Raw genomic sequence first — 103,017 nt, forward strand, 5'->3', positions numbered from 1 at the left:
TCTTGTCTGCATCCCACAAACCTCTCTGGAGGCTCACTGTAGGCCTGACTGTCCTTGGGGCTGGGGAGGCCTCTCCTGAACTCTGAACTGATGTGGGAGGAAAAGGCAAATGAGCAAAATAAATAATGACATGGTTTCCAGAGACAGAAAGAAATGTGTAGGTTTTGGGGGGAGCCGAAAGCCTTCTTTCCACTGAGTGGTCTGGATGGTATTTTTGCAGTGAGCTCTGCTGGAGAAGGCAATGGCAACCCACTCCAGTACACTCGCCTGGAAAATCCCATGGATGGAGGAACCTGGTAGGCTGCAGTCCATGGGGTCATTGAGAGTCGGACAAGACTGAGCGACTTCACTTTCACTTTTCACTTTCATCCATTGGAGAAGGAAATGGCAATCCACTCCAGTGTTCTTGCCTGGAGAATCCTAGAGACGTGGGAACCTAGTAGGCGGCCATTTATGGAGTCGCACAGAGTCGGACATGACTGAAGCGACTTAGCAGCAGCTAGCTGCAAGTCCAGAGGAGGAAGTGGCATTCCCAGAATGGAAAGGAACCACAGGGCCAAGGGAGGAGGGGCCGGGACAGGTGGGAGCCAGGCTCTAGTGGCTTCAGGTCCCCAGAGGGGTCTAAGAGAGTCATGCTTGGCTTTTCTGAGCAGCAGAGTGGCCCAACTGGCAGCTCGGAAGGGCCACCTCCCACACTACATTCTACCTGGTGGGTGGCGATGCTGGCTGGCCCCCACCTCAATACCCTTTCCCAGGGGTCCAGTCTGGGGCCCAGTGCCGACGCCTGTGATGCAGGTTTGATCACTGGGTGGGGGAAGACACCCTGCCCCCTCCCCGGAGGAGGAAATGGCAACCCACTCCAGTATTCTTGCCTGGGAAATCTTATGGACAGCCTGGCGGGCTACAGCCAAAAGGGTCACAAAGAGTCAGACACAACTGAGCAACTGAAGGAAGGACCCTCCTGTACCTGTTTCCTCACCTGTAAAATGGGCTACCTTTTCATTTAGCCCTGGGCTATAGTCCATGGCATCGCAAAGAGTCGAACATGACTGAGCAACTAACACTTTCACACTTTGACTGAGAAGATAAATGAGATCTGATTTTGAAAGCACCCAGCACATGCAAGCGGGACAGAGTCACCTGGATTCACCTCTGCCACAAGCCCCACTGTATCCTCTACCCTCTGAGACACCCTCTCCCTACCTGGGGTCTTCAGAAGCCTGTTTCTTGGCCCTTCCAGCCCCAACAAGGAGCCTTCTGTCACCCAGAGCAGAGTGAGTCCCAGGGGTGTCATCTACATCCCTGTGTCCTTCCCACTGGGCTGCACCCCCACTCTCTCTCTGGGCCCTCCTACCTCTGGCTGTCCCCTCCCTGCCTTTTACATCTGGATTTGATCTCTGGTAGGACCTGGGACTCCTGGGGACCGTAGGGGCTCCCTTGCTCTGAGTAGGGAGGGAGAGTCCTAGGCTGCAGTGGGGAAACTGTGCTGAGAAATACTGACGTGGAACACTGCATTTTCCAAAGATGGCTACAATACATCCACCCCAAATACTCTACCTGTGTGTCCTTGGTGAGATTTTGTGATGACATTAACCAGCAAAGACAGGGGCAGTGGTGATCTATGAATTCTGAGGCTTGACTTGAAAAACGTGCACCTTGCTGTCCTGGGAAACTCACTCCTGGAAACCACTGGCCCCTCTGTGAGGAAACCCGAACTGGCCTCATGGAAAGGCCTCATGGAGAGGCCTTGTATAAGTGTTGAGCTGGGAACCTAGAAATCTCAGCTTCCAGACAGGTGATCCCAACCTGCCGCTTCAGAGCCCCCACTCACACTTTCCCAGCCAGCTCTGTGTGCTCTGTTCCACTCTTGATTCACATGACTGGTGTTACTGTGACACTTTCGGGTCATTCGTTACGAAACAATAGTAACTGGAACAGCTAAGATGGCCCAAGCCCTGGACCCACACCCCTCCCCAGCCCCACCCCCCAAACCTTGTTCCTTCCTTTCTCTGGCATTCACAGAGTCACAGGAGCTTCCCGCACTGGCTGTCCATCTGACGAGGTGACTTTTGCAGCTATCCAAGGCCAACTATCTGTCCTCCTAGATCTAGGCTTGAGTTGGCCAAGTCCCAGTAGGCTGATGGTCCCAGGGGCATCTCTAGGGACCACTGTTGGCCACTGGGCAGGAAAAGTAGTGGGGGAGTCTGTGTGGGAAGATAAGTGTATTTTCCAGTCCAGACACTGGGCTGCAGCCTTGGTGGTGGGTGGGGGGATGGTCTTTCTCACGTCTGGCTCCCATGACAGCATTCCACAACATTCAGACAGTGTCCCTCCGGGGCCTGCCAGGTGCTGTCTGTGCACAGGCCCATCCCAACCTCTGACAGGGGGGTGGCACCTGCACTTGCACCCTGCCCCTCAGCATTCCACAGGCACATGGGTCCCAGGATATCAGAGACACCATAGACCATGACCAGCAACCCCATCCTCCTGTTCCCTCCTCTCCTGCCAAGGGACAACAGGCTGTGGACTCAGGCAGCCAGGACCAGAGTTGCCATGTGACCAGGCTAGAGTCATTGCAGGGTCTCTCCTGGAGCATGGGAGTTGGGTCCTGAGATGATAAAGTGGCAGAGGCTAGGGCTGGAGGAACCCAGGATTCAGTATAGAGAAGAAGGAAGCAGATGACCAGGACCCTAATCTTAACCCTGAGGGGGCATCTTTCATTTTTACAGGCCAGCGGACCAAGACACCTTCCCTCGGCTCTTGGTGCTGAGCAGTTGGAGCATCCCCCCAACACCTGATGCATGACAGCACCTCCCCCGAGGTCTGGGCATTGTCAACATCTTTCTCCATTATTGAATGTTGACACCTCTCCACACTGGGGAAGCCATGTCTCCCCAATTCTGTGTGGTGACAGAGCTTCCCACCCTGTCTGTCTGTGATGCCACCTCCCTGTGGGCTTCCATGGGTGCTTTTCTCTCCAGTCTCCTTGGACCACTACTCTCTGGAGAGGTATGCTTTGCTCTCCTGCTGGTCACATCCAGACTAGTTTCTTCTTCACCAAAAAAAGTCCCAGCTTTGAACCTCATCTTATTAACAGATCTCATCTTGTGAAGTCCACTGCAACCCTGCGGGGGGGGGCCTCCCCATACCTTCTGAAGGTTCACTCCTGATTCCCTGTCACTTTCTCCAGCGGCTCCTGTCACAGTCCTTGTTGACTTCCAAATTCACACGGTTGATCTTCTGGACTTCCTGGCTTCCATGGGGCATCCTGGCGTAGAGTTGGCAACTAAGCTTCCAATCCTAAGTACTGGGTGTAGACTGTAGCCCTCATATTCCCATCCACCCTGCAGGACACGCCCACCAGGAAGCCCCGCCCACAGGGCACAGGTCAGCATCTGCAGTACAATATCCTGCTGCTTTCCCAGTGTAACCTGGGGTTCTGCCTCCCCCCTCCACACTCTCAGCCTCTTGTCTCAGGTTCTGCCTCCCGCTTCTCCTTGTGCCTTTCAGTCCTCTGGAACTTGGGGAACAAGTCTTCACTCTAATCTTTCTATCCACACAACTGGAGCACTCTCTGCCCAGTGGTGGAGCCTGACTGAGGCACCAGCCTCCTCTGAATCTGACTATTCTCAGTTCTCAGAACAGCATTCTGCCATCGTCCTTGACCCTCAGAGTTCACTCCCAGTGCTGCTCTGGCAGGTCCTACAGTGGCTCTATCTCCCTGATGTATACAAACACCCACTTCTGACCTATTGCTTTTCCACCACTGGCTGCAAGCCGCCACCAGCTTCGGCCTGGAATTTTGTAGTTCTTTGCCATGGCAAGGCAGCCAGTCTTGGAGCCGAGTGCTCAATGGGGGCAGGTGGACAGGAAAGGAGATTAGAGGGTCAGCAGAGTGGTCAGAAGAACAAGCCTAAGCTCCTCTCTTCTCTCGGAAGCTTATGGGAAGCCATGGGAGAGAAGGTTGTGTGTAGATCACTCTGGCCCTTGGCTCCACCACAGATTATGGGGTCAGGATAGAAGCACAGCCACTCGGCTGTATCCATAGCAGCCTCAGTGGACGAGGGCGCATAGATATAAGTGAGGTCATGGATATTCTTGGGAGTTTTTTGTTGTTGCTACTGCTGTTAGATGGCTGAAGGGCTTAAAAATAAAAGCAAGTGTATTAAACGATATAGATACTGTTTTAAAGGTTTTGGGAAGTTTAAGTTAGTTTGTAAATGAAACCAAATATTAACCAAAGACCCCTTTATAAGTAGCCATTGTAACTTCATAAATAGGATATTCAGGTTTTTGTCTAGAACATATGTATTTTGTGATCATGTTGTTAGGTGCATACAAATTAAAAATAATTTCATTTTACCAGTGAGCTCAACCTTTTATTGTTATGCAACCTTCTGTATCTAGTAATGCTTTGACTATAAGGTTTCTTTGTTAATCTGTTAGTGAAACTGTTAATACGGTCACATCTGCTTCCCTTTAGTTAACATTACACAGTAGGTTTCTTTTCTCCTTTTACTTTCAGTTTCCTGTACCTTTATATTTCATATTATTTATGTCTTCTGTAAGCTGTGTAAAATCAGATTATTTTTAATCAGGCTGACAATCCTGGTCATTTAGTCCCCCTGGATTTCAGACCTCTGCTCTTTAGAACTGTGAGGGAATACATTTCTGTTGTTTTAAGCCACCCAGTTTGTGGTGGCTTAAAAGCCTCCAAGACACAGAGACATGCTTCCAGGGCTATCGTTTTGCCTGCCGAAAGCCTTTGCATCTAGTTCCTCTTGTCCAAAGCAGGTGATATTCAATAAAGTAACTAAAAGAAAATAAAGGTTCTATTACTATATATACCATATTCTTGTTATCTTTTTAAAATTTTTTATTACTTAAAATTTTTTTGAATTGTTGTTTCATTCCTTTATCTTTGTGCCATATTTAATAATGGTCATCTAGGGACTTTCCTGGTGGTCCAGTGGTTAAGACTTAGTGCTTCCAATGCAAGGGGCATGGGTTTGACCCCTAATCAGGGAACTAAGATCCTGCTGGCTGCATGCCATGCCCGAAAAAAACAAAACAAAACAAAACAAAAAACAGAATCAAAATAATGGTTTTTTGAAGAAGACAGGGATTTTCACATTCTGTAATATTTGTTTTGTTTGTGGCTTTCTTTTTATAATACTAATATTATTTATGCAAGGAATGAGTCAAGTTAGAAATTTAGAATAATATAAACAATATTTAAACTGTTTTATGCATGTTAACAACTTTGGTGCCTTATGATTATTTGGGGGGAATTGATGGAATGATTAATTCATATGAAAACAATTTGGTTTTCCCCATTCCTTTTATTTAAAATTTGTTTATTTAGTTTAAAATTTATTTTTAAAATATTTAATTATTTTTAGGTATTTATTTTTATTTTATTTATTTATTTTGGCTCCATCTTGTGGGATCTTAGTTTCCCAACCAGGGATGGAACCTGTGCTCCTGAAGTGAAAGTATGAAGTCCTAACCACTGGACTGCCAGGGAATTCCCTAAGTATTTATTTTTATTTTTAGCTAACATATGCCTGAGATGTGCTGTTTGAAATAGTAAAAATGTGGGAACAACCAATATTTATTTAAAAATATGAGACTGGTTAACTAAATTACACTTTATTCTATAATGGACTTTGTTGCTATGGGCAACAAATGCACATATGCAGCCATTAAAACAACTTGCATAAAAATATGAGGGCTTACAAATAGCTGAGAAAAGAAGAGAAGCTAAAGGCAAAGGAGAAAAGGAAAGATATACCCATCTGAATGCAGAGTTCCAGCGACTATCAAGGAGAGATAAGAAAGCCTTCCTCAGTGATCAATGCAAAGAAAACAATAGAATAAGAAAGACTAGAGATCTCTTCAAGAAAATTAGAGATATCAAGGGAATATGTCATGCAAAGATGGGCACAATAAAGGGCAGAAATGGTATGGATCTAACAGAAGCAGCAAAAGAGGTGGCAAGAATACAGAGAAGAACTATATAAAAAAGATCTTCATGACCCAGATAACCACGATGATGGTGTGATCACTCACTTAGAGCCAGAGATCCTGGAATGCAAAGTCAAGTGGGCCTTAGGAAGCATCACTATGAACAAAGCTAGTGTAGGCGATGGAATTCCAGTTCAGCTATTTCAAATCCTAAGACATGATGCTGTGAAAGTGCTGCACTCAATATGCCAGCAAATTTGGAAAACTCAGTAGTGGCCACAAAACTGGAAAAGGTCAGTTTTCATTCCAATCCCAAAGAAAGGCAATGCCAAAGAATGCTCAAACTACCACACATTTGCACTCATTTTCTCACACACTAGCAAAGGAATGGTCAAAATTCTCCAAGCCAGGCATCAACAGTACAGGAATCAAGAACTTCCAGATGTTCTAGGAGTTGGTGATGGACAGGGAGGCCTGGCGTGGTGCAGTCTTTGAGTCATGGGGTCTCAAAGAGTCCAACACGACTGAGCGACTGAACTGAACTGTGAATGAAGCAGGGTACAAAATGTTGAGAGTAGCAGGAGGATTTTTTTTTCAATTTTCTTTTTTATTGAGGTGAAGCTCATGTAACATAAACTTAACCATTTTATAGTATATAATCCAGTGGCATTTAGTATATTTAGTACAACCATCACCTCTATCTAGTTACGAAACATTTTTATCATTCCCAAAGGAGGCCTTAGCTCCATGAAGTGTCTCTCCTCATGCCTCCTCCCCGCAGCTCTTGGCAATTACTAATGTATTTTCAGTCTCTATGGACTTGCCTCTTGTGGACATTTCATATCAGTCGAATCACATGCTTTGTGTCCTGTGTCTGTTATTTGTCACTGAGCTCCATTCACACTGCAGCCTGTGTCAGTGCTCCATCCTTGGTTATGGCTGAGGAGCATTCTACTATAAGGAGGCACCACACTTTGTGCCTCCAGCTGCTGATGGGTTTGGTTCCACCCCCCATTTCAACCATTCTATGACTAGAGCTGCTGTTAACATTTGGGTGCGAGCATTTGTTTGAACACCTGTTGTCAGTTCTGTGGGCATACCCTAGTTGTGGAATTGCTGGGTCATATGAAAATTCTATTTAACCTTTTGAGGAATGACTAGACTGTTTTCCGCAGTGGCTACATCATTTCACAATCCCATCAGCAATGTATGAAGATTCCATTTTTTTGACATCTTCACCAACACTTATTATTCACTTTTTAATTATTATTATATTCATGCTAGGGGGTGTGACACAGTACATCTGGTTTTGATTTGCATTTCCCTGGTTCCCATCATTTCCAATGATGTTGAACATCTTTTCATGTGGCTCTTGGCCATTTATGTATTTTCTATTTTAAAATGTCTATTTAAGTCATTTGCCCAACTTTTAATTGAGTTGCTTATCTTTTAGTTGTTAAGTTGTAAAAGTTCCTTATATGTTGCAGATACTAGACTCTTATCTGACACATGGATTGCAAATATTTTCCCCCATTTTGTGTAGTATTTTCACTTTCTCAAGAGTGTCCATGAGTTCATTTTTATAGAAAAGATACATTCTTTTTCATTAAAACAATCTGAACATATATTGTCATAAACACAAAGTGATTATCTCTGAATAGATTGTCAATGTTTTGTTATTTTGGAATTAACTCTGGCAATATTTTTCAAGGTTAGTAATTTCACAAATTGGTAAATGGAAAGTGAAAGTTTCTAATTCTTAGCTCATGTTATTATGATGTGTGTGCATCTTGGAAAGGACCCAAGGTGTGGAACATGCAGGGATTTCTGAACACTCAATCCTAGAGGTGGGAGTGCTATCACAGTCCCAGATCCAGCTGGTCAGGTGGAAAGCCCCCCTGCCCAGCCCACCTCAGTTCCTCGGGTCATCGTCATCGGCATTGTTTTGTTTCTGTTTCTCACTCTGGGGCTGTCCTGGGAAAAGGAAACCGAAACTGAAGCTGAATTAGCCTATGTAACTCTGACGTGGTTTGCTCAGGCTATTAAAGGGCTGAGCTGCCAGGGCTGGAGAGAGCCGAGAGCAGAGAGGCAGCCGCAGCCAACCAGTGTCTGCAGACAGCCTGGCACCAGAACCCACGGCCATGGTGAGTGGTGAGGCGGGTTTGACAGGTGGGGCTCTGTATTCCCCTGCCTGGTGGCATCTCCCAGGGGAAGAATGCCTACTATGCACAGGCAGGTAGAGCTACTCAAAGCATCCGGTTCCCTAAGTGTGAGGGGAGGGACAGGGCTCTTTCTAAAATCAGGGTCTGGGTCCTGAAAGGTGGCTTCTGCCCAGCCGCCAACTCTGAGATCCCTTGGGATCAGCACAGGGCAGGGGGGTATTTTATTGGAGAGTTGACATGAAGATTGTGGGTAGTAGCTCTTCTGCTCCCTTGCACTCTCCAGTGCCTGGGGTCCCCATCTCCGTGGGTGGGAAGGGTGGAGAGGAGGGAGCTGCATCCCCGGGGTCTGACACTCGTCCCACTGCCAGTGCTACACGTGCAGTAGTCCCAGGACTTCTGAATCTGTGTGATGCCCACAGGGCGGGGACCTGACGGTGAAGATGCTAGGGGGCCAGGAGATCCTGGTGCCTCTGAGGGACTCCATGACGGTATCCGAGCTGAAGCAGTTCATCGCCCAGAAGATCAATGTGCCTGCTTTCCAGCAGCGCCTGGCCCACCTTGACAGCAGGGAGGTGCTGCAGGAAGGGGTGCCCCTTGTCCTCCAGGGCCTGAGAGCTGGCAGCACCGTCCTGCTGGTGGTGCAGAACTGCATCTCCATCCTGGTGAGGAACGACAAGGGTCGCAGCAGCCCCTATGAGGTCCAGCTGAAGCAGACTGTGGCTGAGCTCAAGCAGCAGGTGTGCCAAAAGGAGCGTGTACAAGCGGACCAGTTCTGGCTGTCTTTTGAAGGGAGGCCCATGGATGATGAGCACCCGCTGGAGGAATACGGCCTCATGAAGGGGTGCACCGTGTTCATGAATCTACGTCTGCGGGGTGGGTAGGGAAGGGCCAGGAGGGCCTTAGGGAGGGCTCCCCATGCAGCGCAGTGAATAAAGTTGTAGCAAAGCCAAATGTGAAGTGTTCATTCCACCCTGGCCAGCACCCCATGTCATCAGCCCTCCATTCGGCACCCTTCTGGTGAGATTGGGGGAAGGGTGGAGGAGGGAGTGGGTGAGGGGACTCAGGGTCACTGGGTGGTCACCAGGCTAGGGTGGCCAAGTTAAGGGACAAACCCTGTGGGATCAAAATGGTGACCCTCTGGAGAAACTGACGATGTGTCCCCACCTCTTTGGGAAATTAACTTCTAGAGAAATAAAAAGAGGCAGGTCTGTTGAAGCCCATTCCTGTCTTCCGGTTGAGCCTCAGTCAGCCCTGCACAACTGGTCTCCACCTTCACAGCTGGGTCAGCAGATAGCAGAGGGAGGGAAAAGGCCTGGCTGGGTCCCAAAGGCCACACAGTGAGTGTCCCTGGAAGTGGTGAGGGGCTGAGTCCCTAGGGCCTGCCTTGGCCAGTTGTAAGGGAGGTTCCCCCACACCAGCTGGAGGCTGAGGGCCTCCAGGACCCATCAGAATACACTGTCCAGCCTTCATTGGTCTGGAGGGAATTGGGGACTGGGCCTTGGGCACACACATCACCATTAGGGTGAGCTGCTCCTTCAGAGTTCACATCATGGAAGGGCCATAGCCAGCAGGTGAGGGGGCACCCAGGATGGGGGTTCCTGTTGTTCACATGGATGGGAGGGGAACAAACTACACCTGCTTCCACACTAGATGCTTCTTTCTGTGCCAGTTTCCCAAGTGAGTCAGCCTTGGACAGAATGCGGTGGGCAGGGAGGGGGACACAGAACCTATACCTCTTGGGCCAAAGTCCATGACTCTGGGGACACTCAGATCTCAGCTTTCAGACTCTTCAGGGGCATTTGGCTGGAGACCCAGACCCCTTCTTTCTGATCTGTGGGAGTTTGCATCTGAGCTGCGGGACCCCCAGGTCTGGCTTGCCTGTGACACTTATGTAGACACGCAGGTGTGTGTGTGTGTGTGTGTGTGTAGGGGGACTCCTGGCTCTAGCCTCATTTCCTGGGCCCCCACCCTCACCTCTTTGTCATACTGTAACTTAACAAGTGTGAGCACGCCCTCTCGGTGACACCCTCCTTTCTTGAATCCCCTCAGCAGGGTCTGGGCGAGGTAGGGTCCTTCTCCAAGATGCCTCTGGGCTGCTCACCCTTCATGGCCTCTGGCTCAGAGATCTGTGGTTGGCTTGGATGAGGGGGTGTGCAGCAGACTCAGCCCTGGAGGAACAGAAGGGATCTCCTCTCCTCCCATTCCCACCATCTACAGCTAAGTCGGGCTCTAATTTGCACACTCTGGATCTCAGTTTACCCCGTGGACCCAGCGGGAATGGTTGGAGAAGTAGCGGGAATGGTTGGAGAAGAGCCTTGGGGGAGCTGGGAAGGGGGCGTGGCTGGCCGTCCATCGCTGCTGCTATTCCCACCTCAGTCAACAGGGGGAGCCCGCCGCCCTGCAGAGGGCCGGGAGCCGACCCGGGATCGCGAGGTGGGCGGGGCTGCGCTTCGCTGCGACCAATCGCCGCAGCTCCCAGCCCGCATTGGTCCCCGGTGGCCGGTGGTCCCGGGCGGCCGAGCTTCCGTCCCCAGTTCCTGTGAGGGGCTAGGGTCCCCCGTCAGGTTCCTCTCGCCGGGGGAGGGGCGCAGCCCTTTAGGGCGCGAGGGGCGGCAGGGCCTCGGATCTGGCAGCCCCTTCCTGCGGCCAGGGAGCCCCCGCCGCCCCAGCCCTGGCGCAGCCTGGAGCCCCTTGGAAGTCCCGTCACGTCGTCTCCAGATTATGCATTAACCCGATTTCAGCCGCATTTCCTGGCGGGGGGGCGGGGGGGTGGAACGTCCGCGCGAACGGGGGAGGGGCGTCCGTGGGAGTGCGCCACAGCAGGGAGAGCACCCTCGAGCCCGCCCCAACCCCGCCCCTCGGCCTGGCCAGGCCCACCACCCACCTTGGCCAAACCTAGACCGGCCCCCTCCCTCCCCCAGCCAGGCCTCCGCCCGGCGCCGCTTTCCCGGCGCTTTGTTCGCGGCTGCCGCGGGTCGCAGGGCGCCGGGAGGGCCGGGGGCGGGCGGGCCGGGGGGGTGGGGGGTGGGGGCTGGAAGGGGGTGGTGCTGCCCCAAGGCCCGCCCCCGCACCGCCCGCGCTCCCGCCGCCTCCCCCGAGCTGCGTCCCGTCCTGTCCAGTCCAGTCCCCGGCGCGGCCCGGTCCGTGCGCTTGCTCCGGCCGCCTTCCGCCGTCCTCTGCCCGCGCCATGGCCAGCTCTCGGCCGTTCAGCCGGGCCCTGCTGCAGCCTTTGCTGCTGCTCCTGGTGGTGGCCGTGCGCGCCCTGCCCAGCGCCGACGGGACGTGCCCGGAACGCGCGCTGGAGCGGCGCGAGGAGGAGGCGAACGTGGTGCTCACCGGCACCGTGGAGGAGATCCTCAACGTGGACCCGGTGCAGCACACATACTCGTGCAAGGTGGGCCCCCTGGGGACCCCCGGGACCCTGAGCCCCTTCAGACCCTTCTAGAAGCCCTGGTTGGGGGCCCTTCCCCCGCGATCCCGGACCCCTAGCCCGGAGGTCTTCCCGTCGCGATGCCGGCCGCGCGCTGAGACCCCCGCCCCGGGCCGTGGGAACGAGCCCCAGACGTTCCGCAGCACCAGCTCCGGCTCCTGCTCCCTTGGCGACCGCCGACCCCCGGTGGGAGGGGGGGGGGCGGGTGCGGGTCTGAGAAAACTCGCGAGCGCCGGAGGGAAAGTTCCTGCGGTGCCGCTGCAGTCCCGCTCGCGGTGCCCGGGCCCTGGAGACCCGATGGTGTCTGCTCCTTCACCCCAAACCCACTCCCTTACTGGAAACAAGTGCGCCCCGCCCCCCGGAGAATGTTCGGCTACCGCGCCCCCTCCCCACCGGCCAAAGGAAAGGGGACGAGGGGAGGTGACGCTTTCTGCTTGGGATGGAGGTGGTGATTTGGCCTGTGGTCAGTGCTGTCGCCCTCTCCGCAGAGGTGAGAATGGGTGGTCCGGAGAGAGAGGAGGGGTGCACACCTAATCTCCCAACCGCGGGGGTCCTGGTGGGGCTTGCTGCAGTAATGGGTGTGGGGCCAGAGCAGAGAAGTGGGCGGGGCCGTTGCTGAGCCTCAAGTGCGGGGGGTGCAGGGCAGGTGCCCCATCCGCTCCTGGGAGAGCTGTATCTCCCCTGGCCTTAGGGAGAGGGGCCTTGCCTGGCTTCTCCTTCAGTTGAATCTGGGAGCTCCCGGGGTAGGTCTGGTGGTTTTTTTCCCACAATCTGTTCCTAGGGAGGACTGAAGGGACCCAGGCCCCTGCCCCTCTCTGGCCCCTAAAACCACCTCCCTGACCAGAAATCGGATCATTCCTCTTCCTTGGAGATGGGGAGGGGTGGCAGCTCCTTTCAGACTGGCCTGTGCTGACTACAGCTGGGATCCCCCGCCAGGCCCCCTCCCCTCCACCACAGCCAGGGCACTTTGCCAAGTCCCTGCAGGATTTTCCCGACTTCCTCCCCGCTGCTCCTGGGTGTGGCTGGGGTGGGGGGAGGCGATGAAAGCCGCCCAGCCCTCCCCTGCTGGTTATTGGCCTTCCAGAGCCTACTCTGTATCTAGGCATGGGGGGCGGGGGAAGAGCTGGCAGCCCCACCATCCCTGGGCCACTGGAGGGTGGAGGGAGTCCCTGTAGATTTTGCAGACCCAAGGCTCCCAGCAGGGGCGGCCAGGTGGACGGGCCACTGTTGTCTTTCACTCCTCTTTCCAGAAGTCCTGGCCCCCATAGATCCTGAAGAAAGGGGTGTCTTTTCTCAGGGACAGCATTCCCGGGCAGTCCCCATGGGCCTATTCCTTTAGGGCAGCTCATTCTGCCTGCAGTGCCTGTGGCCCTCCTGCCCCCACTGCCAGTAGTCTGTGGGCACCCCAGGGCTTGGTTTGTCTGAGCAGGTGCCCTCAGGGCCCCAAGAGCAGAGTGTGGAGGGTGGGGCTGCCCTGTGCTGCCCAAACTTGATTTTGTGGTTCACAGGCTGCCTTGGCAGCACTCACTGTAGGAGCCTTGCAGGAGGAGGGGTCTTTCACCTCCTGGCTGGACCGTGTCTTAGCCCACCCACAGGGCTGCATGGAGCCAAGCTGGACAGGAGCCTTGAGCTCAGAGCCCGTCACCTTGAAACTTCATCATCCATGTTAGTTGCTCCTGACTCTTTCCAGAGGTGGGCCCAAGTACTGGGTGGGTTGACAGGGAGAGTAAGGTGTGGAAGGCTGTGAGGTGTGACATTTAGAATTGGGGTGGCTGGGGTCATCTAAACCTGAGGGTTAGGGAGCTGCTTCTTGAGGGAAGGGGTGTGTTCTCAGGCCAGGTATCCTGGAGTATAACAAGGGCAGTGGTGTCTGTCATGTGTGTGTGCTTCCCTGCAGCTTCCTCCTGGGGGGTTGGGGCACTGACTCCACATATCTGCCCAGGGTTTGGGTATACTCCGGACATCTGGCCTGAGCAAATGAGGTGGGAAAAGAAGGAAAAGTCCAGGCACCAGTCTGGTGTCTGCCTCTGGCCTCTGTGGCCATCTCCCCCGCTCCACCCAGTTAGAAGAGAACCGCCGACAATTGAACACCCCCTCATGTCCACCCTAGGTTCGGGTCTGGCGGTACCTGAAGGGCAAAGATGTGGTGGCCCAGGAAAGCCTGCTGGACGGAGGCAACAAAGTGGTGATTGGCGGCTTCGGAGACCCCCTCATCTGTGACAACCAGGTGTCCACTGGAGACACCAGGATCTTCTTTGTGAACCCTGCCCCGCCATACCTGTGGCCCGCCCACAAGAATGAGCTGATGCTAAACTCCAGCCTCATGCGCATCACCCTGCGGAACCTGGAGGAGGTCGAGCACTGTGTGGAAGGTGTGTGTGGGGCCGAGCAGAGCAGGTGCCTTGGGGGCAGAAGGGAGCTTGTCCTAGGCTAGGGCACATGGCATCTTGTGGTCCGACCTCCTTTTCTGGGTCCTGGCTCCCTGGTTTCCTGGCCACCTCAGCTCCAGACTCTTAACATAAGCAGCACTCCCCACCCTGGCCCTAGTGTTGCCACTATCTGTCATCTTGGAGTCTCAGACCTGCAAAGGGATAGGCCTCCCATTCTTCCCTCCGCCTCCCCAGCTCTGCACGCCCCTTCCTGGAGTTCCCTGTTCTAGGAAAGAGGCTGGAACCAGGTGAACGAACACCAGTTGTTTGTGTTCTGCAGAAGCCCGAACACATGTCTAGACGGGGCCCAGATGTTGAGCCTTTGGGGTGGGGCTTAAAGATTGTGCTGGAGGTGAGGCTACCCTGTTATGTGTTCCCAGAGGCCTGCCATTTCTGGGAAGGGACAGTTATGTGGAGTGAGCTGCTTCTAGGAGTTTGAGGGGTTGTGGGATCTCCTGACAGAGGTGGAGCATCTTTCCTTGTCTGCTGTCCCCATGTGTCTATTCTGAATGGCTCAAGAGCAACCCTCCCTCACATGATGGCTCACCCATCCCCTTCACCCCAGGAGAATCCCAGTTGGGGGCTGAGATCCTTGGCTGAGGAATGTAGCAGGGAGAAGTAGGAACTGCCTGTCGCCCTCACATCCTGTCTGTCCCCTCATGGCTGCCTGGGGAGGGATGTATGGGAGGAGGTGGAGAGATCGCTTCCTCCCAGGGCAGCAGGAAGGGTCCCTGACTTCCTGTCCTGGGAAGGCGACCCTGTCCCTGTGACTTGCTCTGTTGGCCGGTAGGGAAGTTCCATCTTCTACCCAACTTAACTCCTGTGGTGCTGGCTTGCTTTTGTGGGATCCTGGATGGTGGACTCATCTGGCCTGGGGCAGACTGTGTGTGTGTGTGGCGGGGTGTGGAACCTGAAGTGGAGAGCCCTGTAGCATCCTGCTCGGCCTGCAGTCATTTGCTCCTGGGATTGCATCTATGGTCCTGATGCAACATCGCACAGAGATGCCAGCAGGGCTGTGTCCCTGGTCCCTTCCCAGCACTAGCATAGCTGAGGGGTCCCAGCATAGCCCTCCCACCAGGTGAGGACTGGAGACCCTGACTGTGCTTTGGAAGCTTTACTCTAGGGGAAATATGGGAGAGTGGCATGGAGAGGAGGCAGGTTGTAGGGTGTGATCCCCAGTTTTGGAGGATGAGTTGGAGACTAAGGAGAGGTGGGAAGAGGGGTCAGGCTGCAGAAAATCTGTTTCTGCAAGATCAAGAAGACAAGTCATTAACTCCATAGCTGGAAGGGTCTAGTTCGAGGGTCTGTGGGGTCAGAGGGCATGTGGCAGGGGGGCCACCCTAGGCAGAAGAGGGTCTGCCATCTTGCCAGGTCCTATTCTACCCAGGCCAGGCCCTGGCTCTGGATATGTCAGCCTGGGCACAGGACCCCTGGAAAGGAGGGTCTGCAGAGAGAGCCCCCAGTGAGACTTCATCTGCTGTCTGCTGGCTACCCCGGATAGGGACCAGTCTAGGCCCCCAGCTCCAGCTGGGCCAGTGTGGGCATGGTGGTGGAGGGGAGGCCCCCAGGGAGGGAGGGACCCAAAATGAGAAGCTTGGGGTCCACTGTAAGGCTCTGGGGAGCCCTGGAAGTTTTGAGCCAGTGACACGGATCCCTTCTTTGGAAGGAAAGCAGTGCCATAAGGGGCAGGGGGCCAGGGAGAGGGTAGATTAGATGGGGTGCCTCCCTCTAAGGATCCCCAAAGCCTGAAGGACAAGGCTCCCAGGAGTTGGTGCCAGGCTTGAGGAAGACACAGCCCTCTTCCCACCTCCCACAGCAGGGAGCAGGCAGGAGAAGGGCCTGCCTCCCATTCTGTAAGAGATAAAGACCTCTGACCCCACCCCAGGCTCTCCAGGGAGCCAAGCCTCACCTTAGCATGGGGGTTAGGGTTAGGGATGGGCCGAGCTTGAGCTACAATGACCTCTCATCTGACCCTGACCCTTTTCTCTTCCTTGGGGCCCCATAGCTGCCCCCGTCCCTCAGGGCCCAGAGTGAAGGCTGTGAAGCTACTGATTGTGGAGGTCACCCCAAGACCTGTGTCTCTATCACAAATGTCCCCTGCCCCTAAAAGGCCCACAGGAGCCAAGGTCAGGGGACACATCCTGGAGGCCCACCCCCCTAGATGCCCCCACCTCATCCCCACCTGGACCCTGCTTCCTGCAGGGGTACCTGTTGCTGGGAGGCATACCTGGTCCCCAGCTCCACTGGGCTCGCCTTCCTCAGTTTCTCCCTTAGGGCCTGCAGGGTCTTCCTGGCTCTGGGCCCCTTCCCCAACCTCCAGTCCCCAGGAAGCTCCTCCCCAATCCTCTGCCTGGGGAGCCACATTCCGAGCATAACTGAGACAGGTATGTGTCCCTCCCTCTGCACCACTTGTGGGTGAAGGAGACTGCGGGTTTGCTCCAGGAAGGAAGGAGACCCTCGCGCCCTGCTTTGTCAGGGAAGTGGCCTGGCCTCTTCCAGTGCCAGCTGCCCACGCATCATGAGCTGCCCAGGCTGGCAGCTGAGCGGGCATCTCCTCCAGCCTTTGGCCACTATACCCTGGTCTGGACTTGTACACTTGTACACTCCCACCACCCTCCTCTCCCCCACCTAATAAAGACTGGTCCTTGGGCCCCCCTGAATTCCCTAGGAGGGATGCAGGCTTGGGGTCCTTCCCCAGGCCTTTCCCTCCCGAACTCCGAGCCAAGAGCAGAGAAAGGAAGTGTTGTCTGCCCTCTCCGGGCCTGGCACAGGAACAGGGTCGGAGAGTCTGGCATTAGTCCAGCCCAGTCCTGCCCAGTCCTGAAGCCGGGGGTCCTGGCGGCCACAGCCTAGACTGGCCTGCCTGATTCCAGTGAGCACCCTCCCTTCCTCCCTGCCACGCTAGCCTTTGGGCCTTCACGCCAGTCTTGGGCCTTTGGGGAAGGTAGTCCTAGGCTATATCTCAGGCTAGAGAGATGCTGGGTCCCGGGCCGCCGGCCTTGGCCTTGGTGCAGGCCCTGTGGCCTGGGAGCCGGATGTGGACACAGACACCCCCAGACAGGGACTGGCTCCGCAGAGCAAAGCGGGGCAGGTAGGAGCCCAGGGCAGGTTCCAGGGCTGGTTTCCTCAGGGCCAGAGCTGGCTCCCTCTGCTGTCTGGCATTTAGCTTCTGTACCCCCAAGTCCTGAGCCCGCCCTACTCCCCCACATTCCTCCCTGCCGAGGGGGGAGGTGGCTTCTTCCTGTCCCTGTTTCCCTCTTCCAGACGTAAGTTCTCACCCCACCCCCTCCAGACCCGCCCCAGTGCCGTCCTCAGCCCCTCCCCCAGGCAGGTCCTTGGAGCTGGGGCAGGCCCAGGCTGGAGGCTGCGCGCCTGGGCTTTCTCCTTCCTTCCAGCCACTGGGGGCGGGGCATCTGCTCAGGTGGAGCGTGGCCTGCTCCTGCACTGTCCTCTCTCACCTAGGGTCCCCGGTAGGAAGTCTCCGAGAGCATGGGCTTGTGGGACCACAGCGGGCTGGCTGATACCCTCACTGGGGCGGCCCCAGGAGCTTGGGGCGTGGTGGGGGGTGGGGAGGGGGTTGCTGCTGAAATCAAAGGGCATTGGATCCATTACTTCAAGGCAGTGCGCTCCTTTCCCGCAGGCCTGAGCTGGTGGAAACAGCTCCTGACTTTTTCCAGACCCCACCCCATCACCCTGCTCCCCACCCAGAGAAGAGCCCCCGCCTCCATACTCCTCAGCAGATTGGAAATGGAAAAAAAAAAAAGTTGTTTTGAAACTGTCCTCTCCCCTGCTGTCTGTACCTGCCTTCCCCAGGGCTCTGGACAGAGTAGATTCCAGTGGGGCCTGCCTGTGGAAGGAAGGCAGAGCCATGGAGGTGCTCGCAGCCTCTCTGGGGTGCTGGGAAGAACTGGATCGCCTGGTCAGGGCTAGCTGGTCTGGATCTGGGGCTCTAGCCCCCTGCCCCACCAATCCTTTCAGACTGAGGTAGGGAGAGTGCAGAGGGTGGGATGGGGCTGCCCCAGGTAAGGTTAGCAGGGGCATGAGCCCAGACTTTAGGGTTGTAGATCTAGCCAACTGTTGCTTGCCCTGCACAGCCTCCTCCAGCCTGTTTTGCTTCCTTCTTAAAGGGTTAATCCCCCAATCCCCTGAGAATCAAAACCTGCCCCCACCCCATCACCACAGTGGGGTGGAAGACAGCTGCTGAAATTGACCTCTCTCCTGCCCCTGCCCCCCAAGTCCTTTGCCTTCACCAGAAGGCCCAGGCCAGCTGCCCTCCCTCCCAGCCCAGAGGCCTGAACTGCTCTGCTGGCCCCAGCAACCCCCTCAGCATTGGGATAGGGGAACTGTGGCTCCCCACACAGGCCCCTGAGGCCCAGCCCAGCAAGCTGGGGGCTGCAGGCACAATCCCTGAAGTAGCCCCAATAGCACTTAACACTCCAGAGTCCCAGGAAGCGCCCACCTCTCACAAAGAGAAAAAGGGATCTCAGAAATGAGAGTTAGTGACAGCTACCCTGATGAGATTGACCCAGCTCATCAGAGAGTACTGTGTCCCCATAGGCTACAGGGGGCTCAGGAGGGATCTGGGCCCTATTCTAGGCTGTGGCTGGGAACCGGGGAGGGGTGACCTGGCCTCTGGTGGAGCTTCCAATGGGGACGGAAGCTCCCCTCAAAGGGGCCTCTCCCTCCAGAGCAGATCCTGAGAACTTCCTCTGAGGAAGGCCCCCTGCTAGGGGCTGCTTACAGCTGGACCTGGGAAGGGGAAGATGGTCCCTCCCACCTCCCCTCCCACTGAGGCATGGGAGGGGCAAGCTCTCTTTCCTCACAGGCAGCCGGCTGTTTCCAGCTGTGTGGCCTGCACATGTGTGTGTGTGTACATTTGTATGCACGTGTGCCTGCAACCTCAGGTGTACCAACCACCACACAACAGTTCTGGTTGAAACTCCAGCTGGTGGCCTGTGGTTCCTGCCACCCTTGTATCGCAGGCCTCAGCCTGGGGAGGGGACCCTGCAGATGCTCTGCCAATGGGATGGTAGCCGGCAACCTTGGCTTGTGTCCCAGAGTTCTGGGAACAGGGCTGTGGGCCCTCAGTGGGTGCCGTCTCCTGCCTGCTGCCCCAGTGTCCAGCTGTGCTCCCCTCCCACCACCCCATCCCCGGCAGAGAGCTGGGCCCCTCCTCCTGTGGGCTCTGCCGCTGGGTTTCTCAATGCCAGAGATGGAAGGGCTGCATTGAACAGGAAGAGTCCCTGGGGTCACTTGGGTTCCCTGTCCCCTCACGCCTGCTGGACCCTGTGTCTGGCTAAGTTAGGGAGCAGGGCAGGTCAGGAGAGGTGGGTCTGCCTTTGATGTGAGGTGGGCCTGAAGCTCCCTACCTCTCCTCTTAGCAACTTCCTCTGCACTGCCCCCTCTGCATACCAGGCCCAGAAGCAGGCAACCTGTTGTGGCTCCCTGAGGCACCTGTCCCTCTGGCAACAGGTACATGATTTCTATGTACATTGGGGAGAAATAAAGGCACAACATCTGGGCCAGATTATGGCCTGTCCTGACCCACAAGTGGGGAAAGGATGTATGTCCACCCCTGTTCCTAGAGGGGGGGAAGTGAAGCTTGCTAGAGTCCACTCGTGAATCCAGCCATCAGTTCCTTCCTCACCCACCCGTCCATGCAGGACCTAGCAGCAGGCCCTCACAGGACCACTAGAAGGGCTGCTGCAGCTACCCACGCGGCTCTCTCCTGTCTGGTCGGTCTTTCTGTCCCTTTGTTCCCAGCTTCTCTTGGTTCCAATGTTGTAGCCACGCGTTCTGGGAAACACACTCACTCAGAAGCACAATGCAGATAACGGAGTGCAGTTTATTACACCGGCGGGCCCAAGGCAGAGTCTCCTCTTAGCCAAGGACCCCGACCAGTTTTTCTGAAAACCTTATATACCCTAAGTGTACGTGCCCAAACCCACCTCCCCAAATTCCCTGAAACTAGTCTGAACAGAGGAAAAGAAAGATACAGTCAAAGTTAACCTGTGATTCATATGCCTTAAGCCTAGGTAGTTAACAGTGGACCATTATTAATAGGCCTGTGATCATACCCCAATAAGCATAATAGAATTTATGATTCTATGCGGTTACACAGATAATTAGGGTATTCTTTAGGTAACAGAGAGTCTAGGAACGAGCCCTGGGGCTCTTCCATCCGGAGGGGTCTGGTTTTCCAGTTGGTGTGTCGTTTCCATAGATACTGGGCATATAGCTCAAAGTCCACAGTCTGGCCCAAGATGGAGTCCTGCTTTCAAGATGGAGCCTGTTCTGTCTGTTCCCTCCTTCATCCCTCCTCTTCATGCTCTTAACTCATAGTATGAGCATCATTCATAGGGATTTATTGCACCCTGACTCTCCGACCTCCAGTTTGGGAGAACGACATCAACCTTTGGGTTACAGAGTTCATAATACATTGTAAAATAAAGGGTCCACAAAGCAGAACTATGAAGGCAACTATAACAATGGTAAATATAGTTTTCCACCAATCACCCTTCACCCAACATAGGACCGAAGTCCAAAAAGGAAGATGTATCAGACATAACTTTTACCTGACCTTTCATGTCATCTAGGGTAGCTGATCTATAGCCAGATAAATCAGGAATATACACACAACATTCAACTTTAATTATAGCACAGGTCCCTCTTTGTACTGAAACTGTGGTCAATCTCAAGATGATAGCAGCAAGTCCTTGTAGCAGCAGTTGATTGTAGAACTTCATCTCTGTTTCTTCTTTAAGATGATCTTGGTTTCATGGGGATCAGAGGGGTCCCTCTGCGCAGTCCACTCGGCGTCCTCCGGGTCTGCATGGTATGCTCTCTTCAGCCTCATGTGGAGGATCCAGGGAGTGACACCTGCAACTTTAACTGCAGTAGGGCTGGTTAGAACAACAGCATATGGACCCTTCCAGTGTGGGGCCAAGGAGTTGTGTTTCCAGTCCTTGACCACACCCGATCCCTGGGCACAAATTCGTGAATCTGTTCCCCAAGGGGGAACGGCACCTTTTCTTGTACAAACTTAGTTACCTGATTTATTACCTTACCCAGTTGTTCCATCTGCTGTGAAATCTCATCTCCCCTTACCTGAGGCAAATTTGTTGACACCTGTTTTATTATGGGAGGGGGCCTCCCATACACAATTTTGTACAGAGACGAGCCATGGGACTGTGGGGTCATCCTGAGTCTGAGCAGACCCGTCAGAAACAAGTCCACCCAGGAACCGTCAGTCTCCAAGATCCACTTGGAGAGTGTCTCTTTAAGTGTCCGGCTGGTTCCTTCCACCATCCCAGAACTCTGGGGCCTATATGCTGTATGTAATTTCCACTTGATGTTTAAAGTTTTGCTTACTTGGTTATACTAAAACAGCTACAAAAGCCGGGCCATTGTCCGATCCAATGCTGGTAGGAAATCCAAATCTGGGAACTATCTCCCTAAGCAGGCACCGGGCTACTTTTGATGCTCTTTCAGTGAGGGTAGGAAAAGCTTCTACCCATCCTGAGAACGTACATACTGTGACCAGCAGGTAATGGTAGTGTCCGTGAGGTTTCATTTCAGGGAAGTCCACTTCCAGGTGTTCAAAGGGCAGCGTGCCTTTTACCTGAATTCCTGCAGGTTTCTGTCTGTGCCAACAGGCAGCATTGGCCTGTAAGCAGGCAGTGCAGTTCTGAGATTTTGTCCTGCATGGGGAAGAGAGGAGGGGAACAAAGAAATAGTTTCAAATTATCTCTTCCAGTTTATCATGGCATAGATGGGTCGCTTGGTGTGTTTGGCTTACCAGAGTGGGTGCCAGCTCCTCTGGTACCCATAATTTGCCACTTGGCAATTCCCACTATCCCTTTTCAGTCTTGATGGCCCCTTCTGCTTTGGCTAGTTGGTTTTGAGCTTCAGTGTATTTTGGAGAGTCTAGTGTTAGCTCAGGTAGCTCCGCCAATATGAAAGCTTTAACAGGGGCTTCACTTGTCACCCCCAAGCCCTTGGCTGCTTGTTTAGCGGTCTTATCTGCCAGTCTGTTCCCTGAGCCCGGGGAGTATCCTCTTTTTGACGTTCTCAGCAGTGTATGACTGCAATCCTTTCTGGTTCCCAGGCAGCATCTAATAGGGTCTTAATTTCTTCCTTATTTTTTATCTTTTTCACTAGCTGTCAAAGGCCTCTCTCCTTATACAGAGCCCTGTAGTGTGGCAAAAGCATACCTGGAGTCTGTGTCAAGGTTTGTCTTCTTACCTTTTGACAGCTGGAGGGCCTGGATTAGAGCATATAGTTCAGCCTGTTGAATGGAGCAGTGTGATGGCAGAGAGGGAGCCTCAACAATGGTTTCTTCTGTGACCACTGCATATCCTGACAGTCATTGTCCTTGTTTCACCAGGCTGGTGCTATTGGTGTACACGACCGAATCTGGGTCCGGGATTGGCTGGTCTCTCAAGTCAGGTCTGCTGGCATATTTCCTTGCGATCATGTGAGGGCCCACCTTCTCCCACAGGAAGGAGAGTAGCCAGATTCAGGGCCTGACAAGGCTCAGTAGTAACATGGGGGTTCTCACATAACAGTCCCTGGTACTGAGTAATCTGGGATGTTGACAGCCATTTATGGAGGTCCCCTTGCAGGAGAGTGTTGACCTCATGTGGGACTTTTACAAACAAATCTTGGCCCAAAGTCAGCTTGGTTGCATCCTGGACCAGTAAGGCAACTGCAGCAACTGCCCATAATCATCCCAGCCACCCAGTAGCAACACTGTCCAGCTGATTAGAGGTAAGTCACAGGTCTGTCCCATGTCCCCATAGTCTGGGACAACACTCCTATAGCCACCTTGTCCTTTTCAGTCATGTAAAGAGTAAATGGCTTAGCAAGGTCTGGCAGGCCCAAGGCGGGTGCTGATGTAACTGTACTGGGTTTGAGTTTTATTACCACTGGGACTTGTTTTGCAAGCCTGGGGGGGTTGTCTTCTGCCCAGACCTCAGGGAATTGTTGAGTTAACTCTCTCTCTTGACCATTGAGCCTGTCCGGTTTCCCTTCTGGGAGATCGTGCAATCTCCCTTCATCTTGAGGGGTTACTGAGAGGAAGAGTAAATAGGTGGTTAAGCCCACTCGAACAGTGGGTCTTTCTTGGGGAGACAGTGACTTGTTCCCCCAATTTAGACAGCAAGTCTCTTCCTAACAAAGGTACTGGGCATTCAGGGATGTATAAAAACTCATGAGTCACTTGGTGTCCCCCCATCTGACATTTTCAGGGTAGGCTAGAGACACAAGGCTGCATTTATCACCATCTGAGACCCAGCAGCCTCTGGCTGGGTCTATTGGCGTATAAAGTCTATAGGCCTCGCATAGTCTTTCGCAGAACTCAGGGTGATTCGCTTTCCCTTTGAATCACTTCAGAGGGTTTTGTAATACTTATAGCTTTTCGGGCCCCCCTCTTGAGACCTTGTAAAATAGCCACCCGATAACTCTCCAGGTGGCCCCTCCCTTCCTCTGTGTTACAGTCCCAATTGGGCCTCTCATCCGGGGTGGCTAGTTCTGCCCACCGCTGCGGGTTTGCGGTACCCTCAGGTGCCATTTTGGAGAAGGCAATGGCACCCCACTCCAGTACTCTTGCCTGGAAAATCCCATGGACGGAGGAGCCTGGTGGGCTACAGTCCATGGGGTCGCTAAGAGTCGGACACGACTGAGCGACTTCACTTTCACTTTTCACTTTCATGCATTGGAGAAGGAAATGGCAACCCACTCCAGTGTTCTTGCCTGGAGAATCCCAGGGACGGGGGAGCCTGGTGGGCTGCCGTCTCTGGGGTCGCACAGAGTTGGACACGACTGAAGCGACTTAGCAGCAGTAGCAGCAGCAGCAGGTGCTATTTTTCTTAACCATTTTCTGGCCTCAGTTAGGATCCTGTGTCTTTCCTCAGTGCTGAAAAGGGAGACTAGTAGTTGGATTATGTCATCCTATGTAGGGCGGTGGGTTCGAAAAATAGTCTCCAATAGCCTAATCACGGCTTGTGCTCCCCGGAGTACGGTGGAGCGTGTCTCTGCCAGTTTAATATATTCGTAGAGGAAAATGGCTAGTAATAATAGGCTACAGGGGCTGATGGTAGTGCCCCATGTGTCCTGAACTGGAGGCTGTTGTAGCTTTCTAAGGGGCATCTGTAGTGGGGTTCTTTCCCCCTGTTCCTTGGTGGAGTGCAGCCTCTAATTGCTGTGTTTTGTCCCCCTTCCCATCAGTACTCACCGGGAGAGGTGGATACAATCTAGGAGGTCCAGCTGAGGTGGAATTCTGGGGACATTGACCAGAGGTCTCCATTGCTGGGATTGGAGCCTGCCGAAACGGCAGCTCTACGAACTCCGGGAGAGCTGGTGGAAGAGCAGTGGCTGCTGCAGGAACTTCACCTGGCCCTGGATGGGGCAGTAAGGTGGCCTCCGGTCCTGGTGGAGCACTGGGAGGCAGGCGTGTCATTATCCAGTATGGGGGAGGGGTCAGGTCATTTCCGTCCAAATCCTGTAAAATTTCCTTTTTTATCATCAGTCAATTTTTGTGCCATTAATATTTTCCCCTTTCCCTTCTGGATATAGAACCTTGTCCAAGTAGGAGGGTCTTGAGCTAACCCTAGCCATGAGTCAATATATGGATATTGATCCAGGTGTCCAGGCTCTCCTGTGATTACTGTATAGACGGCTTCCACTATTTTTAAGTTCATGGTGTTCTCTGGTGGCCATCCTACTCCCATAGGGGGCCATTCGACCTCACAGAGTATGTGGAGGCGGTTAGGCTTCATCTTCACCCCGTTCAGTTCAGTTCAGTTGCTCAGTCGTGTCCAACTCTTTGCGACCCCATGAATTGCAGCATGCCAGGCCTCCCTGTCCATCACCAACTCCTGGAGTTCACTCAGACTCACCTCCATCAAGTTGGTGATGCCATCCAGCCATCTCATCCTCTGTCATCCCCTTCTCCTCCTGCCCCCAGTCCCTCCCAGCATCAGAGTCTTTTCCAGTGAGTCAACTCTTTGCATGAGGTGGCCAGTCTCCTCCAAATCCCTTCTTTAAATTTTTAATCATGCACTCCAATACAGTTGCCTTAGATTCACTTCCCCTCATCTTGCTTACCTTCTCGGACCTTCTACTTTTCCTTTCGTTCTGTCTACGAAGTTCTCAGTACCCTATGTACTTCTGATATTTCCACTCAATGACACTTAAATTGCCATTCTGCCACCTTCCTAATTGGGGTGAGAAGAGCCTTACCTGCCAGATCCCAGAGGGAGAAGGGGGATTGGCGTGTCTTCACCTGCCGGTCAGCACAACCAAACCAGAACACCACGTGATCCAAGATTGTTTCTCCCTTAACTTTTAAAGTCCATTCTGCCTTGGTGGGCTTGATCAGGTGCGGATGAAAATACAGATGGGTTAAATATCCCATGTCCCAGGCCATCTCTGGAAAAGCCAATTCGTACTCACTTATGTATCCCCCTCCTATCCTGAGAATTCCGAGGGGGTCAAGAATTTCATAGCAGATGGGACATCTCCTTGGGGAGGGCAGAATACGAGCACACAGAAACCAAGTTTCTTCTCCTAAAAATCCCCTGGCAATTGCTTGGTAATAATTTTCCCCAAGATGGCATGGACACCACCTCCTAAATGACCTTCACAAGTTTCCTTCCTAAGCCCTAACACACTCGTCAACCTGTGTACCAAGCAATCGTTGCCACCTGCCTATTCCAGGCTCCTGTGGGTCTGTGCCCCTTCTAGTCCCTCCCAGGGCGGTGATCAGGCCCCCTCTTCCACCTTGCTGGGTGGGTTCCTCCTCACCTGAGCACTCAGTTCCCCTGCTGCCATCCACTACCTGCTAACATGAAAGGTCCGGGCATTGAGAAGCAGAATCCTTCCAGAAGGGCGAGGTGCCTTCCCCCCTCTAGAAGATTTGAGCCACAAGGCCTCAGAGTAGTCCCAAATGGGACTTGTCTCCTCAAAGTGAGGAGTTTCCCGGCCAACGCACCAAATGTTGTAGCCACACGTTCTGGGAAACAAACTCACTCAGAACGACAATGCAGATAGTGGAGTGCAGTTTATTACACCAGCAGGCCCAAGGCAGAGTCTCCTCTTAGCCAAGGACCCCGACCAGTTTTTCTGAAAACCTTATATATCCTGGGTCGGGAAGATCCCCTGGAGAAGGAAATGGCAACCCACTCCAGTACTCTTGCCTGGAGAATCCCATGGAGGGAGGATCCTGGTAGGCTACAGTCCATAGGGTCGCAAAGAGTCAGACACGACTGAGCGACTTCACTATATACCCTAAGTGTATGTGCCCAAACCCACCTCCTCAAATTCCCTGAAACTAGTCTGAACAAAGGAAAAGAAAGAAACAATCAAAGTTAACCCTTGATTCATATGCCTTAAGCCTAGGTAGTTAACAGTGGACAATTATCAATAGCCCTGTGGCATACCCCAATAAGCATAATAGAATTTATGATTTTATTTGGTTACACAGATAATTAGGGTATTTTAGGTAACAGAGAGTCTAGGAACGAGCCCTGGGACTCTTCCATCCGGGGGGTCTGGTTTTCCAGTTGGTGTGTCGTTTCCATAGATACTGGGCATATAGCTCAGAGTCCACAGTTCGGCCCAAGATGGAGTCCTGCTTTCAAGATGGAGCCTGGTCTGTCTGTTTCCTCCTTCACCAATAGGTGTCTGTCTGCCACTCCTCTTCATCTTGACATCCAGCTGGTCAATACCTCCAAGAAGCACCGCCCCCCAACTCAGACCTTTGTGCTGGACTGTGCATCTCTCTTGGCCTGGCCATGGCCCTCAGCAGGAATACAGGGTCTCCTGACTCACCGGCACTGACCACACCTGGGTACCACCCTGGCTCCTCCAGCTTTCTGTTTCCTCCTAGACATGGGCAGGACCTGGCCGAAAGAGATGGATTTGGGGCTGTCCTAGAGGGGAGGGACAGAAGGTATGGATCAGCTAGCTCCACCCCATCCCCTACCTCAGGGGTCCCCAACCCCGAGGCCATGGACCGCTACTGGTCAGTGGCCTGTTAGGATTCAGACCACACAGCAAGAGGTGAGGGGTCGGAGTGCTGGTGAACAAGCGAAATTTCATCTGTGTTTACAGCTGCTCCCCATTTTGGCATTACCAGCTGAGCTTTGCCTCCTGTGAGATCAGTGGCGGCATAATGAACGTAATGCGTCTGAATCATCCCCAAGCCTCTCCCCACCCAACTCCAAATTCGTGGAAAAACTGTCTTCCACAAAACTGGTCTCTGGTACCAAAAAGGTTGGGGACAGCTGCCCTACCTTTGATTTCCCTGGTGGCTCAGACGTATCTGCCTACAATGTGGCAGTCCTGGGTTAGATCCCTGGGTCGGGAAGATCCCCTGGAGAAGGAAATGGCAACCCATTCCAGTACCCTTGCCTGGAGAATCCCATGGATGGAGGAGCCTGGTGGGCTCTACCTTTTCTCCAGGTGTCTACTACCCCCTCCTCTGTTCGGCTGGCGCCCCCTGGTGGCTGAAGCCTGTCTTGGCAGGCGTCCCGGCCCTGGGTTCCCCAGGCCTGCGGGTCTGGCCTTGGCCCTTGTTTCCCTGAGACCTCACCAGGCTGGCTTCTGGTCTCGTGCAGTCTCCTGAGCTTGTTTTTACTGGGCCTCTGTAGTTGGCTCTGCCTGGATGTGCAAATCCCTCGACCCCATCCTTCGGGTCTCTGTACAGTCATCCCCCACGTAGATGCTGTGATCTAGGGCAATCTCTGCTACAGGGTAACCTTCCAGGGGCAAAGAGCTCACCCGACTCGGCACCTGCCTCCTGCACTGAGCCCACCCCCGGAGGAGTTTGGCCGGGGCCGGGCAGGATGAATGCTGAGTAATGAAGGAGGAGGGGTGCCGGGGTCAGCGGCCGCTGCCCTGCGACCCAGCCCCAATTCTTCCACAAGCTCTCACTTAATGCCACCTCCCGACAGCGCGGGCTAACCAGCAGTGTGGGCCCTGCCCGGGGCTCGTGGGTGGGCATACAGCCCGCGGACTCAAGTGGGCCCCTCCCGGCCTTAGCCTCACCTGAGGGGGCGATCGGGGCCGGGCTGCACGCCGCCTCCTTCCCAGCTGTTGGCCCCAGTCCAACAGCGACGTCCCGCTGTGAAACGCCCATTGTCTGCTGAGGCCGAGGGGGAGGGGATGGCCCTGAGACCCGACTCTAGGAGGCTGGGGGAGGGGGCCGCCCTGCCCCATCCTCTTCCCCTCCCCCGCCAGGGCGGCCAGACACCTGTGGCTGGAGGCCGCCTGGCACTCGACTGTTGGATACACTTTACACACTAGCGGGGTACCCTCGAGGGCCCAGGAGTGGAGACTGGTGGAGGTCCCCACAGCAAAGGTGTGTGCGCATGCCTAGAGTGTGTCTGCTGCCGGGAGGGCGGTGCCACCCCACTCCCACCCCATCCTTTTGGAGCGCGCCGGCCCCTCCCCTACGGAGCGAAAGGGATCAGAGGGAGGCCAGTAGGTGGGACTTCATATTCTCTGTGGACTTCGTTCCCGGTCTTCCTCGCAGGGCAAGGGAAGCGTCTGGAGGGGCCCAACCACACGCGTGTATGTGGGGGTACACCCGATGTGTGCTGTGTGGATGAGGGGCAAATTTTGCATTGCATGAAGGTGTGCAGTGTGTATGCACACAGGTGTGTGTGTGACTGCACAGTGCCTGTGCAGACTTGAGTGAGTGGTTGTACGTATGTCCGCATATGGGAGACCTGGAACATGGAGTGTGTGTGTACACGTGAGCAGTAGCATGTTGCTGTGTTTAAGCCTGGAGAGGGTCTGATTCTTGGCTTGGTTTATCCTCTCTTCCCGGGACCTAGCCTGCGTGGGCCGGTCAAGGCTGAATGACTTTGAGTCTGGAGATCCCAAAATAGCCGGAGTAGCCTGAGCCCCCCTCCCCCTCGACTGGATCTGAGGCCTCAATGGCCCTTTGTGTCTCTGAAGGCATCCAACCCCTGTAGGGGCTCAGACTGGAGCTGAAAGGGACCAGGCTGCATGTGGTTGCCTTTACCCCAGGCCAAGCCCGACAGGGCACCCAGCACCACCACCATGGGAGCATCTAAGGCCAGCCCATTTGCGGGCAGATTCCAGGATCTCTGCCTGGGGGAGGCTTCCCCGCTCCCGCCCCCCCATCCCAGGCCTTACCCCTCCCACATTCTGGTTCCCTCCCATGGCCCACCCATGATGCTCCACAGCTGCAGTGGCAGCAGCAAATAGGGCTCCTGTACAGGCATGTGTTCAGTGGGCAAGTCCATGGTTTAACTCGTAGCACTGACTGTGGACCCCTCCCCAAATCAAGGGATCAGATTGCAGTCCTAGGGGGGCTGCAGTGAAAAGTAAACGGGAAATGTGTCACTGCCTGAACTCACCACACCATGTTCTGGGCTCTGGGCCAAGCCCTGCCTGGAGGAGATAAAAAGTCAGACCCTGCCCTGGGTGCTCCCAGTCTGGGGCACCGCCAGTATCAGTGTGGTGTGGGCAGTGCCAGGGTGAGGTGAGAGGGTGGGAGGCCCCTCTGAGGAGAGAGTGAGGACAGCCAAGGGCAGGGTCTCCAAGTAGCCTGACTGATTGCTGCTCTGGGTGCATTGTCGCTCTTTGTGTATTGGCTTTTCCTGCAAGTTTCAGTAGAACCCTAGGTTCCAGGGCTTCTCTGCCGTGGGTGATGGGGGATCCGGACAGGGTGGGCTGACCCCGCTGGGGTTTGGCAGCAGTGTGCCGGGCCGTGGGACGGAAAGGAGTCCAAGGAGATGGACCTGACAGAACTGAGAGCTAGCTGGCAGGTGGTTGTCCCAGCCGAGGATGGTTGGGGGGTGTGAAGACCCCACCTGACGAGGAGGGAGTGAGCGGGGTGTGTGTGGGAGAACTCCAGGGACGTGATCGTGAGGCGACTGGACACGTGGTGGGGAGGACGCGAGTGCCAGGTGGGCTGCGCGCCCTGGCCCGCTGTGACGTCACGGTCCCGACTTTCCCGGACTGCCTCTGGGGGGCGCTCCGGGCCTGGGACCGGGCTTGGAGCCCCGGCTATTTGCATAACGCTTATTTACATGGGACTCATTTGCATGATCCTCTTTCCTTGCGGACTCAAGTTGGGAGTGCGGGGATAATTTGAGGTGCTGATGTCAGTTCAATTTGAGGTGCTGATGTCAGTTCCTAGGGTGGGGTGGCCCACCCTCTGAATTGAACCCAGCCCAATTCCCACCTGTGTATATGTACTTGGAGATGCTACCCCCACAGTACCAGGGTGGGGCCAGCAGAAGCAGAGACATTAACACGCACCCGCGGTGACACGCAGCCTGCAGCCCAGAATCGGGTCTTTGGTGCAGGCCGAGCCCCGCTGCGGGGACTCAGACAGACACTCCGCCGCGCCGTCACTCACACGCACAAGACAGCCCAACCGGTTGGGAGCGGGAGGGAACCCGTCCCTGTCCCGCCCCACTCTCGCCCACCTACTCGCACCCTCTCTGCAACCCCCCCACCCCACCCCCACACCTGTGTCTCCAGCTCCAGCCTCCGCTCCCTTTCATCTCCCACCCCGACCCCCGGCTCCCCAGCCCGACCCTGCACCCTCCATAGCCTCAGCGCCCCACCTCTGCGCCCTCCCCGGACCCTGCTCCCTTCCAGCTCCGGTCCCCACAGCCGCCCCCCAGCACCCCCAGCCCATGCGTTCCCTTTTGTGCCGCCGCCTTCCAGTCCTCATCCGCCCCATCCTTCTTGCGGCGCAAGCCGCGACTCCCCGCGGACGCTGGGGTCCCCGGAGGCGTCTTCCTTTGTCTGTGCTCCCCGCCCTCGCTCAGCGGCGCCCCTCGCCCCTCACTCACCGCCTCAGCCCCGGCCTGGGCGCGGGGAGCGGGCGCGGCCCTCGGCAGCCGGCTCTTTCTTCTCTCCGGACGCGCGCTCGCTCCTCCCGCTCGCTGCCGTCGCCGCTCCCGCCTCTGCCGGGGACTGAGCAGCTGGGACCCGCCGCCCCGCGCCTAGCTGAGTCCTGGGCGAAGGGCCGATCACCGCTAGTCCCTCTCGGACCAGCCTCTCCCAGGCTGCCGGGCCGGCAGGATCCGGGGCTGTGGGACTACCGAGGCTGGCTCTGGGAAGACTGAGCACAGCTGGAGCCCGGCCGAGAGCTGCCAGAGCCTCTGGCCCAGGCCCTGACCGGTGTGGACAGCAGGGGTGGTGCTGGCCCTTGGTTGTTCCTCCGCCTCCCTCCGAGTCCAATTTTGGGATTCTGCTCCAGGAGAATTCTGCACACCCATTATGAGCCTCAAGGGCTGTGGAGGGGGCTGGTGCTTCCCACTCCCTGGCTGTGACTGGAGCTGAGCTTTGAGAATAGAGCGGCTGTCAACTGCCCCAGGGGTCCAAGAATGGAGAGAGTGGCACGGAAGAGGCCCAAGGGCACCCCGTGAGAAGCCCCACACCTCAAGAGTGGGGGCTGAGGAGCCTGGGTCATGCCTCCACTGCTGCTGGAGCGGGACCGCCGGCAGCGGCACGGGGTCTCCGTCCTGGTGCGGTATTTCATGATCCCGTGTAACGTCTGCTTGATCCTCCTGGCCACGGCCACGCTTGGCTTCGCGGTGCTACTCTTCCTCAACAACTGTATGTGTCTGCGGGTGTGACTGCCTCTTGGACCCAAGTGACCCTGCCTCTGCTGGCTGAGGTCCCCTTCCTCAGTCCAAAGATTAGGGGACAGGCAGGGTTACGGACAGGCCATTAGCTGCATCTTCTTGGAACACCATGGGTTGTTTTCTGAATGCCTGAGTCCCCAGAAACCTGTCCATGGGCTAGGGGGATGGGTGGGAGGATGGTGGCCAGCTCTCATCCTGAGCTGCATTGACAACTTTCTTTGGGATCTGGGGAGTTGGGGCAGCTGGTTACATTGGGAATAGGGGCTTTGGAAGGCCTTGGGGCTCATCTAAGGAATAGGTGGTGCCTACACCTCTGCCACTGGGCCTTCCTGACAGGTGTCAGGCCAGGATGATACAGCTGGAGGGGCAGAGAAGAGCCAAGGCCTCTGTCTTTGTCTACTGCCGGCCTTGGCCAGTCTTCATGACTCTGAGTAGAGCCAGGGGAGGGATGTGTGCAGGCAAAGGTGACAACCACCAGGTTGGACAATGGAACAGGCTAGGGAAGGACTGGCTCAGGGGGAGCTAACTTGAGATTTGTTGTTTTTCCAGACAAACCTGGGACCCACTTCACGCCAGTGCCCCCAACACCTCCGGATGGTGAGTAGGGGTTCACCTAGTGACAGACTGAACTTGGAACTCTGTGCCTGGATGGGCAGTGGCACTCTTGCGGGGAGGAGGGGGGGTCAGGAGCCATCCTTGGAGTATGTACAGCAGATGTGTTAGGAGTATCTGGAGCAGGAGGAGCCTGGAGGAGGAAACCTGAGGAGTCCATAGTAGTGGACAACAAAAGGAACGTGGAGTCTGGAATCCCTGGGCCTGGCTGCATCTTGGCCTCAAAGTTGGGACTGGAGCCCCCAGGTTGTAAGACAAGATGTGTGCAGAGGGGTTAGGGGGCTGGGGGCTCAGGGGCTCAGGGGGAGGGTCTCAGCAGGACCAGTGACAGCTGTTTGAGGAGAGATAGGGGGTTCTGTCCCTGGACTGAGCAGGCTGGGCCTGGCCTTTTTGCCCTGCTTTGTGGGCTGGGTCCCAGCCCCCTGGGTGCCTCCTGCTGTGCAGGCTGCTGTAATTAAGCTAATGTGAAAGCAGAGGAGAGGACGCTGTCAGTGCTGCAGAAGGGCAGGGGTGGATGGGGTCCTCTTGGGAGACAGGGGCGTTCCCAAGTTTGCTTTCAGTGCCTGGGAACCCTGCTGGGCAGGCAGCTGCCCAGGTCCACCGAAGTACACACACAGAGAGCCATCCATAATGGCATAATCCATGGGAAGGGGCAGGGCTGCACTGGACAGGGAGTTTGGGCCCAGGACTGTCTCCCATAATCTGTGAGCAAGAGGCCTGGAGCTGGTTGGATTTAAACACCCTCTGTCCCAGTATCCTCAGTCTCCTCTCCTCAAGCTCCAAGGCTTGCCATGTCTCACCTGCCATGTCTCTGCTTTCACACATGCACTGCCCCTCCCCACAGCCTTCTACGTGGGCCCCACACCTGCATTCTGAACTCATTCTGAACTCATCACATGTCTGGGGACAGCTACCCTCCCCCCAACCCCATGACCGTCGTCACTCCTCCTAGGCACACACACTGCACATTCTTGGCCACAGGCAGGGCTCAGGGCATCAGCTTCATCCTCCAACATACCCAAGTGTGGGGAGAGAGTTAAATATACCCGCTCTAACCAGAGGCTATAAAAAGCCACTGCCGCCTCCAGCATTGCATGTTGTGAGGGGGGCCTTGGGCAAGCAGGGAGTGAGGCTCCTGCAGGAGGCCAAGCCCCAGAGGTGACCCTTAAGGGCCATGCCACCTGCAAGTCTCTGGGCACTCCACCTGCCCTAAGAAGGGGCAATTTACATGACGAGGATGAACATTTCGGAGGACGAGGAATCTAGTGGTCATACAGAAGCACGTGTCCTTGGCCCAGGGGCTGGGACCTTGAGCAGTGTCTAGCTGAACCAGGGTGACCAGAGGGAGAGTGAGGCTTAAGCCCAAGGGCACAGACACAGAGCAGTTGAGAAGGGAGCCTGTGGTATAGTGAGGTGACCACGTCCTCAGCCATGGGGTCAGGATCCTGGGGGAGACCTTGATCAGCAGGTCTAGTTGAAGCCAAATAAAGCAGCCAGCCAGCCAGAGGAAGTGCCCATGGATTTGGCCTGGGGGACCCCAGGGCCTTGGGCAAGAGAGGGCTGAAGGTAAAAGGAAGTGCTGAGGGGAGAGAGAAGGAGATGGTTGAGATGGAAAGTGAAAAGAGGGGTCAGAGTGGACACAGTATTGAGCCTGAACAGAGGAGTGGCTGATGTGTTGGCAGCTCTTACAGCTGTGGTCCTCCAGAGGTTGACCCCCACAGAGTGGCATCCTGGGCCTCTGTGAGCCTTCGCAGGTATTGGCCTATTTAGCCTCACAACAACCCAGGGCGAGTAGGTTTATTGTCTCCATTCCTGGGAGGAGATGCTGAGGTTTGGCCAGGTGATAACTTGCCTGTAGTCACATGGCCGATGAATCTTGGCTCCAGGATCCGATGAAGGATCTGGGTGGTTGCCCATATGAGGTAGGGTTAGGACAGGGGTGTTGCAGGGACTTCGGGCTGGGATATCCATGCTGACCCCACTCTTGCCTCCAGCCCCTGTTCACTCAGCCTGTGTAGGGTGGGGGCAGGGACTCCCAGACAAAAACACAGGAGCCCAGGTGGGCTGTTGCTGTGGTGACAGCTCCAGCTTCCTATGTGGCTCCACCCTCCTTGGAATTGAGGGTACTTCCTCTTGCTCCACTTCCTGAGCCCCCTGGGAAGTGACGAGGGGGTGCACCCCTGCTCTCCATAATTTATTAATGATAACCAGACCCAATTAAACATTTATTAGATCCAGACAGCTGCAATCAGTAATGGGCCTACCCTGCCTGCAGGGTGTCATCCTGGGCAGGGGTCCTGAGGATTTCACCTGCCCCTGCCCTGACACTATGCTCAGGAGGGATTGTCCTGACGGCTTTGTAGCTCAGTGAGAGGATGTGCACTGGCAACACTACAAAGTCAGGAATTAAAATGTTTAAAGAGGGGATTTCCAGGTGGTCCAGTAGTTGACTCTGAGCTCCCAAAGCAGGTGGCAGGGGTTCGATCCCTGGTTAGGGAACTAAGATCCTGCATCCTGCACAGCCAAAAAAAAAGTGATAAAATGTTTACAGAAGAGAAGGGGTCTGCAAAGCCCTGTGTAGGCTTGGGTCCCTGAGGAGGTCATGCTGAATGTGATGTGGGGTGGCAGGACCTGAGGTGGGGGCTCAGGAGGACAGGTGGGGAAGGATGAGGTGAGTGAGTACAACGGGCCCCAGGGAAAGATTGCAGCTAGGAGGCCTAGGAGGGTAGGCAGGCCAGGAGCCACAGCAGAGCATGCCCCTGGGGAATGCTGGCTGGGGGGCATGGAAGATGGGGAAGTGGGCAGAGAAGGGCTCAAGTGGGGACAGTCCTGAGGAGAGGGGAGGCCTCTAGAGAAGCAGGAGGAGGAAGGAGTGAGAAGAGTTAAGGAGCCCTGGAGCAGGCAGGGCACTGGGTCCTGGGCCAGGGTGGAGCATGCGACCGACCTCAGATACTCCCACCCCCTGTCCTACAGCTGAGTGACCTCAGGCCTGACCCTGAAAGGCAGGGGAGGTGGTCCCTGGGGAAGTGACAGGGGCCAGGTGTGGGGGTGGTCACTGGAGCAGTTCCCAGGGATGGGGTGGGGAGAACCAGGCTCTGAGGAGTAGGTCACAGTTGGATGAGGGGCGTCAATTCTGATGAGAAGGCGCTAATTCCCTGTGACAGAGTTGGCCTGGGGGCCGTCTGCTCTCTGTGTGGGGACTGGGTCAGGAGCAGATGCGATGCCCTTCCACAGTTGAGCAGAGAAGGCTCTGGTGGGAGAGCTCTGCGGGGCGGGGGAGGGGGAATTGATGAGAGGGGGAGGCTTGAGGCCCTGGCCACGATGGGCACACCAGGGTTCCTGTGAGCACTTGCACGAACATGGGTGGGCACGCATATGCAAGGTCTGGGCAGGTGTGCAGACATTGGTCCGTGTGCGTGATGACCGGAAGCCTGGAGGTGGCAGAGGCTCTTACCCATGCCCTTGCATCTTCCACCCCACACGCAGCGTGCCGAGGAATGCTGTGTGGCTTCGGCGCTGTCTGCGAGCCCAGCGCAGACGAGCCGGGCCGAGCCTCCTGCGTGTGCAAGAAGAGCTCCTGCCCCAGCGTGGTGGCGCCCGTGTGCGGCTCGGATGCCTCCACCTACAGCAACGAGTGCGAGCTGCAGCGGGCGCAGTGCAGCCAGCAGAGGCGCATCCGTTTGCTGCGCCGCGGGCCCTGCGGTGAGTGGGCGGGGCCCTGCGGTGGAGGGAACGTAGGGGTGGTTCCTGCGGTGAGGGGAAAGCGGGGGGCGGGGCCTGTGGGGATGGGGGCGGTTCCCGCGGTGAGGGGAATGTGGGGGGCGGGGGCGGGGCCTGTGGGGATGGGGCTGGGGCCTGCGGTGAGGGGGGTTGCAAAGGGCTGGGCAGGGGCGGGGCCTGTGTGGATGGGGGTGGGGCCTGCGGTGAAGGGTTGCGAAAGGCTGGACCGGGCCTGTGATGAGCGGGTATGCAGAGGGCCGCTGGCCAATGTACGGAGGGCCGCTGGCCCACCTTGCTCTGCCCGCAGGGACCCGGGACCCCTGCTCCAATGTCACCTGCAGCTTTGGCAGCACCTGTGTGCCCTCTGCGGATGGACTGACAGCCACGTGCCTGTGCCCTGCCACGTGCCTGGGGGCCCCGGAAGGCCCTGTGTGCGGCAGCGACGGCAGTGACTACCCCAGCGAGTGCCAGCTCTTACGCCACGCCTGTGCCCACCAAGAGAACATCTTCAAGAAGTTCGACGGTCCTTGCGGTGAGCGCTGCCCTGCGCGTGTAGCCCGACCTCCCTCAGTGTGTGCACACAACCGGCAGTGCCCTGACCTCCATCTTCCTGCCCCCAGACCCCTGCCAGGGCTCCCTCAGTGACCTGAGCCGTACCTGCCGTGTGAACCCACGCACGCGGCGGCCGGAGATGCTCCTGCGACCAGAGAGCTGCCCTCCCCGTGGGACACCTGTGTGTGGGGACGACGGGGTTACTTACGATAATGACTGCGTCATGGGCCGAACAGGGGCTGCTCAAGGCATCCTCCTGCAGAAAGTGCGCTCTGGCCAGTGCCAGCCTCGAGGTGGGCGGCTCCTGGGGCAGGGCCCCTTCCTGGGACTCTGTATGACCCAGGGACCTACTTGTCCCCACCTTCCCCTCAGGTCTCCTGGGTCCCCAGTGATCACCCCATGTGCCCATGGAGCCCCTACCCATCCCAGGGAGGTCTGTTGTGGTTCTCTTACTCTTCTGATCTCCCTGGTCCCCCAGACCAGTGCCCGGAGCCGTGCAGATTCAATGCCGTCTGCCTGTCCCGCCGAGGCCGCCCCCGCTGTTCCTGTGACCGCGTCGTCTGTGACGGGGCCTACAGACCTGTGTGTGCCCATGACGGGCACACGTATGACAATGACTGCTGGCGCCAGCAGGCCGAGTGTCAGCAGCAGCGTAGCATTCCCATGAAGCACCAGGGCCCGTGTGGTGAGCATGCAGGCGGGCTCCGTGCTGGGAGCAGGCTGGTCCGGCGGTCCACGCTGCCTGTCATCACATGCCATTTCCATGCTGAATCATGCTCCTCCTGGGCTGGGGGCGAGAGCTGGTCACTCTGAGGAGGGCTGGCAGGGCTTTTGTCTGTCGGCGGGCTCTGGGGGGTGGGATCTGTCAGGAAGTTGGCTGCAGCACCTGGGGGGATGTTGGGTCCAAGGCTGGTGTCTGTGGGCAGTCTCCTTGGTACCTGCCTGGCAGCTCTCAGGTCTTCTGGGTCCCACGCTCTTGGGAGACACAGCCACCTTAAAGGCAGAGTCTCAGCGGAGCTTCAATGGGGCAGGAATGGGCAGAGAGCGTGTCCTACGTGCACTGGGGCTCTGCCCACCTCTCACTCCGTCCCCGTCAGTTGGTCTGTCCATCTTTCTGGTCTCTCTTTCTGCGTCTGTATCCTCTCCTCTGCCCTCCCTTCCCTCTTGGCTCCACCTCTTGTGTCTTCCAGCCTGACCTGCTGGCAGGATGAGGTACCGCGCCTGCCGCCAGGAGCCCACAGCCCGAGGTCTGCCCCCCGCGCGGCAGGGGGGGGGTGGCTCGCTGCTGCCTGGCCTTGTGGTCCTCAGAGCAAGTGGACAGACACCTCCTCCCCCGTGTGGCCCTGGGTGTGGCTCTGGGTTGCAGACTCCTCCACCCACAGAGAGACTCCCCCCTGCACATGCATGGGTCCCAGGGGTGTGTCAAGGGTCAGAGGCCTAAGCGGGCTAGTAAACCTGGCCCTTCTATACCCCACTGAAGTCAGTCAAGAAACTCTTGTGCTAGAGGGCAGCCCCATCCCACACTCATACAGGGGCCCAGGGCCGTTTGGGTCTGTGTCCCTGTCCATGTCTCTCCTGTGTCTGTCCCTTTCTCTGCTGTGTCCTGTGCATCTGGTCCTTCTCCTGGTCCACTCTTCCTCCACCATCCCCACCCTGGGTGGGGGTCTGCTGCCTGGGGCTAGGGGCTTTGTGCATTGCCTAGGAGAGCAGGTGGAGACCTTGCTGAGTGCCCATGTCCTCCCCAGACCAGTCCCCATCCCCATGCCGTGGGGTGCAGTGTCCATTTGGGGCAATGTGTGCTGTGAAGAATGGGGAAGCCGAATGTGCGTGTCCGAAGGCGTGTTCAGGCGTCTATGACCCTGTGTGTGGCAGTGATGGCATCACATATGGCAGTGCGTGTGAACTGGAAGCTACAGCCTGTGCCCTTGGGCGGGAGATCCGAGTGGCTCGCCGAGGACCCTGTGGTCAGTGGTGGATTAGTGGGCCTGGTTGTGGGGAGGCCATCCCTGTCACCATGGTGATGGAGTCTTCTCCCCAGACCGCTGTGGGCAGTGCCGCTTTGGAGCCCTGTGTGAAGCTGAGACCGGGCGCTGTGTGTGCCCCTCCGAATGTGTGGCCTCAGCCCAGCCTGTGTGTGGCTCTGATGGGCGCACGTATGCCAGTGAATGTGAACTACACGTCCACGCCTGCACACACCAGATCAGTCTGCACGTGGCCTCGGCTGGTCCTTGCCGTGAGTGGAGCTGGGTATACCTGGTGGGTTGTGATCCCGTGCGTCCTTCACCCGGTATCCACTGACCCCCTTCTGGCTCTGCCTTCTCTAGAGACCTGTGGAGACACAGTGTGTGCCTTTGGGGCTGTGTGCTCAGCGGGGCAGTGCGTGTGTCCCCGGTGTGAGCGCCCTCCACCCGGCCCCGTGTGTGGCAGCGATGGCGTGACCTATGGCAGTTCATGCGAGCTCCGTGAGGCTGCCTGTCAGCAGCAAACACAGATCGAGGAGGCCCGGGCGGGGCCGTGTGAGCAAGGTATGCTGGTGGGCAGCTGGGGTGGGCTGGTGGGTGCCAGCCTTGGCCGGGACCCCAAGGTGACCTGGCCTCCTCCCTGTAGCTGAGTGTGGCTCCGGAGGCTCAGGCTCGGGAGAGGACGGCGAGTGTGAGCCTGAGCTGTGCCGGCAGCGAGGTGGCATCTGGGATGAGGACTCGGAGGACGGGCCATGCGTCTGCGGCTTCAGCTGCCAGGGCGTCCTGAGGAGCCCGGTGAGCATCCCCCGTAACCCGGCTCTGATTGGGCAGTGAGGCAGGGGCCATGGCTGCCCACACCTGCCCTGATGCCCTTCCTCCAGGTGTGTGGCTCGGATGGAGTCACCTACCGCACCGAATGTGAGCTGAAGAAGGCCAGGTGTGAATCACAGCCAGAGCTGTATGTCGTGGCCCAGGGAGCCTGCCGTGGTGAGTGAGCGTGTGGGTGTGTTCGGCTGCAAGTGGGCACATGTGTACATGCTTAAAGGTACATGTGCCTATGGGTATGAGGGAAGTGGGAGTCTGTGTATTGTTCGAAGTTGTTGTGTGTGTGCTGTGGTGGGTGTGTGTGAACATGTGTGTTGTGTTTGAAGTGTGCAGTTTTGGTGCATATCTGCATTCATGCAACTGTGGTGTGTGGATGTGTGTGCCTGCTGCTCAGCAAGTGTTCGCTGAGCACCTACTGTGTGCGAGGGCAGCCGTGAACCAGTGAAGTGCACCCATTCAGCACTTTCTCTTATGGGAGGAAACTGATGGTGACAGGCAGTCATATCTTTGTGCATGCACAAGTGCTCCTGTGTGTGTCTGCATGCGGGGGATGTGCTGAGTGTGTGTCCTGCCACCTTGCGAAGGCTCACTAATCTGAGTGTGGCTCTGGTTGTACGTGTGTACACAGGGCTTCACATCCAGAATCTGTGGTGTCTTGTGTACTGCTGGTCTTTTGCATGTAGATATTCTCTTTCTTGTATGTTGTATGAGGTTCTCACCTGTGACCCAAGCTGCAGTCCAGAGGCTCCAGTGGGAATTGGCATCAGGAGGGCTGAGTGGTGATGGCTGGGGAGGTTGAGGCGGAGTAGTCACACCCAGGTTGGGCATCCAGTCCTGCCTGGCACCTAAGCCCCTGCCCCTCCCTGCAGGCCCCACTTTGGCCCCGTTGCCACCTGCGATTCCCCTGCACTGTGCTCAGACCCCCTACGGTTGCTGCCAGGACAACATCACTGTTGCCCAGGGTGTTGGCCTGGCTGGCTGCCCCAGTGAGTACCCGAGCTCAGCCCTGCCCCATTGCCACGCGGAGACATGCGACTGACTGCAGTGACCCTGTCTTGCCCTGGCCTTGCAGGCTCATGCCAGTGTAACCCACACGGCTCCTACGGCGGCACCTGTGACCCTGCTACAGGTCAGTGCTCCTGCCGCCCGGGTGTGGGGGGCCTCAAGTGTGACCGCTGTGAGCCTGGCTTCTGGAACTTCCGTGGTATCGTCACTGACGGCCGGAGCGGCTGTACCCGTGAGTGACAGGGCCCATGGTCAGTCCCTAGCTGAATGCTCCTGCCTGTCCACCCTGTCCCCGTGTCCCTTGTCCCATCTGGCAGGAGCTGGGTCAGGCTCCGGAGCCCATGGAGAAGCCAGCACAGACCTAAGCCTCCTCCCCCTGCCTCCCAGCCTGCAGCTGTGACCCCCGGGGTGCCGTGCGGGACGACTGTGAGCAGATGACTGGGCTATGTTCCTGTAAGCCTGGGGTGGCCGGGCCCAAGTGTGGGCAGTGTCCAGATGGCCGTGCCCTGGGCCCTGCTGGCTGTGAAACAGGTGAGGACCAGATCTGGCACTGCCCCAGGCCCCTCTGCTCGGGGGTAGATCTGTCGTAGGGATGGGGCCTCCTGAGCCAGTGGAGTCTCCTGTGTCTGTGCTCCAGACTCTTCGCCACCCACGACCTGTGCTGAGATGCTTTGTGAGTTTGGGGCATCCTGTGTGGAGGAGGCTGGCTCTGCCCACTGCGTGTGCCCAACACCCACCTGTCCAGGGGCCGATGCTACCAAGGTGAGGGATGGAGAATGTGGAGGGTGGCAGGAGTGGGGCGGGCCCCCCCGGAGTGGGGCGGGCCCCCCCTACCCTCTGCATCTTTGCCCTGTGCCTCAGGTCTGCGGGTCAGATGGAGTCACTTATGGCAATGAGTGCCAGCTGAGGACCATCGCCTGCCGCCAGGGCTTGGAAATCTCTATCCAAAGCTTCGGCCCCTGCCAGGGTGAGGCCTTACCCACTGCCCCAGACTGACCAGGAAGGCCTGACTGTGCTCTGACCCTGGGCCCTGCCACCTGGGTTCTCCTCTCCTCACAGAAGGCATCACTTCTGGTCCCCATCTGACATCCGCATCTGTGGCTCCCTCAGCACTTGACCTGAACAAGGCACCATTGCCGCCCCCCAGCGCCTTGCCCCTGGCTCCCAGCAGTACCCGCCACAGCCAGCCCACTTCTCGAGCCTCATCACAACCTTGGACCATGGCCAGCATCCCCAGGACCACTGCAAGGCCAGTGCTGACCATGCCTCCCATGGCCCCCTCCCCGGCAGCCAGCCTCGTCACCTCTGCCTTCGGCGAATCTGGCAGCGCTGATGGGAGTGGTGACGAGGAGCTGAGTGGTGACTTGGAGGCCAGTGGGGCTGGCTCAGGAGGTGAGCATGGGCTCTGGGACCTGGGGGCAGGGCCCAGGAGGACTGCACCTGCAGCTGGGCTCAGACTGTACCTCCCCAGGACTTGAGTCCCCGGAAAGAGACAGTGCTGGGACCCCTGGGCTACCCATGGAAAGGGCTTCCTGCTACAACTCGCCTATGGGCTGCTGCTCAGATGGCAAGACACCCTCCCTGGACGCAGAGGGCTCTAACTGTCCTGGTGAGTAGGGGTCCGGGGGCCAGGGTGGAGTGTGAGGCGTGGCCTAGCCATGGCTAGAGACGCCATCTCTCCTCCCAGGCCACAGACCTGCCCAGCAGGTGGGCACCCAGGGTTTGTGGTCTTCTGATTTTATTAATAGCACACATGTGCCAGTGGTCCTGGGGATTCAGCACAAGCACATATGTGTGTGTTCTCGGCCCCTGCACACATGTGGGTGCCCAGGACCCCATGGCTAACGTGTTTTTCCTGTTGCAAGCCGGCCTGGGGCACTGCTCCAAGGAGTCTGCCTGGTAACCAAAGCCAGCCCTGCCCTGGGGTCCCCACTAACCTCATGACCATCTGACTAACCGCCACCTGCCCTGCACCCTGCGTGGCTTGCTGCTGGGGCCTATGCCCATGGCTGGTTCAGAAGCCAGGCAGGTGCCAGGCAGGACCTCACTGGCCCCTCCTCTGCAGCCACCAAGGTGTTCCAGGGTGTGCTGGAGCTTGAGGGGGTCGAGGGGCAAGAACTGTTCTACACGCCGGAGATGGCAGACCCCAAGTCTGAGCTGTTTGGGGAGACTGCCAGGAGCATTGAGAGCGCAGTAAGTGTGGGGCTGGGGTTGCAGCCCTGCCAAGCCACCAGCCTTTCTCTAGGACTGACCAAAAGAAGCACTGGGGGGTGGTCCCCAGCTCCAGCCTGGGCAGCCTCCCAGAGCCTAACTCACTCCCCACCAATAGCTGGATGACCTCTTCCGGAACTCCGACGTTAAGAAGGACTTCCGAAGTGTCCGCCTACGGGACTTGGGGCCAGGCAGCTCGGTCCGGGCCATTGTGGAAGTGCACTTTGATCCCAGTGAGCCCCCACCCTGGTCCCCCTCGGGGGGTGGAGGGGCACCCTAGGCTCCACCACACTCAGGGTTGCTCCTCCCCAGCCACAGCCTTCAGGGCGTCTGACGTGGGCCGGGCCCTGCTCCGGCAGCTCCAGGCGTCCAGGCGCAGGTCCCTGGGCGTGAGGCGGCCTCTGCAAGAACATGTGCGGTTCATGGACTTCGGTGAGTGCCTGGTCCGGCACTGCCGTGGCTTGTTCCCTCCCTGTGCCCCGCCTGCCCACAGGGCCCCTGCGCCTGTGGATCGTAATGTGTTCCCTCCCCTCAGAGGGTTCCCACCTTCCTGTCCCCCCATCCCCTCACTGCCCTGGGGACCCTTCTCTTTCTGGGTCCTGATGGCATCCCCTCCCCAGACTGGTTTCCTGCATTCTTCACGGGAGCCACCCCAGCTGCAGCCACGGCCAGAGCCACCACGGTGGCCCGCCTGCCACCTTCAGCTGCAACCCCTCGGGCCCACTTTCCCAGTCACACAAGCCGGCCCGTCAGCAGGACCACACCTCCCGCGACCACGCGCCAGCCCCCCACCACTGCCCCTAGTCGTGTGCCTGGACGCCGTCCCCTGCCCCCAGGCACCCAGCAGCCCCGAAGGCCCTGTGATTCCCAGCCCTGCCTCCATGGGGGGACCTGCCAGGACCAGGGCTCGGGTGCAGACTTCACCTGCAGCTGCCCAGCAGGCACGGGGGGTGCCGTCTGTGAGAAGGGTAAGGTCTTCCATGCCAGAGAGGGACAGGGAAGCAGAGGGGGCCAGGGCGGGGTGAGGGGCGGGTTGGACTTTGTGGCCCCCATGCCCTTCACTGGCCCTTCCCTGTCTCCTGCAGCCCTGCACCCCTCCGTGCCAGCCTTTGGGGGCCACTCCTTCCTGGCCTTTCCCACCCTCCGTGCCTACCACACCCTGCGCCTGGCGCTCGAGTTCCGGGCGCTGGAGCCCCAGGGGCTGCTGCTCTACAACGGCAATGCCCGGGGCAAGGACTTCCTGGGACTGGTGCTGCTGGGAGGCCGTGTGCAGTTCAGGTGGGTGGTGGGTGGTGGGGGTCAGAGGTGGGGGTTAGGGGCGGGGGACAGGGCCAGGCAGTGGTCCTGGCTCCATTTGGCTGTCCTGAGTGCCTGCTCCTGCCCCAGGTTCGACACAGGCTCAGGGCCCGCGGTGCTGACCAGCTCCGTGCCCGTGCAGCCCGGCCGGTGGCATCGCCTGGAGCTGTCTCGGCACTGGCGCCAAGGCACTCTCTCCGTGGACGGTGAGACTCCTGTTCTGGGCCAGAGCCCCAGTGGCACTGACGGTCTCAACCTGGACACTGATCTTTTCGTGGGTGGCGTCCCTGAGGATCAGGCTTCCACGTGAGCATGGAGGAGGGTGGGGTGGCCCCAACCAGAGACCCCCCCCCAACCTTGGCTCTGATACCCAGCAGGTACCCCAGATGCCTTGAGGGTGGCATCCAGTAGGTCCAGGCTCCCTGTGGGATAACACAGGGGTGGAAGGATGGGCATGGACAATTGCTGTGACCCTGGGCTCAGCCCCAACCCTTGACAGTGACCCTGATTCTGTCTTGATCCTGAGGACCCAGCTGCAGTGTGACCACCAAGGAGGGGCTGGGCTGGCCTTGACCTTTAGTCCCATCACTTGACTCTCAGCCCAGCCCCCTCCTGATTCTGTCCTGTTTGTGGGACTGCCCGTCTTATGAGCAGGCTATGGGGTGGGGATGGGGAGCAGCCCAGACTTGCGGTCCCGACTGTATGAGGAACGCAAGTGTCACAGTTGGCCGTGAAAGAGGATGCCTCTGGTCTCTGACCCCTGCCCCTCATCTTGGTGGCAGGGTGCTAGAGCGGACCTCTGTCAGCATCGGTCTTAGGGGTTGTATCCGCTTGCTGGATGTCAACAATCAGCGGCTGGAGCTGAGCAGCTGGCCAGAGTCTGCGACTCGAAGCTCCGGAGTGGGCAAGTGCGGGGACCACCCCTGTCTGCCTAGCCCCTGCCTCGGAGGGGCCCCATGCCAGGCCCTGGAGGCAGGCAGGTTCCACTGTCAGTGCCCACCTGGCCGCTTTGGTAAGGGCAAGACGGGGCTGGGTGCTGGGGGTCTGTGTGTCTGTGGGCAGGGCTCAGGTCTCCTGGAACCCATCCTGCCTCCATCCAGGCCCAACCTGTGCCGACGAGAAGGACCCTTGTCAGCCGAACCCCTGCCATGGAGCAGCCCCCTGCCGCGTGCTGCCCCAGGGAGAGGCCAAGTGCGAGTGCCCCCATGGCCGAGAGGGCAGCCTCTGCCAGACAGGTGGGGGCAGCGGTGCTCAGGGTGGGGAGGGTAGGAGGTGAGGGGGCTCCAGGAATCAAAGCCTAGAACCCTGTGTGACCCTCTCCTGTCCTCACAGTCTCAGAGCCGGAGGACAACCAGCCATTCCTGGCTGATTTCAGCAGCTTCTCCTACCTGGAACTGAAAGGCCTGCACACCTTTGAGCGGGACCTGGGGTCAGTGGGCAGACGGGTGGAAGAGGGGAAGCACCCCCCAGCCCCCATCCAGCTGTGAAGTGAGGGGCATCAGGTCACCCGCCTGCCCTCCCGTGGCCCCAGGGAGAAGATGGCGCTGGAGGTGGTGTTCCTGGCTCGGAGCCCCAGCGGCCTGCTCCTCTATAATGGACAGAAGACAGATGGCAAGGGCGACTTTGTGTCCCTGGCGCTGCACAATGGCCTCCTGGAGTTCCGCTACGATCTGGGCAAGGGGGCAGCGGTCATCAGGTGGGCGGAGGCGCTGCAGGGGGCTGGACTGGGCCCCACGCTCTCTGTTCCTGGGGCCCCTGGCGGGTAGACCGTCAGAGCCCACCGTCTGTTCACGACATCTGTTTTTCTCCAGGAGCAAGGAGCCGGTGGCCCTGGGTGCCTGGACCAGGGTCTCCCTGGAGCGAAATGGACGCAAAGGAGCCATGCGGGTTGGCGATGGGCCTCGCGTGCTGGGGGAGTCCCCGGTGAGTCAGTGTCTCCTGGGCCACCCCCCTGCTCCCCGCCTCCCTCCTCCTCCTGGGAGGCGTGCAGCCCCCGCCCCACGGCTGGCGCTCACTGGACTGTTTTTTCTCCCCTCTGTCCTGGGCCTCTGTGTTTCCTCTCTGCTCCCACTGCTCTCTGGCCCTTGCTCTGCAACCCCCACCCCGCTCGCTCTTCGGATGTCAGAAATCCCGCAAGGTACCGTCTCTTCTCATCCTGCTCATCCATCTTCTGCCGCCTCCGCCCCTAGAGTAGCTCCTTCCCCACTAAGCCCCCACATCGCAGCCACATCTGTGTGATTAACTGCCTCCACCATGCTGGAGGGTGCGGGGTGGGTCACCACAGGCGGGCGGGCCCTGGTCTGGGGCTCACATCGTGTTCCTGCTGGTGGGTAGGCTTCACTGCCCCTTACCCTGCACCTCCCCACAGGTGCCACACACCGTTCTCAACCTAAAGGAGCCGCTCTTTGTTGGGGGGGCCCCTGATTTCAGCAAGCTGGCCCGAGCAGCTGCTGTGTCCTCTGGCTTTGATGGAGCCATCCAGCTGGTATGTACGGCAGGGGTGGGGCCCCGGGGAGCCCAGGGTCGGAGGGGGGCGGGCGGCAGCGAAGCCCTGGTACAGTCTCAAGGAAGGGCCCATCCCAGAGGGGGCCTTTGTCCTCTGGGCCGGAGGACACAGGCAGGACAGAAGCTGTCATGCCCCACCTCCCAGGTCTCCCTGAATGGCCGCCAACTGCTGACCCGTGAGAACGTGGTCCGGGCCGTGGACGTCTCGTCCTTTGCAGACCACCCTTGTACCCAGGCTGAGGGTCAGCCTTGCCTCCATGGGGCTTCCTGTCTCCCCCGCGAGGCCTCCTATGAGTGCCTGTGTCCTGCAGGCTTCTCAGGGCTGCACTGTGAGAAGGGTGAGTGCTGCCCACGTGGGCTAAGGCTGGACATGGGAGGGAGCCTGCCAGAGGCTGCGCTCACCTCACTGTCTCTCAGGCTTGATTGAGAAGTCAGCTGGGGACCTGGATGCACTGGCCTTTGATGGACGGACCTACATCGAGTACCTCAACGCTGTGACCGAGAGGTAGTATGTCTCTTGGAGCCGGGCACCCCTCAACCCTCCGTCCCATCTGCCCAGCTGCACCGGACCATATGCGTGACACTCCACACCTGCCCCTACTCTGAGCCCACCTCTGCCCCTCTTCCACCCTCCTTCCTTCTCACTGTCTCTGTCTCTTTGTTTCCAAGCGAACTGACCAATGAGATCCCAGCGTAAGTAGCCACACCTCCACTCTCACCAGTAGTCCATTTCCTGGTCCTCTGCTCCTCTCCCTCCCGGCAGCACATCCCAAGGGCAAGGGTAGAACTTTCCATCCCCAGTGGAGGAGGATGGGGGTTTGTGGGGTGCTGCATGGGGCTCAGTTTCCTAGCTTGGAAGTAGAGAATCACCCTTTCCGAGATGTGTGTTGGATGCCAGTGTACCCCTCCACCCCTGCAGCCAGGCCCCTCACCACAGGGCACCAGCACGGTGTGCAAGCATGTGCACACCCACATCTGTGTGCACACAATGCAAGTGTGTTACAGTGCGCATGTGAGTCCACGCGCCCCCATGTGTGCACACACGCATGTGTGTGGGGGCCCAGCCAGGGCCCTCGGTCACTATTCCATGCCCTCGTGTCGGAGCTCTTCCTCTGCACCTGGCCTGGGCCATGCGCACCAGCTCTGTGTCTGCCCACGTGTGTGCACGTGTGTCACTGCCAGGCCTCTGGGGTGGGTGGGACCAATGTTTCTCCACGGATGTTTGCTCCACCGCCTTCCATTGGTGAAGAGGGGTGTGGGGAGGGCTGCTGCTGGGTCCTGCCCCACCCTGCGCTATAGCCTGTCTGCCCCCCTGCTCACCTGCCTCCCTCTCTTCCTGCTTCTAAGCCCTGAAACTCTGGATTCCGGGGCCCGTCCCAGGTGAGCAGTGGCCCCTGGCCCCTGCTGTCTGCCCACTGCCTTCCCATCTCTCTGAGCATCTCTGTCGATCTCTCCCTCTGTCTGTCCACCTCACTCCTCTGATCGCTGACCTGGCCCCACCATCTGTCTCTCATCTCACTGGCCGTGTCCACCACCCGCCCACCGAGCTGCTCTGGTGGCATCACTGCCCTTATGGCCTCTGGAGTCATCCCCCTCACCTTCCTCCCTCCCCTGCCCCATCCCCACCACCCTCCCAGAGGTCCTGACCAGCTCTCTGCCCACTAGTGAGAAGGCACTCCAGAGCAACCACTTTGAGCTGAGCCTGCGCACTGAGGCCACACAGGGGCTGGTGCTGTGGAGTGGCAAGGCCACGGAGCGGGCTGACTACATCGCACTGGCCATCGTGGACGGGCGCCTGCAACTGGCTTATGACCTGGGCTCCCAGCCCGTGGTGTTGCGCTCCACCGTACCAGTGAATACCAACCGCTGGTTGCGGGTCAGGGCACACAGGTCAGCAGGGAGCCCGGGGCCACCAAGAATAGCAGCGGGTGGTGTCTGGACTTGCCCGGCCAGGGCATGCCTGGCCACTCGTGGCCAGGGTAGGAGTTTGGTGTGTGTGTCAGGGGGAGATCTCGTGGTAGGGCTGGTGGTGGCCCGACCTGAGGTCACTGCCAATGAGGAGGGAGGGAAAAGAGGGTACAGGAGAAGCACCGATGGCCAAGAAACCCCTGATTTGAAAGGGGAGTCCCTGCTCTGCCCAGATGCTGGTCTGAGTCTGGCTGCCCCTCCAGCAACACTTTTCTCACAGGAGGTCCCCCCCGTCCTTGGCTACTAGGTGCTCTCCTGGGTTGGTGCCATTCCATCCTGGCCCCCAGGGTGACACTGGGTGACAGTCCCCAGGGTGTGGTGCTGGGACGAAAGGGATGGGGGTCAGGCTCTGGAGCCCTGACGGCCTCCCTCCACCCATGCCCCAGGAAACAGAGAGAAGGTTCCCTTCAGGTGGGCAACGAGGCCCCTGTGACTGGCTCCTCCCCACTGGGTGCCACGCAGCTGGACACAGATGGAGCCCTGTGGCTGGGTGAGTGATTTTGGGGGAGGCCAGGGAAGGGGCAGGCAAGGGTCTCCGAGGGATAGGTTCCACCCCCTGGGGCTGGCAGTTAAGAGGGGCACTGTATCAGCCCCATCCAGGACAGTGGGTGGGCTGGCTGGGCTGGGATTGGGGTGGGGTCCTCCCCTCCTGTCTCAGCCCCTGCTGTAGCCAGGAGAGGGTGGGGCCAGGAGGCTGGGGCACACCTGCTGGCCTCCTGGTCTCCCCAGGGCACTGACAGCCCTCTGGTAACTCACCTAGTCATTTAGCCTTTCTGCCTACCAGTGCCCAAACTGCCCGTCACTGAGTCACGGTCTGGGGCCTTTCCTTTCTCTTCCTGCAGGTGGCCTGGAGAAGCTGCCCACAGGCCAGGCCCTGCCCAAAGCCTATGGCACAGGCTTCGTGGGCTGCCTGCGGGACGTGGTGGTGGGCCAGCGCCCGGTGCACCTGCTGGAGGACGCCATCACCAAGCCAGAGCTTCGGCCCTGCCCTGCCCTGTGAGCCACGCTGCAGCTGCTGCCCACCCTGTTGTAATTATTTTCTATTTTTGTAAACTTGTTGCTTTTTTGATATGATTTTCTTGCCTATGTGACGGCTGGAGGGACTGCTGGCACGGCCTCCCTCCTAACCAGGCAGGCGAGCTGCAGAGACGGACTTGGTGCCGAGGGACTCTCAGGGTCAGGAGGGTAACTCTGCCCACGGAGGACTTGGCTCACTCAGCAGCCTTGGGATGCGACCCTCTGCCTCAGGACACTGTGTCCTGGCCTCTCAGGCTGTGCCTGCACAGTGTCCACTTGTGCTGGCCCCTGTGTTCGCCAGCCTGTTGGCAGACCTTGCATATACACGTTGCCCACATTCCCTCTGGCGAGGCCTGTCCCTAGAGCAGCAAGGCGCTGTGGGGTTTGGAGGGGCCCTTCCTCTGTGTAGGCTGGGGCCTTTCTGGATTCCAGCTGAGCTGCCCCTCCTCCCTGCCTGTGCTGGGTGGGGCCAGCCTCACCAGGGCCTGCTGAGCCCGGGCCTCATGTACCAATCCTGTGAAACAATGTCATTGTTGGGGCCATGCTAGCCCCTCCCTCCAGCTATGCCCACCCATCCCAGGGCACTGGAGAGCAGAGGCCAAGCCCAGGCCTGTTCAGGGCACCCTGGCCCACGGCTGGCCCTGCCCATCTACCCAGCCACCCTGGACGTGGCTGTGACCCCTTCCCACCGCCCAAGTCCCCATGAGGAGCCCTGAGAAGGAGCAAGGCCACTTGTGACATGTGGACTGCTTGATTCTGGCCAGCATCCCCTCTCAAGGATGCATGTGCAGGCATGGCCACCAACCACAGAGTCTTTATGTATGGATTTTATTTGACACCTGGGGTGGCGGGCCTGTTGTCTTTCCTGTCCTGGCCCGAGGACAGCTGAGGACACCACATAGAAAACATTCTGTCCAGTTTGGGGGTGAGGAGTGGTTGTCCTTATCCCAAAGTGACCAGGAGTAGCCTGGGTGTCTTACCAAGGCCAAGGAGCAGGTGCAGGGGTGGCAGAGATGGCTGCGAAGCCAGAAATGCCTTAAACTGCAATGTTAGGTCTCATCTGGTCCCGTCCCCCCAGCTGCCCACACCTCTCGTGGTGGGGGTGGCAACCCCAACCCTCTCACAGCCAGGCCTGGGCTGTCAGGCTTAGAGGCTGGAGGAGTCTTATATGTCCTGTTACTAACTCCAACCTATGTCTGTGTCAATCACCGTGAAATAAAGTCTGAACACTTTCAACAGGTGCTTGTGTGTATCCACACCAATGCTACCCCCCTCAGCCCTTCCTGGCCCAACGCTCTCCCACTTGGCTGGTTTCTGTCCTGAGAGCGCCATGATGCCCAGCTCCATGGTGGCGTGCAGGCTTCAACCTCCTTTAGGTGGCTCTGGATGGAGGAAGGGTGCTGGGTTGGGGGCTGCTTTTGGCAAGGAGACCCTGCGCAGTGAGTGTGCACACTGTTGTGCGTGGAGCTGGCCAGGTGGATCCATGAGGCCTGCACCCCAGGTAGCCTCCTTAGGGATGGCAAGTCCTGCCATGTGTGCATATTTGCACACATATCTGCCTATATCTGTGTGTCTGAACACAGGGTGGGAAGAGGAGCTATGAGGACAGCAGGTTGGCTATACTAAGGGTAAAGGGGGCCTGTGGGGGAGTCAGGATGGGGTGGGGGGAACCCTGGTGGGTGGGGATGGGGTGGGCCTGTGCTGGGCTGGACATGGGGTGGAGAAGACACTGACTGAGGTGCTGAAGCACCTAGGGGGGCCGTCCTGCAGCATCTGGAGTGGCTAGGTTTGAGGAGCTGAGGCCACCTGAATGGAATCCACAAGGCCAAGGGTTACCAGGCAGAGGGGAGTCTGGGCTGAGGCCAGGCACACTGGGGAGTAGGTGGCTCTGCTTGGTGCTGAATGAGGGAAGAGGAGACCTCCATGCTGGGAGGACCAGGAATGGGTGCTCTGGGAGCTGATGCTTCCAGGAGGGGCTCTCAAGGCAACCAGTGCTGAGGGTGCCAGGCCTTCAAAGTTGTCAGGAGCATGAGGAGGAAGAGCTCAGGGTGGGGATTTGGGATCAGGGTTGCAAGCAGCAGGTCCCAAGCCATGGTGTGGTGTACCACTCCTGAGAAGGGGAGGGGCTGGGGTGCTGGGCAGGCGCTGAGGCTCCTAATGGGGATCCCAAAGTTAGGAGCTCAGGAGCTCAGGCAAGGAAGGGTGGAGCCCCCACGCGATTGGCCAGTGGGCACCGGGGACAATTGGACCTGGCAGGGGCATCTGTAGCAGGAGTAAAGGGCCCACAGTCAGAGAGGTGTCAGCATTGCCTAGGAAGAGTGGCAGAGGTGGGAGAAGGGAACTTAGAACGGAACTTAGCAGCGCAACATAGGACTGGGTAAGACGAAAGGGCCCAGTTATCAGGTGGGCTCCCACCTCCGCCCCTTTGGGGCCCTCTCTGGGACACAGGTCGGGTGGGGCCTGTTCCGCCCGCTTCTCTCGCTCCCAGCCCCTCCCTCCAGGGTGTGGGGAGTGCAGCCCCTCCTCCCTCAGGACAGAGGCGGAGCCAGAAAGGTTCTTGGAAGGAAAGCACCAAAACGAGCAGGGCCCATAATTAATCACTTTCCGTGCAGCTCCGTCCAGGGCCGCCTGGCACCTGCGCCCTCTGAGCCCATAATATGGTGTGAACCCCTTTTCCTGAAGCTCGGAGCGACCTTAGGAACTGGTGCTATTAACCCAACCTGCCAGCAAGGCAGCGAGACCTGAGGGCTCGGCTCCTTTAAGGGAGATATTGGAGGGGCGGGACCTCTCGATGGGCGCGGCTCCTTGGACGGGGCGGGTCCCGGTGGGCGGGGCTCTGATGGGAGGATCCTCTGGGTAGGCGGGGCCCCCTCAGAGCTACCAGAGAGCTGGAGCCCCGCAGACATGACCTCGCGCAGGTGAGCCTGGCCACCCGGTGGCCTGACGCTGAACCCCACCACATGCGCTTCGGGCCAACGGGTGCGGACAGGGGGTGCGGGAGAGATGCGACCCGGGACATCTCCTGCTCCTGACCGGTGGACCCCAGGCCTGACCTTCTGACATGTCATCTCCACATGTGACCTGTGACATCTCCACAGCCAGGGCCAGATTCCTGGGTCCTGGGACAGTGAGGCCTAGCCTTACTCTGGCCGGTGGAAAGGACTCTTTCAATCTGGGGCTGGGCCTGGGTGGAGGTCAGAGGTTCCCTGACCCTAGGGAATGGATGGTGCTCTTGCATGGTAGCCACTGGAGCCTAGAGTGGACAGCAGGTGTCAAGTCACTGACAGACCCTCTCTCTCTCACTCTCCTGGACTTCTTGCCTTCTTTTTGGCCACCAGAGATGTTTTCCACCTGGTGGTCTGCCCTTTCCAGTTTCAGGACTGGGAGCATCCTGGAAGCCCCTTGACCTGCAAGGTAGGCTCTTCCCTTCCCAGGCTCTCCTAAGGGCCAGGTTTAGGGGCGAGATCCCTGGAAACGGTGTGTGTGCAACCCAGGACAGGACGCAGCTCTGCCCCCATGAAGAAGAAAGGTGGGGCATGTGCAGGAAGGGGCACTTCCTGCCCTTTCTACCAGGTCCCCACTCCCTGGTTGTGCACACACTCATGTGAGCTCAGACTCTAGCTGGATGTGGATGTCAGTGGGGAGCCACACAGGTGTGAGACGCCTGTCACCACTTCCTAGCACTTGGTACATCCAGAACACCTCTCTCTGGGGCTCGGTGAGGCTGGGGGGTCACAGGAGGGGTTGCCCTAAGACCCCGAGTGACTCCCTAGATCAGTGAGGGGCTGGACAAGATCTGCTCTGCGGGTCTAGGGCAGTGCCTCAGTGGTGAGGGCCCCAGAATCCCTACAGAGGGTGTGGTGGGCCTGGCAAGGTGGCCTCTGGCAGGGCCAATGGCCCTGTAAGGCTCAGGAACAGTAGAAGTGAGTTGATCTCCAAGAACCTGTCAGCGTAGAGCCCTGTGGTTCCAAGATGTAACATCCAGCTGGAGATCAGGGAGGAGGGCATTTGGGATCTGTTTGGAATGACTCTCAGGCTCCCCTGAGCCTCATTTCTTGGTTCCCCAGGCAAGTTCTGGTGCTCAGAAAAGGTCATGTCTGTGTCATGTTCATGTGACCCTGGGCCAGCCTGGGAAAGCCCCGGGTGGGGCTCTGCCTGCCCTTGCCAACCCTCCCGCCCCACCCTGTGATGACCATCTGGACTGTCACTCCTCTGACCCCTGGGTCACTGCCCACAGCCCTATCAGGCCTGGGCAGGCCCAACCAAATCCCAAGCGAAACACATCCCCCCTCCTGCTTGCTCTCACCCAGCGGCCCCTTCCCGTTGCCCTGCGGTTTGTGGGTCAACGGGCATCACCATTGCCACCACTCACCCCGGGACTCCGGCTGTGGGCAGGGCTGAGCTCAGGTCTTGCCTAGCATTGAGGTTTGATGTGTTGATATTGGTGCTTGGGAGGGGGCTGGGTCCTATGGGGGTCTGCTAAGCCCCTTAGAGTTCTCCCTGTGTTCCATGTTGGAGAGGAAAGCATGTCTCTGGTTAATTCAGTTCTGCACAGACAGGACAGGCCTGCATAAACAGGGACCAGAAGGGGCTAGGGGTAGGGAGCTGGAGACAGACACTAACCGTGCTCTGTGGTCCTCAGCCCTGGAGCTCCAGCCTGGGGCCCTCCCCTCTGTTCTGTGTATCTCCCATCATCCCAACAGTGTCTTTCCTGCAGGTACCATGTATATAGCATGTCCACAAGCCATTCATGGAACTCCCAGGGTCACAGGGTGTCCCATCTATTGATGAGACACCAAGGCCACACAGAAAGCTGGACCAGACACTGGCCAGTGGGTTCAGGCTGGGCTGTTTTTGGGCTCCTGAGCATCGACCAGACTCAGTTGGACCTTAAAGGGCCCAAGCTGTTTGACTCGGTGGGGAGCCCAGTGTATCTTGCCCACCCCACCTGCCCCTCTCCCGGACCTGCCTGACCATGTGACAAGGGCAGAACTGAGTCACTGACCTGCCACAGAGCAGGGAGCTCTTTGGCACAGAAGTGACCCTAGTGTGGAGATTAGAAATGGGACTTGCAGCTTCCCACCTCCTCCCACCCCGCAGCCAGGGCTGTGGCTGCACCAACCTGCTGGACACCTGACTCCACCTCTCAACCTAGTGGGGGGTGTGAAACCTGCCTCAGCCTGGGGTTGCAGGCAGGCAGTGGTATGAGCTGCTGTGACGGCTCAGGATGCCCTCCCTCTGGGGATTTCCACCTGACAGACAGCGGGCAGCTTGTGGGGAGGACAGAGGGACAGAAAGTATGAGCAAGAGTCCCCGAAAGGGCAGTGTGTCCTTCTCCCTGCTCTGTGGCTTGGGTGCCCCTTCTACCCTTACCCCCACATTCTGGGCATCGCCCATCTCGGACTGGATTCGGAGGCTGCTGGGGCCTGGGGGTGGGCATCTGGGATAGGATGCAGTTCAGCAGAGTTGGTGGCCCCAGGATGGGGGTCAGAAACCTTCCTTTGGGTTCCAGTCCCCCACCACCTCCTCACTGCAGTGGCTCTGGCAGCAGGAAGCCTTCACCCTTCTCCTGGTGGCCTGGCCTGCTCTTCTGTGACTGGCCCTAGAACTCATCCTGCAGCAGCTCCTAGCCCAGGAAACCTTCCCTGGCAGCCTCACCTGCTGGACTACTCAACAAAAACTACCCCTCTAGAGCCAGCATGGGAGGGAGCTTGAGACCCCAGGCCCAAAACATGCCCAGGAAGTGACTGGCTGGCAGGATACCTCCCTCCCCCTGGAAGAGCTGAATGGGAGTGCTGGGTGGCCCTGGGCAGGTCACCTGGGCTTCTGGGCCTCTCAGAACCTCTCAGAACATGGACCCTGGGGAGCCATGGAGGTCAGAATGGACCCTGCCCTCCCAGTGGTTCACATCTGATGGTGAAGACATGGCGGGGGGTGGGGGACAGGTAAACTCAGAAGCCTGTACACACCTGTCTGCTTGCTGTTGCAGCTGTCACGCATGGAAGGAGGGGCAGAGATGCAGCTGAAGTGCTGCAGGGTGGGGGCTGGGGTGTGTCTCTCAGAAAATGAACAGAGAGGGAGTGTGAGCCATGGCCTGCAGGACCAGCTGGAGGTGGCCAGATGAGGGGTGAGGTTGGAGAACAGAGAGATGAACAACTGGATGGGAGGGTGCTTTCCAGTGGGGGCAGGGTCCTTGAGGTGTGCAAGCATCCTGAAAGCCACACCGGGCCACTGAGAAGGCTTACGCGGCTCTGATGTGTGTTTTCTGAGAACCTGTTTGTCTGCCGTGGCTCAGCTGGGGGTCACGGATGAGGCCTGAAATCAACACTGCAGTCCAGGCAAGAGCCAGTGGGCACTGGTCCCAGGGGAGTGGGAGAAGTGGTTGGGTCTGGGTCTGGGGCGTTTGGAAGTCAGGACAGGAGGGTGCAGCGTTGGGAGAGTGCTGGGGAGTTGAGGGCAGGGACCTGGGCAATGTCAGGCAGTGACTCTCTTCACTAAGTGAGGACTGTGTGGGACAGGGCCTCAGGGGCCTTGTCAGGACTTTTAAATCTTGGAAATGTCAAGACAGAGATGCTGTTACCTTTTCAGACAGAGATGCTGGAAAGGGTTGTGTCTGTGAGCTTGAAGCTCAGATCCCAGGTAGGGCTATATCCCTGGTGTGTGGATGTGGCAACACATGGAGGGCAGAGTGGGGAGGTTCCGACACCATAGGGTCAGAAGGAGGGGACCCAGGCCAGGTGAGGTGGGGAACCAGGTCAGAGTGTGGGGAACTCCCAAGTGGAGGTTGTGCTTCTGGAGGAGACCTGACCACCAGCCCCAGAAGGCTGGAGGAGACCCTGAGAGCCCAGGGAAATTGTCCTGTGGGGACTCAGCAGTGTGGACCAGCGCAGGACCATCCTTTCTGTGATGGTGGAGATGATTCTTTCCCACACGCGGTCGACAGCCTCCACTGGCCATACATGGCTTTCAGCAGTGAAGTGTGGCCACTGTGACCCAGGAACTGGGATTATGATTGTGCTCAATTTTGACCCATTCACCTGCACGCCCCACACCTGCCCTGGGCTGAGCATCAGACTGTGAGGTATAGACTGAGCACAGATGGCTTGTTGGAGGAGTAAGGAAGCAGCTGAAGGCAGGGGCAAACGGAGCACAGGATGGGGCAGAGGGAGGGGCAGGAGGGCCTGGAAGAGGCGTGAACTGACTCCCATTACAGAAAGATCTCAGTGGAGCAGGATGGTGCGGGGCCATCTGCAAGGACAGGACAGGATAGGGTCTGTCCAGGGCATGTCAGCCCCTGCCTCACTTGTGGCCAGGTTATGACAGCGAACAGCTGGGTGGGGCCTGGGGGTGGCAGGTGGCAGAATTGGAGTCAGGGGCCCTGGTGTCCCACTGGAGGCAGGACAGGGGCAGGACTACCCTGGACACCGTGTATCATCTGTACAGTGAACCAGGGACAAACACCTCTGAACCAGTCGGCGCAAGACCCTCCTGCAGTGACCTTTGTGCCTCTATGGGAGACTCACTGTTGCCGGTGGAAGTCCAGACACTGTGTTACAGGGTCCCGCTGGGGGGTCAAGCCAGGTCCCTGCCCTGAGATGCTTTGGGGCCACCACACGAGTAGATTTAATCCCTGGCCCAGAAATTCTTGCCCTAACTGGACAAAAGAAGCCACCCAGGTAAAGAAAACAGCAGTTATGATCTCAGCAGTGGGCACCTGTGGAGCCCTAATGATGGCCCCCTGATCTGTCCCCCCATCTCATGGGGGTAACTGTGAAGGGTGGTCCCAGGGCAGCAGCAGGGGAGGGCAGAGTTGAGCCCCTCTCAGCCTGGACCCCCAGCAGAATAAATGATGATTCTCTGGCCTTCCTGACCTGCTCCTGCCAGCCACCTGCTCCTCACCCACCACCCACCACCCACCACCCACCTATCTTAGGTTCATTAATCATTCACTTCTGAATTCATGTCTGTTTGTTAATTCCCAGGCTCTGTTTTATACCCTGGTGTACACCCTGCACAGAATGTTTTCACCCCTTGTGGACCGTAAATCCTCCCGTAGGAGATAGATAAGCCAATAAATATGTATGTATGTCAGGACGGTTTTCAGTGCTATGAAGAACAATGAAGCAGAACACGCATCCAAGAGTGAGGGGAGAGGGTCTCAGTCACGCAATGTGGGCCAGGAGTAGAGAAAGCTGGTACAGGGAGCCCTGCGGTGCATGGCCTTGTGTGGTGAGGGGCGGAGGCTGGTGGGCAGCAGCAGGTGGAGGGTGGACCTGGGCCTGTGGGCTGTGCTCTTCTCCCAGGGGCATTGCTCAAATGACTGACCAGACCTGCCAGGGTGCCTTGGGAGAGAGTGGAGAAGGTGGGAGGGGCGGGGGCCCCGCGGTCCGCTGCCGGGCTTTGAGGGGAGGAAGGGAGCTCTGGGTGGCCATGGGGGATCCCGAGTGCCTTTGGTCAAGCTGGGACGCCCAGTGGGCAGTGAGTTGGGGAGAGACGGCAGAGGGCTGAGGTTCCTGCTGGTGTTCTGGGAGGGGATGTCTGCCCTGCCCACCTGCCACTGTGGGAAAGGTTCTGCCCATCTATGTCCCTGGTCGCTCCCAGCCTCACCTCCTTCCCCACAGACCCTAGACTCTGTGGTCACAGCCCAAGGATGGGGGTGGGCACAGGGCACCCCAGAGGGCATCGTGGGTGTGGTCAGGATGGCCCAGTATCTCCCAGCTAATCAGCAGCTCTCCCTCTTCATTTCAGGTGGTTTCACCCCAACATCAGTGGAGTTGAAGCTGAGCAGCTACTCATGTCCAGTGGCCAGCACGGAAGCTTCCTGGCAAGACCCAGCAAGAGCTGCCCCGGGGGCTTCACACTGTCTGTCAGGTGGGTGGGTGGTGCAGGGTGGACAGGCCTGAGGCCCCGGGGGACCTCAAGGGGTGAGAATAACCTCAGCTGAGGGCATAGCAGGGGGTCAGGCTCCCTAGTGCTCCCAGAGGGCTGGTGGACAGCATTCTGAGCAGCAGGGACCTCTGCTGGGGGCTAGACATGCAAGATCTGGGGGGTCTGGTGTTCTGGCCAGGTGGCCCCTGGGCAGGAGGGACCACTTAGATCTTCAGGGATGGCTCAGTGTGGTGGGCCCTGGTCAGCGAGATGCCCTCATCCCTCTGAGGGCCCTCACTGGCCGTAATTGTACCCCCATCTGCTGGGGATGTCACTCACTGGAGATCTGCCCAGAGCCCTACAAGAGCCAATGTGTAGGGAGGATGGGCAGGAGGGGCCATGACCAGCAGAGTGGACAGCCAGACCCATGTCCACCCTATGTGAGGCAGGTCAGTCTAGAGTCTGGGGAGGGGGGGTCTTCCAAAAGCACTCCAAGTTTTTCTGGGTTTTCTGCTAAACCTGAGGCAGCAGGTGGGACAAGTCCTCAGGGTGGATTTCCCTCCCCTGAGAGACAGGCATTCTGTTCTTACCTGGGGCTTCCCCAGCCACACTGGGCACCTGGGAGAAGCAGTCCAGCCCCCTGTCCTTCAGAGCCCCTGGAGAGGTGGGCTGGGGTGAGGCAGAGTCTGTCCTGAGAGGCTGCCCCAGCCTCGGCCACCAGGCCAAGGGAGAGTTAAGCCTGTAGTCGCCAAACCTAGTACTGGCTTCCCCGGGGGCAATGGGGGCAGGGTGCCCACCACCCAGGATGAGGCCTGGACACTAACTAGGCAGGAACCTGCAGAAGGGAGGGACCTGACCTTGACTGTGGCTGTTCTGGGCAGAGGGATGGCAGAGGCCAAGAAATCAGGGCAAGAACTCCCCTGGGGCTATTTGGGAAGCTGAGTGCTCATGGGAAGGAGGGTGGTTGGTGAGAACAGTGGCCCTGATGGCAGCTGGTGCACTGGCCCTTTCAGGCGCCATAATGAGGTGACTCACATCAAGATCCAGAACACAGGTGACTACTACGATCTGTATGGAGGGGAGAAGTTCGCGACGCTGGCTGAGCTGGTACAGCACTACACAGGCCAGCATAGGGGGCTGCTCCGAGAGCGTGGCGGGGCCCCCGTGGAGCTCCGGCACCCGCTGGGCTGCCAGGACCCCACGTCGGAACGGTGAGCGGCTGTGTCTACATCTGGCCGACATCTGTGTCCGCACTTGTGTGTGTGCAAGAGTCCGAGGGGCAGGGGTCGATGGACACGGCCTCTGGATTTCTTCTGCCCCCAGGACTCAAGGTCGGGCTTGGGCACCACTGTGGCAGAGTTGAGGGAGTATAAAGCACTCCCTCCTCAGGGGTTTTGGCCTCAGTTCTCCAGGTCCCAGGCACCAGCTACAGAGGGGTGCCTGTGGAAGAGCTGCAGCCGGCCTCCTGTCTGCCTGCCTGCCTGGTGACCTGGGGAGAGCAGGTCTCCCAGCCTCGGTTTCCCTGGCTGCACTGCGGAGGCCTGAGCCAGCTGTGCCGGCTGAGGAAGCCCAGTGGGGCTGGCCTGGCCCACTCCTTGCTGAGGACTAGGCTGCCACCTGGTGGCCACCCTGGGGCCCTGCAGGGCCTGAGGGTCCCGCCTCGTGTTGCTTTCTGGGTTGGAGGAGGTTTGGAGGAGGCTTGCAGAAGGGTCCGAGAGGTGGGCAGGGCTGACCCAGGTTGGCTTGGGTGTGGGTGCTGCCCGGGGCCCATGAGGTCTAGGTGGGTGTGTGTCTCTCTTGGTGTCTGTGCCTCAGAGACTTCAGCTACTTGTGGGTCTGTGCCCCTCACCTGGCCAGTCCAGGGCCTCCTTTCTCACGTGTGCTGCCCTGGGCCAGGTGGTATCATGGGCATCTGTCTGGTAAGGAGGCTGAGAAGTTGCTGATGGAGAAAGGGCGTCCAGGCAGCTTCCTGGTTCGGGAGAGTCAGAGCAAACCTGGGGACTTTGTGCTGTCAGTGCTCACACAGCAGCTGGACAGGGTGGACCGCCAGCCGCGTGTCACCCACATCATGATCCACTTCCAGGTAAGAGGCGGGGTGGGGTTTGGGGTGTGGCTTGGGGAGGGGGTAGCCACCAGGCCCTCACTGCCACCCCACAGCCAGATGGGAAGTACGACGTGGGAGGTGGAGAGCAGTTCGACACCCTTGGAGATCTGGTGGAGCGCTACAGGAAGAACCCCATGGTGGAGAGGTCAGGGGTTGTGGTGCATCTTCGGCAGGTATGTCCCCAGGCACCTGAACCTTGGGGTCTGAGTGAGCTTCTCCCTCTGGAGGACAAGGGACTCTGGCATAGCCCCTGGGGCAGGGTGGCTGAAGGCAAGGGTGGGGGCCAGGGTGCTCTGGGGTCCACTGGGCCTTGCTAAGCTTGGACTCGAGCCTCTACCTGCCAGCCCCTCAAGGCCACGAGAATCAGCGCTGCAAGCATTGAGAGCCGTGTGCAGGAGCTCAGCGAGGCCACGGATGCCAGCGAGAAGGCCAAGCAGGGCTTCTGGGAGGAGTTCGAGGTGTCGGCCTGCTGCCCACTGCCCCCCTTCAGACTCCCGTCCTCTGGGCTGTGGCAAGGGCCAGCAGAGGGGTGTGGGTCAGGGCGTGTATGGCGGGTGTTGAGGGCTCTGGGGCCACAGGCTAAAGCCCCACTCCTCCAGATGCTGCAGCAGCAGGAATGCCGGCTCCTGTACCCCCGGAAGGAAGGCCAGCGGCCGGAGAACAAGCCCAAGAATCGATACAAGAACATCCTTCCCTGTGAGGCTGGGGCTGGGGTCACATGGGGACCAGGTCCTCACCCACCAAGTGCAGGGCCTATCTGGCAGAGGGGTCCTGGGGGTGGAGGCAGGGGTCATTCCCCACCACTGGTGCGATGCCCTCTCTTGCCCCTTCGTCCTCTGCCTCTGCTCACCACAGGTCAGCGGGGATCCCTCTTCCCTGGAGACCTGAGCTACATCTTCCCTTCTCAGTTGATACCACTCGTGTCATCCTTCATGATGTGGATGACAGAGTGCCTGGAGCCGACTACATCAATGCCAACTACATCAGGGTGGGTACTTGGCCTGCTGCACCTGTGGCCTACATGAATCAAACCCTGGTCACTCCATTCCCCATAATAATGAGCCTGGAGCTCCTGGAATGGTCTGTGGACTTTGGAAAGACAATAGATACTCAGGAAGGGTGCAGTAGTCTGCACTGGGTCCTCAGAGGGGCCAATCCAGAAACTGCTGGATTAAATATTGGTCCTAAGCCCCTTCCACCCTCCATGGTCTGTGTGTGAGCCACTTTGGCTACTTTGCATATCATTTGCATCAACTTGAATTGGTCCTCTGGCACTTTAATTCCTGGAAACAGCAGGCAGCTGACCCCACCTTCTTTCAGAGTGACCCAGAGGAGAAGCCAGGCCATGGACTGGGCAAGGTGTACATCGCCACCCAGGGCTGTCTGCCGACTACAGTGGCTGCTTTCTGGGCCATGGTGCACCAGGAGAACACACATGTCATCGTCATGACCACCAGGGAGGTGGAGCGAGGCCGGGTAGGAGCTCCAGCTCATGTTCCTCCCCTCCTCCTGCCATGTGCCCCACTGGACCTGTGTTGGAGCTGGCCCAGCTTTGCTTCTTCAGTCTTAGAGATGCTGGGGCACGGCGAGGGCCCTAGAGAGACCCTATGTGTGCCCCGCAGGGAGGAGGGGCATGGGTGCTGGTGGTCTTCCAGCATGGCTAATGCCATGCCTCACCCCCCAGAACAAGTGTTTCCGATACTGGCCAGAGCTGCACGGCAGCCAAGAGTACGGCCACCTTCACGTGTGCAACATGGCTGAGCACTGGGCCCAGGGCTATTGTGTGCGGGAGCTGCAGGTGTGGAGGCCAGACCAGGTGAGCCTGAAGAGCCTCGGGAGCCTCAGGGCCAGGGTGATGTGCTCAGGAAGTCCCCAGGTCTGTGCTGGGCTGGCCCAGCCTCCACCCAAAGCCACTAGCTTTGGTGGCTTCCACATGGCTCAACCCACTGGGCAAAGTCCTGGCCTGGGCCATGCTGGGCAGTGATCCCAGTCAGGCAAGTTCTCAACCCAGCTGTCTGGCTCCAGGGTGGCCTCACACCCATATAGGCCTCTCCTTCCAGTTCCTCCCTGGGCATCTCAGTACCTTCGGCCTTCTTTGTATGCCATTGGTGCCTGTTCCTCTCCCAGGCACATTTCCCTCCTGGCCAGTTCCCCTCCCAGGCACATTTCCCTCCTGGCCAGTTTCCTTTGATAACCACCGGGGCTCCTGCAAGCCTCTGTGTTTAGCCCTTCTTAAATAGAATTCACTTCCTGGAAGCTGCTCCTCCCCAGGACCGTCTTTCTTCCTTTCCCCGGGCAGCGCAGGTCCTCCAAACCCTGAATCCCATCTTTTCCTCCCACTCCCTCCAGCTCTGTCTGGGCCCTGCTGGTCACTCCTTCTGGCAAACCCCGCTGGGCCTCGCCCTGTCTCTCCCCAGTTCAGTCCCTGTGCCCCTCCCAACCAAGGGTCACAGCAGCCCGAGGTGCTTGGGACAGACCAGACCTCCCAGCTGGCACTCACCAGCCCACCCTGCCTAGGAGGAGTCGCCACACACAGTGAAACACTACCAGTACTTCAGTTGGCCGGACCACGGCGTCCCGGCCGAGCCCACCGGCGTCCTTAGCTTCCTGGAAGAGGTGAACCGGACCCACAGCAGCATGCCGGGGGCCGGACCCATGGTAGTCCATTGCAGGTGCGACAGGGGATGGGGCGGGGCCAGCGGTACAGGTGCGACAGGGAAAGGGGCCACGGCTCTGTCCTGTCAACTAGCCACAGGCCTCCTTGGTCCGTCCCAACAGCGCTGGCATCGGACGCACTGGCACCATCATTGTGATTGACATCCTGGTGGACGTCATTCGCAGGCAGGGTGAGCCGCCCCAGGCAGGCCCCGCCCCACGTAGCCCCACCCCCTGCGCTTGCCGGTACCGCTCGTTGCATCTAGCCATCCCACCTTCTCCCTGCCGGCCCCTCTCCGCCCTGAGCACGCTCCTCCCCAGGGTTAGACTGCGACATCGACGTCCCCAAGACGATCCAACTGGTGCGGCGGCAGCGCTCGGGGATGGTGCAGACCGAGGCGCAGTACAAGTTCGTGTACCTGGCGCTGCAGCGGTACATCCAGGGCGAACAGCTGCGCCTCCGCAAGCCTGTGGGGGCGGGGCCGGGCCGGGGCGGAGCCTGCGCTGGCGTCACCATGGTGACCAGGGGCCCCTCCCCTCAGCGCGAGCGGCCGGAGGAGCGCGGCTCGCTGAACCTGGGCGTCTCGCCCGTCGACCCCGGCTGTAGCCCCGGACCCGCGCCGTCCCGGGCGCCGGCGGCGTGAGTGGAGCATCAGGGACTGTGGAGGCCAGAGTCCCGGCCGGGGGCGGCGGCGGGGCGGGGGAGGGGAACAGGAAGGCCTCGGGGGCGTGGCCCGGGCTCGGGGGCGTGACCGGGGCGAGGGGGCGGGATCGCAGGTGGGCCCCAGTCGAACTCTGTCTCTGCCTGCAGGACCCGGGAGGCCCCCCGCCACGAATATGAGAACCTGCAGGGCCTAGAGCCGTGAGAGCCCCTCGTGCACGTGCCCCGAGTGGGGCTGGAGCCGTGCAAGAAGGCGGGAGCCCAGCAAGCCCGGCCTCCGCGTTCCTCCAAAGGACTGTTTAGGATTGTGCAGACAGGCGCCCAGCCCTGAGCGCCGCGGAGTCGGGGTGGGGATGGGGGTGGGGTCCCTGGTCTGCTCCTCAGACCCTCCCTGACCAGGTCTGCACGCCCAGAAATGGTGAGGGGCGGGCAGATCCCGTGGCCCTGGCACTCCTGGAGGAGGGGAGGCAGAGCTGACTCAGTTTGGGAGGCCGCCAGTGACCAACTGCACGTTGCGGTGAAGACATGTGTGCTACATGTCTGAGGGTCACTCTAAATGTGGGACACGAGACCACCTAGTGAGTGCCAGTTTGTTCACCAACATTTGTGACCCTCTCCCTGCTTTCTGAGTGCCCCCGCCCCTTCAGAGTTACTTCTCAGCCCTGCCTACAGCCGTGGTCTAGGCTGTGGCCTGGCAGTGGCTCAGTCCTGCCACGTCCAGACCTAACCCAGACTGTCACATTGCAGTCATGCGTAGATAAATGCTTGTTAAATGAGGGAATATGTGACATGCTCATCTGACCACAGTGAGGAGGGCGAGGCTCCATGAGAGCATGACTTGTTTGTGACGATGCGATATCACTGGCTTGTGGTCCACACTGGCACCCTCCCATTATGGATGGCCCTGTGACTTTCTGGTCTCCTCAGTAAAATGCCTTCTCAGTTCTGCATCTTTGCTGGGGCTTGGAGAAAGGGTACCTGTGGGTCCCCATGACTGGGCCCAATTCCCCAGGGTCTTTCTGAGCCACAGGCACAGCTGGTTGGAGCAGGAAGTCCTGGGTTTTGGGGTGAGGAATGAGGAGGCTGAGACCTATGCAAGCCAGAACCGGCTTGGCTTCTCTTTGTCATGCCAGCCTGGCGGTGCAGGATTCCTGGACTGATAGCAGTATTGGGTGGGGGAGGGGTGGGGTGGCAGGACTCCCGCCCATCCCCCAGGATGCTCGCTTCACCAGCCAGGTCTGGCCCTCCTCTGCTGGAGGAACCCAAGGCCTGTAGATCGTCAGGATACGCTGGTTGTCGCCACCTCCGCTTCTGTGCACCCTTGAGCCTCGGTTCCCAGGGGTTGTGAGGTCCTGTAGCCCTCCACTCAGGGCTCTGGGCAGGGCTGTGGGATCATGACTTCTGGGGGTTGTAGCCTGTTGTGAGCACAGTGGGGGTGGGAAGGAGGACTCTGGACCAGGCCAAGGCCCCATCCCGGCACCCCCTGCCCCAGGTGCTCCCAGCCCTCACTGTCTCCCTCAGGCAGCCTCCCAGCCCCAGGAGGCAGCCAAGCCCAGAACTGCTCCAGCCCATCCACAGCCCAGGCAGGACCGGAGTTGGACCCCCTAGAACTTGGGCCACACACTCTAGGGGCTGCTGGGAGTCCAGTCCAGGAGGTGTCCTTTGGATTCAGAGCCTTTGTGGAAGGGGCAGACTGGGCTTTTCTGGAAAAAGTGGCTTAATGGTACAGGAAAGAACACAGAGGGTGAGGACCCCTTATCAATTGTGGGTACAAAATAGTTTATTTAAAAATGTACAATTCAGGAGGGCAGGATGGGCACTGGGGAGCTGGGCTCCCTGCCACTGCCCTCTGTCCCCATGGCCACCCAAGGGAAGGGGCCAGCCCTGCCTGGGGAAGCGAGGAGCCATGGTGAAATGTGAAAATAAGATGAAGGTGGCAAGCCCCCTCCCTTTTCAGCAAGGGGTAGGTCCTACAGGTGATTCACAGTGTGGACAGGGAGGGGCCTTGCCAAGCTGTCTCTTCTGGGCCTCAGTTTCCCCATCTGCAAGATGGGGGTTAGGGAGGTGGTCTCTGGAGCCCATAGCAATCTGATTCTTGGATGCTCCAGGGACCATTTTGTCCACCCCATAGGATCCAGCCCCAGAGAGCGGGGGGTTGTGTGTGCTGAATGGGGTGGGGTTCCTCAGAGATGTGGGGGCTCCTCTGGGATCCTGGAGGGGTGGGGTGGATGGAAGTGGTGACACTAATTGTACGCCAGGGACCCGAGCGAGGAGGTGGTGGCGGCGGTGGAGGGTGGCCGGGGGAGGCAGCGCAGGCTCCCAGTCTTGAGTGCGCACTGCACGGGCCAGAGGACCACACAGAAGAGCACCAGCAGCAGGGCTGTGATGAGCGCCACGCGCCTCCAGTCCCTGCAGCGCGCCCAGCAGCGGGCCAGGGGCCCCCGACGGTGGGCGGGGTCTGGGGTGGGCACAGGCGCAGCAGGCTCAGGGGGCTTGCTTGGGCCTATGTCCACACACATGAAGCCGGGCTCCACCGGGCCAGGCACAGAGGGCGGTGGGTAATAGCACAGCTTGGTACCCTCTAACCACACAGGCTCCTCCTGCTGCAGGTGAGCTGGCATCCGGGCCTGTAGCTGGCGGCTGGTGCGCAGTGCAGGGGCTCCAGCAGCGGGTACAGCTGTGGGTTGCCGGCAGAATGGGCAGGGCACAGCCTCACTACCTGGCTGGCCTGTGGGCTGGGCGGCCGCCAGCCGTGCCAGGCACTCCAGGCAGAAGACATGGGTGCAGGAGAGCTCCTTGGGTGTCTTGAAGATGTTGTCATAGCCCGAGAAGCAGATGGAGCACTCCAGAGGGGAGGCCACTTTCTCTGAGCCTGGGGTGCCCGGAGACCTGGGGCTGCTGGCTGAGCTGGGGGACCTGGGCAGTGTGGCTGTGGGGCTGCTCCTGCTGGTAGGCGGCATGGTCGTGTGCCACACTTGTGGGCCTGACGACATGGTTCTGGGCTGTGGGACAATGGAGACCACTGTGAGTGACCTTGACTGCTCCTTTCCTGCAAGGTCAGTCAGTCACTCTCTCCCCATCCCTCTTCATTGCATCATCTCAGAGATGCCTGTGGGCACCTCTCTGAAGTCCCCCCACCTGCTCCCCAGCTCCTCACGTGCTTTATCAGGGGTCAGTACCCTGGGGTGCCCCAGCCTGGCTGGGCCCTGTGGGCCACTGCTCAGTGAACCCCTCCCACCAGCCCTGGCCTACCTGACCGTGCCATTGGGCAGAAATAAAAGTGATGATGACAACGGCCCACGACAGTTACTATTTACATCAGGGCTCTGCCAGGCTGGACCCTGGATATCTGATACCAAGAGCCACGGTGCAGAAGAGGCAGCTCAGAGGGGCCCCTGGCTGTCACAGGAAGAGTGTGGCTCTGGGCCAGGTGAGGTTGGTTTAAACACAGATTCCAGTGTGGGTGGCTTATTTGGTGGGCGCACAATAACTGGCAGGCAGTTGTGTGAGGTGGGCGCCAGGCCTGGCTGGACAGGCTGCGGGAGACCAGGGGGCCTAAGCAAGGGTGGTGGCCATGGCCTGAGGAGGGGCTTTGTCTCCCCACCGTGGCCTCAACCTGTAGGGCCAGCTCGTCTGGTTGGTGACAAGAGCCTGATGCTGGCCCTCAGGGCCTGGAAATGCTCGTCACCCTTTGGCCAGTGGAGCGGGGAGGGTGGATGAGCCAGGCATCCTCTTTGGGCTGGCCCGCCACCCAGGAGGGTCACACCAGCCACAGCCGCCATCCAGGAGGCAGTGGGATGTTCCACTCCTCACCTACTACCCTCTCCATGGGAGGCCCAACCTGTCTCCCTGATGAGGCTCAGGTAACCTGCCTGCTGCCCCTTCTTGGGCCTAGGTCTCTACCCCAGGCAGCCACATGGGTCCTGCTTGGAGGAGGGCAGGTAAGGGGGTGACTCACCCATCACCTTTATGATGGACAGAGGAGGCCGGGGCCTTGGGAAGACCTGACCACATGACCCCATAGAGCCCATGAGCCCCCCAGAGGTGACCTGAGCCTGACTGGCTGGTCAGTACAGGAGGGCTGGTGGAATGACTTTGCAGTGACGTGCCACAAAGGCTCAGGTATTGCTGCCACCTGACAGTGACCACTGTGAGTCACGGTGGTATCACTGTGATGTCACGAGTGCTCTGGCATCGAGGTGTGAGATGTCAATGTATTTTGGTGACAGCAGCTGCCACAGGCCAGGTACAGCTTCAGCAGGGTCTGGGGTACTGCAGCCGTCCTCCCCCAGCTGTTCCCCACATGACTGGTTCCTTGGCACTGGGCCCCACCCTTCTGAGGAGGTGCTCCACCCTGAACCTGTACTGGTGAGACGGGAGTGCCAGCTGAGCCGGACTTACCTGGTAGCCAGGGTTAGAGGGGCCCGGGCATGACCCTCTTGGCTGATTCGGCCAGGCTGAGGCCCCAAGCTCACTTGTCCTGGAAGCGCTGGCTTCGTCTCCTCTGGTCCAGGCTGGCCTGTGTTCCCCCTGACTAGTGTTCCTCTCCAGAGCTGTCGTCCGCAGCTGTGCCAGGCAGGTGGGGTGTGGGATGTGTGCGCTCCTTCAGGTGTGGAGCGCTGTCCGAGACAGGTGTGAGTTCTATGGGCGTGGGCTCCTGGCAGGTGTATTTATACGCTCGCTTGGGATCACGCTGGCCAGGGCGTGGCCCAGGGCCTCCAGGATTGGCTGGCCTCCCATCCTCTCCCTGGCAGGCTGGGCAGTAGAGGGCGGGGAGTCAGAAGTGAGAGGTCAGAACCTGGGGTGGGGCTGGGGGTCAGTAGGCCTCTGCAGTCTGGGCAGGTCTCAGCGGGTGACTGGGTGCCTGGTAAAACCTCTCCCTACTCTGCAGCTCCTGAGATGCTGGAGCAGCCACTCCAGAAACAGACCTACCTGCTCACTGGCCTTGTTCAAGGTGGGGGCACCTGAGCTCCTTGGGTGGGCCCCCAGAGGGTCCTTGCAAGGAGGCCCCCCACTCAGTCAGTTCACTGACACCCTTCCCCAGCAGCCCCTGTTCCTGCCCCTCCCCGCCAATACCCACCTCATCCATGTGGCTGCCACTCAAAAGCACAGCAGGCCCCAAATGGGCTTCTGCTGTGCTCATCCCTTCCCACCTGCAGCCTTTGGGGGCTGGGAGAAAACTCCTTGCTCTGGGTCCGGGGAGTGGGGTGAGAGGTCAGGCTGGGAGTGCCCGCAGGGTGAGTGAGGGGTGAGTCAGGGGTGAAGGTGTGTCAGGCAGCAAGCTGGCCACAGGACTTGTTTCAGGGGAGCATCTTCTGGGGGGACCTTAGTTTCGTAGGTAGGGAAGGGACTCAAGGAAGTGCCCACCCAGGCAGGGGATCCGGAAGTCTCCCTGGGAAACAGGGAACGGTTTCAGCAGGTCAATACCGAGTCCCAGCACACCACAGGGCCAGCCTGCGCCCAGGCCTGTCTGGGGCCAGGATGGAGGGAGTGAGGGCTGTGCTGGAGGGGCCTTAATAGCCAGTGGCATGGGCTGTGACCACCCACAGTCAGCCTGCCTGATCCTCCTGGCCACAGGGTCACAGGAGGCTCTCTTCTCCACCCTGTGGCTTCGCTGCCCACTCCCCACCCCAGCTTCACATACCACACTTCAGTGTGCACCTGATCTGACCTTGGGCGCCAGGACCTGATATGGAACCCCAATCATGAGCCTTTTGGGAGTGAGTGTTGGGCTTGGTGAGGCTGGGAGAGGGGTCCACCCTGGTGGGGAACGACCCTGACCCTTCAGCGGATGGTTCAGGACCCCCAGAGGCTGCTCAGCCCCAAGAGCACTAGGAGAAGCACTGACAGCCTTGGAGTAGGCTGCCTGGGCCCAGACCCCAGGAGGAACCGGAGTGAGAGGAAAGGGGCAGCCAGGACTGCAGCCACAGGAGGTTGAGGTGTGGGGCGACTACAGGAGAGGAAGAGAGGACCAGGGCTTCCTTGTGTGCTCCAGGAGCAGGAAGAGCTTCGGTGAGGGGCTTGGCGAGGGTTCAGGGCCAGCGGGGTTGGTGAGGGCCCAGAGGATGGGGAGTCTCTGTGAGGGCGGGGCCTGCCTGAGCAGGACGGGGCTCTGGTTCCCACGGGTATCGTGACTCAGGGTCTGATGCTCCTCCAGGAAGTGTCCTGGTCCTCTGAGCACACCTCCCCAAGGGCTTCTGGGAATATCTGAGCTCTGAGATCACCCCGAGCTCCTCAGTGGACAGTCAGTGCCCGAGGCGAGGGGACAGGAATGCCCGAGGGATGTGCCATCGGGGTGGGGCCAGGTCTCACCACACGGGACCATGGCGCTCAGGGATCCCCTGGCCCCACACACCTGCTCACTCTCATCATGACGAGGGAAGAATATCTACATCTCGTGAGCGTGAGGGCCTCATGTGAGCAGGTGAGCTGCTTACCAGCTTACTCCGGCTGGCTGTGTGTGCACCTGTGTGTGTGTGTGCACGTGTATGCACGTGTGAGGGGAGCCTGGCTGCCGGCAGGTGACCATGAAGCTGGGGCTTACTTGCCAGACTGGGCAGAGAGCAAGGCCTGCAGTGACCACCCCTGTCCAATCATGGCTCTCAGATGGTAGGGGTCCCCAAGACCTCAGGACACCTGGGAGTCCTAGGCTGGAGGCACAAGCTACTTTTGGCCAAATGAGCAGGGGACAGGCCTGCCCCACAAGGCCCACCCTGGCCATGGCTCCCCAGCCCCAGTACTTGTGCGAGGACTGGCTTCAAGACTCTGAGGTCTTGCAGGGGGCACAGAGAACAGCCAGTTTGGGGAAAGGTCTCAACATGGGTGTAAACTCTGGTGTGCCCCACAGGCCAGAGCCTGGGAGACAGAGGCTGGGCTGCAGCAGGGGCTCTAGGGGGTGCACTTGGGCTTGGCCTCCACCCCACCCTCTGCACTCTGGCTCCTGACAAGCTCGGAGTTGCCCTCTGGCCACAAGGTGAATCCTCCGGTCCTGTCCCTCCCACACCCAGCAGTGAGCCGAGTTCCCAGTTGGCCTGGCCTTGGGGGCCAGCTCTTTCTGGGGCCCGGTGCCCAGGCCCCACCAGGGCCTCTGTTCTCATGTCCCATCCTCAGGCCCTGCTCATTCTGCTCTGTGCTCCCACCTCCCAACTCTACAGCTGGTCCTGCCTCTTGCTGACCTCTGATGGCTCTGGGTGCTTCTTTGGCACCAGGTGAACAGATGAGATGAATGAATGGACGAGCTGCAGCTATGACCCCAGGGCCATGCCCACTGCCCAGCCCCACACCAAGCTCGCCTCCTAGGACGTGGGGCTCCTTGTGGTGGTTGACATGGTGGAGCACTAGGAGGGGACAGGTGCCCCACCTGCCTGCTTTGCCCAGAAAAGACCCCACAAATTGGCCTTATCTGGGCTTTTTACATGAATGCATGGAGTCCAGGTGAGGAACAGGTGACAAACTGAGGGGACTGTGCAGGGTCCCCACACAGACACCCTGTCCCTGCCAGCTGCCCCACCCCCCACCTGCTTTCTGGCCTGGATACCCATCAGAGTCATGTGCCCAAGAGTCCAGGAATGTCCCTGAAACTATTTGGGGGGCCTGAGACAGTCACACCCAAGGCCCAGGGTGTCCAGCGGCAGAGGGGAAGCCAGCGTGGCTGAGGGCCTAAGAGGCCAGGCTACAAGAGGCCTGGAAGGTCAGGGGCAGCATCTCAAGTGTGGGGGCAGAGGGCTGCAGGGTCAAATTCAGAGTTGAGTGTTGCTGCCAGGGGTGGCGAGAAGGCAATGGCAACCCACTCCAGTGTTCTTGCCTGGAGAATCCCAGGGACAGGGGAGCCTGGTGGGCTGCCGTCTATGGAGTCACACAGAGTCAGACACGACTTAAGCGACTTAGTAGCAGCAGCAGCAGCAGCAGCAGCAGCCAGGGGTGGAGCAAAGCTGAGGCTGGGGGCTGCAGGGCTGGGAAAATTAGAGAAGAGGCGGCTCTGAGGTTCCCAGGGGAAGCCAAGGGTCATCTTGCATCCACAGGACCTCCATGGGAACCCCACAGCCCTTCAAGGCTGTCGGCTGCGGAGGCAGGTGGTTCCAGGCCGCTGTCCCCAGAAGAGAGGGCGGAGCCTCCCCCAAGCCCTAGTATGCTGATGTACTCCCACGTGCCCAGGCCCAGGGCCACACAGACACCCCCCGGGGGGGTGTGCAATGGCTGCAAACCTCAGACCAGGCAGTCCAGGCTCTCTGCCCTGCCCCCGCTCTGTCCTGAGGACGGGCTGGGATGCCTGGGATGAAGCCACCAGTCGGCAAACATCCCCATGCTCGCCAGCCCCTCCAAGGGTCATTCACCCATTCTCGCCTCCCAAAGGTGACAGCTGATGCTGGCCTGCACTCTGTGCCCATGTGTACCTTCCTCCTTGGGCTGTGAGCCAGGCACCATGCATGCCCCATGGTTGTCGTGTCTGCACAGGCACGGTCTCTTCACAGAAAAACCTCCCTAAGAGGCACCCACACGCTTCCCTATCTCCGTCCTGACAACTGGGGGCCACTGGGATCTCCTACTTACATGAGGTCACTTGGGACAAGCCCCCTTCTCCCATAACATCCTCAGGACTGGGGCTGCCTGCAGGGTGGGGGTCTGGGTCCTCGTCAGGAGCTCCCCATCTCCCGTGAGAGGCTTCCTCCTTGCTGAGGAACAGGGAACCCTGGAGCAGTAAGAAAGGCCTGAGTGGTTTATTGACGCTAATTTCAGGTGGTTGCCCCTCATGACCACCAGCTAGTCATCCATTCATGTCCTGGTGACCGAGCTCATGTCCAGAAACTGCAAAGGCTCCAGTGGGAATCACGGTGCAGAAGCTGGGAGGCTGGCCACACAGGCCCTGTCTTGGGCGGCACGGACTCGGACCAGATCCTGAAGGAGGAGACAGCAGTCCCAGTAGAGATTCTGGGGAGGCCAGGCCACACTCCACCCGCATGCAGCGGGTGCCCCAACACTCCAGTCTCCACGGGAACCTTGGCTGGTGCCTCAGGGTGGGGGCAGCCAGACAGGACTGCCAGCCAGCGAGGTCCTTGGGAGGCTGGCGTGATGAGCCAGTCCAGGCTTCCAGGCAGCAGTCACAGGTAAATGTGGCCCTGGGTGGACACATCCCTGGGGGACCTTGACCTCCAGCAGTTTCAGGCCAGTTTCCATCCCCAGGTGGATGAGGACCTGTAGCGCCTGGGGCCCAGGCAGGGCTCACATGAGGGCAGCGTGCCTCTTGGACTTCTGTACAAAATGCGTTTCTGCTTGAACACAGACAGGAGTCAGCAGGAAGCCAAGCAGCTCAGTCCTGCAGCTCCTGGGACTGGGCAGCAACGCAGCACAGCCTGTGGTGCCTGAGCCTGGGGTGGGCAGGTAGTCCCCAGGTCCCACCTCCATGTGGACGCAGCTGGAACCTCAAAGGCCTGGGCCTCACTGCTCTCAGAAAGGATGCAACGTATCTGCTCACCATGGGCTCCAGGGCGGAGGAGCACCCGGGGTCCTGCAGGCTGTCTCTCTCATGGGGCCCAGACCCCATTTGCCTGGCTCCCCACCTGGGCTCAGGTGCAGAGGCTGGAGTGATGCTCCAGGTTGGTCACACTGAGTGACACGTGCGGTGAGGAAGCCCTGCAGGTGGGTGGCTCTCCCTTTGCATATGTGGCTGTAATCAGACGAGCCAAGCCAGGGCCATGTCTGGGCCCATCCTGAGGCCTCGCTGGGCAGCACCCAGCCTTTGTGCATGGGGGCCCCTCCTCTGCGGTGCGTGGAGCTGTGGGTGGACCTTGGGGTCAGACGTTGCTCACCCGGGCCTCCACAGAGGAGACAGTGGTGGGGCCCACATCCCTGTCCAAGGGCCGCTCACGCCGGACGTAGCGCGGCTTCCGCACTGAAATAGAGTCAGAGACAGGCGGGGTCAGAGCAGGGCCTGACATGGCAGGAGGGCAGCAGACTTCCCTGGGGCTCACGGGAGTGGGGGTGGGCAGCCACAGGGGAATGGGGGTGGAAGCCCACTGAGCTCCACCTCCTGGAAACCTGAAGCCCCTTGGCCAGGGCAAGGGTCTGGCTCTCCTAAAACACAAAGGCACAGGTCGTGATGTGCTAGAGGGTGGACGGTGGCCCCCTGCAGTGTACCCGTCCTAAGGTCCAGAAGCTGGGGATGTGACCTCACTTGGAGAAATGGTCTTGGCAGATCTGATTATCTGATGGGCCCTAAATCCAGTGTCCAATGTCCTCATGAGAGGGAGGCAGAGAGCAGGAGACCCAGAGGGGAGAAGCCAGTGGAAGGTGGGGCAATGGCCAGAGGGATGTGACCACAAGCCCAGGGACACCTGCAATCCCAGAGGTCAGAAGAGGCAGGAGGGACCCGCCCCAGAGCCTCTGGAAGGAGCGGCTCTGCCCACACCTGGACTTGTGACTTCTGGCCTCCAGGACTGTGAGAGAAGACACTTCTGTCCTCTCGAGCCCCAATTTGCAGACTTTGTTATGGCCATTGCGGGAGACAATATAGGCACCTGTGCTTGGACACGGCGCCACTCGGAAGAAATGAGATGTGTGTTTCACCGGACAGAGCAGATCTAGCCTTGACAGAGTAACTTCTCTGTCCCCCAAAGGAGGACGTCCCCACCTGTCCCCACTCCAGATCTCTGCATGGTGGCAGGAACAGTCTGGGGAGGAGGCGGGTGACGCCTGCTCTGTGGCTTGTGGCTGCGACCTCCCTACTCACGGCATCAACCGTGACACAGATGACACGGTCAAACTAAAGTGCCCGTCACCCTGGAGGGGCCGTAGGAGAGCCGGTGCGAGCCACCAGCTCCTGGCTCGGGCAGAGCGGGGTCCTGGAGAAGGGCAGAGGGTGGCAGAGGTGACTCTGGACCCATGTTGGGAACCCTTGACACACTGAGCATCTGAGGAATAAAAGGGAAATTCTCACCAGACAAGGCACCCGATAGGATGTGGGGTAGGAGGAGCTGACGTACCTGAGGACTGAGGTGGGGGAATCATCACGGCCTTGAAAAGAGAAAAGGCACAGTGAGAACTGTGGGCAGGACGACCACCAGTCCAGACGGACAGACACCCAGATGTACAGACACAGGGCCTCCGCCTGCCCATTGGGTACTTACGGCTTCGCCAGGCTGCAGGGCGGGAGCTGCAGGGAGAGCACAGGTGTCACCTGGAGGCCACAGAGCTCCCTCAGCCTGAGCGGGGGGGGGTGGCACGTAGCCTAAGGGAGCCTCACTTGGGGAGCCCTCAGCCTGTGGGGGTCCCTCAGCCTGAGGGGGCATAGCCTGGGGGAGCCTCAGCTTAGGAAGGGTCCCCTCAGCCTAAACAGGTATTGAGGGGCCATCAGCCTGCGGAGGGGTCCTCTCAGCCTAGGCAGGTGTCCGTGTATCCCTTAGCCTGGGGGTCCACAAGCCTGCAGAGGGTCCCTGGATCCAGGCTCACTCCAGTCCCTACTCCTGTGTCTGTGGATGCCCTCAGCCTACCCCTGCACTTGGGATGGTGTCCCCTTATCGCCTTGAATCAAGCCACCCACTACCCTCCCCAGCATCCTGCCATCTCCATGGAGCAGACAAGCCAGTCTGCAGAGTGTCTGCCACCGTCACCTTCACAGTGAGACCCCATGACATCCACACAGACCATTCCTAGGATGTGACCACCCCCCCATCCTGACACGAGAGCCATGTGACAACCCAGCCCCCTCTAGGCTGCCTGAGATGAAGCTTTGCCCCCAGACACCAGCATCTCAGCCCGGCCCCATGCTGTTCCCCTGGGACCCCTGGAAGGAGGGGGTACCTCTGTTTCTTCCATAGAAGACCTTGGGCAGCTTGCTGGCTCGCTTGAGGTAGAAGAATGCAGCCACGGAGAGGATGAGGCCCGAGCTGATGAGAAACGTCCCCAGGAAGAGGGAGGCGGCCACCTGAGGGCCCCCTGCAAGCAAGGTGAGGGCTGGTGGTGTGCACACTTGGGCTCCCACAGGGCCGAGGGTCCTGCATGCAGAGGTCCCCTGCACTCAGCTGACTCCCCAGGCGTCAGCTGGGGAGTTCTCAGGGGGTGGGCTGTCGAGAGGTCCAGGGTCCCCAGCTCAAGCTCTCCATCCCCTCCTCATTACTTGGCACCCACTCAGGGCCCCACAGCTCTGGCACAAGGATGACCCTGGCTCGCCTGTCGACTGTCACCCGGGTGGCCTTCCCAGCACCAGGACACCAGCCATCTCCACCTCCACAGGATCAGGACAGCCGGCAGACTGATGCCGAGCAGGGGGACTTTGCGTTCAGAAGCCTGTGGCAAGCGCCCTTCTGACCCTGCCATGTAGACAGGAGGCCAGCTACGGCCACACTGGAGCCTCAGGAGGGACGACTTCCAGCTAAACTGGCCTAGATTTGCCACAAAGGAAATGGGCTCAACACTGGACTGCATGGGCCTTACCTACCCCCCTCCGCTGCAGGGCCCAGCCCCATATCGCAAGAGGCAGGGGCTGTCTGTGCCCAACTGCCCTAACGCTGCTGTTCAGCCCACAGCAGCACAAGGCTACTTGCTTCCAGTTCTGAGACTCGCAGGGAAGGCCTGAACCATTGGTCCAGGTCAACATGTCCTCTGCTGAAGGACCAGGGTCTGGACAATCATAACCCCCATCATGACCCCAACACCTCAGAAGAGGAGGTGGCCTCACTCATCCTCTTGAATCAACCCCAGGCCCAGGGCAAGTCCTGCCCCCTGACTGCAGTGGCCTCGGGTGGCCTGAGTACCATACCCCCATGGCCTGGCCACTCTGTGGCTCCTCAGGTGTCTCAGGTACGATGGGACTCCTGGCAGCAGGAGCAGGCTGGGGCCCAGAGTGCCCAGGAGGTGGCTCCTGTGTCTGCCCTGAGGACCAGGTGGCGTAGTGGGCCCTTTTCTCTGCCTACAGTGTCTGTAGTCTCTTCAGAGACCTACGTCCTAGAGGAGCCCCCAGGGACAGGGCTGGGGTTCCTCAGGATGTCTTCCCATCGTGGAAAACCATACGTCTTGGGCTCCCAGGGACTGGGGGGCTTGGGCAGGGTGGTGGCTATGAGCAAGGCAAAAGGTTAAGACGTATGGCCTGTTCAGAGGCATGTGGGGGCCCATGCCAAGTGACCCCAGCCACACCCACCCTTTTGAATCAACCCCAGACCCTGACTTCAAAGCTGATAAAGCCTCCAGACCACAGGCTCTGCTCTGTGAGCAGGGCGGGGTCCTATGCAGAGCTCTTGGCTGGGGTGGAGTCTGCCCTTGACTGTGGACATGGCCCTGCTGTGGCCAGCACGGGTGACTGTGTCTGCACTGGAAACGGCTCTGATGGTGCCCTGCATCTCCCCAGAACTGGCGTGGTGAGCTGAGACACTTACCAACACTCTGCCACCCAGGCATCCCTGCGCTCTTGTTCACAGGGAACTGTGCACCTCGGCCGGCAACTGTAGGGGAGCACAGCAGTCAGTGCTGCTGGAGGACCCCGGGGAGCCAGAGATGCAGCCCAAATGCAACTGTGGCCCAGAAAGGAGAAAGGGAGGTGGCCATGGAGGCAGAGCAGCCCCTGCCCCACAGCTGCTCTGAGGGACATGAGGACTCAGGGAGGGGACTCTGGGGGCCACGGGGGGACAGTGTCCCAGGACGGGGGACAACAACCCGGATCCCCACCCTTTCCTCCAGCACTCGGAGGTGTGGCCCCCTGGGGAGAAGCAGGCCGGAGGACGGGGTGGGGAGGGGGGCGGAAGGACGTACGGCCTCTGCACTCGGAGCTGTTGTGGGTTCCGTTCCTGCACTGGATGCAGCTGATGCTCCCATCCTCAGCCGGGCGCCCGTAGCAGCCTGTGCCAGGGGACAGGGGAGGCAGCTCGAAGCACAGCCACGCCAGCTGGCTGCCTTCAGGGAGCGCTATGCTTTGCGTTTGTAAAACTATGTTTATTCCAGAACACTAGTTCACCCATTCTGGAAGTTAGGATGGACTTCAGAAAAAGAAGCCCCTCCACAGGAACCACAGCCTGCTTTTTCTTGCCTGGGGATCCCCATGGGCCCCTTACTGGACGTCTTGGAAACGGCTTCTACAAGAATGGAATCTACAAGTATTAGGAATAGGCCTTCATTTCTTGTAAGAACCGGGCTTCTCTTCTGAAGCAGGTGGACTCTTTTTCCTTCACTTGGCATTTCTTGGGAGGGGCAGACGTCAGGGAGGCATCTCAAGGAGGCCCAGGAATGTGGGGTCCTGGGCACAGACCTGTTGCCAAGGCAGCAATACCCTCGAGGGCTCCCTCGGCCAGCCCTAAGGTAACTGGGCTCCTTGGCAAAACTGCCAGGGTGGCTGACCACGAGGAGGCCCTGGGCTGTGTGTGCAGGGCAGGACTAGCGACCAGACTTAAGGAGCAAAGGTTGACTTTATGGAGCCTTACAGCACCTGGAAAAGAGCCCAGGGCCTGGCTCACTGGCTCTCCACCTTTCCCAGTGAGTAAGGAAGGTCACCGCCCAGAAAGGCCAGGAACCTTGGCACATGGGGACTCAGGAAGGGGGAATTCACCCCAACCTAAAGATACTAAGGTGAGGTCTGGAGGTGAGTCCTCGGCTAGGCTTCCTGGATTCGAGAGGCCTTCAGAAGTCCCATCTGAGAGTCCTTGTGAAGAGGCCAGCAAAGTAGACTTCAAAAGAGCCTATGTGGTCAATCACTGCTTTGGCTAAATTTCTTAAACAATCAGGCCCAATTTAAAGAGCATAGACTTATTTTTAAGTCACTTTGTGTCACTGTGATTTTCTCTGGTGGAAAGGGGTGGCTGTAGAGAGAAGTGATCTTTCAGTAGCAGACTGGTCTGGCTGGTGGACAGCAGACTCCAGTCCTGCTCTTCAACCTTGAGGTCCAGCCCCCATAAACTGGACTGGATCCTTAAATCCCCAGCTCCTCCAGAGTCTGGCTCTGACTCTCTAAACTAACGTTTCTGCCTCTCGTCCACCTGCTGACTTGGAATCACCAAGAACCAAAACTGCCTTTTCCCAAAGCCCTGCAAACGGATGTGACCTTCAGGGCAGTCAACTCAACAGGTCACGGCAACCTGCTGCCATGCGGGCCTTCTGGAAAGTTCCAGAGAAAATCGGGCTGTATCAAGGATTTCCATGCTGCCGCCACCTGCTGCCCACATGCAGAGGCCTCACTGTGGATGGAGCCCACCCGCAACCCTCTTTCTGACGTGGTCTATGGGATGGCCTGTCCCAGGACTGAGGGTCAGCACAACGTGGGAGCCGGTGATTGCCTGGTTCCATCTGCTTTCTTTCCCTTTTGCTGATTTCCTGTCCCACAACTTCTAACCCAAATCTCTCCATGGCTACCAACTTGGTTTTCAATATGTGACATTATCTGAAGGTAAAGTTTCAAGTGGGGACTGAAGGAAACCAGAATATGTCACCACTTCAGCACAGAGATTGTTTTGAGGTGAGGCAATGAGAAAACAGCAGGTGCCAGAAGGGTGCTCTGACCTCCCTTTTCTTCCCAGAAGCAGGAAACAAACCCCATGAGAGCTGCCCCTTTCCCCCAACCAGGAGGAGACAGGACTCAGGGGCCTTGTCACCATCCCCCTCGATCCCCTTCAGCTGCCCCAGTGTCTCAGTCACTTGCCCACAATCATCTCCTCATTCAATCTGATGTGTTAGCACTGAGGTTCTGCCACTCGTTTGGGGCTTCATTTCCTCCTGAGTCACGTAAAACTTCACACGTTTTGTGTACTTTGCTGCTCCTATCTTACGTCAGCTTGTCTCAACCCAGCTGAAACTCGCTGCGGGGAACAGGCAGTCTTGCCTGCCCCTACCTCCCAGGACGAGGCCACCGTGTCCTCCTGGGGTTCTGCCCTCAACTCCCATCATGAGGCTCCATCAACCCTGCTGCCTCTGCCCACACCCCAGCCCCTCCTTCCCTAGGCCGCCTAGGCTGGTTCACACCAAAGCTCACCTGGGCCACACAGGCTAGTGCCTGGGCAGGTGGCGTTGATGTTCCCCGCATCCACACAGCACTCAGGCTGCTGACCCTAGAGGGGAGACAGCGGTGAGTTTCTGTGGCCAGGTGGTGTGTGTGGGCCAGGCCCAGGGTGGTATCCACAGAGGGGCTCCCAGAGAGCTCACCCCTACGCCCAGGGCCCAGCCTCTTATAGTCAGCATCTGGGGACTGCACCTGCTGACCTAGAGCGAGGTCAGGACACACGACTACACCGCACAGACCCTCCCTGGGACAGCACTTGCTCTCTGGCAAGCGTTTGGAGATTGAATCACAACTGAGGTGTCCGGTTGGGACCTGCTGGGGCACTCTCCCCAGCACCCAGACTCCCAAGAGCAGGAAGGAGACTCCCTCGGGCTGACCCAGAGAGCCCGTCAGGGATGTGCTGGAGCAGCCTAGTGGGCAGGGATAGACCTCTCCTCCACTGCCCGCTGCCCTCCCTCGGGGCCTCCCTGCCACCCTTTCTCAGGGGTCTCTTGGATCAGGGGCAGAGCTGCCACCTCTTGCCTTGTGAGCTACAGGCAAGCACAGGGCAGGCATTTCAGACATGAAGTTATTAGTCGCCACTTGCAGCTGGTGGCTTTGAAAATCAAAAAATGAGGCTGCTAAGAAAACAGGCACATGTGTTTCTGGACTGTGGTGACTCAGGAAGATAAACCCAGGCTCCCGTGGCCTCCCTGGTGAGAGGCCTGGGTGGCTCTCATGATGTGTCTGCCCCTCCCTCCCGACCAAACAGCTCACAGGCCTGGACGCCTCAGTGATGCTCCTGCAATAGACACCCCCTGGGGGGATTCCAGCTCGGCCCCCACAGAGGAAAAGTTTGCCCCAGGCAGCACTTCAGGGGCAAACACGCTGGCCAGGCCCACATGCAGGAGTGGGTGGTGTGGGTGCTTCATTCACAGACCAGATGGTTAGAGGTGCCTCGAGAGGGCGTTCCAGGCAGCTCTGCTCTGTGTTCACCCAGGTTTCCCAAGACCTGGCCCAGGACTGGCAAGGAGCGCCTAAGGGTGGCCAAGAAATGGAGGGCGCCATGGGGGCCAGGCCAAGCCTGAGAAGGGAGGCTCAGCTGTCCTGTCCCACCCAACCCAGCTGAGACAGAGTGGCCGGAAGGCCCACCATCCTGGAGACGGGCAGCCGGGTGTGTGTAGACGTGGCCAGGCACCTCCAGGAACCACTGCTCAGCACACCTGTGTCACTGACTTGGTAGTCGTCACCTGGCCAAGTTGAGCCTGGAGCGGGCATCTGTCCATCCCACTAGCTCTGGCCAGTGCCAGTGGGCAGCTGTGTGGAGACCCCATTTCAGCTCCAAGAAGAGGTCCAGCTGGGCAGAGGGAAAGGAGGGTCTAGCAGGCAGAGAGGAGCAGGGGCCAGGGGTAGGCCCGTGCGTCAGCTGCCCACCCAGAGTCACAGGCCCCAATCCTGCAGGGTGTACAGTCAGTGTCTCTGGGGCTGGGACAAGGGTGGCGCCCACAGGTAGAAGGGCAAGACCCCCTGGTGAAGGGCCCACGTGCCACATGACAGGTGCTTACCGCAGTTCCTGAGGCTCTGCTAGCAACTTCCACCAGGAGGCCAGCCAGGAAGACGGCACGCCGGAGCGCCATGTCCCGGAGTGCAGGCTCTGTGAGAGAGAGGGGTGCTGTGTGGCCGCAGGTGCCACCTGCCAGCGCAGGGCATGGTTGAGGGAAGCGGGCTGGGGCAGAGGACACTTACCTGGCCCTCTTGGATGAGGGCCGCAGACATTCAGGCCCTCGACACCCTCGATCAGCAGTCAGGGGGTTGGTCGCTGGCTCCAGAGTGTCACAACCCTGGAGCCCAGCCTGCAAATCCAGGTGGACAGGTGAGGCCCCGCTGCTGGTCAAGCACAGCCAAACACGTCTGGGCCTTGGCCTTGGGGCTCAGGGTCTGACCAGACTTCCCTTCAGGAGCCCCCAGGGCTCAGCCTGCCCGGATTGGGATCCGACAGACTCACTCCCTCCCACTGGCTTTCCGACACCCGTGTACTGGGGCTGCCCAGAAGGGAGGCTGAACCTGAGCGGAGGGGTCAGGGGAGCTGGCCATTCTACCCGCCACTTCATCCTGTCCTCGTAAGACCTGCATTCATTTTCCAGCATTTTCACCCAGAGACAGAACTGTCCGGCGGTGGGTGTGCCTCTGAAGGGCCAGGCCGGTCAGAGGAACACAAGCTGCCCACCTGCTGTCATCACAGAAGGGCATGTGAGCAACCTCTAGCTGGGGCGACGGCACAGGGAGTCCCAGGCAAGAGCTTCTGGTGGCCGGTGGGTCCAGAGAGCAAACAGACGAAATAGGACCACCAGCCTCAAGTAAACTTCCTAACACGGAAACCACTTGAAACGAGACAGCCCAGGTGATTTAGTGCTCATGCTGCCACATCTCTAGAGTAACCAGGGAAACACACTAGCCTGCACGATCCTGGAAGTAAACGTTAGTTGGATTTTTAATCAATTTCTGCCAGGTGGGAACCACAATTATAATCTGTCCCAAACACACAAAAGTCACTTCTAAAAAGACTTTTCTCTTATTAAAAACAGCTGTAGGAGGAAGCTGTGCATGAGGAAGACGAGTTCAGTTTCAAGGGAGGGTGTGTCCCAAAGAGCGCACTTGGGCCTGGGGGATGACGAGCGGCTCCGTCCACTGGCCCGGGGCCCAGGGGTCCCAGGCTGGGGTGTGTCCTGTTGCTCGCTCTGTCCTGGGTTCAGTCCAGGCTGATGGAACAGATGGTGCTCCCCTAGTCTGGAGTCAAGTACCCTCATTAAAAACACCAGCTCTTCCCTGGGGCACCGGCCCCTTTCTAGGATGTGAAGTCCCCTCGGTGGCAACTACTGGTGTCACACACACACTGCCACCTTTGATTCAGGAATCAGCTCAGCCGACACCTCCATCTGCTTCTTAACAGACACCACTGATAGTGTGCACACCACACTGCCCCTTCTCAGACCCCACCACTACACGTGGACTGTGTCTCCTGGAATTTCAGGGGAAAAGACCGAACCATCCACGCACCTTGGGTTGGGCTCCTGCCCATCAGCATGGCCACGGGGATCTTTGAATTCCTCTGTACTTTGCCCTCTTGTGACTCAGTGGCATGCACTGTAAGGACGCTTCCCCTGCCCACTCCCTGCCAATGGCCACATGGGTGTTTCCGCATTTTGGCTAACGCTGCCGGGGACATTCTTGGGCCTGTTCCTGCATGGTCACTTGCCTTCCTTCTTGGGTCAACATCTGGAAGCACTGGGCCAAGGTAACTCTGAGAAGCTAATGCCCAGCTGTTCTCCGGCCATGGCTCCACATGCAGCCTCTGCAGCTCCGAGCGCCTCACCTGCTCCGGCCACACCAGGTCGTGATCACACACTGGCAGGTGGGTGGCGGTTCTCCTCTGTTCCCATCTGTTTCTGCAACTAGATATGGTCAGCACCTCTGTCCTGCTTGTGGGCCACTCACACACCTTACATCTCTTGTGATGAGTCTACTCACATCTCTGGGCCACCGTGTTCGGCTGAGCTGTCTTTCTATTATTACGTGCTAGCTCTTCACATGTCCTTTGCCGGGTATGTGTACTGCAGACATTTCTCCCATTCTGTGACTTGTCTTTTCATTTTCTTATGGGTCTCTTTAGAAGAACAAATGTTTCATTTTCATAAAATTAACTGCACCCATTTTTTCTCTAATGGTTCTTGCTTTTTTCCATCCTAAGCACTTTTTCAGATTTCTTAGCATCTTCTATGTAAATAATCATGTCCTAGGCAAATAAGTGCAGCTTTACTTCTTTACTTTTCCTGGAAGCTTGTTTCAGGGCACAGCATTTGGTCTACGTTAGAGAACATGCACTTGAAGGAATCTGTGTTCTGCTTCTGATGGGTGTGGCTCTATAAACACCACTCAGGTCAAGACTCCAGGAGTACCGTTCAGACCCTCTATGTCTTCACTGATTTCTTTAGGTCTTTTGTTCTAACAACTGGTGAGAGAAAGATGTTAAAATTGCCTATGATTGTGTAATTGCTTATTATTCCCTTTATTGGGTGTATTTGTAACTGATATGTTTTTCTGACGAAACAACCTCTTTATCACTAGAATTTTCCGGTTCTCTTTGGTAATGCTCCCTATCTTGAACCTACTTTACCTGATATTAGTATAGCCACTCCAGCCTTCTTGTGCAATTTGTAAACATACACATTTTGCATCCACTTATTTTCAGCTTGTGATTTTTATGTTTAAAGTGAATCTCCCATAGACAGCATGTCATAGGGTCTTGCTTATTATCCATTCTTATCATTTCTAACTTTTAACTGGAGAGTTTAGTCCACTAATATTTAATGTAAATATCACTGTGGTTAGACTCAGGCATACCATTTTATTATTTGTTTTCTACTTGTTCCTTTGTCTTAATACACAAAAGATTATTTTTTTAGAACAGTTTTGGCTCATCGCTAAACTACGCAGGAAGTGAGAGAGCTTCATACACCTGCTGCCCCCACACAAGCAGAGCCTCTTCCATTATCAACATCCTGCCCCAGGGAAGCGCTCTGATGAACCTTCATGGGCACATCACTCTTGCCTCAAGTCCACGTTTAGAACAGGATCACTTTTGATGCTGGGCTTTGGCAAGTGTATAATGACACTGTGGTTGGGTTTAAGGCTACCGTTTTGTTTTCTGCTTGTCTCTCCAGTGTTTTACTTCTCTCTTTCCTGCTTTCTTTTACATTATTTGAATTTTTTTAAGTTCCCTTTCAATTTACCTTCTAGTTCTTTAGTTATGGTTCTCCACATTATTTCATGGTTGTTGCCCTGACCCCGTTTTACAGCCTGCTTAGAACACTGCAGCACGACACGCCAAGGCAGAACCTGCAGGTCTGTGGACCCCTCACTGCGCTCATGTGATGGCCATCATGCATATTTCACCTGCATGCATTACAAACTCAAGACACGTTCTGATTTTTTTCTTTAAATACATATTTCACGTTTTTTGGTGGGGAGCGGGGTGAGTCACGTGGCATGCAGGATCTTAGTTATCCGATCTGGCATTGAGCTAGTGCTCCCTACATAGGCAGTGTGGAATCTTAATCACTGGACTGCCAGGGAAGTCCCTAAATACATACTTTAAAGAAGACGTTCCCCCAAGTATTTACTCTTTCTGATGCTCATCACTCGCATAAAGATCTGAGTTTCACTCTCATATCATTTACCTTCAGCCAGGAAAAACTTCCTTTAGCATTTCTGACAGTACACAGATGATGGCAACAAATTCTACCAGCTTTCCTTTTTCTGAAAATATCTGTATTTAGCACATGCTGCTGGGAGGTTGACTGTCTTTCTTCCAGCACTCCACTGGCCCTCTGATGGTAAGTTTCTAGTGTTCACAGCACTGTGTGTATGTAATCTGTTGTTTTTCTCTGGCTGCTTTCAAGATTTTTAAAGCGAATCTTAAAGTGTTCAGTAACTTAAAAATGATGTGTCCAGGTGTGGTTTTAGTCATATTCACCCGGTTTGAAACTCCTTGAGCTTCTTCAATCTATAAGTCTATGTTTTTCGCCACACTGGGAGAGTCCGTTCTTCAAGCGCTTCACCGGCCCCACCGCGCCTCTCGCCTCCTCTCCGGGCCCCACAGTCACTGTGCACTTCACACTTGTCGATGCCCTCTGAGTCCCTAAGGCTCCTCTTGCTTTCCCCCATCTGAATACTTCTTGTCCTTTCCAGTCTATTATGCCCATTCAGTGAATGTTTTATTTCAAGTGTTATATTTTTCAATTCTAAAATTTCCATTTGACTGGTTTTAAAAAACATTTTCTATCCCTCTGCTGAGATTTCCTATGTTTTTGTTCACTAGGAGTGTATTTTCCTTTACGTCACTGAACACAGTTACTCCATTGGCTTTGAAGTGCTTGTCTGATCACCTAACACCCGAGTCATTACATGATGACAGTCTGTTGATTGATTTTCCCTTGAGGATGGTTCACAGCACCCCAGCTCTTTGTATGTGGAGTAACTTTGGATTGCAAAGACTCTGCAACCTGTTATGTTGCAGAGACTCTGAATTCAATTATATTCCTCTGAAGAGAGGAATGGTTTTGATTTGGTGGTAGTGGTTTAGTCGCTAAGTCGTGTCTGACTCTTGTGACCCCATGGACTGTAGCCTGCCAAGCTCCTCTGTTCATGGGATTCTCCAGGCAAGAATACTGGAGTGGGTTGCCATTTCCTTCTCCAGGGGATCTTCCTGACCAAGGAATCAAGCCCAGGTCTCCTGCAGTGCAGGCTGATTCTTTACAGAGCTACAAGGGAAGCAAGGGAAGAGAGTTTATGGTTATGATTTAGTAGGTAATTAATTTCATTAGATTCAAGAAGGAAACTGTCACCATCAATGTTGTGATAAGCGGTGGCCTCACTCTTGGTCGAGGTGGCTTCCCACCTGCCCCGTGTATGCTTGGTTCAGGGCTTGGCCAGAAATTGGAGTAGAATTTATTTGCAGAATTCATTTTTCTGGGAATTCTCTTACTCTGAAGCAGCTGCATCATGCCCAGCTCCTCGCCCTGTCTAACAAGGAAGGGCGTGGTCTTTCCACCAGAGTTCTAACCACCCCACACCACCGCTGCAACTACACTGCCCTCAAAGTTACGACATACAAACAGGAAACACACTCTGGGCCTGCCACTTCCTCTAAGTTTAAGCTGCCCTCAGAACCTGCCTGCCGTGTCCCTTCTCAGGTGTCCTCAGGCAGCTGCTTCCTGTAGCTTGTTCTTGGTTGATAACTGCCACCTGAGGGAGAGTCGCTTTGTTGGAGCTAATTCTTCTACCCTGGGAACAACTAACTGCACTGCATGGTTTTTTTATTCAAAAACCCAATGGTGGGCACAGAGGCTGTTTCCAACATCCTGCCCCTGGTCAGCAGCAGGGCACATGGAGAGAACTGCTTGGCCATGACGGTCTTGTCTCCACTGGGCAAGAATCAGCCCCAGGACAACAAACAGGGGATGGATGCCCAAACACTATTCTCGTTTAAGAATGTGACTCCAGTCGCAAAAAGATTAATTTAAAATAGTAAGTTACACTGAACATTACTTTAGTAGCCCCTTTCATCTCTAAAGCATTCCCTGAAGGATGATCAAATCAATCACCTGAGGTTTATTCTCCTATGATATGTATTTTCACAACTTGGAGATCATACAGCACCCGTTGTGTGCCAGGCACCACTCTGAGTTCTTCACTCATATTAACCCATTCGACCCTTTCAACAATGCCTGCAATAGACTCCTTTTAAAGAGGGGAAAACGGGCTTCCACAAGACCACATGGCGAGTACATGGCAGGGTGAGGACCAGCCAGGCCTGGTGCCAGAGCACCTATCTACCCACCACACTGAATTGGGGTCCAAATGTTTCTCCTGAAGCCAGTGGGCACTGCTTGTTTTACAGTGTTCAACTAATACATTTAGCATGTCTGGCCAAGTATGGTGCAGTTCTACAGAAGTTCTCTTTTTTATTTTGGCTGCACAGAGAGACTTGTAGAATTTTAATTCCCTGACCAGGGATCGATCCCAGGCCCTTGGCAGGGGGAGCACAGTCTTAGCCACTGGACTCAGAAATTCTCAATGTAGTAAACAAAGACATCTGAGACTTTAAAAATTAAATATACTACACCTCTATTTTTAAAGAATATTAGCTAAAGACAAAAATTGTGTGGTAGGATTTTCTAGCACAAGAAGTAAAACATCCCTCCAAGAGTATAAGAAGTAGAAGGTGGTCACTGGGACCCTCTGTATACAGATCTCACATTGTTTGTGAAGTATAGGATTAATTTTTAAGGTAGACCATGACAAATTAAACCTCTACAGGAACCCCTAAAAAAGTAACAAAAGGGCAGAACTAAAATGTCGATAAATATCAAACAAAATTTTTAAAAACTTGGATTCACCAAATAAAAGGCAGGAAAGGAGGAATAGAGAAACAGATGGAAAAAACAGAAATCACACATGAAGGTGGTAGACTTAAACCCAAACACTCTAATAATCGTACTAAATACTCCATCAAAAAGTAGAGATTAACACTACTAACCACTAGGGAAATGCAGCAAATATACTACTCCACAACCGTGAGGATGGCTGCTATCCAAAAAAGCCAGAAAAAACGAACGTGGAGAAATTTCCACCACCTTTTCTGTTGCTGGGGGAAATGTTAAGTGGTGCAGCTGCTGTAGAAAAGGGCAGGGCACTTTCTCAAATAAAACACAGAATTACCATATGATCCAGCAATTACACTTGTGATTATACACTCAAAAGAATAAAAAACAGGGTCTTTAAGAGACATTTGTACACTGGTGTCCACAGCAGCATTATTCACAATAGCCACACAAACACACAAAGGGTAGAAACAACCCAGATATCCATCAGTGAATGAATAAACAAAATGTGGCCCATGCATACAATGGAAGATCATTCAGCCTTATACAGGAGGAGATTCTGACACATGCTACAACATGCGTGACGTAATAAAAGGTGACATAAGCCAGTCACGAGAGGACACATAATGTGTGATTCCACTTATATGAGGTCACCAGGGGCAGCAAATCCATAGAGACAAAAAGTAGGAGGGTGGGTGCCAGGGGCTGGGCAGGAGGAATGGGAGTTAGTGTTTAATGGGGATAGAGTTTCAGTTTGGAAAGATGGAAAGTTCTAGAGGCAGATGGTGGTAAGTATTGTACAATATCATAAAAATTCTTAATGTTACAGGCTATAGACTTAAAAATGGTTAAAATGGCAAATTTCATATTATGTACATTTTACTGCAATAAAATATCCGGAAAAAATGAAAGTACATAATACATATAAAGTGCCTCATAAATGATAGTTATTAAAGTTATTTTTTTAAAATAGAGATTGTCAGATTGAATAAAAAAGCAAGACCAAATGATATGTGCTTTATAAGAAACAAGTTTAACTCTTGTATAGATATATATAAATAATATGCATAATATACATATTTTAGAAAACTTATGAATTTTTGCCTAACTAAAAAAAATTATGACAGTTTGATTCTACTTGTTTAACTTAGTATGAATAGATTGCTAGGTTTCTAATTTTAAAAATAGATATGAGACAAGCAACAAAGGTTTGCTGTACAGCATGGGGAACTACTGTCAATATCTTGTAATAACCTACAACGGAAAATATAAAAAATAATATGTTTATGTATAACTGAAACACACAAGAAAAGAATTCTACATTTTGAAATTTAGTAATGTTTATCTTTTTGCCAGTTTTTCTAAATGTCCTATGGACATCTAATAACGTATGATATACAAAATTTTAAACATTTTATGTAGGATATAAGATTAATATAAATTAATATAAGTAGAAATCTATTATATTTAAATTATTAATGACATCATTCAAGATGCTCCTATTCTTATTTTTTCTGCACTTGATAAAATATTCTCAGAGAAATGTTAATATGTCTCACTATGATTATATTTTTTTCCCTTATATTTCTTCTGATTTTTGCTTTATGTATCTTTGTTCCTTTGTTGTTTCATGTTAAATGGTTTTATGATGTCTATCTTCTTTGTGAACTGTACTTTTTATCATTAAAAATATTCATCTTTGTTTCATTTAAAAATAAATAAAAATTTTAAAGAAGCAAATATTTTAAAAAAAGAAACAAGCTTGAAACATAAAGACACAGAATATTGAAAGCACAAGATGGAAAAGATAGTCTATACAATTACTGAGCATAAGACACTCATGCCAATATATTGATACCAGACAAAGCAGACTTCAAGAAGATAACTGCCTTAGAGAAGAGAGGGACCTTTCACAACAATAACACAGTAAATTCATCAAGAAGATAATCAATCTTCTTATATTGATTTGTATGCACTCAATAAAACCTTCCAAATACATGAAGTTGACAGAACTAAAAGGAAAAAGACAGATTCACAACTGTGATTGGAAACTTTAATATCCCTCTTTCAGTAACTGACTGGACGAGTAGAGAAAAAGAGAAAAAGGATATATCAACTGACTCAACTCACAAGTATAGAATATGACACTCAACAAAATTATAAGACACATTCTTAAATGCAAACAAAATATTCACTAACAGACCATATGCTAGACCATAAGACAAGTGTCAACAAATTCAAAGGGTAAAAATCATACAGAATATATTCTCTAATATATTCAGAATATAAATCAATAACTAAAGATACTCAGAAAATCTCCAAATATTTGTAAAGGAAACAATAGACTTCTAAATTACTCATGGATCAAACACAAGAAAATTTCAAGTATTTTTAACAAAAAGATAAAGTGCAACCTATCAGATTTTGTGTAGGAAACTAAGCAGTGCTTAGAAAGAAATTTGTGGTTTTTAATGCCTGTATAAGAAAAGACAAGTGTAAAATCATCGATCTATGCTTCCATCTAAGAAGACAGAAAAAGAAGAGTGAATTAAACCATGTTAGGCGGATGAAGGGAAATAACAAGAGTAGAAATGAATGAAACAAAAAATGAACAAAAGTTAGAGAAAGTAAGCCAAGTCAAAAGGTGGTTCTTTGAAAAGATTAATAAAATTGATAAACCTCTAGCAAGAATAATAAAAAAAAATCAATGTGAATTATCTACATAGAAATTAAAAAGCAGACAGGCATTACTGCAAACACTACAAACCTGGTGGGACCATTAGTCAATATTATAAACAACTTTACGCCAATATATTCAACAACCTACTGCTGCTGCTGCTAAGTCGCTTCAGTCGTGTCCGACTCTGTGCGACCCCATGGACGGCAGCCCACCAGGCTCTCCCGTCCCTGGGATTCTCCAGGCAAGAATACTGGAGTAGGTTGCCATTTCCCTCTCCAATGCATGGAAGTGAAAAGTGAAAGTGAAGTCGCTCAGTCGTATCCGACTCCCAGCGACCCCACGGACTGCAGCCTACCAGGCTCCTCCGTCCATGGGATTTTCCAGGCAAGAGTACTGGAGTGGGGTGCCATTGCCTTCTCCAAATGAGCAAATTTATTTAAATACACAAATTAACAAAAATGACACAGATGAGGAAGAAAAATCTGAACAATTTTATATACATTAAAGAAATTGGGAGCTTTTCTGGTGGTCCGGTGGTTAAGAATTCACCTTGCAATGCAAGGGACACTGGTCCGATCCCTGGCTGGGAAGAGCCCACATGCCGAGGAGCAGTTGAGCCCGTGCACTGCAACTAGAGCCCATGCTCTCCAACAGGAGAAGCCACCGCACCGAGAAGCCCTTGCTCTGCAACGACACAGCAGCCACCACTTGCCACAACTAGAGAAAGCCCATGACCAGCAACAAAGACCGAGCATAGCCAAAAATAAATATATTTTTTAAAAAAGAAACTGAATTAATAACATTAAAACTTCCCACAAGAAAAGGCAATGAACCCAGATGGCTTTAATGGTGAAGTCTATCAAAAAATTAAGGAGGAATCAATGCCTATACTACACAAAGCCCTTCAGAAAGCAGAGGGGAAGCCATATGTTCCAACTCGGTTATAAGCCCAGCAGGCAGGACTCAGACCCAGACCAGCAAAACCAGACAAAAACATCACAAGGGGAAAAAAGCAGACTAACATCCCTCATGAACACAGACCCCCAAACTCTTAACAAAACATTAGCAAACTGCATGCCTGCATTCAGCAAATACTGAAAGGTGACAAAACACGACCGAACAAGTTTCTTCCAGGAACTTAAGACTGACTTTACATCAAAACCAGTCATCAACCACTTTAACAGAATAAAAGGGTTCTACTAAATATAACCATTTTAGCAGATGCAAAACAAGCCTTTGACAAAATTTCAGCCCCATTCATAATAACACTCAATAAACTGAAAACAGAAGGAGATACCCTCAGCATGAAGAAAGACATCCCCAAACAACCCACAGCTCATGACAGGCTAACCGAGACAAGGCCAGGACACTCAGCCTCTGCAGGTCTTGTCAACACCGCCCTGTGGCTCAAGCCAGAGCAGTAACGACAGAAAACAAAGCAAAAGCCACAAGGATTAGAAACAGGAGTGATCCTGCCTCTGTGCTCACAGCATGACTGTTCATATGGGAGATCCTAGGAAATTTTAAAAACCTACTATGATTTGTAGGTGAATTCAGCAATGTTCCAAGAATATAAAGTGAAAATGCAAAATCAATTGTTATTTCTATACACTGGCAACAAGTGATTGGAAAATAAAACTTAAATAAATATTAATGTCATTCACAATAGCATCCAAAAACAATCTATTGGTGGGAATAAATTTAATAAAAAAACGTGTAATTGCTGTACACAGAAAACTACAAAATACTGCTGAGAGAAGTTCAAGATCCAAATAATGGAAAGATATACTATAATGGTATATATATATATTGGCACAAACACACACACATATATATGTGTGATATCTCCATTAATCCATGTGAATGAACTAGAAGACTCAATATTATTAACTTCTCCCTAAATTGATCCAATATTTTATATAATCCCAAGCAAAATTACAGCAGAACTGTCACAAGACAGTGTGGACTGATGAACAGAGATTAGTGTAACAGAAACTGACCCTCACAAAAACAGTCAAATGATTTGTGACAAGGTGCCAAAGCAATTCAATGGGGAAAGGAAAATTCTTTCAACAAGTGGTGCTGGACAGCTGGTTACTCGCATGGAATAAAAAGTGAGCCTAGGACTTCCTTGGTGGTCCTGTGGCTAAAGATCCGCCTGCCAATGCAGAAGACACAGGTTCAACCTCTGGTCCCAGTACCACACTACGGAGCCTGCACTCTAGAGCCCACAAGCCACAACTACTGAAGCCTGCAGCCCCTAGGGCCTGTGCTCCGCCACTGCAGTGAGAAGCTCGCGCATCCCGCTCGCCACAACTAGGAAAGCCTGCCCCAAAACGAAAACCTGCTGCTGCTGCTGCTGCTAAGTCGCTTCAGTCGTGCCCGACTCTGTGCGACCCCATGGATGGCAGCCCACCAGGCTCCCCCGGCCCTGGGATTCTCCAGGCAAGAATACTGGAGTGGGTTGCCATTTCCTTCTCCAATGCATGAAAGTGAAAAGTGAAAGTGAAGTCGCTTAGTCGTGTCCAACTCTTAATGACCCCATGGACTGCAGCCCACCAGGCTCCTCCACCCATGGGATTCTCCAGGTAAGAGGACTGGAGTGGGGTGCCATTGCCTTCTCCAAACGAAAACCTACTGCAGCCAAAAAAAGTGAAACTAGGCTCACAGCATACGAAAAATCAATTAGAGATGGCTCACAGACCACCTGATGTGAAGAGCCAACTCACTGGAAAAGACCCTGATGCTGGGAAAGATTGAAGGCAGGAGAAGGGGACCACAGAGGACGAGATGGTTGCATGCATCACCGACTCAATGAACGTAAGTTTGAGCAAGCTCTGGGAGATGGTGAAGGATAGGAAGGCCTGGTTTTTGGCCTTCAGTCCAAACTGGTTTTTGCAGTCGCAAAGAGTCGGACACAACTGAGCAACTGAACAACACAGACCTAAGCACAAAACTGAATCTATTAACTTTCTACAAGGAATTACAGGAGACTATCTTTTTGACTTTTGGTTGTGTACGTGCATGCTCAGTCGCTTCAGTTGTGTCTGACTCTGCGTGACCCTATGGACTACAGCCTGCCAGGCTCCTTTGTCCATGGGATTCTCCAGGCAAGAATACTGGAGTGGGTTGCCATGCTCTCCTCCAGGGGATCTTCCCAACCCAGGGATCGCACGCACGTCTCTTCAGTCTACCTATATCGGCAGGCAGGTTCTTTACCATGAGCACCACCTAGGAAGCCCATGATTTTTGGTTAGGCAAAGACTTTTAAATAGAACACCGAAAGCGTGAACCAAAAAAGAAAAACTGATAAAATGAACTTCAACAATATTAAACACTTTTGCTCATTAAAATACACTGTTATGGTGGATATACACTCTATGCATTTGCCAAAACCCACAGAAAGTTATATCATAGAGTATACTTTAATATACGCAAAAAAATCAACAACACCCACCAGGGATGTCAGGATGGAAAGCAGACTGTGACCACCGAATCCAACTGTATCACAACGGATGACACTAACACACAGGAGGGGACAGGATGAGAGTGTTTAGAAAATACTCTTTGGAAATTGTTAAGCCCAATGATAAGAAGAAACAGAATATAAAACATTGTACTCAAGTTGATAATTTTGTTTTTCAAGGTGGGGAGGTATATCAGGTGAACAATTCTGAAACTGCTTTCTAAATACACTGGGGTGAGACAATTAAGAAAATGACGGCAATGGTGGTGAGAAGGTTACACATAAGCACTTTCGTTACAGATTACAGGTTACAGACACACAGGTGAACAGGCATATACTTACCTATCTGCTAAGAGGACTACAAGCAATGACCCCAGCAGCAGTGCCCACACCCACTGCCTGGTTCCTGGTCTCTAAATCCCACTCTCCAATGAAATGAACTAGTGCTCCTTGGAGAACTGTGGCAGGAATGCTACAAGAGGAAGAGAAGCTGGAGTGGCCGGCAGCGTGAGAAAGGGAAGAAGTTCTTAAAAGTAGGAGCTGGGGGTTGATGACGTCCTGGTGGTTAAGGCTGGAACAGATGAGCAGCCAGCCAAACAGCACAGAGCTGGGTCCCCTCCAGAGTGCAGACACACACCCACAAGTCCGTCCTCCTCATGGAATTCCAGAAGACGGTGGGTCTTCCCTGAGCTTAGCTCCCACCCCCAGCAGGGTGGGCTGCCTCTCCCTGCGTGGCTGCCAAAGAGACTGGAGAACAGGACAAGGAGCAACTCTCCTTGGCAGACACCACCTGAGCCAGGTGACCAGGCCGACGGCCCCCAAGATGTCGTTCAAACGTCAGCTGCCCTGATGTGATGTGACAAGAGGGCCACCTCACTTCTGGGGTCTTCTTTCCAAAAACCCACAACCCCTGTCCAACTAGAAGAAAACACAGCAGACAAACCCCAAATCAGGGATGTGCTACAAACACCTGAGGAGTTCTCCTCATAGCTGTCATGGGATCCAGGGCAGAAAGAGGACCCTGGGGCAGCATGTGACCTGAAGCCTGGAGTGCCGGGAACAGTAACAGAGCACTGTCGTGCTTCAGCTTTCACAAATGTGCCTCGGTTTGCAACTTTTCTGTAAATCTAAAACTACTCCAAAAGATTTTAAGTTAATTTTAAAGACACCATTAATAATGTGAATAGGCAAGTTCAAACAATGGATGGTAATTATCTATCTATCTGCATTAAACCCCAGTCTCCTCCATTATAGACAGATTCTTTATTGACTGAGCCAGGGCTTCCCCAGAGAAGGCAATGGCAACCCACTCCAGTACTCTTGCCTGGAAAATCCCATGGACGGAGGAGCCTGGTAGGCTGCAGTCCATGGGGTCACTAAGAGTCGGGCATGACTGAGCGACTTCACTTTCACTTTTTACTTTCATGCATTCGAGAAGGAAATGGCAACCCACTCCAGTGTTCTTGCCTGGAGAATCTCAGGGACAGAGGAGCCTAGTGGGCTGCCGTCTATGGGGTCGCACAGAGTCGGACACGACTGAAGCGACTTAGCAGCAGCAGCAGCAGAGCTTCCCAGGTGACAGTAGTGGTAAACAATCTGCCTGCCAATGCAGGAAACGTAAGAACTGTGGGTTAAATCCCTGGGTTGGGAAGATCCCCTGGAGTAGGAAATGGCAAGCTGCTCCAGTATTCTTGCCTGGGAAATCCCATGGATGGAGGAGCCTGGCAGACTACAGTCCATGAGATCATAAAGAGTTGGACATGACTGAGCATATATATACACACACACACACGCACACACACACACACACGCACACGCACACACACCTGTCTCAGCTTGTATCCTGAGACCTAAAGGACCTGCTTAGATGCCTTGAGTGGGCGCCACAGGTCCAGCATCAATATTCAAGCACATGCAAATGGAAGACACAAGCAAACACCTCTCTGCCCACCAAGCCCACACAGCAGTCTCATGCCCACAGAACACACATGGAAGAATGTGCACAATTCTGTCACCCAAGGCAATGCCAGGAACCCACACAAGTGCCCTCCAGGGACGGGTATCACGCTGAGGACAACCAAGGCCGCTCCACAGACTACAAGGTCTAACATGGCACCACAAAGGAATGAGGCAGAAGTCAGAACTGTGCCTGCTTCTGGGAGGTGGGCCTGGAAAGGCTTAGGAAGTCTCGGTCAGCCCAGGGCAGCGTAGACAAGGTGCTGCTCCTCACAGAACTGGGTCTGGGAGGCCCAAGATCCAGGTGCTGGCAGATCTGGGTTTGGTGAGGCCCTTTCTGGACTGCAGAAGGCTTCCTTCGCAAGATCCTCCAGGCCCTTCCTTGGTGTATGAGCAACTGTGTTCCTCCTATTGTTAGGGTATTGATCCCCTCATGGGCCCCACCTTACCCTGAGCACCCCCAAGGGCCCAGCTGTAGACACCATCACATGGGGATCAGGGCTTCCACCTGACGATCCAGAGGACCCGACACGAGGGAAGCTTTAGGGATGACAGAAGTGCCCTCTATCACCACAATGTGCTGGCTACACAGCTGTATACATTTGTCAAAATTGGTCAAATGAATCTATGCACCTCACTTATGTGAATTATACTTAATCATGAACTGAATAATTGCAATTCATTTTCAATTTTGAAAATCTTAGCCAAAAAGCTAAGGAATTGGGTACAAAAACTTCTTCAAGGTAATTAAAAATTCGGTGAGAATTTAAATTGTACCACGTCTTCTTTCACAACTCATTTTTCCTTAGAGGAACTGGTTTCAAGGAAGAAGTCACTGTGATTTCTGAACAAGTAACACTTCAGGTATCCAGGGGGAATTATTCTGGCTCATCAATTTCCTGATGCTGGGAAAAGCTGAGGGTAAGAGAAGGGGGCAACAGAGGATGAGATGGTTGGATGGCCATCACTGACTTAATGGAAATGTGTTTGAGCAAACTCAGGGAGATAGTGATGGACAAAGAAGCCTGGTGTGCTGCAGTTCATGGGATTACAGTCGGCTATGACTGAGCTACTGAACAACAACAATCAACTGGGGTTGGGTGCTGGCCAGAAAACCTCAGGAACGCCTTTCCAACAGGAGGCCCTGCCCGGGGAATCACGGTGGGAATGCACGCTTCGCCAACCTTCCCCGTGGCTGTGGCTGGAGAGCGGAGAGGGGCAGGGGGCCAACCGCTTCAAAGTTCACGTTGCTGATCTTTGCTTTTGCTTCTCCCACTGGATCTCCAGCTCCTCAGTGAGGCCACCGCTCATCAGCGTCTCAGCAAGCAAAGGGCGCCGAGGCGGAACTTGGCTCTCGGGACAGAATGAGAACACAGACTCCTCGTTCACATGCTGCCCGTTCCGAAAATCCCCCCGCGCTCATGGAGGATCATCAGCGCAGTTACCGATCTGACAGCTGTACAGAAAACATTCCAGGCTGCTGACACGCTCTGTGGCCTCAGCAGCGCCGAGACAGTGCTGCCGGAGGACCCCTGGAGACTCGCTGGAGGGGGTCCTTGATCTTGGGGACGCAGGATTCTCAGTGATGCGGTGACCAGAGGGCGTTCTTCAAGTGAATTACCGGACAAATCACAGCTTACCTCGCGGAACTGGGCAATACAGGAGAGGCGGCAGCGCCCTCGGGGTGCCGGTGACCCCTAGAGGCGCGGCCACTCCGCCTTTGGGAGGAGCGCCCACGGCGGGGTGGGGCGCGCATGTGCCAGGAGAAACTTTCCGGAAAACCCGGGTTTTATTTCCTCCGAGGAGCTGGTGAGATCACTGTGGCGGTTCAGATTCCGGCTAACACAGACTGCTGTGGGGGTGCTGGGAGGAGCGGAGAAGGACGGGACCCAGCTCTACCCCCGGAGCCACAGGGACCCCGGAACAGGACAAAAGGGCCACCTGGGCTCTCGGGAACCTCCGAGGAGCGCGTTAACCCGAACGCTGCGCCTTGAAACGCTGTGAGACGCGCGTCCGAAACCCGGTATCAAATAAACGGAAACTAAGCGTCAATTAAATCGTCCTGATGACAACGCACACAGACCCCGCTGAGCCACAGTGGACACACTAGGGGCGATAAACCCACTCGCTGGCCCTCCCGCGCGGCGGAGGCGTCCGGAGCCGGTGACGGGGGCGCGGACCGCGGAGGAGCAAAGCGGACGGACCTCGCGCCACCGCCCCACCCCGCCACTGCAGCCTTGCCGGGGGGCCGGACCCTGAGGGCCGCCCCAGCCCCTGGCCCGCCCCCGCGCCCGCCCCCCCCCCCGCCCCCGGCCCCTCACTCACCCCCGCACCCTTCGAGTTCCTCTTTCGTACCCCCCGCCCTCCAGGCGGTCTCGTTGTGCCCCCTGGGACTTGTAGTCTCTCCGCCACCAGAGCCAGAGCGCCAGGGAGCGTGGCTCCCAGCCCAAAACTACACCTCCCAGCGGTCCACGGTATAACCGCCCGGTCAAGTGGGTGACAGCCCAGAGTTCTCGCGAGATATAAAGGTGCACGCAGAGCGACCTGGGAAGTGTAGTCTAGGGCCCTGATCAGTTCTGTTCAGTTCGGTTCGGTCGCTCAGTCGTGTCCGACTCTTTACGACCCCATGGACTGCATCACGCCAGGCTTCTCTGTCCATCACCAACTCCTGGAGCTTACTCAAACTCATGTCCATCAAGTCGGTGATGCCATCGAACCATCTCATTCTCTGTCGTCCCCTTCTCCTCCTGCCTTCAATCTTTCCCAGCATCAGGGTCTTTTCCAATGAGTCAGTTCACATCAGGTGGCCCTAAAGGATTGGAGTTTCAGCTTCAGCATCAGTTCTTCCAATGAATATTCAGGACTGATTTCCTTTTAGAATGGACTGTTTGTATCTCCTTGCAGTCCAAGGGACTCTCAAGGGCCTTCTCCAACACCACAGTTCAAAAGCATCAACCTTCTTTGGCGCTCAGCTTTCTTTATAGTTCAACTCTAACATCCATACATGACTACTGGAAAAACCATAGCTTTGACTAGACGGACCTTAATTGGCAAAGTAATGTCTCTGCTTTTTAATATGCTGTCTAGGTTGGTCATAGCTTTTCTTCCAAGGAGCAAGCATATTTTAATTTCATGGCTGCAGTCACCATCTGCAATGATTTTGGAGCCTGAAAAAATAAAGTTTCTGTTTCCATTGTTTCTCCATCTATTTGCCATGAAGTGATGGGACGAGATGCCATGATCTTAGTTTTCTGAATGTTGAGTTTTAAGCCAGCTTTTTCACTCTCCTCTTTCACTTTCATCAAGAGGCTCTTTAGTTCCTCTTCCTTTCTGCCATAAGGGTGGAATCATCTGCATATCTGAGGTTATTGCTATTTCCCCTGGCAATCTTGATTCCAGCCTGTGCTTTATCTAGACCTGCATTTCACATGATGTACTCTGCATATAAGTTAAATAAGCAGGGTGACAATATATAGCCTTGACATACTCCTTTCCTGATTTGGAACCAGTCTGTTGTTCCATGTTTGGTTCTAACTGTTCCTTCTTGACCTGCATACATATTTCTCAGGAGGCAGGTAAGGTGGTCTGCTATTCCCATCTCTAAGTATTTTCCATAGTTTGTTGTGATCCACACAGTCAAAGGCTTTGGCGTAGTCAATAAAGCATAAGTAGATGTTTTTCTGGAATTCTCTTGCTTTTTTGATGATCCAGCGGATGTTGGCAATTTGATCCCTGGTTACTCTGCCTTTTCTAAATCCAGCTTGAACATCTGAGAATTCTCGGTTCATGTACTATTGAAGCCTGGCTTGGAGAATTTTGAGCAGTACTTTGCTAGAGTGTGAGATGAGTGCAATTGTGCAGTAGTTTGAACATTCTTTGGCCTTGCCTTTCTTTGGGATTGGAATGAAAACTGACCTTTTCCAGTCCTGTGGCCACTGCTGAGTTTTCCAAATTTGCTGGCATATTGAGTGCAGCACTTTCACAGCATCATCTTTTAGGATTTGAAATAGCTCAACTGGAATTCCATCACCTCTCCACTATCTTTGTTGGTAGTGATGCTTCCTAAGGCTCACTTGACTTCGCATTCCAGGGTGTCTGGCTCTAGGTAAGTTATCATACCATCATGGTTATCTGGGTCATGAAGATCTTTTTTGTATAGTTATGTGTATTCTTGCCATGACTTCTAATATCTTCAGGGCCCCGATAGAGTAGCGGAAGCAAGAGGAGGCCCACGCTGCCCAGGATCTCTTGCACGCAGCGTTGCCAGGAGACGGGGAAGCCAGGCTGTCGGTGCCAGGATATCTGGCTCCTGGAGTTGGGGGCCCGAAACCCCTCTGTGGACGCTCAGCAAGGCTGCTTGTCGGTGTCCACCGGGGTAGCGATTCCCGAGACAGCAGGGGGTTACACAGACGTGTCCCGGAGGGTGACACCAGACTGCGAGCAGGGTCCCCACAGCGTCTCTCGACTCTACCTGGGGGCTGCTCCCTGCGCTCGGGCATGGTGGACAGCGGGGCCTGGAAAAGGCCTGTGTGGGGTTTGTGTCCTCTGTGCGTGATTCCCCAGGAAGGCAGCTGTTGCTGGGCTGCCCTGCTCTGCCCCCCACCCCACCCCTGCGCCAGCTTTGCCACTTTCAGGGTCTCAGGCAGAGCCTCTGGGGTCAGGGTTCGTGGGGCTCCCTGGGCCTGGTCCGCATAAGGCTGTCCCTGGGGAAGGCTGTGAAGAGGAGCTTGGAGAAAAGAGAGGACGATCGATCATCGCCTTTTCGTGCTTTCTGTGCTGTTGGATGGGGGCCGAGTTTCCTCAAGGGCGGCAACTTGGAGAGGAGTGTCTGGGCCAGTGAGTCTGAATTGAGAGGCCTGGACCAAGACGGGCTCCCACGCCGCAGACTGCAGTCCACAGGGACACATAAAACATGGGCTTTTCAGGTCTCTCTCGAACTTCCTTATTCAATATGAATAGGGGTGGATGGGATAGACGGTGATCTCTGGTTTCTCTGAACTGGTGAAGCTGGTCCAGCTGGTTACTCTTTCCATGAAAACTCCACTCTGTGGCCTTGTGGTACCTCCCAGGCACTGGGAATGCTCCCCACAGTCTGTCCCTAAGACCATGGGGGTCTAGGTAACAGGATGGTTGGCATCCCAAATTGGTTTGTTCCAACAGGATGACACCTGGAGGAATGTCTGCCTGTGTGATCTCAGGCTCTGCCTGTGCATATGTCCTGCAGTCCTTACTTCTCAGCACACGGGATCACAGGTGTGCCGATGAAAGGATGGGGGTCCTGTGGGCATCCCTGGGAGTGTCTAGTGAGAATGGGGTGCAGGTTAGGATCAGGATCTACAGGTGTATGGGGTGCTGCAGGACAGCTAGCATAAGCCCACACCTGACCCTGGGGCTCCCAGACTCCAAGGCTGACACCATCCCCACCCTCAGCTGGCTTCTGCCCCAACTGGCCATCTGGCCCAAATCCTGTGGGTTCTCTTCCCCATGGGGCGCTGCCTCAGGACACTCATCCGAAGTTTGAATGTCCAGAGTTGAATGTCAACAGAATGTCTATTTTGTGATGTGAGGCTACTGCTCTCCTAGGAAGAGTACTGAGGACTGGAGGCCGAGTCACATTTGTGTCTTCTCTTCTAGAGGACAGTGGTCACTGAGTTTCTTTAGTTAGAGCCGGGCACTCCTTCTCAGGATGGCCCTTGGGGGCCTCCGAGGCAGGAGCTGATGTAGACTCCAAGCATGACCTCATGGCACCTCATTGCCACATAGCAGAACTGGGGAGTCACTGACTACAGGTTTTCAGGATGATGCGACTCTTGATGGTGACGGTAAAGTCTCTCAGGATGAAATCGTGCCTAGGAATGTGACAGCTCCGTGGGCCCACGCAGTCAGGAGGAACCTGGCCTCGTGTTACTGGGACGTCTGAGGAACATCGTGGGGTGGCACAGCAGTGTCTCTGCCGCCTGTGGCTGCTCTGTGGCCCTGCAGCTGCCCTGCCTGTGACAGAATCACTGCTCCCTTCCATTTCGTCCAGTTCCACTTTCTCGATGGTTTTCTGAACTCCAGTGGAAACAGCGTTCTTCCAGGATCTTGTTACTTATCCCCGAGCCTGCCTGCTTCAGCCCCACGTGCCCCTAACATCAGGCTGTCCCTTAATAACAAATCATCTAGTATCAGAGGGTGGTCGTTTCACTCTAGTGATTCTTAGGTCAAATGTGGGCTCCCTGAAAATGCTGCCAAAGAAGCCTGCAATGAGCCAAAGAAAGTATATTCTCAACTGAGTCTCTGCGGAGTCCCCATCGGGAGGCTGGGGTCTGGGTCAAGCTGGGCCTTCAGTGGGAAGGAGGCTTGGTCCAGATTGGGTAAAGGTCTCCAGGCTGGTGGACATAGCAAGGCAAAGGGGTCTGAGGAGTCTTTTCATGGGATCTATTGAAAGCCTAGGGTTTGCATTTTTTCCCATAAAGTTTCTGAAATGAACAACAAAATTATCTGCAACTTTTTCTGTGTAGTAGTTTCTTTTTTTCTCTTTAATCTATTTATTAATAAATCTGTAAATCCACTGAATCCCTGTTAAGACACTAAGAGGATTTCACTTTCACAATTTGACAAAAGCATTCAAAAGTCACCTGTGGGAAAAATGTAGAAAAATAGGACAATTCTGTAAAAACCAGTAATAAAGTGAGAACAGATCTCAATGTTTAGGAGTTTCTTGAAGTCTCCTGTGACAAGTTGCCTTCTTGACACCTCTGCCTGGAAGTCTTATCTGTCCTTCAAACTCATGGCCCACAGGGAACCCCCATCTCACTTCTGCTTGTTGTTTTTTTGTTTGCTTGTTTGTTTTGTTTTAAACCAGGAATGGATGTTGGGTTTTGTCGAATGCTTTTTTAAAAAAATAACTATTGAGAAAAGTCTGTGTGGTGAATTACATTCTCTAACATTAAACATCAGGGCTTCCCTAATGGTTCAGCTGGTAAGGAATCCGCCTGAAATGCAGGAAACTTGGGTTTGATCCCTGGGTTGGGAAGATCCCCTGGAGAAGGGAACAGAGACCCACTCCAGCATTCTGGCCTGGAGAATTCCATGGACTGTATAGTCCATGGGGTCACAAAGAGTCGGACACAACTGAATGACTTTCACTTTCAATGTTAAACTAACCTTATATTCCTGAGGAAAAGCCCATCTGGTCATATGTTACCCTTTGTATATATTGCTGTTTGCTAAAATTCTCTGAGAATGAATTGGCTAAGATTTGTGCATCTGTGTTGCAAGGGATGTGGTTTTCCTGTAAGGCCTTTGTTTGTCATCAGGGTCACACTGGCCGCACAGAGGGTTAGAAGGTTTGCCCTGCTCTTCAGTTTTCCAGAGCAGGAAGCAGAGAATTGCTCTTGACTCTTCCTTAAACACTTGGTAGAATTTTTACCAGTGAAGCCATCTAGGCCTGG

The 103,017-nt window shown here is 56.1% G+C and overlaps 6 protein-coding genes and 1 long non-coding RNA gene across 29 annotated transcripts; 4 read left to right on the top strand and 3 right to left on the bottom strand.

Moving 5' to 3' along the window:
* Positions 1–8,037: 8,037 nt before the first annotated feature.
* Positions 8,038–9,080, top strand: ISG15 (ISG15 ubiquitin like modifier). The gene is made up of 2 exons (XM_086343918.1): positions 8,038–8,111; positions 8,549–9,080. The coding sequence occupies exons 1-2, from the start codon at positions 8,109–8,111 to the stop codon at positions 9,008–9,010; spliced, it is 465 nt and encodes a 154-aa protein (XP_086200044.1). The 5' UTR covers positions 8,038–8,108; the 3' UTR covers positions 9,011–9,080.
* A 2,096-nt stretch (positions 9,081–11,176) lies between these two features.
* Positions 11,177–50,532, top strand: AGRN (agrin). 4 transcript variants are annotated; one of them, XM_086342499.1, is made up of 36 exons: positions 11,177–11,523; positions 13,670–13,931; positions 32,174–32,221; positions 35,723–35,938; positions 36,264–36,488; positions 36,577–36,801; positions 36,987–37,193; positions 38,254–38,472; positions 38,547–38,741; positions 38,833–39,033; positions 39,116–39,264; positions 39,351–39,456; positions 40,164–40,280; positions 40,367–40,531; positions 40,687–40,830; positions 40,937–41,061; positions 41,161–41,266; positions 41,359–41,691; positions 41,771–41,908; positions 42,365–42,492; positions 42,629–42,743; positions 42,823–42,942; positions 43,131–43,478; positions 43,596–43,788; positions 43,897–44,112; positions 44,589–44,818; positions 44,907–45,041; positions 45,139–45,235; positions 45,338–45,502; positions 45,618–45,729; positions 46,175–46,291; positions 46,457–46,649; positions 46,729–46,816; positions 47,977–48,201; positions 48,666–48,769; positions 49,122–50,532. In XM_086342499.1, exons 1-36 carry the CDS (start codon positions 11,317–11,319, stop codon positions 49,277–49,279), a joined length of 6,132 nt encoding a protein of 2,043 aa, XP_086198625.1. In that variant the 5' UTR covers positions 11,177–11,316; the 3' UTR covers positions 49,280–50,532. The 4 variants fall into 4 exon arrangements, with proteins under 4 accessions (XP_086198625.1, XP_086198626.1, XP_086198624.1 ...); XM_086342498.1 differs by having other exon boundaries at positions 11,184–11,523; positions 41,410–41,691; XM_086342500.1 differs by lacking the exons at positions 46,175–46,291; positions 46,457–46,649; positions 46,729–46,816; ... (1 more) ...; positions 48,666–48,769; positions 49,122–50,532 and adding an exon at positions 45,932–46,015 and having other exon boundaries at positions 11,183–11,523.
* Positions 19,814–31,449, bottom strand: LOC147356453 (uncharacterized). The gene is made up of 7 exons (XM_086345854.1): positions 31,418–31,449; positions 31,156–31,243; positions 30,827–31,074; positions 28,038–28,131; positions 27,284–27,363; positions 26,820–26,920; positions 19,814–20,879 (listed from the first exon to the last, which is right to left on the bottom strand). Exons 1-7 carry the CDS (start codon positions 31,447–31,449, stop codon positions 20,731–20,733), a joined length of 792 nt encoding a protein of 263 aa, XP_086201980.1. The 3' UTR covers positions 19,814–20,730.
* A 1,629-nt stretch (positions 50,533–52,161) lies between the features above and the next one.
* LOC147356454 (tyrosine-protein phosphatase non-receptor type 11-like) lies at positions 52,162–64,534 on the top strand. Of its 13 annotated transcripts, none has more exons than XM_086343926.1 (14): positions 52,162–52,214; positions 58,045–58,167; positions 59,178–59,375; positions 60,061–60,247; positions 60,322–60,441; positions 60,613–60,726; positions 60,868–60,964; positions 61,177–61,256; positions 61,589–61,744; positions 61,953–62,084; positions 62,786–62,940; positions 63,047–63,114; positions 63,245–63,563; positions 63,735–64,534. In XM_086343926.1, the coding sequence occupies exons 1-14, from the start codon at positions 52,201–52,203 to the stop codon at positions 63,787–63,789; spliced, it is 1,818 nt and encodes a 605-aa protein (XP_086200052.1). In that variant the 5' UTR covers positions 52,162–52,200; the 3' UTR covers positions 63,790–64,534. The 13 variants fall into 13 exon arrangements, with proteins under 13 accessions (XP_086200052.1, XP_086200054.1, XP_086200046.1 ...); XM_086343928.1 differs by having other exon boundaries at positions 63,245–63,332; XM_086343920.1 differs by having other exon boundaries at positions 60,613–60,964.
* An 812-nt stretch (positions 64,535–65,346) lies between these two features.
* On the bottom strand, positions 65,347–68,393 carry RNF223 (ring finger protein 223). The gene is made up of 2 exons (XM_086343934.1): positions 67,986–68,393; positions 65,347–66,586 (listed from the first exon to the last, which is right to left on the bottom strand). The coding sequence occupies exon 2, from the start codon at positions 66,575–66,577 to the stop codon at positions 65,828–65,830; it is 750 nt and encodes a 249-aa protein (XP_086200060.1). The 5' UTR covers positions 66,578–66,586; positions 67,986–68,393; the 3' UTR covers positions 65,347–65,827.
* Positions 68,394–72,286: 3,893 nt separating this feature from the next.
* C16H1orf159 (chromosome 16 C1orf159 homolog) lies at positions 72,287–98,096 on the bottom strand. Of its 8 annotated transcripts, none has more exons than XR_015143290.1 (11): positions 97,907–98,039; positions 81,283–81,389; positions 81,102–81,190; positions 80,787–80,893; positions 79,531–79,606; positions 77,325–77,411; positions 76,952–77,017; positions 75,381–75,574; positions 74,708–74,733; positions 74,564–74,594; positions 72,287–73,473 (listed from the first exon to the last, which is right to left on the bottom strand). XR_015143290.1 is itself a non-coding variant. In XM_086343939.1 (11 exons), the coding sequence occupies exons 4-11, from the start codon at positions 80,868–80,870 to the stop codon at positions 73,376–73,378; spliced, it is 630 nt and encodes a 209-aa protein (XP_086200065.1). In that variant the 5' UTR covers positions 80,871–80,893; positions 81,102–81,190; positions 81,283–81,389; positions 97,907–98,075; the 3' UTR covers positions 72,287–73,375. The 8 variants fall into 8 exon arrangements, 7 of the variants coding, with proteins under 7 accessions (XP_086200065.1, XP_086200061.1, XP_086200062.1 ...); XM_086343939.1 differs by having other exon boundaries at positions 75,381–75,515; positions 80,760–80,893; positions 97,907–98,075; XM_086343935.1 differs by having other exon boundaries at positions 75,381–75,515.
* On the top strand, positions 75,369–76,192 carry LOC147356457 (uncharacterized). Its single transcript, XR_015143291.1, has 2 exons — positions 75,369–75,526; positions 75,712–76,192. It is a non-coding gene; the product is annotated as an uncharacterized LOC147356457 (long non-coding RNA).
* Positions 98,097–103,017: the final 4,921 nt, after the last annotated feature.

Source organism: Bos grunniens, chromosome 16 (assembly GCF_055505025.1).
Source record: "Bos grunniens cultivar Pamir isolate PY7600 chromosome 16, Bosgru_T2T1.0, whole genome shotgun sequence".
Classification (NCBI taxonomy): Eukaryota; Metazoa; Chordata; class Mammalia; order Artiodactyla; family Bovidae; genus Bos; species Bos grunniens.

What these genes read in the sequence shown, in the direction of transcription:
- LOC147356453 (XM_086345854.1), bottom strand. Translation starts at nt 31,449, where the DNA reads ATGACCCAGGCTCCTCAGCCCCCACTCTTGAG. An exon ending in AGCCACCAGGGAAATCAAAG is followed by an intron (nt 26,921 to 27,283) that starts GTAGGGCAGCTG and finishes CCTCCCCTCTAG; the next exon opens with GACAGCCCCAAATCCATCTC. An exon ending in CCCAGGTGTGGTCAGTGCCG is followed by an intron (nt 20,880 to 26,819) that starts GTGAGTCAGGAG and finishes GCCCTACTGCAG; the next exon opens with TTAAAGTTGCAGGTGTCACT.
- C16H1orf159 (XM_086343939.1), bottom strand. Translation starts at nt 80,870, where the DNA reads ATGGGGTCTCCACACAGCTGCCCACTGGCACTGGCCAGAGCTAGTGGG. An exon ending in CTTCTATGGAAGAAACAGAG is followed by an intron (nt 74,734 to 75,380) that starts GTACCCCCTCCT and finishes CTCTCCCTGCAG; the next exon opens with CTCCCGCCCTGCAGCCTGGC. An exon ending in CCCTGCAGCCTGGCGAAGCC is followed by an intron (nt 74,595 to 74,707) that starts GTAAGTACCCAA and finishes TCTCTTTTCAAG; the next exon opens with GCCGTGATGATTCCCCCACC.
- RNF223 (XM_086343934.1), bottom strand. Translation starts at nt 66,577, where the DNA reads ATGTCGTCAGGCCCACAAGTGTGGCACACGACCATGCCGCCTACCAGC.
- LOC147356454 (XM_086343919.1), top strand. An exon ending in CAGGACCCCACGTCGGAACG is followed by an intron (nt 59,376 to 60,060) that starts GTGAGCGGCTGT and finishes GCCCTGGGCCAG; the next exon opens with GTGGTATCATGGGCATCTGT. An exon ending in ACATCATGATCCACTTCCAG is followed by an intron (nt 60,248 to 60,321) that starts GTAAGAGGCGGG and finishes GCCACCCCACAG; the next exon opens with CCAGATGGGAAGTACGACGT.
- AGRN (XM_086342499.1), top strand. Translation starts at nt 11,317, where the DNA reads ATGGCCAGCTCTCGGCCGTTCAGCCGGGCCCTGCTGCAGCCTTTGCTG. An exon ending in TGGCCAGTGCCAGCCTCGAG is followed by an intron (nt 36,802 to 36,986) that starts GTGGGCGGCTCC and finishes CTGGTCCCCCAG; the next exon opens with ACCAGTGCCCGGAGCCGTGC. An exon ending in AAGCTTCGGCCCCTGCCAGG is followed by an intron (nt 41,267 to 41,358) that starts GTGAGGCCTTAC and finishes CTCTCCTCACAG; the next exon opens with AAGGCATCACTTCTGGTCCC.